The sequence below is a fragment of the Ictalurus punctatus genome, chromosome 19 (genome assembly GCF_001660625.3).
Source record: "Ictalurus punctatus breed USDA103 chromosome 19, Coco_2.0, whole genome shotgun sequence".
NCBI lineage: Eukaryota > Metazoa > Chordata > Actinopteri > Siluriformes > Ictaluridae > Ictalurus > Ictalurus punctatus.
In genome coordinates, this window is record NC_030434.2 from 6,949,317 (window position 1) to 7,093,495 (window position 144,179).

General features: G+C 38.4%; 7 protein-coding genes across 13 annotated transcripts in view; 3 read left to right on the forward strand and 4 right to left on the reverse strand.

Moving 5' to 3' along the window:
- The first annotated feature begins 19,573 nt into the window (after window positions 1-19,573).
- On the forward strand, window positions 19,574-26,077 carry LOC108280087 (tetraspanin-8). The gene is made up of 9 exons (XM_017494858.3): window positions 19,574-19,926; window positions 20,124-20,180; window positions 22,430-22,543; window positions 23,536-23,610; window positions 23,725-23,811; window positions 23,969-24,094; window positions 24,175-24,222; window positions 24,324-24,407; window positions 25,379-26,077. Exons 1-9 carry the CDS (start codon window positions 19,867-19,869, stop codon window positions 25,502-25,504), a joined length of 777 nt encoding a protein of 258 aa, XP_017350347.1. The 5' UTR covers window positions 19,574-19,866; the 3' UTR covers window positions 25,505-26,077.
- A 9,870-nt stretch (window positions 26,078-35,947) lies between these two features.
- On the reverse strand, window positions 35,948-51,475 carry rab21 (RAB21, member RAS oncogene family). The gene is made up of 7 exons (XM_017494863.3): window positions 51,081-51,475; window positions 46,947-47,006; window positions 44,851-44,958; window positions 43,512-43,575; window positions 41,903-41,957; window positions 41,465-41,553; window positions 35,948-38,804 (listed from the first exon to the last, which is right to left on the reverse strand). Exons 1-7 carry the CDS (start codon window positions 51,222-51,224, stop codon window positions 38,662-38,664), a joined length of 663 nt encoding a protein of 220 aa, XP_017350352.1. The 5' UTR covers window positions 51,225-51,475; the 3' UTR covers window positions 35,948-38,661.
- A 4,151-nt stretch (window positions 51,476-55,626) lies between these two features.
- Window positions 55,627-65,075, reverse strand: tmem19 (transmembrane protein 19). Its single transcript, NM_001200693.1, is given in 7 exon segments — window positions 55,627-56,000; window positions 56,127-56,336; window positions 58,246-58,500; window positions 59,063-59,200; window positions 61,282-61,395; window positions 61,530-61,690; window positions 64,946-65,075. Coding segments are annotated over 6 exon segments (969 nt in total). The 5' UTR covers window positions 61,618-61,690; window positions 64,946-65,075; the 3' UTR covers window positions 55,627-55,836.
- Window positions 65,076-69,903: 4,828 nt separating this feature from the next.
- Window positions 69,904-102,505, reverse strand: LOC108280064 (leucine-rich repeat-containing G-protein coupled receptor 5). The gene is made up of 18 exons (XM_017494819.3): window positions 102,103-102,505; window positions 95,588-95,659; window positions 90,796-90,867; window positions 89,834-89,905; window positions 86,721-86,936; window positions 85,506-85,577; window positions 84,114-84,182; window positions 83,944-84,015; window positions 81,537-81,608; window positions 81,342-81,410; window positions 79,578-79,649; window positions 79,327-79,392; window positions 79,157-79,228; window positions 78,540-78,611; window positions 76,844-76,969; window positions 75,848-75,978; window positions 73,361-73,444; window positions 69,904-73,279 (listed from the first exon to the last, which is right to left on the reverse strand). The coding sequence occupies exons 1-18, from the start codon at window positions 102,288-102,290 to the stop codon at window positions 72,213-72,215; spliced, it is 2,664 nt and encodes an 887-aa protein (XP_017350308.1). The 5' UTR covers window positions 102,291-102,505; the 3' UTR covers window positions 69,904-72,212.
- Window positions 102,506-108,910: 6,405 nt separating this feature from the next.
- Window positions 108,911-117,498, forward strand: LOC108280086 (CD63 antigen). Of its 2 annotated transcripts, XM_017494857.3 has the most exons (9): window positions 108,913-109,239; window positions 109,361-109,444; window positions 109,674-109,784; window positions 112,705-112,779; window positions 112,887-112,982; window positions 114,270-114,404; window positions 114,822-114,887; window positions 114,982-115,065; window positions 115,170-117,498. In XM_017494857.3, the coding sequence occupies exons 1-9, from the start codon at window positions 109,180-109,182 to the stop codon at window positions 115,290-115,292; spliced, it is 834 nt and encodes a 277-aa protein (XP_017350346.1). In that variant the 5' UTR covers window positions 108,913-109,179; the 3' UTR covers window positions 115,293-117,498. The 2 variants fall into 2 exon arrangements, with proteins under 2 accessions (XP_053544305.1, XP_017350346.1); XM_053688330.1 differs by lacking the exon at window positions 112,705-112,779 and having other exon boundaries at window positions 108,911-109,239.
- A 10,869-nt stretch (window positions 117,499-128,367) lies between these two features.
- mrps10 (mitochondrial ribosomal protein S10) lies at window positions 128,368-131,415 on the forward strand. The gene is given in 7 exon segments (NM_001200406.1): window positions 128,368-128,440; window positions 128,585-128,637; window positions 129,404-129,473; window positions 129,583-129,722; window positions 129,821-129,929; window positions 130,022-130,111; window positions 131,138-131,415. Coding segments are annotated over 7 exon segments (609 nt in total). The 5' UTR covers window position 128,368; the 3' UTR covers window positions 131,213-131,415.
- Window positions 131,416-133,228: 1,813 nt separating this feature from the next.
- si:ch211-51e12.7 (uncharacterized protein LOC336335 homolog) overlaps window positions 133,229-144,179 on the reverse strand; it is a 14,791-nt gene continuing 3,840 nt past the window's right edge. For 2 of the 6 annotated variants that reach the window (XM_017494865.3, XM_017494864.3), the window contains exons 5-6: window positions 143,118-143,243; window positions 141,782-142,771 (exon numbers count right to left, since the gene is read on the reverse strand). In XM_017494865.3, coding sequence (XP_017350354.1) covers window positions 142,678-142,771; window positions 143,118-143,243 — 220 coding nt within the window. In that variant the 3' untranslated portion in view covers window positions 141,782-142,677. Of the gene's footprint in view, window positions 140,568-141,781; window positions 142,772-143,117; window positions 143,244-144,179 lie in introns of those variants that run through there. The other 4 variants (XR_008398365.1, XR_008398363.1, XR_008398364.1 and 1 more) reach the window with 4 other exon arrangements.

Sequence of the window (144,179 nt, forward strand, 5' to 3'; positions counted from 1 at the left end):
AGATTGAATAGTATTGTAATTTCATTAATTTATGTGCGATCGCAGTTGACATCGGGGCAATGAGGAGGGGGTGGAGAGCCCGGGATGTGAAAGGTGACCCTGTACTATCATGGTAAGAACACACCGTAGCCGAGCAAAGGAACAGTAGCCACAGGGGGCCAATAGTGGGCAGCTCAAAGGAGCACCTACTCGTCAGTGCCCTACCAGTAATTCTAAGATGTCCCACGCAAATCTCCGCAGATCGAGCTTGGGAGAAAGTGAATGAGGCTAAATAGGGACTTCTACCAATCAGGGACTCTTCATGGGCGAGTCTAAGGAGAGCTAACACGCACATCGAGCTACATGAACCTACATTTAAGCCAGGGGCCGTCCAGGATCGAACATGCCTAATACGGGGATAGGGGGCTGTGCGGGAAGTAGCAGCCAATCGTGGACGTAACGTGTTATAGGAGTCCAGGGAATTATTGAAGGTATGAATAGTCCTTCTGAACATTGGGTCGTAGAAAAAGAAAAAGAGTGCTATTAGCCCTGCTGCAAAGATCACCCTACACCATATGTGCTACTATTCTGCGGAGCTCGTGCCACCGGTCCCCTCCGGAACTGGTGGTAGGGGATTGTGCAAGGATTCATGCGGAGACTGAAGTTCAGGAGTAAGCCCAGGTAAGCTCAACTGTGCTTCTAGGGACTGCAGCGTATCCAAGTCAATTAGGCTCAGAGGCAAAGCGGGGTCGTCAAGGTCCTGACAGAGAGTGGCAAGCGTAGACAGAAAATCCTCCTCCGTTGGGGTTACAAATTCCTGTGGGCTGGTAACTACGACACCCATCACTTCTACTCGGGGCGAGAGAACAAGGTCCATATCATAGCAAGGAGTGGAAAGAAGCAGAGGGCCGGTTGGGCTACTGGCATCAGACTGAGACAGTTTATCTAGTTTTTCCACAGCCCGCCGCTTAGTCTGGGCTTGAGTGCCGTAGGCAGGGCTCAGGGATGCATCCGAATCACTGTCACTATCAGTGAACACCACTGCCTCAATGGGCTGCCTTGTACTGACTAGACCTGAGGTCGATGGTTGTTCGTCGGTAGTGTCTTGCAGTAGCGGTCCCTTACCTGGTTCGGCGCGGCTGCAGTGGTTCAAGTGATACCAGTAATTCCTCCCCTCAACTTTCACAGCCATGGGGGTTGCAGCAACCATGGTGAAGGGTCCTTCCCGACGTCCCGCAAGGGGGCTCTTCCTCTTGAAAACACGAATGTATACCTGGTCCCCGGGTGCCACTAGACGCATGTCCTCCCGTACCTGTTCTCTCCATGGACTGCCTCACGCACCTGTGAATACAAATGTCTATGGATTGGTGATGGGTCATATGTGCCAGAAATGAAGCCCATTCCATTGCGTTGAGCCCCACCACTTCCTCTAACTTCTGCTGTACCTCCCCAGGGAGAGTCTTCTTCAACAGCAGTTTGAACAGTCCCACACTTGCCACCGAATCGTCCCATTTGGCACCCGTTTCATCCCTCCATTTGTCTTGAAACTCTTGTATGAAGGTTATCACGTTTTCTTTGTCTTTCAGTTTTATATTTTCGAGCTTCCCAGGGTCCATCTTAGCCGGAAACATACTCCTCACAGCGTCCCATATTTCTTGTCGGTACAGGCCAAACGGGATGGCGTCAGCCTTGGGGTCGTCTATCAAATCCCTGTGTTCTGCCCTATCGAAAATCTCTTCAGCCCGTCCCTTGCCCACTCTTTGGCAGAGAATGGCTTTGATATCGCCAATCGCCAGGTGCTGTCCTGATGTTTTTTCCTCGAACTGTGTAATCCATTTCTGCCCCCCTTCACATATGTTGGGTAGTCGTTGGATCAGGCCCGTTAGGTTGATGAAACTCCAGGGTGCATAATGTAGGGCTTTTCCTTTAATCATGAGGGGCATCTGACCTGGGGGTGACCACCCAACCTGATTCAGGCTGGGCTCGTACGCTGTGATACCAGGTTGGAATCTCACTGAGGGCCTCAGGCTTGCCCTGCTCTGTAGTGCTCTAGCTTCACTAGGCTCCATCTTTATCGGGTGGGTGGCCCTTGAGTCCTCCTCCTCACTGATGTCTTGTTGAACTTTTCCTTCATTGTCTGTTTCAGTCCCCTTGCTCTCAGTCCCCCCTTGTTCATCCAGATCCATGTCTGAACTTGCTTCTTCTTCTGCTGGTGGTATATTAGGACCTTTGAGGCCTTACTCAGGCTCTTCACATGTTTTCCTGCTGGCTGGTTCAGTGCTCTTCTCGACCTCTGTGATTTTGATTCTCCCAAATGGGGCTTGTGCGCATACTTATTTTTCACAGCCATCGCCATTTGGAATGCTTGACCTGCGAGATTTTTCAATTCATCCATTTTACCCACGCCGTATGATATCCCGTCCTCCAATTCCTTATCCTACTCATATGGTGAGAGCGCCACATCCCCCTCTATATGGACCACCCACCCCACATTGTCTCTCGGCTCCCATGTTTCTCCTCCTCTGGTGTGTGGAGCCCCTTATGCTCCGTTTTCACCTTCGTGCTCTCTCTCACTCCTACGACCTTCTTGATTTTCACTGGTCCTATGCTCCTCCTGCTCCTGTATTTCCTCCAGTTTCTTGTCTCTTTGCTTGTGCACCATCGGCCGTGACCCTGGCCTCGGGGTGCTAGTGCTGGTGAGAATCTCCCCGTGCTCTGGCCACCCCAGAGTGTGGGTCCAGTTTTTCATATACTCCTGTAGTTCCCAGTCCCTCTCTTTGTTGCCTACATGTGGGAGGTCCAGCCGTGGGCTTTCGCTCTCGACTGGGGTTCTATCCTCGTATCCGGCAGCTCCTTCTTCCATTTGGTAGGTTCTCCATCCTCCCGCATGCGATGCCTCATTCTTTGGTATCCGGTGAATGTTCCCTGTATGTCCACCTCGGTTTCCTTCCATTCATCTTCTCTGTCCTCCAGGTCTTGCATCATGTAGAGCCCGGCAGGTGGGGCACTTCTGACAGGTCTCACTGGAGGGCGGTACTGAGGGTTATATGGGGACGGGGCCTCAGCCCATTCTTTCTGAATGGCCTCTTTTATCTTTTTTCCTAGGCTTGCTTCCCTTTCTTCTTTCTTCCGTACCACCGCCTCTGCTCGTTCTCTCTGCCGCCTATTCTTCTCCTTCTCCTCTTTCGCTGCGTTCACAAACCAGTCCACTATCTTCTCTGTCTTCACACATTTCTCCCTCACTCTCAAGTCTTTTTTCTGTTCATTCCATACAGCTAATCTCTCTTTCATTATCTGGCATAGCTGTTCATCAAGAGTACCTTCCTCGGGCCATTTCCACTCACCACTAGTCTTCTCACTCCATTTTTTACAATAATGCCTAATGTCCTTCTCATCTGTACAGTGTTTGCTTATCACCCTATCTATCGGGCTCATCTCTTTCTTACATTCAGCCATAACTCTGGTCGCGTCTCACACCTCTCAGCCCTTAGAGTCTTTTCTACATGCCCCCCTTAAATCCACTAAGTTATCCCTCACAGCCAAATGATTTCCTCCTACCTTGTCCTGCTGTTCCGGCCTGCTTAGCCTATCTTGTACCGATTTATGCCTACTTTTCCCTTCCGTCCGTACTCGGTCCAGCCAGCTGCCCTAGGGACTCACATACACTCAGAGTACATACATTCAATTAATTAAGACGATTAATTAATTAATTAAGATGATTCAATTAATCTTATGATTCTTAAGTTTAACTTTAGGTAATTCACACAGCCTCACACAAAGGCCAATCCGGCAATTCTTACATGTTTACAATGTTCTTAGACATAATATTTACAACCCCTATTCAATATTACCCAATTTTGGGGCCTGTACTTTTTCACTTATCATAAGTGTTTTCGGGAAGGAATAAAACAGGGGAAAAATTATTTTAAATTAAATTATATTATTATTATTTGTCATTTAACTGAACAACACATTCATAATTTATGGAATATAAATGAAAGGTCCCAATGGACTGACTCACTCATTTCTCAACAATTTTTGTTATATATTACAGGTCTAGAAGTTCTTATTTACACAATGGGCAGTCTGACAGATGTCTAAAATATTTACAATGTTCTTGCATGCTCCCCCAATTTTTAAAACACTCACACAGCAGTTATTGATACCAAAGAAATTATAATACACACAGTCACACCCGACTCACAGAAAGTCTGTACCAGATTCAAAACATTCAGAAAAATATCTCACAATGTTCTGTGTTACCCAGCTCAATCTGAAGAGCACACACACACATTTTTTTTTTCTTCTTCCACACAGACGGCAGGCCTGCCTGCGCAGATAAGAACAGATAGGAACACACACCACTCCTTTTTATAAACAACGCTCACGTACACATATTATATTCACACACTATTACACATATTTATTTTATTACATACACACAATTGTGGTCTCAGAGTATAAAGCGCCTTCACACCAGCCCGGTATGTATGAAGCTTACAGTCATATAAACACACATATCTCCTTATGTATGGAGCTCATGTTCAGAGCACTAATGAATAAATTTTTCCCTGTCTCCAAAACTAAGTTTCAGAGCTTATCGTACATGCATGCACGCTCTCACACCACACTCATATTATAAGCACACACATTTGTTATTACACATTCCACTCATACACCGGGCACGCTATTTTGTGCGACCCGGACCTGGGCCCAGGATTTATACCCCTCTCTATCCAGACCTGGACTGACTCAATCCAGCTGTATTAGGGGTCCCCCACCAATGCAGCCGCCACTTCTAGTCTAGTAGCCGGTATCTGGGGTTTGAGGCCTCATATCCACCTGCTTCCTATCCAGCCCTGGAATTTTTTAACAAGCGGTATTGCAGGACTTTCACTCACACAACACATACAATTTCATTAAACAATCTTATGAACCTTATTCATAGCCCCTATACAATTACAATTGGTTCACACTTCTCTTACCTCTTCTCACTCACCCAAGGTTCTTTTGGAGACCAAATTTAGTCTTTCTTCCCACCCAGTGGCTTCCCAATCGTAACAACAGACCACAAAAACAGAGCTTTGAAATAATAGGCGTCTACAATGCCTTCTTCCTACATGGCCTATCTGTTGCTTAGAGAGTGAAGTCCCACGGGAGAGATTACAGACATATAGATCTTAGCCCAGTCCCATCTGGGGTGCCAAATGCTGGCCCAAATGTAGCCTATTACCCAAAAACACTTAAAATTCAACATAGAAGCAAATACTCACATCTGTAAACCCAGTTGGAGATAGAAAAAAAAGACACCAGCCGTGAGTGAGAAGAAGCAAGGGTCCAGATTTATTGGTTCCGTTCCACCACACGAGATCCACACCGATCTCCGAGCTTACCACGAGATCCACACCGAGCTTACCATGAATAAACTTTTTTTTTTAATGCAAAATACACAATCTTATCCATTACAGGAGTGGAAGCATACCTAACAATCTCTCCCTCTCTTTACCTCCCTCTCCTTCTGTCGAGCCACACATGACATTATGGAGATGCTATAGATCCTGACCCTTTCTGCTCTCCGGACCTACCTGATCCATCCTAATACCCTACCTCTGGATGGAGCTCTCATCAACTGGAGGCTACATTCTGCCACTGAGGACGACCTCAAGAAGTGCAGACTGGAGATTACTGAGGATGGTACCGCTTAAAGTACCATGGAAATAGCTTTGGACCTCAATTTCACATGGATGTTCTCACTGTGCATGCTGGGACTATGGTTGCAACTATGGCATTAGGACTGCAATTACCACATACAGTTTTACACTCAGGTCTCCTTTAGTTAACAGTGGACTAGTTCAACAAACAGACTTCATATAAAACCATAATGAACTTCCTTTTACTTTCACACTATCCGTTGTTACCCAGATGAGGACGGGTTCCCTTCTGAGCCCGGTTCCTCTCAAGATTTCTTCCTCATATCATCTTAGGGAGTTTTTCCTCACCACCGTCACCACCAGCTTGCTCAATAGGGATAAATTCACACACTTAAAATCTGTATCCTGTGTTTATATGTTTCTGTAAAGCTGCTTTTAGACAATGGCCATTGTTAAAAGCGCGATACAAATAGAATTGAATTGAATTGAATTGAATATTGAGGTGTGGTGTTCCTTATTTTTTGGTTATTTTAATTTCTGTCATTTTTCCCGTCCTCTTTGTTTATACCCTCGTGTTGCCACACTCACACATTAACAACTCCAGGGCATCAACATGCACTGATTTAAAATTATTTTTTTTTAAAAAATAAAAGTAAAAATGTATTGCAACCTACATTTAACCTACAGTTGTTACAGGTTTAATTACGAATGTCATATGGCCCACACATGCAGCTGTTAGTGATCAAACCTTCATCACCCCAGTGGCAGCTTTAAATTAGGATGACAAAAAACACTTATTCTCTTACATTTGCATTGTTAAAACTAATGCTAAACACGTTCAGTGCCAATCATTCGGCTGCCACCGTAAAACAATAAAAAAGACTTAAAAAATCCTTTGAAGATGAAGACTTTTTGCTTAAAGGGTGCTCACTAGACATATACGTTTCCATAACTTAATACTTTCTATTGTTAAGTGAAGGCAAAATTGTTTATTCAAAATCGCTTTATTAATAAGTTAAGACACTTTTCTTTATTTTAATTATGACAGATTTCTGAAAATAAATGATCCTCTGACTAACACATTCACATAACAAACTTGTTTTTTTATTCTGAAAATGTTCTATATTTTAAGCTTTACTCATTAAACCTATGAATATTTCTTAGAGTATAATCGTTACCTTTCAACAATGAGATTCTATGCATGCTGATGAAACCAAGATGTCAGGAAAATCCTACAGAAACAGCTGATCTTTATTTGGGGTTAATCAGAATTATTTCACTCGTGACAACTTTATGATAATTAATTTTGAACATGAGTTTGAATGTGAGTCACATCCTCCATTATAAAAGGGTGTCCACAATTAAGCAACCGGGATATTGTTTTAAACAGTTTGTTTTTCTTTTTCTCACCCCTTCCCCTAAACTCTTTATATTTATTTTTCACTTGCATTTTGTTGATTGCTGTATCACATTAAAGGTGGAAAATGTTCTGACATGATTTATCTTAGTTAATTTTTTATTATTTTTTTTTACATCTCAAAACCCTGCGATTTTAACAGGAGTGTGTAGACTTTTGCATATCCAACTGTGTATATTACTTTATATACTGAAAGCTCGGATATTTTGAAATATGGAACACAAACTTTGAAGTAGTGGTGCTTCCAAAAGCAAAGCCAAAAAAGAAAAGGAGGTGAGAAAGACAGGTTTGCTTCAAAAATGTTCTGTCCATTGCCAATTTATTATTAAAAACCATTTAATAATGAGGAGAGTAGCACTATTGTAGGGCCAAAGGTTTCCAGGAAGAACACTCAACAGCTTGTGGAATATGAGAAATGTCTTCCTCTCATTCTGGGAAGCAGTTGGACAGTGCACAAGAATTGGATCAGCAAATAGGCTATTCTTGGTCACAGAGGTTGCATTTTGGGACCATCAGGGACAACAACATCTCCAGGGACATTGTTATACAAATATTTATTAAAAGAGGAACAGTCCCTTTCCAAAACCACAGTGAATAATTCCCATTTTGTTGGAAAAGGCTAGAAGATTCTGTTCCTTGCTGAATCGGTAGAATGTTTCTAGACAGTGGTTTCTGTATGTGCCGTTAACAAGTTGTTACTACTGTTTAGCCTACAAACTGTTTCCCGTAGCTCAGTGCCTGAATGAACACAAACAGTGTATAACACAAATCATGCATGATTGCCTCACACCAGCAGACATGTGAAGTAATTCACGTAAATATTAGAGGGAAATTTTGAGAAGCGTTGAAGCAGTGATCAAGATCTTGGGTGAAAGACAACTTGCTTTTAGGGAGGGACAGAAATCTCCTTGGCATCCTAGAATTGCTCTCACAATCAGACCCATTCTGCTGAATGTATTAAAAAGTTTGGCAGAAAAGGAAGAGGCACAGTGTCATGGACAAACTATATGAGGAACAGAAAACATGTCGAACAATAGTGGATGAGTGTCACGCTTTGTGATGTAACGGAGATATGACGGACGCAAACGCAGTTTGAACAGGTTTTATTTAGGAGAGACACAGGCAGGAAAATCCAAAACGTGATCCAAAACGTAATCCACAAACATGCAAGAGGTCAGGCAATCGGCAAACAGGCATACAAGGGGCAAGGCAGGAATCAAGGTCGTGGTCAGGGAAAACAGGATCGAGACACAAAACATGAAACAAACAATGACTATGAACTGTGAGTGGAGAAACCAGCGTGAACTAAACAAACGAATCGAAACATGAAACATGAAACATGAAACATGACATAAAATATGACTGGTTATCTATTGTAAGGACTCTTAACTAATCTACAATACTATATCTTATCTAATCTATCCAAACTACTCTATCGTATATTCCACGCCGTGTGCTGGGAGGTGCGTGGTATATGTACAAACATAATCAGCCTCGTAATGGCTGACGGCTGAGGGCGATTCAGACATACATGAAACAATAGCCAATGACAGAACGGGGAGGAGACATAACACAAACAAAAACAAATGCACGTGTAGAAATGTCACGATTGTCCACCTTGGAAAAGCAGGTGCACGCACGCTCACATGCTCCGCAGCGCGCTGCTTAAAGGGGAATTCGTGACAATGAGATTCAGGTTTGTTAGCAGCAGAAGGAATGTTGCAAAGTGCTTCCTGGGTTTTGAGCCAATTGACAGCCACGCAGCTGGGCGTGTGACTTCTATGGTCAAGGGCCTAGGGTTGGACCTTTTAAACTGTAGAGGCCAGTTGTCGGATAATGCCAGTAACATGTCTGGAAAATACAATGAAACTAACAGCAACAACAACAACAATAATAACCCTGATAGAGTATATACATTGTGCAGCACATTCTGTGAACTTTCACATGTTGCAGTCACTGTACACATTTTGCTCTTGGTCCACTCATAATTACATTTTATTTGTATAGCGCTTTTAACAATGGACATTGTCACAAAGCAGCTTTGCAGAATTCCAGGTAGACATATGTAGCACATGTAGACAGTCTTTAGGAACCCATATGTTACTTACACCTATATAAAGTGTATTTGCAATGATGCCAGCAAAAAAAAAAAAAAAAAAAAAAAGACAGACAGACTTGTATTGAAGCTGTTGCACTGTGTGCTAATTTAGAGATGTTGTTTGTGGTACATTTCTGGGATGTCATACTTGAGCTGTTCCATGTTACAAGAATGCACAGCTTTTGTCCTCATTGAGGTTTCTGTGGTGCCCCAGTGAAATTAGTTTGAGGCTTTTGCAAGGGCAACCCTAAATGTGACAGGTGTCTCTCAGACAAGAAATGACCTGTGAGCAGAGGGTCTGCAGACCGAAACACCTTGTTGATAGAAATCAGAGGAGAACGACTAGACTGGTTTGAGATGACAGAAAGTCTATAGTAACTCATATAATCACTCTTTACAACCATGGTGAGCAGAAAAGCATCTCAGTGTGCACAAAACATCTAACCTTGAAGTGGATGAGCTACAACAGCAGAAGACTTCAATTCAATTCAATTCAATTTTATTTGTATAGCGCTTTTTACAATAGACATTGTCTCAAAGCAGCTTTACAGAAATATCAACACGGTATACAGATATTAAGACCACATCAGGATCCACTCCTGTCAGCCAAGAACAGGGATCTGAGGCTATCATGGACACAGACTCAAAGAAACTGGACAGCTGAAGACTGGAAAAGACAAGGTGATCTTTTTTTATTATCTTCAAGATTGAATGCTTTTTTTGTTCACCAATCTGGCCATTTTCCTCTGACCTCTCTTGTCGACAAGGGGTTTCCACCCACAGAACTGTCACTCACTTAATGTTTTTATTTTTATATTTAACATTCTGTGTAAACTCTAGAGACTGTTGTGTGTGAAATTCCTAGAAGATCAGCAGTTTCTGAAAAACTCAAACCAGCCCATCTGGTATGAACAACCATACCACGGTTAAAGTTACAGAGATCACAGTTTTTCTTCATTCTGTGTTTGATGTGAACATTAAGTGAAGCTCTTGACCTGTATCTGCATGACTATTTTTTTTGCATTGTGCTCCTGCCACATGATTGGCTGATTAGATAAGTATAAGCATTTGCTGCAGTTCAATCAACACACAGACTTTATGGCGTAGAGGGAGGCCTACTCTACAGTAAGAAACTTGTTGGATGTGAAGCTACAGTCATGTCTTGTTATGTTTCATGAATAGAATACGCTTGTGACCCGAGGTTGAGAAGAAGTTCTGACAAGTAGTTCTCACGGTTTTCAGGTTTTATTTTTAGGTTTTCACACATGTATTTCCTTTCCTTTTAATCATGTAATCTATTACAATAATTCATGTTAATTTTATTTTTATTTGACGAATAAGCATGAAGTTCTTTGTTTATGTGTAAACAATCATAAAACTCTAGCCCTGAGTGGTGAATTATATAATTGCATGTAGCACTTTGGTCATTGGAGTTCTTCTCCCTGGCTGTGACGAGAATAAACATATTACTTTGGAGTCACCTATCCCTGTGAGTTTAGCTTTTTATTTGTCTTCAGAAGGTAATATTTTCCACCACACTGTACAACATTTCAGGTGGTTAAGCTTAGAAATAAATGTTCACCTCCTGCCTTAAAAATGTGAGTAAACTCAACATGAAGATAGCCTTTGTTTCAACACAAAAAACATGTTTAGACAAGACAATGGATTACTTTAATTTTAATAAAATTTTAAAAATTAAAAATGTATAAACTTGAGTTCAATATCCAAAACTTGTCACGACAATTGGAGTTAAAGAGAAGAAATAAGTTCGCATTGCTTAACAGGGCTATTATGTTTTACAGTGCACAATCCTTCATAATGGTCTAATCAAATTAATGAGATCGGGCTGAAACCAACTGAACTATGTTATAAATCTAAACTTACAAAGCTGTTAAAACACATTTTCACAATACAAAAGCTACATCAAGCTTTACCAAGTAGTATATGATGCAAATGGAAATCTGTTTACTGTTGACTGTGTGGACCACCATATTGTTTTGAGCATCAGGTGTGTTTATATCAGAGAACTCGGGCAACATCCACCTTTATATATCTGTTCCATCACTTTCAAATCCTTCAACACTAAAAGTCCTGAGTAGGATTGGGAGTTCTAACTTTGTTATTGAAATACTATTCATATTGTCAATATATTACAGCAAAAGGGAAAAAATCATGTTTGAGTACTAAAGAATCATGTTAGCTACTACATTTAGTCATCTTACAACCGCCTAGAAAAACCTGTGGAAGGAAAATGCCATTACTGAGTTACGACTAAAGTTATGTTTAGGTACTTTTGGTAGTCAGACCATGGAAAGTGAAAAGTAGGTGAGATGTTAAAATGGATGTCTCCATTTCAGTGCTGATGTAAATATTGTGGTTTGCTTTTGTAGGGGGGATTGGTTATGAAAGCAAAAGAATGAAACTTCTAACAGAGATAGATTGCCATAATCATTGCTGTATTTAAAAGTAATTTCAGTTGTAATAAATTGTAATATTGGGGTAAACCTCCTTTCTACCAGTAAGGTAACCCAGTTCTCTCTGTGATCTAGTGTAAAGGAATGTAGTACACCGGATATTTGTTGACCCAGATAGATTACTAGCATACAGTTGTGCTCATAAATTTACATACCCTAAAAAATGTTAATAACTGGGGGAAAAAGGAGAAGGATCATAAAAATTGTTGATGTTTTTTTTTATTATTATTATTTTGTACTGCCCTGAATAAGCTTTTTCCATAATAGATGCTTACATATAATCCACAAAACACAATAATAACTGAATTTACACAAATGAACCAGTTCAAAAGTTTACACACGCTTGATTATTTATACTGTGTGTCGTTACCTGGATGATCAATGATTGTTTTTATGTTTTGTGAGAGTTGTTCATGAGTCCCTTGTTTGTCCTGAGCAGTTAAACTGCCCACTGTTCTTCAGAAAAATCCTCCAGGTTCTGCAAATTCTTTGCTTTTCCATCTTCTGTATATTTGACCCCTTTAAACAAAATAATTTACACCAAACGTCCTGTTAAAATGTTTACACCCCCCGGGCTCTTAATGTATCGTGTTGCCTTCTTGAGCATCAGTGAATGTTTTTTGTAATAGTCGTGTACGAGTCCCTCAGTTGTCCTCAGTGTGAAAAGATGGATCTCAATGTCATATAGTCGCTGTTGGAAAGGAGCCAAATATACAGAAGATGCTGGACAAGCAAATAATAAAAAAAATCTTTTTTTAAATGTGAAATTTTTTTCAACTTGGTAAATTGTTGCCATATGGCAACAATGTGCAATGGTGGAAAGTATCATATACTCAAAAAAATGTATGAGAATACAATTCCAATTACTGTATTTTCCACACTATACTGTAAGTTGCAGAGGGTTTTTTTGCCACATATATAAGCATATAGTTGCAGAGGGGTTTTTTTTGTTTGTTTGTTTTTGTTTTTGCCACATATATAAGCATATATAGGGTGAGAAGTTCGGCTATCGGAGAGGAACTCAGAGTAGAGCCGCTGCTCCTTTGCGTTGAAAGGAGCCAGTTGAGATGGTTCGGGCACCTGGTAACCCTAGTGAGGTGTTCCAGGCACATCCAGCTGGGTCAAGACCTCGGGGAAGATCCAGGACTAGGTGGAGAGATTATATCTCCACACTGGCCTGGGAACGAATCGGGATCCCCCAGTCTGAGCTGGTTAATGTGGATCAGGAAAGGGAAATTTGGGGTCCCCTGCTGGAGCTGATGCCCCTGTGACCCGATAACGGATAAGCGGTTGAAGATGGATGGATGGATGGATGGATGGATGGATGGATGGATGGATGGATGGATGGATATAAGCATATAAAAGTTATATCTTCTAGTAGATTCTATTATATCTATATAGTATTTTCCATATTTTCTATATTTCTATATAGTAGTCCTGTGTTAACACCTTTTCAAACACTCTATTTTTTAACTCAGAAAATATATGAGAAATGGATATTTTAAACATACAGCCCTGTGCCTGTGTCCACTGTAGCATGATTCCTGTTCATGGCTGACAGAAGTAAAACACGATGTGTTCTTCTGCTGTTGTAGCCCAGCTGCCTTAAGGTTTGATGTGTTGTGTGTTCTGAGATGCTTTTCTGCACATTTTGTTCATAAAGAGTGGTTATTTCAGTGGTTACTGTAAACTTTCCTTTTTGAATCATCCTGCACTGTCATCTCACAAGACGTTTCCACCCACAGAACTTCCACTTACTAGATTCCACCCCCACCCCACCCCCCACTCGCCATTGTGTGTAAACTCTACTCTTGCAAAGAAAAACTACGCTGAAGTGCACTTTACAAAAGGTATATTTAACATTAAAAGTGCATACCATTTTAATACACAAACTTGCTACTTATTTTAAGTTACACTGCACCTACAATGCACTTGTATGTACAATGTACATTTACACATGTACATGACAATAATAGCACCGGATCACATTTAGGTCAAAGCTGTGAATAGCAACCAAACAAGTTTATTTATAGGACTCAATCCAAGTCAATAAATAAAGTAGCTACACTTGGTTATAGCATAAAAGCAAAGTAAAAGCCACAATATAACTAAACAAATGACAAAAAAAATATGTTTAATAAAGCATGAATTAGTATCCCTTGGCCACTTAAAATGACCACAGTCTGCCAATATAGTGTACTGAATAATAGAATCAACATTTACCACTTTCTTATCCTATTTTTTTTTAATTAAAAACATTATCTTTTTAAATGATATACTTCTTAAGCTGACAAGGCAATACAATATAAATTTGTGGTCTAATACTGCAAAACGAAAACTATAAGTCATTTAACTGATGTGTGATGTTTAAGCATAGTTTGGAAGCACACTTAAGTTGACATGACAGTTAAATATACTTTGTCTATCTCTACCTTAGAGTGTTCGGAAAGATCCTACTTTAAAAGCACATTTTGAAAAATACAGAAAAGTATTTTGGTGTATTTCAAGAAAGTACATGAAAATGTTGTTTTTTGTTTTTTTTTAAACTATTTTAATATTCTTGACATACTTAAGTATACTATTTATGCACGCAAGTATGCGTCGATAAGAGACTGCTGTGTGGGAAAATCCCAGGAGATCAGCAGTTCCAGCCAGTGTGACACCAGCAAACTTACTGAGATCACATGTACTCCCCCATGTCTGACGTTTGTTGATGTGAACATTATCTGAAGCTCTTGCATCTTGAACTATTAACAATGTTAATCAAATTAACATGTTGATAACTTTATAGATATGAGTTATGCATTCTGGGGTTAAAGTCTGTTTATTATTAGTCTTAGATGATATGAATTAGATGTCACTATAGAAACAATAAGGTGTGCATATATATACAGTCAGGTCCATAGTATATGGACAGTGAGGCAATTTTATTTTCTGAATTATGCCTTGTACACCACCACAATGGATTTGAAATTAAGCAATCAGGATGTGATTGAAGGGTAGAGTATGGAGAAGGAAAGATATGGAGAAGGCATATGACAGATGTGTTTCAAAGCATACAACATCTGTCAAACTTGGTGGAGGAAGTGTTATAGTGCCTATAGTGTTATTGTCACACTTCGGATGGTTGAGCCAGAAGCAGTTGCAGACACAGATGCAGATAAGGACATTTATTTAAAGAAACGTACTAAGAAATAAACACACTATAACAACCTTGAAGCACACTGTGGCAAGAAACAAACATCGAGACATGAACAACGGGAGTCTAAGACAACGAAAGACCAACTAATGGTGCAGACAAGGACTATTTATACCCATGAGTGCTCATTAACCAAAACGTGAATCAGGTGCAGGTGGTCATGTGACAACTAGTGCAGTGCAGTGGCTGATGGGAAGTGGAGTCCAGAGTTTCCCGATATGTGACAGTTATAGGCATGTATAGCTGTCAGTGGAACTGGATTACTGGTGTTTGCTGATAGAAACAGCTGGATGAATTCTGAAGCATATAGAGCTATACCTTCTGATCAGACTCAATCAAATGCTGCAACACTGACAGGATGGCGCTTCACAATACAGATGGATAATGACACAAAACATACGGGAAATCAACCCAAGAGCTTCTTAAGGCAAAGAAATTAAATGTTCGATGACCTCAACCCAATCGAGCAAACTGAAGGCAGAAAGAGCCACAAACAAGCAGCAACTGAAGGCAGCTGCAGTAAAGACCTGGCAAAGCATCTCAAAGGAGGAAACCCAGCATTTCTTCTCTTTCATAATTCATATAATTCATGTAATATTTGATGATGTTCTTGGGTTCCAGATTTCAGGCAGTCATGGCTGAAATCATCGATGGCTCCTCCGTGGAAATTGTCAAGAGTACCAAATTCCTTGGTGTTCACCTGACGGAGAACCTCACCTGGTCCCTCAACACCAGCTCCATAGCCAAGAAGGCCCAGCAGCGACCCTACTTTCTGCCAAGGCTGAAGAAAGCCCATCTCCCACCTTCCATCCTCACCACATTCTACAGAGGAACTACTGAGAGCATCTTGAGCAGCTGCATCACTGTCTGGTTCAGAAAATGCACCTCATCGGATCACAAGACCCTGCAGCGGATAGTGAAGACAGCTGAGAAGATCATCGGGGTCTCTCTCCCCCATCACAGATATTTACACCACACACTGCATCCACAAAGCCATCAGCATTGTGGATGACCCCACACACCCCTCACACACACTCTTCACCCTCCTGCCGTCTGGAAAAAGGTACCAAAGCATTCAGGCCTCACAACCAGACTGTGTAACAGCTTCTATCCCCAAGCCATCATATTCCTCAATATTCAGAGACTGGATTGATATACGCACACACACACACACACACACACACACACACACACACACACACACACACACGCGCACACACACACACACACTGAACTGAAGACCATCCAACTCTCATTGAACTATTTGCACATTTCTGAATTGACACTGGTGCATTTTTTGCTGCTACTGTATTATAAAAATAATTTATTGTCTCTATATACACTTTATATACACTTTACCTGGCTGCTAAAACAATAACTGCTATGTTTGCATTTGGTATAAGCTAATTTGCTGAATACTCAGTCATAGCATGTTATGTTAACATTTATACCATTTTTTAATTATATTGCTACTCTTTGGCACCTGTCTTTTGCACTACCTGTATATCAGACACTTCCATACTAAAACTGTGTACTGTTCTGCGCTACACCGTCACTTACTGTGCCTATTGTCCTGTCTGAGTAGTTACTGTACTGTCCTGTGTTGTTAGCACACGTCTGCACGTGCACTTTATGTAGAATGTTTGTGGATCTTATTAGTTCTGTGTCTCATGTGGTTTAGTGTATTGTTTTCTGTAGCACCATGGTCCTAGAGGAACGTTGTTTCGTTTCACTGTGCACTGTACCAACTGTATATGGCTGAAATGAAAATAAAACCGCTTGAACTTGAACTTGAACTCATTGATTGCAAAGGTTTTGCAGCCAAGTCGTAAAAATAATCCTTATACTTGTGATTATGTTCGATTGTCCAATCACTTTTGAGCCTATAAAAATGGAGGGAACTCTGTAATAAATGACTGTAATTCTTAAACGGTTAATGCAATATTTTTGTTAAACCCCTTGAATTCAAGCTGAAAGTTTACACTACAATCACATCTTGATTCCTTCATTCATATCAAATCCATTCTGGTGGTGTACAATGAAAATTGTATGTATGTATGTAGATGTATGAATGTATGTATTGCATTAAGACATGGTGTACCAAGGTTGGGGAAAAAGAGCTCAAGTGTCCTGCACAGATCCCTTACCTCAACGTCACTGAACACCTTTGGGATGAACTGGAACACCGACTGCACCCCAGATCTCCTCAGTGCCTGACCTCACTAATACTCTTATACTGTAAAACGGGATCAATTTCTTTAAGCCAAATACACTTAAATATAACAAGTTTGAGTTAAATTTTTGTTATATTTAAGTGTATCAACTTAAAAATTTTGTGGTAGTTTCCTCAATTTTTTTGAGTTAAATGAACAATCCGGTTTGCTGAATGATCATAAATCCCCACAGTCACGCTCCAGAATCTAGTGGAAAGCCTTCCCAGAAGAGTGGAGCTTATTGTATTCCTAACAGAAAAATGGGAGGACCAACTTTGTGTTGGAACGAGCACATAGGATACTATGGGTATGATAGACAGTGGACTGTATGTTACATGAACTGTCAGAGTTGCTGTGATAGAAACCATAATGTTATAAAAACCATTCTTTCTGATTTGAGAAGCTGTGCTGTGGTGCACAGTAATGCTTTATATATTGCACCAGCTCTTTTATGGTGTGAGTAAATACTGGAATAAAGTTGGTGTGACGTTGGACGTTCGATATTCGCGGATATGCGGAAATTAAGGGACTGTCTCTAAAGTTACACACAACATTGTTATGCATGATTCTAACTTCAATAGCATTTGAAGGGAATTACTTACAGTCAGATAACCCACTGTAAAGTGTTCATCTAGGTGTCAGGTATGGTGCACACCTTTTAGATTTTTGATATTTAATAAAATATACTATTAAATCATATATAAATATTGCCATGTATTTTATTACTGCATGGGCTCGTACACAAAATATACCACAATTTAAAGCTCAACAGCATTTGAAGGGAACGACCTAACTATCTATCTATCTATCTATCTATATATATATATATATATATATATATATATATATATATATATATATATATATATATATATATATATATATATATATGTGTGTGTGTGTGTGTGTGTGCGTGCGTGCGTGCGTGTGTGTGTGTGTGTGTGTGTGTGTGTGTGTGTGTGTGTGTGTGTGTGTGTGTGTGTGACCGTAAGTCATTCCCTTCAAATGCAATTGAGCTTTAAATTATGGTACATTTCGTGTACGGGCCCATTCTGTAGTGAAATTCATATCAAATTTACATTTTATTTTAATAAATATCAGAAATCTAAACGGTGTGCATTACAGCTGATACCTAGATGAACACTTTACAGTTGGTTATATATATATATTTTTTTCATTTATTTGTTTTTAATGTTTTAAAATGATTGAATAACATAGAAACAATGAAACACAGTGATTATAATAGAAGGAAAAATGTCGAGCACCTCAATAAGCACTCTGAGGACGACCACAGTAAACATTTAAAAACCATAATCCATTTGGATATTTGGATCTGCGTGGTAGTGAAGTGGTTCTGACGAATAAACTTTAGCACTTTAGCACCAGCGAAGTTACATTGCCAATATAGTGGTCTAACACAAATGTAAAGTGGCAAAGCATGCAGAAAATACATTAATGTGTGTAATATATATATATATATATATATATATATATATATATATATATATATATATATATATATATATATATATATATATATATATATATATTCATGCAAGTACAATGATGGGAAACCCATGGTCATTACATTTAATTGGTTTGAACAATCTTGCAGTGAAAGATTATCAATTATTATTAAAGAAGTATTGCTGCTGTATTATACTTTTAAAATTCCAACATTTTGTACATGTTCAAGTAATTAAGTGACCAAGTAAGTATTTTAAATGATTAGGCTTTTTGATTGGGAGAAATCTAACACAAATAAATCTAGGACAATAATAACAAAAAAAAATAATGCTGCCTGGAATTTGAGAATAAAAATCTATCACACAGGGCACACACAGTACTTCGGCAGTAGAATCACGGTCTCAAAATGCTACAGCATATTGTCTAAATAATGAACATTATCCACACACAAAAATCACATGTACTCTATAGGAAAGACTGAAACCATAGCACCTTTAAAATGATTGAGGTCTGTATCAGATAAAGCACCTTAGCCACAGATATAGGCCAAAGCCTGAAGACCTTTTTATTGTTATTTTACAGTTGGTTATATGACTGTACATCATTCACTTCAAATGCTATTGAGCTTTAAATAATGGCATATTTTGTGTATAGGCCCATTCTGTAGTGACATTCCTATCTAAATTACATGTGATTTAATAGCTTATTTTAGTAAATATCAAAACATCTAAGAGGTGTGCGTCATACCTGACACCTAGATGAACACTTTACAGTCGGTTGTGTGACTGTACATCATATTCTATTGAGCTTTAAATTGCGGTATATTTTGTGTACGAGTCCATGCAGTAATATAACACATGACAATATTTATATAATGATTTAATAGTTTATTTTGATAAATATCCAAAATCTAAAGGGTGTGCGTTATACCTGACACCTAGTTGAACATTTTACAGTGGGTTACATGACTGTAAGTCATTCCCTTCAAATGCTATTGGTTAGAAACGTGTATAACAAGGTCGGATGTAACTTTAGAGACGGTCCCTTAATTTCCGCACATCCGCGAATATCGAACGTCACACCGACTTCATTCCAGTTGAGTAAATAAATCACCGCTGGTGGCTTTGCTTTTGTCTGCGTGTGCATACTTTCTTTTTGTCCTGACTACCAGGGGTATGTGGATATCTTAATCCTCTGCCTTCTTCGTGTTGTTTTCGCACAGTTTGCGTGTCCGTTACAGTAAGGCTCCTCCTGCAGACGCATTTCGTTTTGCGCAACAGCGCAAAACGACTTTGGCACGGTGTGACTTTGGCACGGCATAAGACGCAGTCCGTCTGTCGAGCTCGGTGCATTCCCACCTCTGCGAAAATGGCGAAAATCAGTCCGTGTTTCAAGAAGATCTTCATCTTCTTCAACTCTCTTTTTGCAGTAAGTTTTACACTTATTATGATTCCACTTGTAGTCGCTTTTATTTATATGTCGGTTGTGAGATCCAGTTTGGAAACGCATGTTACTTAGGCCCTATTAATTAATTTATTTATTTATTTATTTATTTTTTATTCTCTTGTTTTTTGGTGCCTTAATGTGCTTGATAGTTTATTTCTCGCATTCCTGTTTACTTTTAGATCTTTGGGATTGTTGTTTTCGTCTTGGCCTTGTTAGCGCATCAATTCGCCAATGAGGTAAGAAGACCGTCATATTGATATAATACATCCCCTTATTATTACTATATAATAACACACACACACACACACACACACACACACACACACACACTGTACCAAACTAATAATAGGCTATTGAATCAACAAGTTGTAAAAGTTGGTTATGTGCAAGAACATGCCAAGCCTTATGATATTTTTTTTAAATTTTTATTTTAATGCTAGAAGTGTAAAAAAAAAAAAAAAAAAAAAAAAAAAAGTCATGGCAACAATTTGTACTGGTAATAATTCAATTTCAAGATACCTCCTGTCATTTGGGTCCATGTACACTGCGTTCATTCGTTCTCGGTTTCAGAATTGAACAACTGTTTGTTTGTTTGTTTGTTTGTTTTAATATGGATTATTAAATTACTAATTATTAACTATGTTTATACCCAATTTTTGCTCAAAAAATGCAAAAGATTTCAAATATGAAAACATTTATACTTTTTTTCTCGTCTTATTTTTTATTTTATTTTATTTTTTTGAGTTGGAGTTATTTCGTGTTGTGGCCTGCTTGCATTTACTGTAAGTGGAAAAGCGTGCAGAATCCATCAGTGGCTTCTCAAGCATGTTCCTTCACTCCGAGAAGTTCATTACATGCTTTCTGAAGGCAGCAACAGGGACCGCGGTGTAAGAGGGATGAAACATTTACTCACATTACATTTACGGACATAAAACATTTACTCAAATATGCCGGCACGTATTCGAGCTGCATGTTTACACCTGAGAATGTTCTGACCTCTAAAACAGCTCAAGTTGTTTAAGGGCAATTCCACCCACTGAGTTAAAATGTCAGCAGTCTCCGTTCTTGCCAGCTAAAGAAGGTGGGCAGACTGAAGCCACCTCATGAGTGTAGAACGCGGCATTGCTTCCAGCCAATAAAAACATTTTAAAAAAATAAATAAATAAATAAACAAAACTGCAATTTTCTGGCGTTATTTTATGATTGGTTGTGGCAGTCTATAGCACTTCCTCACACTTCTCAGCACACAGCCCACCTCAGATTGCTTTTAAGTAATACGCAAATTGTGTAAAAGTTAGGCTATTATTATTATTTTAAAGATTAATGTTGTCTTTGCCTATACTCCGATTGAGTGGGCAAGACATACGTTTGGGTGGGCTCAGACCACCCCAAGCCTAGATCCAGCCCCAAACGTCGACGTTGTCCACGCAGGAATTAAAAGGACATAACTATTAACATACATAAGTCATTTAAAAGCACACGTTACGTTTTAACTCAGTGGGTGGAATTGCCACACGGTCCCTTAAGCAACTTGCACTGTTATTAACTGCGTCAGAACATTTTGGAAGCATGCCATGATTCAAAATAACTCCAAGTCAATGAATAAGAAGGCAACAAACTATAAATGAGGCATATTTTAAATATTTAGCATTTTTGAGTAAAAATGGGCTTTAAATATAGTTAATTAGTAATATAATTTTCAGTATTTTTTTTAAAAAATAATGAACGTGTCTTTTTTGTATTTTGTTTTTCAATCTTGAAACCAAAAGCGAATGAACACGGAACAAAATTTGTCATAATCAGACTGCTATATTTTTCCCCAGTCAAAATGTAAAAATATAGATATCTGCACGGTGAATTTCTACTAGTAAAAATTAAATTTCAGAGATCTGTAATGACATTTTTTTTTAATTAGTGACAGCTATGGCACTCTGTTTTATCTTTCAGTCATGGCTTTCTGGAGATCATGATTTTCCACATGTAAACATTTTATTTCCACTAGCAAAAATTCAATACTTGATATCAAAATTAACTTTTCACCGGTAAGAAAATTAGTGCTTTTTACGAGTAAAAAAAAAACGACATTTTGATATCAAGAATTTAATATTATTTTTAGTGGAAATAAAATTTTCCGCTTGCCATAAAAAACTGAATTGATGTGTACATGTGAAGAGGGTGTCCCTAGCCATGTCCCGAGTTCCCTGGGATAGTATCCAGGCTCCCTGTGAGCCCGTGTAGGATACAGAAACGGTACAGAAAATGGATGGATGAATGGACTTTTTACACTTCTACCATTTAAAGCTTGCCATAGAAATCCAGTATGCACTTTTTTTTATGAACCTTGATGGGTCCTAAAAAACATACACTGAATTTATAACAGACCAAAGTTCAAAACTTTCCCAGATTATTTAACTCCCCCAACGGTTTGGTTTGTCCATATTTAACAGCACATGCTTTTTTTCTTTTCTTTCTTTTTTTTCGTCAGCCGAATGGCCTGCACGGAGTAATCCTCCTGTATGTGATCGGTTCTGTCATTTTCATCATCGCTGTCTTGGGAGCTTATGGTGCATACAAAGAGAGCAAGTGTGCCCTGATTGTGGTGAGTGCATGGGCAGAACTGAAAGTGAACTTAGTTTTGGGATGTGAGGGGGAAACCACTAAGTGACATGTTGTGACATGTGCACCACTGAGACAATAGACTAGTAAAACTCATTGTAACCAAGGCCAGGATAATGTAGAATGGATCAATCCTTGTTTTGGTGTATAACTTTACTGAACATGAAATGACTTGAGAGCCACAAGAGGCCACTAACAGAGTACAAATAGAGCTTTTCAACTCCATAGGATTTCTCACTTCCAATTTGCCCATTGTTACAACCCTTGTAGTGTTTGGTATCCTAGAGCAGTGGTTCTCAAACTTTTTAGCGTGAAGCAACGCACGTGTAGCCTACATCCCTTTATGGCCACCCAGAGTCGTCAAAATTGAGTTTTTTCAACACTAGGCTCTTCTGTATTAACTTTCTCATCTAAGATACTACGTCCTCTATCAAAACACTTATCCGTTTTAAATAGACTTAAGTTTTATCAGTGTGTGGCTAACCGTAACAGGTAACATACAGGTAAAATCAATTTTTTTTTAAATTATGTTTTAGAATTTCAATGCGGCCCCCTGGTACCATCTGGTGGCCCCCAGCTTGAGAACCACTGTTCTAGAGGGGTCGTTCTCTCAGTGTGGGATCCCGGAAGTAAAAACACAGGCTCTGTGGAAATGAAACCCCACCATTAGAAAAAGTATTATATTTATGATTGACATGTTATTACTCTGTTTGACTGGTTGACCATAACTATGTAGTTTAGAGAACATTTTGATTGGATGCAAATTGTACTATGAATCATCAGATATATATTTCATAGTTTGGCCAGAAATTAAAAAAAAAAAAAAAAAAAAGAATATAAAAAAAAAAACAAAATTCTTATCTTATGGTCTCTACATTGCCACTTGTACAAAAAGCTCTCACACCAACACCACATTTGAGTTCATGATTTGTGGCGTTTTCTTGTAAATTTCTAACCTTATTTTCTCTCTTGCAGTTTTTCACCGTGATGTGTTTGGCGACTATTGGCATGTTGCGTATCGCCGTTCCAATGGCAGCCTACCGGCAGGAGGTATTACACTTGCTAATTTGAATCCAGCTAAATGTGTATGCGAGAAATGTGTCTCTTTACTGTCAGTGTTATGCTATCTACTCAGTTTACTCCTTTCCTGTTTTCCCCCCTCAGCTCATCTCAGCTGTCAGACAACAATTCGGAACTAAAGAAGTTTTCAATAAAGATGTAGAGAATGCACTCGACTCCATGCAAGCACATGTAAATAAAACGTCCATCCATCCATTCATCCTTTCATAGTTTTCACTATAGTTTTAACTATGCACTTTATTTAGTGCTCATTTTGTGAGGATGATGCATCCAGCTGAGTTCTTGCATTATTACGTATTGAAATATGTCCCCATCCTGGTTTAATTAGTTGCAGTGCTGTGGACTCAATGGCTATGAGGACTGGAAAGATCAAGCTCCTGAATCATGTAACTGCGTCAATGAACATGGTCCAAGTGGCAAATGTAAGAAGATAACCTCAAGGAAGTCCTACCAGGTACAATTTATTTTCCTGTTTTTTTTTTTCTATTTCACCACAGTGTGCATATTAATTTTCATTGTTCAATGTTCATATAGAACTTTTGGCAGGACCATGGATCAGAAAGCAGAATGGTCTGGTCACAGGTGCGAGAGTATTTTTGTTTTGTTTTCTCAAATACCTCTCAAATATAGTGTATATGAATAGATTTTTAACTGTTTTTTTTATCTATTTCATCTGAATTTAGCCATGTGGGCCTATTATTATTGAATATTTGGACAAACTAATAACCATCGTAACGGGTGTGCTTTTCGGCCTCGCAACTCTCGCTGTAAGTACATTGTATTTTTGGTTATGATAACGAACCTGTAGGTATTTATCTACAAGCGAACAGGGCTTAGAAAAAAAAAAAAAAAAAAAAACCTTGTTTTTTGCTGGTACAGACAACGCCACAGTGAAGGTCGTGCTTTATCCATTGGTCGTTTGAATGATAGATATGCAAAGCAGCCTGTTCAACACATCAGCCTGTTAAAGCTGACATATGCAGAGTGTACATGTCAGGTTTACTGAATCACGGCAAGAAATGCACTTATCATGTGCAATAAGGGGAAAGCCCAGTTTTCACAAGTGTTTTGTTTTAACATCATTATGGTAACTCACCCACAAATAGGTTGAGAGAAATGAACGTGAATTCCAGGGGCTTTCCAGACTTCAGTCAGTCTTGCACAAGCATGCATGTGCTGTGTACTTATTGTATCTTTGTTCTGCCGTACTGTACACTGTTCTCATAACAACTTGTACAGTTTAATCCCTGCCACAACAACTGTAGCCATGAGAACCTTGTTTAAATGACAAGCAGACACTTTTCAGTGCAGAAGAGTCGGAAACCGTCTGAGGCTTAGGCTAAACTGAATACAGCATATAGTAGGGCATTTATTACAATCATTCCCAGCCTCCCAGGAGTTAATGAAGAGGATGTAGAATTACAGTTTCCTCAGTGTGTTTGTACTGTATATGATATTATCATACATTGCATGTACAGTTATTTTTTTTTTAACAAAACCCAAAATTTTAAGTCAAAATATTAGAGAAAACAACTATTCAAAAAGTTTACAGTTTTACATATATTATCACATTTATTTATTTATTTATTTTCATTTAAATTGATTCATTCTTATTTGATCATGGTTGTCTTAAACAAGTCAGCACTTTTTCACAAAATTTCCTTCGTTATCAAGAAAGTATATCTTTATCTCACTGTATATCAGCATTGTTTTTCACAACCCTTCTTTCTCTCTGTAGATTCTGGGAGGTCTGATGTCTCTTGCGATGATTGTCCGTGTCTCCGCTCCTGAGACAGCAATTCATCTGTCATCTTTTCCTCTTTCATACCAGCCACCAAAATACTCAGAGGTGGTTAATTCTTAACCAAGCAATTTAACAGCTTCATCCGTCCAGCCATTTCCTATATCGCTTATCCTACAGGGTCACGGGGAACCTGGAGCCTATCCCAAGGCAGGGTTACCCCTGGACAGGGTGTTTAACAGCTTCAGTTTGTAATAACTTGGGTTTTAAGGGATTTTGCAAGTCGAGCTTCTTCCAATATAGACATCCACATTCCTGTGCTTCTACATGTCCTTCACTCCACTGAAAGAGTATGTGGAGCAAACTGACAATACTGCTTAGATTTAATATTTCTTTTGTTAGTTTGCTTTTATGTCAGCATTGCATTTCTTACTTTGTAGGGCAGCATGTCTACAGGACTGGAGTGGGGGGGGGGGGGCCTTGCTTTATGATACAGTTCAAACGGCTTTGAAAATGTTTATTAAAACATTTTTTTTTATATTATATATCTAAGTTTTCTAAGGTGTTGGATCTTAAAATGTGTACTAATTTCCTGTCTTTGAGTGACCTTCAGATGTGCTAACAATTCACGATTTGATATATTTTGTATTCTGTTCTATTTCTGAGCTTGTGGTTTAATAAATCCTGGTCACATAATTGAGTGATGATGTGGCAAACTTTTTTATATAACCATAAGAGTAATCTCTCCTCACTGATTGTAGCTGACTGTAAAATTATCAAGAAAATTATGGATTCATTATGTGCACTTTACTAGAACCACAAGTGTAAGAATGCACTATTTTTAAATATACTGGCTTATTGTGAATTTAAAAAAAAAAAAAAAAAAATTAAGACAAATTAAAATGATGTAAATCACCTTTAAATCTCTCTGTGGTGTACTTTTTAATAACATTTAATGTCTCGGGCACCTTACATTTTTATATAAATGTTGTCTTACATGGCTATTTTATGCCAACTATATTAGTGTGTTAGTAGAAATTAATATATATATTTATTTTACATGAAACTTTATTTTACAGAGTTTGCTTTTTGTTATTAAGTAGTGAGCCATATTAAAAAAAAAAAAGTACTATGTTTCTGATAAAAAGTCGTCCAGCCAGTTCTCCAAGATGCCTGAAGCCACATACCATGTTTGTTTGTTTGTTTTTAAAAGAAAACTACACCATAAGTGTCCCAAGAAGAACTGATGCAGTATTAAATATGAAAACAGATGATATACAGAGTATTTTCCAATCAAGTAAATGAAATAAGTATGTACTGAATTAGATAAATGTATTAGTTAACCCATATGTAACCAGTGTATTAGATTATGTCACAGTAATAAACACAAAAGTGAATTAGTCGGAAATGTCTGCTTGTGCTTAAGCCCTAATGCCGACTTGGCTGAAGAATGACCTGAGATGGAAAAAAGCTAATGTTATTTAAAAACAATTAACTGATTGGACTTGTGCCACAATTATTAACAGCATATGACCAGAAGGAATCAAATGTGGCAAAATGAGAGGTTGTTTCCAAAGGTAGAAGGGGTAAACCCCGCCTAGTTGAGCTCACTGTTTCAAGACAGTATAAAAGCCCGTGTCATGATTGTACTGATCTGCAGATGTCTCCGTTTTATTTGACTTAAACAAAGTTTTACCGTGTGGCATCTATAACCCCTTGTCTCTGTAAGTTATTGAATTAGATTGGAGAGTTTTTCTACACCAATGATTTGATTTAATGTTTTATTGGTTGCTTTACTGTTTGATGTTCAATATAGTACTTATTTTCAAGTTTAGACATTTTTAAATTTTTCATTATTTTTGAAAAAAATGCATTACAGGAAATAAAATTTGTGTATAGCCATAATAGGAATAATAATCATCATCATCATCATTAGCATTATTATTATTAATAATAATAATCTATTACAAGAATATTGTAATTTTTTCAAACTTTTTATATACTTTTTAATAATTTTATACAATATTTGGTCTCTCACAAAGCTGCTCTGGTCAGTGACTTTGTTACTGACCATTAACTGGATTTTCTAGGCCTCGTGGAATGCTGGCAGAAAAACGGTTTAACAGGAACCTGTCCTGTTAAACCGCTGTATGGTCTTGGCCACCAAGCTGCAGCTCAGTGTCAGGGTCTTGGCAATCTTCTTATAGCCTAGGCCATCTTTATGTAGAGCAACAATTCTTTTTTTCAGATCCTCAGAGAGTTCTTTGCCATAAGGTGCCATGTTGAACTTCCAGTGACCAGTATGAGGGAGTGTGAGAGCGATGACACCAAATTTAACACACCTGCTCCCCATTCACACCTGAGACCTTGTAACACTGAAAAGTCACATGACACCGGGGAGGGAAAATGGCTAATTGGGCCCAATTTGGACATTTTCACTTAGGGGTGTACTCACTTTTGTTGCCAGCAGTTTAGACAGTAATGGCTGTGTGTTGAGTTATTTTGAGGGGACAGCAAATTTACACTGTTACACAAGCTGTACACTCACTACTTTACATTGTAGCAAAGTGTCATTTCTTCAGTGTTGTCACATGAAAAGATATAATCAAATATTTACAAAAATGTGAGGGGTGTACTCACTTTTGTGAGATACTGTACTTCCGTTCAAAAATGCCCTTTCTGTTGCAAAAATATCATATTATGCAAATATCATCAGTACAGGAAAAGGAAACACCAGAGCTCTTTTTTCCACTGTGAATGGACTACTTAAACCAGTTGATAACTCCATTCATCTGAATCTCTCTGATGAACGCTGTTGTGCCTTCCTGAAATTTTTCCCCTCTAAAATTGTGACTATTCATCAACAATTCACTTGTTCCATTAATGAGCAAAAGGAATCATGCTCCCTGAACACTACGGCCCCTCCACATAACAGTGCATTTAGTCATTTCTGTATCCCGGTGGAAAGTCACGTCTTGAATCTCATCATGACGTGCAATTCCTCCACCTGTAAACTGAATCCTGCACCAAAAAAACTTACTTAAAGTGTGCCTGCTATCTCCCCTCTGATAAACTCAATAATTAACACTTCTCTCACCACTGGTGTGGTCTCCCCTTCATTAAAAACTACCATTGTCAGGCCAACACTTCAATAATTAACCTAACATTTATATCAAAAGTCCTTGCGACGATAGTGGCATCTCAGCTCCATTTAGGTCATTAGTACACCAGTGATTTTCTTTCTTTTTCAGGACATTCCAAATTTCCTCCCTCGAGATGTTTTATCAGGCCTTTACTGCAAATGCCTGTTTGTGGGTCTTTCTGCCTTTAGTTTTGTCTTCAGTAAGTAAGCAACTGCTACTTTTATTAGCAATCACATCGTCAATAAACACCGGTGACCCAGTTGCATTGTCAGCCTTTTTTCAAACCTTATCAAACAGAAGACACCACGCATAAAAAAATATACATAAATGGTCTGCACTTTTTTTTTTTGCAGTACAATGAAGATGTTTGGGTTGAGAACTGAAGATGAATATGAGACAATAGGTCAGAATTTCAGCTTTCATTTGCTGATATTTACATCTGGATGTGTTAAACTTTGGACCCTTGCATTTTTCAAGTGATCAAAAAATTGGAACATGTAACAGATAGGTTTATTGCTGCCCAGGTGTGCCCTGTGAGATTGCTTGTTTATAGAATTAATAGCTCTGAATGTCTACTCTTGGTTTAAACCCTGGGTTTCACCTGTGAAGACTGCATGTGTTGTTAAAAATGCTAAACCAACACGAAGACCAGAGAGCTGTCTATGGGAGAAAAGCGAGTCCTTTTCAAGCTGAGAAAAGAGGGAAAATCTATCAGAGCCATTGCACAAGCATTGGGCATAATCAGTACAACAATTTGGAATGTCCTGAAAAAGAAAGAAAATCACTGGTGTACTAACAACCAGACATCAATTCGGTCAGCCAAGGAAAAAACAGCAGCTGATGACAGAAACTTTGTAAAAGCTGTGAAGAAAGAAAAACCGCAAAACAACAGTCAGTGACATCACAAACAACCTCCACAGAGCAGGGCTGAAGGTCTCACAATCCACCATTTGAAAAAACGTCAAGAGCAGAAATATAGAGGCCATACTACAAGATGCAAATTTCTCATCAGCAGTAAGAATCAGAAAGCAGATTAGAAGTAAATACAGAGATGAGCCCCAAAAGTTCTGGAACCAAGATTAAGCTCTACCAAAGTGATAGAAAGTCCAAAGTGTGGAGAAAGAAAGAATCTTCTCATGATCCAAAACATAGAATCTCATCTGTGAAACATGGTGGAGGTAGCATCATGGCTTGGGCTTGCATGGCTGCTTCTGGAACAGGCTCGCTAATCTTTATTGATGATATAACTCATGGTGGTAGTAGCAGAATGAATTCAGTAGTTTACAGGAACATTTTGTCTTCCAATTTGCAGAGAAATGCATCCAATTTATTTGGGAGGAACTTCATCATGCAGCAAGACAATGATCCAAAACACACTGCCAACTCAACAAAGGACTTCATCGGGTGGGGAAAAGTGAAAGGAGAAACCCCCTGAAACATACAACAACAAATAGAAGCTGCAGTACAAGCCTGGAAAAGCATCACAAAAGAAAAAATGCAACAGTTTTGTGATATCAGTGGGTTACTGATTTGAGGTAGTTATTGCAGGCAAGGGATATGCCACCAAATATGACCTTTTTTTAAAGACTATCTGTTCCTATACTTTTGTTCACCTAAAAATTGAGTGGTCTGCCACCAAAGGTGCCGTGTTCTAAGTTGTTTAACACATCTAGATGTAAATATCAGGAAATGAAAGCAGTAATTCTGATCTATCGTCTCATTCATCCTTTGAACTCAAACCGAAATATCTTCAGTATATAGCAAAAACAAAAGAATGGGCCTTGCTATTCCAATACTTTTGAAGGAGACTGTACTGTGTAATGTAAGTCTATAATAGGGACAATTTTGACTTTTTAATCATGCAGATCTAACTGAAGCTGCATGATTACTTGGGTTTTACTGTAAAATGCCTGAAAAAATCTTGTGACCTAAAGGTTGCGAGTTTGCCAGAGTGGACTTAAATGGGCAATTAAGTGAAGATCTTAAACCTCAAAGGGATCTGCTATGCATACTTGGATTATATTTTGCTCCCTTTGTAAGTCACGTCTGCCTAGTGCCTGAATAAATGTTTAAAAGAAACCCATATTCCTCAAAATGCTACCAACGGTGGAGGATGAAAAGGCAGACAGAAAGGACTGGTCCAAAAATGAACAAAAATGTAAGTGGTCAGATTTATTCAGTCATTCATCTTCAGAAAGTGCTTTATCCTGGTCAGGGTTGCGGTGGACTCAGGGCCTGTCCTGATAACACTAGGCAGCACGCAGGAGAATTTACCCTGGATGGGAGGCCAGTCCATCACAAGACAACACACACACACACACACACACACACACAAACACACACCCCTATAGGCAATTTAGCATAGACATGGCATGTTTTTAGACAGTGGAAGGAAACTGGAAAACCCAGAGGATACCAAGGCAAACACTGAGAAAACAGAATGAACACAGGATCAAACCAGGGAGCTGTGAGGCAGTAATGCTATATACCGCACCATCGTACTGCCCAGTAGTCATGCCCAGTCCTTGAAATGTACATTTGAAGTCTGTGTGAGTGTGTGGAAAATAAAAACTTGTGCACACTGTTCCTTTTAAAAGCAATAAAGCAAAAAGCCTCCCAGGCGCACACACACACACACACACACACACACACACAAATTTGAGATTTAAAGTGATTTTTTTTTTTTTTTTGTGGTAAAAGTCTGAAGATAAGTGGAGCCTCGAGAATTTGGATGATGTTGATGATCTGCACTTTTTGACCTCATGATAAAAAGTAGCTGTTTATGTTGTAAAGCCGTAGGAATGATTCCAAATAATGTGGTGCCATCTTCCCCAGAAGCTTTGTGCAACTGATGAGCTAGATATAGTTATATAATGTTTCTCTGAATACTGGACCTTCATACCTTTGATTGTTGTGTGAAGCTGCTCTCCAAGATCCTGAATTTAAAAAAAGGTGATTTTCTCTTTCTCAAAGATTAACAGTTTGAGAAAGAGAGAAATGGTCACACATACTTTTAAAAAAATTAATTACATTTAACGTTAAATTAGTTCTTGTTTTATCGCGTATATTATTAACAGCTGTGATCGAGAAACCACAAAATGTAAAACCCTCTGTCCTGAAGACATTCCTGTGATGGAAAAGTTACAGTGTTAGCTCTGATGGTTACAAAGCTCGGAAACTGGAGACACCTTACAAAAATGCTAAGTAAACATTTCCTCACAGAAAATGTCACCATGTGAACAATTACACACATAAACATTACTTTTACATCTGGGCTCTGAAATAATGCATTAGAAAGAGCACATTGATATATTCACCATACTGCCAAAAGTATGTGGTTCTTCCCCAAACTGTTGCCACAACGATTGAAGCACACAATGATGTATTTGTATGCTGTAGCATTATGATTTCCTTTCACTGGAACTAATAGACTCAAACCTGTTTGAGCATCACAATGTCCTTGTACACAAAGTGAGCTCCATGAAGACATGGGTTGCCAAAGCTGGAGTAGAAGAACTCGAGTGTCCTGCACTGAACATCTTTGGGATGAACTGGAACACCGACTGCACCCCAGACCTCCTCAGTACCTGATCTCACTAATACTCTTGTAGCTGAATGATCACAAATCCCCACAGTCACGCTCCAAAATCTAGTGGAAAGCCTTGGCAGAAGAGTGGAGCTTATTATAACAATAAATACAAGGGGACTAAATCTTAAATATGTGCTTTAACAAGCACATATGTGTGTGATGGTCAGGTCTACACATAGACCTGATATATTCTATCATATATATACACCTCATATATTGTATAACTGTGACTTGCCTTACAGCTGGGATTACTCTTAGAACCATAGTGCTACAGAAAATTAATCACCACCATTTGATTAAGAATAGCAAATTCTGTGTAATTCTGTGCACACTTCGGATTCAGGTCAGTTGAGTTCTGGTGTTCCAGAGTAGTCTGGTTTTCTTCTTGAGGAGAGTTCAATCTTGAATCCCTGAATGTTCAAGTCTTGATGAATCACAGAGTACAGATACAGACGGGAACAATGGAATGCTGAATCCCAGACACTGTGACAGCTCTGAGAAATTACTTTCCCAGAAGTGATAAACTGCTTTCCATGTAATTAGTTGGTAGTAACATTGTGTACTGTAGTGGCTCACAGTGTGTTCATTTATCTGAATTTGTAAACACTATGATGCGTTATGCTATAAATAATCTAATAATGCTGAAGCTGTATGCTGGTGGTTTTGATTATACTGAACATAGAGTCAAAAGTTTCATTACAGGTGACGGATTCATTACAGGATTAAGTCGATCTTGTCTCGATTCTGTTTCTTTTATTGGAGAATTATGCCGTCTCCAATAAAAGTTGTTGGAAGTCGGAGCTCAGAATTATGTCATTTTCAACTTCCATGCATTCGAGCTACAAAGTGCGAAAACAAAACCCACAGATGCCTACATGTCTGTGTTTTGTTAGCGAAAAGCTAGTCAGCTAGCATGAACGTATAGTCAGCTCCTGAAACAGTGAAATGGATAATCAATGTTTTAACAATTGATTTATCAAGTAAATATGTCTGTATGTTGATTGAGCTATAAATACTAGTATAAACTCATTCAAAGCTAAGACTACTGTGCTACTGTGTTAACTGTTCATGCTGAGGGCAGCCATGTGGATTTGACATCAGGTTTTATTCAAGTCAAGTTACGACCTTTAGTCGAATGCTGCATCACCGCTTAACGAGTTGTTAATGTTATTAAAACCACTAGATTTTTTAATTGAGGGTCTAAGAAAGTGCAAGTCTTTAATTGATATTTCCTGATATTCAGTCCACCCAGGGATTGTGAAATGGAGAAAAACATACAACTTAGCAGCCAATATTACTCCAAAATTTTATTATAAAAGTTTTATAAATAAAATATTATACATAATATTATTTTGTATATAATTGTATCCTTTTTTTTCTGTCCAGGAAAATGCTGTTATAAAAGTGTCCAACGTTGTAGTTGTAGAACCTTGAAAGTTGAATTGCAGTCATTGTGAATAAATACTTGTTTCGGGGTAATATCGTCTTCTTTATTACTGCACTCTCCAATCATTATTATTGGTTATGCAGTCCAGTCATCTTCTATTGTTTGGTAATGGAGTTAAGCTTGAAGCGTTCTTACATCCTGGAAGCCAGATGTACACGTAGGTTTGTGATATTGCCGATATTGCCTGTGGTGATAAAGAATTTAGCCTTTGGAATCAGGGCTGGTAGCTAAATTTTATTAATTTGTTATTTAAATTGTGTCACAAAAAAGGTTTTTGTATTTTATTTTTTTACAAACTACTTTAGTTACAAATTTACCTTTTTTTGTTAAAATGTACGTCATCTTTAATATTGAATTTTTACATTCATTTCAGTGTTATTTTCATAATTTTTAAAAAATAAATAAAATTATATTAAAACATTAAATGTAACAATATATTAATAACATTAAATAATTTTAAAAAACCCTGTTTGACGTTAATATAATTTTGCTGAAGACCTACAGGCTGTATAGTGTAACACATCAAGCAGAAATGCCTTCGAAAATACACAGTATTTTTGTCTTATAGCCCTGTCCTATTTGTAACGCGACTATCCGGTTATCCCTGTATACTGGCATGAAAATTGATTTTGCTCCAGTTTATAGATAAATGAACTAAAGCAATAAAGAGCCAGATAGAGAGAGGCCATGACTGTGAGCTCCCTCAGTGTAGTGTAAATATTTGTGAGATCGTTCAGGTATTCATCACTGGCTTTTGTATTGTAATCTATTTAAGGAACAATTCCCAGAAACCCTCCTTTATGAAGGGGGGGCGGGGGGGGGGGGGGGATAAAAAACACACATAGGAAAGTCCAGGTTCAAATGCTTTTCTGCATCTAATATTGCTGTACCACGTTTCTTGACCCTCAGAAAAGTTTATTAGATTGATTGAGATGGTGTGTGTGATATTTAAGGAGTGGAAACAGTCTGATCTGGATAGATGTAGAACAACACTAACCATTAAATACCCATGATATTCATATCTGAATATAAACAAACATTCAGTTTGTGATCATTTTGTTTTCTAAAGCTCTGACTTATTGAACATTAGAAATCAAACATATGTTAAATCAGAATTGGTCTGCGTAGGCTAGGTGCTTTTTTTAATGACACAAAACCGGACATTAAAGGGGAAAAAAAAAAAAAAAAAACAATCAAGCGTTTGCATGTAGCCCTGTGTTGCAGATTTCTCGCTCATAGACTTTTCTTCTGAGCATTAGCTACTGTATAGTGACGAACACAGCTGACTTACCTGATAACAGTTTGACGTCTGGAATCAAGAAGAGTGAATTTGTATTAATATGCAGAATTCATGTGTCTATCCCACTCGTGTAAGACAATAAACAGATGAACAGAAAACACTGCCTATGACTAGATATGGCTCGCTATAACAATTAGAGGTCGAGCGATTGATTGGTTTTACAGAATAATCTGCACCAAAAATCTAAACTGATAGTTTTTCCCGGTTGCATTCGTTGCATGAGCGGCTGAGAAGGGTTCGCTGTTCTGATACATGACAAGAGCGGCTTCTAGAGGCGAAATAAAAACTCTTGACAAATTTTGTCATCTTATTTGAAGTGTTTTCTTATTCGTTTTGGACGTCTCTATTTTTGTTTGTTATTTGTGTATTGTTAATTTTTGTTTCAGTGTGTGTGCATATATTTTATTTTCTTTAAAAATTATTAATAGTTAATATCTTACGAATATTTATCGATTAATCGGTTATCGGCAGGTACTGCCCAACCTAGTATTACTAAAATCCACTATCGGTCGACCTCTAATAACAATGTTTACTGTTTAATTAGCACAAATGTAAAGGAATAACCATCTTGTTCACATCAACTTTACTCCACTAATTGTGGATTGTTCTGGTAATGGCATCCGATTCAAAGGGATAGTTCACCCAAAAATGAAAATTGTGTCTTCATTTACTCACCCTTGTGTCATTACATACCTCTATGCTTTTTTTTTTTTTCTTCTGTAGAACACAAAAAAAGATATTTTGAAGAATGTTGGTAACCAAACAGTTTTGGTGCCCATTGACTTCCACTGTATACACCCAAAAAAAAAAAAAACCCCAGAGACAGTTCTCAAAATATCATCGTTGTTCCACAGAAGAAAGTTGGTCATACAGTTTTAGAACAATATGAGAGAGGGTAAATAATGACAATTTTCATTTCTGGGTGAATTATCCCTTTAAGCTAGCAATGTAGACCTGAAATAAGTTGCTTAAATTCTCATTTACAGTAAATGCTATGCTGTTCTCATTTATTCTACTTAAAAAAATTTTTTAAATCACATTAGTTCACTGTTTTAGTAATGAGCCAAAAGCAATAAAATAAGCACTATAGACTCACCGGCCACTTTATTAGGGAACACCTGTACACGTGCTCATTCATGCAATGATCCAGTCATGTGGCAGCAACACAATACATGACATCATGCAGGTGATCAGAAAAGTGCAGAAAAAAAGGAAAAGAAAACAAAAAACATCCAGTGAGCAGCAGGTCTGTTGCTGATGTGAGAAGTCAGAGGAGAATGGCCAGATTGGTTTGAAGTGACAGGAAGGCTACAAAAACTAAAACAACAACTGTTTACAACCGTGGTGAGCAGAAAAGCAGAACACGGTCACGCAACGTGTTGAAACTTAAGGCAGATGAGCTACAACAGTAGAAGACCACATCGGGTTCCACTCCTGTCAGCCAAGAACACTTACAGTGGACACATGATCACCAAAACTGCTGAAGAATGGAATGAATCTCAGTTTCTGTGCAGGCACTCAAACGGTAGGGTCTGGTGTCAGCAGTGTGAATCCATGGATCCCAACCGGTCAACACTTCAGGCTGGTAGAGGTGGTGTAATGATGTGGGGAATGCTTTCTTTGCTCATGAATACCAATCGAGTGCTGCTTGAATGCCACAGCTAGAGTACTGTTGAGTATCTGAATATTGTTCCTGACCACATGCATCTATTTACGGCCATAATTGTTTTACAAACCCATTTTACAATGAGTACTAGCAGCATCACAATGCACCATTTCACAGTGGTTCCATGAACATGACACCGAGTTCACTTCAGTGTACTTTACGTGGGATGTGGAAGAATAGGAGGCTCACAGCCCGAATGTGTAGCTCAAAAATCTGCAAGAACTGCGTACTGCAATCATGTCAACATGGACCAGAATCTCACAGCACAGGTGGTTGGGGTTCTCCCCAGTATTAGTATGGTGTTCCTAATAAAGTGACTGGCCAGTGTGTTCATATGGCAAAAACTTTTGCGTAGCATGCTTAAACTAAAGTTTAAAGAAAACAAACAAACAAACAAACAAACAAACATGTTTTTAAATAACAACCATGTGTTTAACACCTAGATACTGATGTATTTTATATATATATATATATATATATATATATATATATATATATATATATATATATATATATATATATAATTGTTCTATTACACAACAATGACAGAAGCAGTTAAATAATAAAAAATAAAAGTTCCAAACGTGTGCTTTCACCCATAATTATTATTCTTCACTTTATAAATCATTTAACTATTATACACACCACCAATAGCCACTTGGAAAAATATTCAGACACCCAAAAATCATTCAAATGCTGTATTTAAAAACACACACATACACACTTTCTGTCAACAAATACAACACACTCATGTTAAGCTAAACAATTTTTAACCGTTCCAAAGGCAAAACAAGCCCTCACCTTTTCTTCTTTCAATTTGATTCAATTCCTTTTCAAGGAATACTCACATTTCAGTATCATTATCCAACATACAGGAGGAGCTAAGTGCTATGTGGCTCTGAAACACTTTCGGTTAGTTCAGGATAACCGTTGCAAATGGCACTAAAAGAGAAGCGGACCGTGGGGGAGGGGGGTGGTTGGGGAAATATAATACATACATAAATTAAAATAGATAGGATTGGCTTAATACTCAGGTTTTGGAATTTAGCCTATTGTAACACTCGAGAAGTCTTGGCACTTAAACATAAGGTAAAGGATGTCATTAACTGAAAGGTCACAAATTTGCAATTGATTATTATTTTTTTTTTTTTTTAAATAAAAAATTCTGCTTTCATAGAAAACAACCCGGCCTTTAAAGATCATAAAGAAAACGAAACATGAGATTATATTGAGAACAGGGGTGTGGGGGGGGGGGGGGGGTGTCTGAAACATACTGTAGTAGTGGGGGTAAAATGCCCTGTACCCCTAATGAAGGCTTGAATACTTACAAATCTGTTATTTTTTCGTTGCTACTGTATTAGGATCCTTCTTCATCCTCCTGTTAGTTTTTTTGCAGTCTGACCATTTGCACGGACGCAACTGCTGTGAGTACTGAATACTTTTACAAGTGGCTAGTTCCCAAAAAAAAAAAAAAAAAAAAAAAGCTGTAAAAGCGAATAAAATATTAATATGCTGCAGGTGTATTTTGTTTCGTTGTACATACAAGTCCAAAACCATCTAGAGAGCAAGTTTAATAAACCTTCTGATTAGCCATGATGTCAGGAACTGAAGGTTGGGGACAGAAAGACAGAAGCTCACTAAATTACCACAAGGACTTCAGGAGTTCAGTGTGTATGTTTAAGTTATTAAATAATGGGTACTTACTTCCTTTAAGCTTCTAAATAAAAGAAAACGCTTTCATGGAAATCAACCCGACATGTACAACAACGACGACGACGACAACGACACCACAAAAAAAAGCTTAGAAAATCAGATCTTAGTGCGTGTTCAAATATTCAGAAAGAGCGCATGTGTATGTGTGTGCGAGAGAGAGAGAGAGAGAGAGAGATAGAGAGCCTGAGAGAGTGATTGGGTTACCACAGTAACAAGTAACTGAGAAGATCCATTAGATGCTGTATTCCAACTTTGCAGTCAACAGGAAAACAAATCACGGCTGAAGCCATCAGTGTTACAGAGCAGAGAACAAGTGACTGATGAAGAGTACCAGTACTTTTGGAGAGAGATGGGGAGAGAGAGAGAGAGAGAGAGAGAGAGAGAGAGAGAGAGAGAGAGAGAGAGCGAGCACTAACGGAGTCCTAGCCTGAAGAACAGCACCCTCCGGCTGCAGTAGCAGCTTGTGGTTCATCATCGATGATCTGAACGCCTCTTCGTCCCGTGCTTGCGTGGCTTGTCCCGTTCCCCTTGGATCTCTCCTCCACCTGTGCCGTCTCCATCATTCCTGCACGTTGTGACACAGAGACACAGTGCATTTGAGAGAAACTCTCACAACACATCAGAATCGGCGCATAAAGTTCTATTCAATCGTCCATTTAGCTCCAGTAAGAACTTTCCAGTGGATCTGGAGATTATACTGGGAACGCTGTGTGCAAGACGGGAATACACAGCTGTACGGGATTCAGCAGAGGGTTTTTTTGGGGATTGTTACAGCCATAAATGCTTGCTTTTGCTGTGCCTTTTTTTCCCAAAATTTGTGATGCAACCTGCAGAGTTTTTTGTGTTTTTTTTTTTTTTTTGCGGAAAACTACTTGAATTGCCGAAACTGCAATCACACAGATGTTTGCGGGTAAACTAGAGCTTTTAGCTGTACTCACGTTCAACATTCATGAATCGAAGAGGGCTTTGGCTGAATGTGCATTGTGATGACTAGGACTGGGTAACAAAGTTCTCCAATTTTAATCGATCTTCAATATAACGAAACAATATCGATTCGGGAAATCCACGAATTGATTCTTAATCCACGTGCTTTACAGTACTTGAGAGGATGTGAATATTATCTGTAGTTCGCCTCTCGTCCTGAAGGTGTCGCCATCTTTCATGTTTTGCATTTTGAAAACGGGTTTTACTTTTTTTAATAAGTTTCAAGTTGTTAATGAATTTCACTGTTGCACATTTACAATGTTTTTCTGTTTTTTACTGTAATGTGCAGTTTGTGCTTTCCCTGTGTGCACTGACGCACATATTTATGATTTCTTGTTACAATGTTTGTTACTCTCAGTAAAATGTAATTAAACATAATTGTGTGGGCCCTATTGTTAAAGTAAATGTGTATTTCAGTAATATAGCCAAGTAGGAGGGTTTCAGTTATCAGCATTTATATTAAAACATGGATTCCATGTCTGCAAAACTAACATTTGAAATTAAACACTGATAAGCAATCGATATTGAATCGAATCGAAACCATAATAATAAGAATTGAATCACCAAATTGGTTGCAATACCCAGCCCTAGTGATGATGTCACATGATGCGTCTTGGCCCAAATCTGCAGAAAATATAGCGTAATTTAAATTTTTTTAAAAATTGCAAGTTCCTCCAAATACTGCCCTTTGCTTGATTTGTCTGCGATCGCAAAATCATGGAGGGACTGAACACAGCCTGAAATGGGAAGCCAATTCATTACACACACACATACACATACTTTGTCAAAGGCGTTTTTAATGCTTATCTGAAGGTTAATATATATATATATGGAAGAGCTTTTGCTAAAAAGTTTGAATTTCGCCTATGTATCACTCCGACACATAATACGACTCGACCTAGTGGGTCTACCTGATGCGGAAAATGAAAAAAATGCATCGATCCCGAGCTTACTGATTTTGTTCGTACTCGCGTGCATGTGTTGCTGAACACCGATCCACTGTAATTGTGTACATGTCACAGCTGATTTGCATTTGGTGATGCTCATAAAAGGCAAACCTCACACAGCTCAAATGATGCGTGAACAGTTAGCTTGACCTTAAAAGGCCCAAACCTGGAGGCAGAAAAGGTGAAGTGACATGAAAATGGACACCGAGCACATCCCACAGGAAAACGGCTACGTATCCATGCCGATAAACAAGGTTACGCAGCTCTCTCTAGTGCCGGGTGTGTTTCTAATTCCTGCGTTCTCCGTTACTGGATATGACCTTACCTTTTGGTCCACCACTCACTCTCAATCGGCGTCGTAACTTATCGGGAAGACAACATGCTCCCGAACACCAAACCTTAAAGACCTGGAGAAGTCTTCCAGCTCCTGCTTGCTGCTGAATGTAAACGCAAGTATAATGTGTGTTGGGGGAGGGGGGTTTCTTTAGCCACTTTTCCACTGCACGGTACGACTCGGCTCGCTTTACTGTTCCGAGCTTGCTTTTCCACTGCAGTTTAGTGCCGCCTCGACGTAGGTGCCATCTTCCACTCGCCTTCACGCAGGAACAACGTTGTATTATCGAAGCCCTGTACAGATACACGCTCAGGCCGTATTCCAAATGCCTTTCCTGTTTGGACCCTATTTAGGATGTAAAATAACGGCGTTCTGGAACCTACAAAGCGCTCGATATGACTAAATTACATTCAGGAGCGACTTCAATAAACGCCTGTTTGAAAATCGGTAAAGCAAGATGTAAAAATCTAAGAGAGGAACCTTTGTTGTAATTTTATCTGTAATGAGATTAAATTATACATCATTTCAAATTAATAGAATATTACCATATGCAATGTATTAAATGACATTTATTCAGGCACAATACATTCCCTACTCCTTCAATGCGTGGCTCACGTTTATTATCGGCTCAAGTCACTTGGAACCTCGACCGAGGTGGTACTAAAAAAAAAAAAAAAGTACCAGGTACTACCCACAGTGGAAACCCCCCAAAAAGCAACTAGAGTCGAGTCGAGCCGTACAGCGTGGTGCGGTGGAAAAGCGCCCGTTGTTAAAAATCCCTGTAGCCTCTCATGATTCGAGATGAAGAACAACTTACTTTTTCAAAGGAGAGAGTGCGAGCTTAATTAAGTTTTAAACCTTCCCGGGATTTTACGACAAATAGCTTACTTTATAACTAGACACATCTAGAGTCTCGTATCGAGTGAAACGATTCGTCGCAGGAGGAAGCGAAACACTTACTTTTACACAGGTCGAGGAACATTTCTTCAATTCCTTTGTTTAATTTAGCTGACGTGTGGTAGTGTTTTGCCCCAACTGACTCCGCGTACCTGTGAAAGAGAACAGTTTTCAAGATCAAAATGAATCATCATTTCAAATAAAAATCATTTTGCACGTCTTGCAGCCTTGAATTATTCCGCGCATTTGTCTCGACCAGTAATTCTAAAATGCAGTCACAATAATCTTCCTTTAATAGATTTACAACACTATTGAGTGTTAAATGAAAATTAAAACAAGCAGTTTCTGTGTGTGTGTGTGTGTGTATAAAGTATTTTCAGCTCAGCAGTTTTTAATCATTCTAAGCATTTCATAAATTGAGATTTAATTTAGCATGATACTAGCTGGTTAAACATCTTGATGCCACAAGTCTAATACACAAGACAGGAATAATATACGTACGCCTCAGCCTCTTCCACTGAAACATGTCTCTCTTTTTCCAGATCGATTTTATTACCTAGGAGGAGAAGCAGGAAGATCATCAGGAGAGTCATCATTACACCTACATCTTTCACAGGAAAGTGAACCGGATCGAAACTCTCCCATCAAGCTCTTAAAGCATGTGTGAAGATATGATATTACATATTATATTATATATGACTTGATGTGATATTCTGCTGTGTATGGCCTCTACAGGACGGACACACAGCACACAAAAAAAAATAAAAAACCTACTGCATACACCAAGGTCAAATGACTACAAATTATTTATAGCAGTGAATGTTATAATAATTAAATATTATCTAATAATATTTCACAAAATACAGTTTATATTTGCAAGTGGTCCTGAAAAAATATATTTATTTATTTATTTTATTTATTTATTTTTTTATTTTTTTTTTTTTTTGGGGGGGGGGGTATGTGTTTCAATCAATAATATACTCGCTCTCTCTTTTTTTTTTTTTAAGAAACTAATATTTTTTTAACTTTTACCATTATGGATACGTTTTTATTGGGAGGGTAAACACAACTCAAATTCCATACAGAGGCATCTTGATACGGTGCATTTTCAATAAAGCACAAACTGACACCCAAGGCCTGAATATGTGCCTTAGGGGTCAATCGATTAAAACATCCAACATTATAAAAGCACAAGAACTTCATGAAACCACATGACAGTGTTTATGCGATCCGTTCGGACTCTTAGCCCGTGTATCTGGAGGATTAAAAGTGACGTCCACTAGATGGCACATCAGAGCCAAAAAAACGTCTCTGTCCATCTGGTTTCCGAGCCGGAATGTAAGGTTCAGCGATTTCAAGCACAGCGACGTTATACAGACTTTTCTCTTTGAAACTTTCCTCGTGCCGTCATCCTGATTGTTGTCATGATCCGGGTCTCAAATAAAAAAAAAAATATTTACTGATCTGGAAAATCCAGAAGACTGCTACTCGAAACAGACCTTTCGGTAGGTTTAAGAGGGTCTTTTTTTATGTATCTAAACACTAACTTTAACAGGAAAACAGTTAGAGTTAGTACTCAATAACAGTCTAGAATAGTACTCAAGTATGCGATTTGATGTTACTCTGTTTACTAAGTTATGGAAAAAGTGTCACACGGGGCTATACAGTCTCCACTGTTTACGTCACACACGTCGTGTTCGTTTCTGAGGCGGAGAAGTCGAGTGAAGAGACGACGACGAGGCTCCGGGTTGTTAAATGCCGCGATACTATTTAAATACCATGTTTAAGGGTTTATGAGGGCCGCCGCCCATAACGCAACGAGAATAATTCAGCAAAGCCATGAATGTCGTTGTGTGCATCACACGAGCGACTTAAATACACAACGTCAGCCCCTGGGGGAACGAAACGGCTGGATTTCTGCGCGGATATTTGTTTGTGCTGGATAAGATGGACGTAAGATGCGCTGTGAGGGTTTTCTCAATCACATGAGAAGGAGTAGTGTGACGCCATGTGACGGGGTTCACATTCTCTGCGCGGTCCTGTCAAGCCAACGCTGCCCTTCACGTTCTTATTTGAATAAAATTGATATGGTAAAGAACACATTACTTACCTACTATACATAAACATATTTCGTTTCCCAACATTTTCCTTAATTCCTTCACCCAGTTTTTCACCTGACAGATATGAGAAGGGGGAGAGAAAAAAACACTCATATTAGTAATGACAAGATGACATACTGACAGGAAATTTTTTCTATTGTTTTGTTGACATAAAAGAACAGTCATTTAACACTGCGTTATACTACGCTGTCGGCCTCATGAGAAACGCTACTTGAGAATCTCATGCTACTTTGGACAAAAAGTCGGTACTTTGTATGGCGACTCGATGGGTTGGGTCTCGAATGGACGATTAGTCTACGAAACAAACGTGTGCTAGCTATAAGTAGTGAATCAATTAGCTTGGAAAGCAGTTTAACGTTAAAGTTTCATTTTCTGAGCCTACACAATATATAGTTTGAATAGATCTTGTCTGCAAATTCATCAAATCAAATGTGAAGTCACATTGAAGTCGATCTCCAAATATATATATCAATTCACTGAAACTTTTGCAATATTACTTTAATACAACAGTTTTATTTAAAAATCCCCATGAAATCAAAATGGCTTTTAGTATGAATATATCAGCCTTAAGGTTATCTATAAGTTAGTGTAATTCCAAAACAATGACAAAAGATACATGTGTTAAAAAAATTCTCTCTCTCTCTGATCAACCGGCACTTCAGCAAATCAGCAAATCAGATCAAACGCTCTCTAGAATCTGAAGTATCCCGCCCCCCAACATTATAAAAATCCATGGTACTAACGGTCAAGGACGGCTTAGCCCGGGCTGCGAGGCAAGCTAAAATCTACTGGCTATTTTTAAAGGGGGCGGAGTCACACTACATGTCCTGCCCTGACTTCCTGTTTCGGTGGAAATTACGTCAAAACATCGAATAGCGCTGCACGTTTCAAGCTGCTTCCCGAGGACTTTAAAAGGGTGCTTCCTGTAAAAATTTCTGTCCCTTCACTTCCATCCGATGAGCTTTTGTACATCACGTCGAAAGTTACATTCCTGAAAAGCATCACTTGCCATGTCCACTGATGATGATAAGGTCACAAACAATACTGTAGTAACCACATTAAACTAGGAAGTGGAATTTTACGTGGCGGACGCAGACGAGCAGAGTGATGCATCATCACGGCATGGTTATAGAAAATATCAGCGTTCTCAGATTGCTGCTCGACCAATCAGCTTAGTGAACTGGAAGTAACTGTCATGCAATAAATGCAATAAACATTCCTCCAGCGGTAATGCCGTATGAAATCTGATCGCAAGCGAGAACCGGAGATGCGTTCAGAATGCGAGATGTTAGTTTGGGTGTCTCTCTGCTCTTACAGAGAGAACCTCACCTTCTGGAAAGAGTCTTCATCGGTAATATCGTAGACTAAAATGGCTCCGTTGGAGTCTCTGTAGTAGATTGGGCCGAGAGCGTGGAACCGTTCCTGCCCAGCTGTGTCCTGCAAGTTTCACACACACACACACACACACACACTACGGTCACTAAGAGGTCAAATGTGTCACACGACTACTGGTGGGTAATATTGTGGAGGCGAAAGCAAAAACAACAACAAATGGAACATGTTTTTTTTTTATTGTATTCAGTTCTAAGGCATGCAAATCTCATAAAAGTGTAATAAACCTCAGTCGCATGAGAGAGGGATGACTGATTGAGCGCAGTTTTTGACCATTTCTGAGCCTTAAACTTTTCAGTGGCCCAAACCGTAATGCATCCCTACAAGATGAGAAATGTCCTGCTACATACATGAATTTTTTCTTTTACATTTAGTTGAGTTCGCAAGTGAAGTTTTGTAGTTCGACTCACATAAAAACGGAGTTGTTCAGAAAATTCTGATCCGGTTGAAATTTCGGATTCAAACGTTCCACGTGATCCCCAACCGTTTCAGCCGATGAGCCGGTAACATAACGTAACGTACAGTACAGTAGTGCTTTGAGAATTCAAATCTGAAAATAAAATCGAATTCGAAACCTTCGAGCCACCGCTTCAGTTTCACAATTTCAATCTGATGTAATTCTACGACAAAAATATCATTAAAGGTGATATGATTGAACGCGAGAGGTGCAAATGTGAATGTTTATCACCGCAATTGAGAAAAATGTCTTCCCAGGTTTTGTTGATGTGAAGGGATTAGGGATAAGGGATTTGTTTATTTGTTCAGGAGAGAAAAAAAAAGCTTCAATTCTAATTTATTTAGCAGAAAACGGTTCAGTCTTATTTCTGATATTGCTCTTGAACAGCTTTATAAAATAACAGCACACTTCCCGGTCTGTATACGGACCGGACCCGGTCTATATAGACACACATATATGTGTGTGTGTGTGTGTGTGTGTGTGTGTGTGTGTGTGTGTATATATATATATATATATATATATATATATATATATATATATATATATATATATATATTCTTTTTTTTTTAATTTGCAGCAGCAGACAAGATTTCTGTAAATTAGACGTATATGTAAGGGTAAACTGGGGCATGCCGAATGCATATGAAAAGAAAATAACGGACTCTAATCGAATCTGCTCTCGTTTCTTCTCAACTTTGAATTACGGCAGAAATAAATGGTCAGAAACGTTAAAAGTTTAAAAAGAAAGAAGGAAAAACACTCTAAAGCTGAAAGCAGTGAACTCGGTGGCAAAAACTGTAACGTGGTCTTCAAATCAACAGCGTTCATTGTAAACAGTTTTCCAAGCCTGGTTTTTGCTAATCGTGGTTTATGAATACGCTGCCTGAGTTTTCAATTACGCTCCGCAAGTTTACATTCGCCATTCTGCCATGAATCTCACGTGTGGGCGGGGCTTAACTCTCATTGGCTAGAGTGTCCAGCTGAGGAGAAGAAGAATTATGTTGATTATGATGAAGATGAGGACGATGCTCCGTTGTATCAGACTACCCAAACCTCAAATATTAATTACGAACTAATAAACTGACTAAGTAAGCCAGTCATTTCCACTACAGAGTACAGAGAACCGCATCCAGAGCGTTCTCCACACTGACGTCTCTACTTAAAGGTCAGGGAGCTAACCATCCAAATCTCACTAGCCAATCAGAGTAAATCGCTGTTAAGCCCCTCCCACATGCGATACTTGTTGCAGAATGATCAGGCGCCGCATTCATAAACCACTATTAGCGAAAACCAAGCTTACAAAACCGTTCACAAAGAACTCTGTTGATTGTACATTTTCTGTTCGTTTTTTTTAAAAAGTTACGTTCAATACATTCAGCACGGATTGAATTCCACATGCGACACCCACGCAACCAGAAAAAAAAGTTTTGACCTTTAATTTATTAAATATATTCCATTTATCATCTGGTGGCTCACGATCTTCAGCTGACAACGTGAAGACCTGAAAGACGGCAGGAATTCAAACGCTCTTCGTTCCCTTGTACGTGATAAGACACTGTTTAAAAAGGAGACTTACCCAAATAGCCAGATTGACTCTCTTGCCCGTGATGTTGAGCTTCTTTGTAAGGAACGATGCCTAAAAACAAAACAAGAAAGATGGAAAGTCTCATGTTAACAACATTAATAACTGGCCTCAGAGCGCTATTTAGTATTAGTGTATTAAAACCTAGAAGGCAGATGAGCAGACTCCAGTTCACGTTGGCAGCTAGAATAAATGTCCTCATGTCACTTCTAAGACGGTAGGATTTCACGATAGTGGCGAGATTGTTGTTTTCGGTCAGTGATGGCTCACTGTTTAAAGGCTCTGGGTTACTGATCAGAAGGTCAGGAGTTCAAGCCCCAGCACTGCCAAGCTACCACTATTGCGCCCTTGAGCAAGGCCCTTAACCCTCAATTTCTCAGTTGTATAAATGAGATCAATGTAAGTCACTCTTGGATAAGGGTGTGTGCCATAAATGTCAAATGTAATGAGATGAATTTTGCTTCTCTGACGATATTTCTGTTTAATATTCTTCATGAGCTCCACCTCTTCTTTGAGGCAGCAGCATAGATGACTGCTTGAAGCCGTGGGCTGCGTCCCAAACCACGTACTTACCATCTATATAGTAGCTGAAATACGTGTATTTCTCCCACTATATACTGCAGTAGGTAAGTACTTGGTTTGGGATCCATTTCCTGCCTGCTTTGTTGGACAAGGTGCAAACTGGTGAAACGATTGAAGGCCCAAAAAAAAAGGTTGAAATAAACAAGAACCGGACTGTACGAACAGGAACTACAACTGATTTATGCTTTAGACTACCATTAAAGTACACCGATGAATCTTAAATATACGACTGCTCTTGAAGCTACATGGTCGCCGTTGAATTTTATACCACAGCGCCGCCGTTCTGTCTGTAACATAACTGAGGGGTTTATATTAATGCACTCGTTCTAATACTTCTATAATAACAGCTCGTTCGCAGTGACCTGCATGCCGAACATGCTATATAAACTGAGCCTAAAAGGGTCAGTCCATCTCAAGTGGTCCAAAAATTGTAGCTGCTTCACCATTTTTATTTTATTTTTATGTCATGGCACGCAACAAATTTAGGTTATACAGCTGTTTGCGAAAACCTCAGTATCTAAAATGGGAACTGTGAGCCATCTGGAGCATTACATTTGGACTTAAAGCGCACCTATTATGGATTTGAAACGTGCCTAACTTTGTTTTAAAGGTCTCATACAATAGATTTACACGCATCCGAGGTCAAAAAAGACTTTAACGTGCTCATAATTTAAACTGCAGCATTAACTTTTTTCCTCAGTGTCACAAACGACACGTTAAATGATCCGTGCTAAAAGGATTCATTCTAAACTCCTCCTTTCAGAGAGCATACTCAGCTCTGATTGGTCAGATGCCCCAGTCTGTTGTGATTCGTCAGTGAGCAGCCGATGAAGACCAGAGGCGAGGTTTTTTGGTTCCAAACCTACGTAGGTAAGTACAGGAAGTAAAATCTGGAATCACTAAGGACTCGATTCAGCTGTTCAGAATCGGTTCCTTGTTTTAGGAGTCAATAACTCCGTTTTGTCATGCGCTTTGATTTCTGAAACTTTGTACATTCACACACAGCTCTAACATACTACATGAAAGGTAATATTTGGGGGGGGAAAAACATAATAGGAGCACTTTAAGTTCTCAGTCTAAGGAAGAAGAATCTGCTAAACGATTACGTGTGTACATGTAGAGAACGGATTTTGTTCCAAGGAGCTAGGACCATCCTGAGTCGAGATATTGAGGTTTAAACCACACTGTTGTTTTTTTTTTTTTTTAACTGGTGGTTTCGCAATGCCAATACATCAAGGTAATCACTCAAAAAAAATTTTATCTGAAAAATGCATAAGCAACCTGCATTGGACCACTTGAAATGGAATGACCCCATAATAAACAGACGAAGAAAACGGTGTGGGATGAACGTTTTCCGTTAGGAGACGTTTATTAAACATTTCTGGAAGGGTTCTCAGGTCTCGGGTTCCGGCGCTTTGTAACAGTCAGTGCGTTTTACGTCATGGGAAAGTCTTCAGGACTTTGCGCTTTCTAGGTTTCTCTGTAACATGATATGTTTTTGTTTGTTTTTTTGTTTTTTTTACTAACTTCAAGAGTGAGGAGAAAAAAAATAAAATAAATAAAAAAAGACAGAGAGGCTGGTGAGAGAAGAACTGTTCATAAAGCCAGGATATACTGGACGTTGAATTCCACAAACAAGTACAATATAATAAGTGCATGATGGGAGACATTTGGGGGCTGCTTCGTCAAATTGATTTACGATATAATCGTAACTCTCCCAAAAAATTATATTATATATATATATATATATATATATATATATATATATATAAAATTCTACTCACTTCTACATCTTTTGTGGTCATTTTTGCATAACTTGAGCATAAACACAAAGTCATTCTGATTCATATGTTGTTTTTTCTGACTTTAAGTGAACGAACAGACGCAAGCGCTCCTGTTTTATCAGTGACCATACGTAAAACGTCCTGTTCAGAAAAGTTACGTTTGAGGGGATTAACGGCCATGTTCTATATTTTTAACGCCATGCAAGCTTCTATAGCTGTTTCCATGGCGAGAAATGTCTAATGAACTCTATATAAGGTTTTGAAAATGGATTTTTTCCTAAGAATAAAAATTAAAAAAAAAAAAAAAAACTCTAAAATTGCGTTAGGTTTGACGTTGTTAACATTTTCTCACGGGGTTAAGACCGGTACAGTCTAATAAAACATGTTTCTGGCAGAAGGTACATGTCGGTGAGGCTTCTCCTAACATTAAAAACGTGTGGGTCATCCTCTTCGACAGCGCGTGTGGACGAATCTGGTCCCAGCGGTTTGAAAACCGAGAACAGGGCTGATTTCATGTTGTTGCTGCATTGGTCCTACTCAGTTTACTATTTATTGTTAATCTACGACTTTATTATGGGTTTTAGGTCAGTGGGAGGGTCCTGGACATTTGTTGAAATCCTCCCATGATGCATCTTTCGCAGTGGCGTCTGCTTCTTCGTTTCCCAGGATTCCACGGTGTCCCAGCCGAAGTAGTTATTAAAACCCTGGGCCCCCAGATCCGGCATAAGCAATCAGAAAATAACATTCCCCACCCGTGAATTAAAACCTGTGCTACAGATATGATCTATTATCTGATTTTTATTTTCTTTTTAGAAGTATTCCCCCGCCCCTCTCCTAACAACGAACCCATTATCAAACATACTTCGAGGAAGCAGCTCAAACCCGTAACTTGTAACGATTCGCTTAAAAAAAATTTTTTTTTTAAAAACACGTTACGATTCAAGAGCAGACCGGGGTTTCATTCCCACATTGACTCGTTTATCTATCTATCTCACGGCCTGGTCGGAATATAAAAATACCCATTAAAAATGTATTAGAACATCTTTTTTCTTCTTCTTCTTCTTTAAATCACAGCGAATTGAATCCTAGACCAGGTTTCTTCCAGCGGATCAGAGACGAGGCGAGAGTTCAGCAGTGCTGCTCAGAAGGGAATAATAATATAATAACAACAATAATAACATACGCATCCAGACGACTCGATAATGAAAGCACTGTGTCCTTTCCTCCTTTCCAAACTGTCCTCTAGGATCTCTGTTGTCTAGACTCCATAGCATGCATTTTGGACTGACTTACACGGTGTAAGCGTTCATTATGTAAGGACTGATCAGCTCTGTTTACTGTATAATCATTTAGAGCAAATCGAAATCGAAACAGATCTACAGGAAGCTGTGTGTGTGTGTGTGTGTGTGAGTGTGTGAGAGAGAGAGAGAGAGAGAGAGAGAGAGAGAGAGAGAGAGAGAGAGAGAGAGAGAGAGAAAGAGGGGCAAGTTCCTCTAAAATATTCAGCTAGAGAAAAATGGCCTGGATTGACTGATAAACAACTGGGGGTTGTTGTTTTTCACCCCCCCCCCAAACATAAATACTCATTTCTACCCATAGTGGGGATTAAAACGGGTAAATGAGTAGAGTGTTATCTGTCAATCCAAACCAGTTATCTCGCCATAGTGTGAGCACACAGGAGGCTGGATGTGTACACACACACACACACACACACACACACACCCTACGCAGTACTGTAGACTCAGCGGGTTATAGCTTTTACCTGGAGGGTCGTGATGTGTTTGTCGTTGAACTTGTTCTCACAGTAGCGGAGGACCAGGGAGGTCTTGCCCACGCAGCCTTCCCCTAACAACACCACCTTGAAGGAGTATGTTCTGTGAGCAGTAGTGGCGCCAGCAGCCGCCATGGTGGAGAGAAGCTCTCTCCTTCTTCAACTTCAGCAAAGAAAAGTAAACCGAGCGCTCGCCTCCTGCCGCCTCACATTAGATATCTACATTCGTCTGGTGTGAAACGGTGAAGGGAGACCACGGGGTGAAACTGCCCGACTGAGAGAGTGAAGAACCGAAGAGAAAAAGAAAACACTATTTCCGCCTGTGTGAGTGTGTACTGCCGAGCCAGTCTAATGGCGTCCTCTGCTACGTCACACTCCGGGAATCATATGACAGACAGGCGGCTGCTGCTGCTGCTCGCGCCGCGTGACGTCAGCGTTTACCTCACGCTCATGTCCTCACTTTTGCGTCGCTATAAAAGTTCGAATTATTTACACAAGTACATTTCCACAAAAGTATTTACGTGTTTTACGACTCGATAATTATTATGGCTTTATTGACAAATTTTACGTGCGTGCTTTGTGATTTCTGTGAGTTTTATTTACTGGAATAAAGTCGGTGTGACGTTCTATATTCGCGGATATGTGGAAATTAAGGGACCGTCTCTAAAGTCACATACGACATTGTTAAACACAATTCTAACTTCAATGGCATTTGAAGGGAATGACTTACAGTCAGATAACCCACTGTAAAGTGTTCATCTAGGTGTCAGGTATGGTGCACACCTCTTAGATTATGTAAATCTTATGTATCCTAGAGTATGTAAATTACATATATATATATATATATATATATATATATATATATATATGTTTATGTATATATATATGTATATGTATATATATATATATATATATATATATATATATATATATATATATATATATGTGTGTGTGTATATATATATATATATATATATATATATATATATATATATATATATATATATATATATGGAGGAGTGAAAGAGGACTCCAGTGGCAACCTGTGAAGCTCTGGTGAACTCCATGCCCAAGAGGGTTAAGGCAGTGCTGGAAAATAATGGTGGCCTCACAAAATATTGACACTTTGGGCCCAATTTGGACATTTTCACTTAGGGGTGTACTTACTTTTGTTGCCGGCAGTTTAGACAGTAATGGCTGTGTGTTGAGTTATTTTGAGGGGACATCAAATTTACACTGTTACACAAGCTGTACACTCACTACTTTACATTGTAGCAAAGTGTCATTTCTTCAGTGTTGTCACGTGAAAAGATATATATATATATATATATATATATATATATATATATATATATATATATATATATATATATAACCATTCAATCCAGTACGGGTCATTTTGACGCCCTTTATGCATTCGTGAAGGTATTTTTGGTTCATGCATTGTAGGGTTAAATATCAGAAATATAAAAGGTGTTTACTTCATTAACATATCCAAATGTTAGTTAAACATATTGATTATGCTTCATAAATATTTTCTATAAGAGCTGCAGACCGGTCAGAGCGCCCATGCTGATCCCTGACCACAACCGAAAACACCTACAATGAGCATGTGAGCATCAGAACTGGACCTTGGAGCAATGGAAGAAGATGGCCTGGTCTGATGAATCATGTTTTCTTTTAACATCATGTGGACGGCCAGATGCATGTGCGTCGCTTACCTGGGGAAGAGATGGCACCAGGATGCACTAAGGGAAGAAGGCAAGCTGGCGGAGGAAGTGTGATGCTCTGGGCAATGTTCTGCTGGGAAATCCAGGCATTCATGTGGATATTACTTTGACATGTGCCACCTACCTAAACATTGTTGCAGACTCTGTACACCCCTTCATGGCAACCGTATTCCCTAATGTCAGTGGCCTCTTTCAGCAGGATAATGCGCCCTGCCACACTGCAAAAATTGTTCAGGAATGGTTTGAGGAACATGTCAAAGAGCTCAAGGTGTTGACTTGGCCTCCAAATTCCCCAGATCTCAATCCGATTGAGCACTTGTGGGATGTGCTAGACAAACAAGTCCAATCCATGGAGGCCCCATCGCACAATTTACAGGACTTAAAGGATCTGCTGCTAACGTCTTGGTGACAGATACCACAGCACACCTTCAGAGGTCTTGTGGAGTTCATTTAGCAGCACAAGGGGGACCTACACAATACTAGGCAGGTGGTTTTAATGTTATGGCTGAACAGTGTATATGCTTCTTGAAGAACAAATTCATTCAAGATTTAGTCCCCCTCTGCTGTTATAATAATCTCCACTCTTCTGGGAAGGCTTTCCACTAGATTTTGGAGCGTGCCTGTGGGGATTTGTGATCATTCAGCTACAAGAGTATTAGTGAGATCAGGTATTGAGGAGGTCTGGGATGCACTTGGTCTTCCAGTTCATCCCAAAGGTGTTCTGTGCAGGACACTCGAGTTCTTCCACTCCGACCTGACAGAAAACTTACTGACATCTGAGGCTCCGTCCACAAATGTTAAAAAAAACAAACCCATCTCCTTATAGAACGTTTAATGAGTATAAATTATTTGTTGTTTAATGCATGTTTATTTATCCCTTTATTAGCATCTATCTTGCATTAAACACCATCTGACTATTCAGAATCGAGAATTCAATAGTGTTGTGGCATAAAACTAGTTTTATAAATGATTAGTTCTAATATTAATAAAAACAAGAAAATGGTAGTAAACTTGCCGCAGATTTCATTGAAATTGGCTACTATCATTGATGTGAATGTTGTCTGTGTTTCAGGGTTCCCCCCCTACACATGGGTCTTGCATGTTTTATATACGGTACATATACTCTAAACGTCTAGCATAGCAGTGGTATGTGGGCTAAACATATGACTGAACAGAAATGATAATAAGCCCATTTAAAACCTGCTCATCTTGCGCAAAAATATTTTTAACCTGCTCATATTTAAATCAACTAAACCACCTATTAAAAATGAATCTAGCCTAATAATAGTAAAGCAGAGTAGAAAGCCCATCATTCAATACCAGGAATCAATAAGTAAATGAAATCCCAGTGTTTATGTAAAATTATGTTATAATATCTTTACAACAGCATATTCTTTCAAATTGCTCTATTTACAAAACATTGGCTAAACCCTTAAATCTTTAAGTTCAGTCACGATAAACAGACCAAAATAAGGCAACGGTAAGAACTTTAGCTGAGAATTTAGGTCAAGCGCAGCACATTAAACAATAGATTAGTCTACATAGTTCAAAGTGTGAGTTCTAAACATTATTTATGCAGGGAATCTACTTGTAAGAGGGCTCAGCACTCAGCAGACATGGAAAAGTTGATCAATGATTAACCAGTTGTGCACACACCGCTTTCCGAACACATCATGAATTGGGTACAAAATAGCTACCACAACCCATAAGAGGAAGTAGAACCAAAGGGTCATGACACAATTCACAAACTAGCATCCTTTGTGCAAAGCATGAATGAAACTCTTTGTCTTATTTTATATTCATATTAAATCACAGTCATAGTAAATTTGACTTCACTTTGAAAAAAATATTTCCAACCCACATGCCAAATAAAGAACTACAACCTTGGTGACTTTTTTTTTGTTCTTGTTGCTGTTGAAAATACACGTTTCTGCTGTAAACATTAACTTTAAAAGGTTATTACAGGTCATTTGCTGGTAAAATTTCGAACCTGAGCAATGCAATCCCAAAAATCCTGGATTGTGTCATCCGTTTGTTTGCCTATCTCTGTTGGGTAACAGTTATAAACGTTTTACAGTTGCTTTGCAATGACGTGATTTTCCAGCTCATTATCTGACATATAATCAAAACCTTCATGCTGTTATACATTGTAATGATTGCTAATCATACTAGCGGTTAAACACAGTGTGAGCTTAGTATTATCTTACACTGTCAAATACATTTCCCTAATACAGAAATGTATATTTAGGTCATGATGTGGTAAAATTAATGAGTTGTTCAGGTTCAAGCTAAAGAAAGGTAAGCTGTAGAAAATCACTAGAACTCAATATTTACTAGGGCTGGGCGATATGATAATGATAACAGTGAAATTGTTTTCTTCGCATACCTCAGCATGTCAGGAAGTTGGGGTCAGAGCGCAGGGTCGGCCATGATGCAGCACCCCTGGAGCAGAGAGGGTTAAGGGCTTTGCTCAAGGGCCCAACAGCGGCAGCTTGGCAGTGCTGGGGCTTGAACCCCCGACCTTCCAATCAGTAACCCAGATACCTTTTAATTTCATTTTCTTTTTTACATTGTTTTTAAATAATTATGAACTGACTAGAAGCGGTCGATATGATAAAGACTTTGTAAGTAAAAATTGTAAATTCAACACTGCTTTATTTTCCGAGCAGATCTATTTATTGTGATGTATACCATGTTGTAGGAATGTCTTTGAGAATCGCGATATGATATTTCTGTTTGTATCGCCCAGCGCTATATTCGACAAAGAAATTTATAACTGAAGAGCTTCGCCGTGCACAGAACATGTCTTTTTGAAAAAAAAAATCTTTAATAAGAATCACTAAAACAGTAACAACACTGAATATTCACAGTAAATCACACCAAATGATGAATTTTAATCTAAACATTATATCTCCAGGTCAGGTCCATAGGATCCCAAATTAAACACGTACATTCTAGAGACATCTAGCTGACTTGCAAGCATATTTGTTGCGAATCCTACTGCAGTTGTCACAGGATCAGCGCACGGGCCAGACGCCCCATGCAACTCCTGGCAGGATCAGAGCTATGAGGATTGAGGAGAAAAGGTTTACTCCATTGTTATCCAAAATGGGTTTCCCACATATCCACTTCACTTTTGGCGACTCAAAGTTGACGACCTTCCCAGTGCTTTCGTCATAGCCTTGATGGAGAGAAAAACACAAATAATAATGTTGAACGCTACAGCTGATGTGACGTTAAGGAGTTAGTAGCTCAAACAAGATGATTTGCGTGTAATTCTGGTGGAATTTAGCTGCATGACATTTACCTGAATATTGCATGACTGCGCCCAGCAAAGAGTCAAGCAACGAGCCGAGCAAGCCCGCCACAGCGCCGTACGCAACGATAGGCCACTGAGGGGCTGCCATATGCAGATCGCTAACCAGCAGGAGCTGAGAAATGAAGTAAGCCGTGCCCACAGTGGCTCCACCGAGAAAGCTCGCTAAAAGACCAACAATGGTCACTCCTCCATTGGTACCTGTGTTGGAGATTACAAAACAAAGCACACTTATTTCTGATTCTGAAATAATGGAAAGACGTGCAACTGAGAAGAAATAGTACAGTTATGACGCACTGGAAGTCTACTGGCCTGATTTAATCATCTCTACACAATATCACACTGCCACGATATCCAGCAATGTTTACCTCGATTCTATTCCCAGACCTGCCAAACTTTACGGATTTAGCGTAGCTCCATAATTTAACATCGCAGTACACAATTAATGAATTAGAACTCAACTCAAATATACGCCAAAAGAGCAGTCTTTTTCTCCTCAATAAAATGGAAGACAAGCTAGTTTACATATTAATGTGGAATTATTTGCGCAGGTGTTTTGAGCGCTCTGATATCAACTGGCACTTCCTGGAAGCTCCACCCACTTCCCTGTCAATCTCACATGCTCTCGACTGGACCTGCGGTACGTCCTCGCTTTCTGTCAAATGAGCAACGTTTTGAATTCATTCATATCAAAGACTCTTTGTTCGACATAGCTAACATTAGACAAGTATATACTTGACATCAGTTTACCATATTTATTAGGGACGCCACTGAAATACACAATGTGGCCAAGTTTGTACATGTGCTAGATGAACACTCCATTCTAGATTTAGTCCCCTCTGCCTCCCTTGCTGTTTGAATACGTTCTATTTTTCTGGGAAGGCTTTCCACACTATATGACCAAAAGTTTGTGGACATCTGAACTTCAATCCTAATGTGATTGGTGAAGCACATATTCATTCAAGATGTAGTCCCCATGTGTTTGCTGATATAATAAGCTCCAGTCTTCTGGGAAGGCTTTCCACTAGATTTTGGAGCATGGCTGTGGGGATTTGTGATCTTTCTGCTACAAGAGTATTAGTGAGATCAGGTACTGAGGAGGTCTGGGGTGCAGTCGGTGTTCCAGTTCATCCCAAAGGTGTTCAGTGGCTCTGTGCAGGACACTCGAGATCTTCCACTCCAACCTTCATGAACCATGTCTTCATTGAGCTCGCTTTGTGTACAGGGACATTGTGATGCTGGAACATGTTTGAGTCTCTTAGTTCCAGTGAAAGGAAATTGTAACGTTACAGCATACAAAGATATCATATACAATTCTGTGCTTCCAACTTTGTGGCAACAGTTTGGGGAAGAAGCACACATGGGTGTGATGGTCAAGCGTCCATCTACATTTGGCTACATACATTAGACAACCGCATAGATAAAAGCATTATATCGGAAAATGTATTATTAATGCTTGTTTTACAGTTTACTCCAAACATTTCTATAGAACCACCTTAACATTCACCCCCCTGCTGAGTATTTGTGACCGCTGCTTAAAACTGAAATGGAGGAAACGCTTGTTTTCCTGCCATTAATTATTGACAAGAAATCTTCACTGTGAGTAAGGCTCTTAACTCTCAACTATATGATTGGATCTCATAGTCGCATTTGTAAATCATTTTTGGATAAAAGCATCTGACGAGTGCTTAATTAGCTTGTCTCTACATTGAGTGACTGAGTGTACAGCTCATCCATTGCTGTACACAATTTGTCAGCCAACTACACCTCATCCAGCGCAGTACCTTCGGTGATGAGTTAATATTTAACTGGAGGATCTTTCCCAGCACAGCAGTGTGTGTAGCACAGGCATGACTGCAGCAGGCGTAGTATCTTTGCGTAGTGTGTTTTTTTGTTTGTTGTTATACAGCTAGAGACTCATTATTCGTCTTAATTAGTGTTCTATTTATGACCAGAACCACTGCTGCACTTTATACTTCACGCTAGTGCCATAGCGCTGTGCTGAGGAATGTCCAGCACCCAAATCATATTTGAGGATAGCATGCAGCTCATAAACTGTCCACTGGAAATTCCCATGTGTAACACGTTATTGCAAGGGCTCTTTCCTCACCTGCTGGGACTTCCGCCCATGTAGTAATGAGCCTGGGTTGGCTCTTACTGAGAACAGGCCCTACTTCTGAAGCCCAAGTGTCACCCGTACTGCAGGCCAACGCTCCCAGGAGTGACAAGCACATCCACGATGCGGAGTACTGCATCGTGAAATCTACAGGCATCTCACCTGGACCAACTTCTATCATGTAAAGCAAAGCTAGTTCTGTCGGCACACCTCCGTTACAGAACACCTGTATCCAGTTCCTCTGCCCACCTGCAGAACAAGTTCAAATATTAAAATGTGACCACAATCAGGTCGTGTTTTTCTTTTAAGCTATTTATTGACTTAATCTACTGTAAGACTGGTGCCTGGTCCCAGCAATTCACAGGCAAGAAGAAACCAAACATCTCTTCCCATCTACATGGGGTCTAGTTTCCCCCTTAATTTGATGAATTCGTAATGTTGGCATTGATAGCAGAACACAAAACATTTCCTACACCAAGTGAGTTGACGAAACTCACTTTGTCGGAATTGTACTTAGAAGCTTCATTATATAACAAGCTTCATTAACAGAACTGAGTGCTTAATGAGGCATCACGAAGCATCTAATGGTTGTGCATCTGACAATAATCTTATTTTTGTGTATGTGTGTGTTTTTAAGCTAAAAATTTAGGTTTAAGCTGTCCTTGACATGGGGACCAACTGCTTAGGACCAACATCTCCAACAGATCCTGCACCATTTCTTAATAGTGTGTAAAGAAGGTGAAAATTCCCGTGATAAACATCATGGAATAAACATCGGCATCATACTGGAAGGAATAAACAGAACGTTCACCTTCTTTGTATTCCGAGTCGATGTGTTTCTTGACCGCACCCTTCCATCGTGTCAGTTTGCTAGAGGTGATGAAGAATGCAAACAAAGCTGCCAGGAAGCTCATGTTGGCCAAGGTGAGAATAAAACCAACCAGCAACGCTGCAGCACACAGATATCACAAAATAAAGCAAGGGCTTAAACAGAAACGCACTCATGCTTAGAATAAATCTCCTGTCTTCGCTCGGAAACTTTGTGTGTGTGTGTGTGTGTGTGTGTGTGTGTGTGTGTGTGTGTGTGTGTATATATATATATATATATATAGTAGAGGCTGATAAACCCTTTCATATAAGAGTAAACGTTTAGTTTTGTCTGCACAATGATGATGGTGAACTCTCGACAGGATGTGGCAGAACAACAGTTCACACTTTCCTCCGGATGACCTCAGAAGCGAGACAGATGCTGTAATTGTACCCTGTTCAACAGGTGAATGCAGACTGAATACCCGATGTACTACAGAGGATGAAACATAAAAATATCGAATCATTTAAAGAGATAAACAACGTTAAGTCCGTTTCAGTAACGCTGAATCAGAGCGTGTTCGTGGCACTGCTGAGTCGCATTTATTGATGCCAACAAAATTCCATAAAAGGCAAAGCTCACAGAGAGCTCAAATTGACAAAATGACAACTAAACAGAGCAGTGTGTGTCAAATCTAATAGTAATGCAGCTCATCCGTCGCAGTGCGTCGGCTACCATACACACAGGCTCCTGTGTGTCATTTCTTTTGTCCTAATTGAATAGCTAGTCTTATTTGTCTCAATTCATGGACTTCTTTTGATTTGCTTTACTTTCAACTCGTTAATATGAAACAACTGTGTTTTCATCATTTGTGTGGCATTCAAATAAATAAGTGACTTTACAGCATCATCTTAATAGAAATTTGCAGCAGCTCATCAATAATTATACGAGTTGTGCATATGAACTGGTTTTCATACAAGTGAGTCTCTTTGAGGCTGATTTACACTTGCTGTTAACTACACGTTCGTGTACGCAAGACGGCCACCGCGCGTAACCTGCGGTCGTTTGGCGTGTCACTTGTGAATGACCTCAGAAATGAGCGCGATGGGTGCGTATGGTGCAACACCAACATAAACAGTGGACGCACCATATGGAGGCACTGTGTCGTGCCTCAAATCACATACTTTACATACTGTACTATTCTATTATAGAGTACTAACACTAGAAAAGAGTTTTCCTATTACAGTCAGTGTTTGAATTTTGAAAAACTCTAAAACCTACCGGAAGGTCTGTTTTGAGTACTAGTCTTCTGGATTTTCCAGATTAGTAAATATTCTTGAATGTACGGTGACGGTTTTTGATTTGAGACAAAGATCATGACAGCAATCATGAAGACGGCAGGAATGTTCCAATCGAAACGGAGTTTGTCAGTCTGTTTAACGTTGCTGTGCATGAAATCATTACAATTTGGCAAGCAAGTGCGCAAATGGATCATAGAGACGAACTAATGAAAAGTTACAGGAGGAGAGCTTGACACCATCTGGGAAGCATGGTGGAGGTAATGTGATGGTCTGGGGGTGCTTTGGTGCTGATGGAGTGGGAAATTTGTACAGGGCGAAAGGAATCTTGAACAAGGAAGGCTGCAGTATTACTCCATTTTGCAATGCCATGCCATACCATACCCTGTGGACGGAGACGCTGGATTGGAGCTAATTTCATTTTACAACAGGACCATGAGCCAAAGTGCTGCTCAAAATTCTGCTAAACCTATTTACAGAAGAAGCAGTTAGCTGGAGTTCTGTCTGTAATGGACTGGCTGGCGCAACCCTACTGTGCTGTTGTAGGAGCAGATAATCCAAGCTAATCCAACATGTAGGATGTGCTTCAGGAAGCATGTGGTAAAATTAATGCAGATTACCTCAACAAACTGACAGCTAGAATGCCAAAAGGTCTGCAAGGCTGTAATTCTTTGATTAAAGCAAAGTCTGAAGCACTAAATTGTTATTTCAAGCAGAAATCATTACTTCTAACCTTGACAATGTCTTGACTAGATTTTCTATTCATTTCGCAATGAATAAAAGTACTAGTTGTCATCGAAAGTGTGACATTTCCTGAGTGGTTCCAAACTATATGAAAACGCATCACTGTAGCTCTGGACTATCTCCGTAGTTGTCCTGCCTCAAGACGGCCTGCTGTTAAATGCTCTTAACTATATGCCTTACCTCCCAAACAACCACCAAAATCGAGACTCTTATTCTTCAAAGCACGAGATGTGATAATAAGCGGGACCAGAACTGAGAACAGCCATCGCCATGGAGATACAGGCTGCAATGTACCTGCAAAAACAACAACAAAAAAAACACCTTTAGAGAACCGAACCACACTGTCAATATCAGTACGTGAATGCTGAACTGTTAAACTGTGCTCATGAGTACATAAAAGTCAGAAGTGTGTGAAAATATGCGCTCACCAGCGTAAGTGCTGATGGCTATCGATATGATCCAGAAGGACAAGGAGATGGCCAACGTGAAACACAACACTATGAGATCAGTCATCATTTTGACACCCTTCTTTAGCAGTTGATCATCCACAAAACGTGTTACTCCTGTTGAGAGGTGCAGCTACGAAGCGCTAGAGAATGATACAAAATATCTGAATTAACGCAGACAATGAGTTACCCACAATTGGACCGCACTGCTATCGGCTTGTTTTTAAGTGAATATAAGCTAACCCAAGAACAATTAAACAGAATCAGAAGACGCAAAAACTCTCCAGCTGTGTGACTGTCACTTCTGAGACTGAGAAGGCAAGATGTAGTAGATAACATAGAACACAATTAGGATTGGATGACATCATGACATAATATCAATGTACTTTGCTGAGATATGGTGCGTATCATGATAACCATCCTCCCATCCATTTTCCAACCTGCTTATCCTACTCAGGGTCACGGGGAGCCTGGAGCCTTTCCCAAGGAACAAGGGCACAAGGCAGAGGACATCCTGGACGGGGTGTCAACAATAACACACTCACACACTATGGACAATTTAGAGATTTAGAGATCCTGATTTCTTCTGTTTTTGTGTATATCTCATACTAAATAGTTTTAGATATTCAAATGAAATACAACATAAAACAAAGGCAACCTGAGTAAACACACAATACAGTTTTTGTTTTTTTATTGAAGCAAAAAAAAAGTTAACCAACACCTATCATCAATGTGAAAAACTAAGTGCCCCCTTAAACTTAAAATCTGGTTGTGCCACCATTAGCAGCAATAACTGCAACCAAACGCTTCCGATAACTGGAGATCAGTCTTTCACTTACTTCTAGAACTAGGACTTACTCTTAAGCTTTGGATCATTGTTTTGCTGCATACTTCAGTTGCACTTGAGTTTCAATTTACAGACTGAAGACCGGACATTCTCCTTTAGGATTTTCTGGTAGAGAGCAGAATTCATGTTTCCCTCAATTATCATTATTCAGTTGTCCCAGGCTCTGAAGCAGTAAAGCATCCCCACACCATCACACTTCCACCACCATGCTTGACTGTAGGTATGAGGTCCTTTTGTGGAAGGCTGTGTTTGGTTTAAGCCAGATGTAACGGGATCCCTGTCTTCCAAACAGTTCCACTTTCGACTCATCAGTCCACAGAACGTTCTCCCAAAAGGTTTGAGGATCATCAAGGTGTGTTTTGAAAAAAATTCAGATGAGCTTTAATGTTCTTCTGGGTTAGCAGTGGTCTCACCACTCTTCCATGGATGCATATTTGCCCAGTGTCTTTCTGATAGTGGAGTCATGAACAGTGACCTTTACTGATACAAGAAAGGCCTGTAGTTCCTTTGATGTTATCCTTGGCTCTTTTGTCACTTCCTGGATGAATCATTGCTGTGCTCTTAGAGGAATTTTGGAAGGTCGGGCACTTCTGGAAAGGTTCACTACTGTGGAGTTTTTTTCCATTTGGAGATAACGGCTCTCACTGTGGTTCTTTCGAGTCCCAGAGCCTTTGAAATATCTTTGTAACCCTTCCCAGACTGATGTATTTCAATCACCTTCTCCCTCATTATTTCTGGAATTTCTTTCAACTTTGGCATAGTGCATTACTGGGTAAGACCTTTTAACCAACTTCATGTTGAAAAAGTTCTATGTAAGTGTTGATGTGATTGAACAGGGTTTGCAGTAATCAGGTCTGGTTGTGTCTAGTCCAGCTGAACCCCATTATCAATGCAGATTCATAGATTTGGGGAATCATAACTACGGGGGCAAATACATTTTCACACAGGCCTGGTTTGTATTGGAGAACTTTATTTTCTTCAATAAATAACAAAATTATCATTCAAAAAATGTATTTTGTGTTTACGCAGTTTGCCCTTGTTTTATCTTAGATTTTGTTTAAATTTCTGAAACTATTTAGTATGCGATATATACAAAACAGAAGAAATCAGCAAATACTTTTTCACAGCACTTTATACACTATACAGCCAAAAGTATGTGGACACCTGACCATCACACCCAAACTGTTGCCACAAAGGTGGAAGAACACAATTGTATATCATGTCTTTTTATGCTGTAGCATTACAGTTTCCCTTCACTGGAACTAAGACGCCCAAACCTATTCCAGCATCACAATGTCCCTGTACACAAAGCGAGCTCCATGAATACGTGGTTCACCAAAGTTGGAGTGGAAAAACTCAAGTGTCCTGCACAGATCCCTGACCTCAACCCCACTGAACACTGACTGCACCCCAGACCTCCTCAGTACCTGATCTCACTAATACTCTTGTAGCTGAATGACCACAAATCCCCACAGTCACGCTCCAAAATCTAGAGGAAAGCCTTCCCAGGAGAGTGGAGCTTATTATAACAGAGCGCAAAATCTGGAATTGGATGTTCACCAAGCACATATGAGTGTGATGACCAGGTGTGCACAAACTTTTGGCCATACATGCTAGACATCACTAAATACAGACTTAAGTCCAGTACTCCTTTGACCCTTTTTCACTGATGCGTTTAACCAAAGAGACTTACAGTTGGTCCAGAATGAGGGTTCAGGGTTTTGCTCAAGGACCCAACCCTGACAGTGTTTGGATTTGCACTCTCTTGTACCTTCTGATTAAAGCCTAATGCCTTCCGATCGTCGACGAAAGACCAATCTATGCGTTTAAAGCATGTTTCACTTCTTGAATTCCTCTTAAACGCTTTAACGATCTAAAGTTCAGACTCAGTTTCAGTTTCTCTGTAACAGGACAAGCTGTGGGGATTTTTCCTGCTTCAGTAACTTCCACAGTGAACAAAAGATAGGATAATGAGTGAACGGCTGTTTATAGGGGTTATAGCGAGAACAGGAACTAACTTGTCTCGTGGATTTTCCACAACATTAATTGTAACTATAAACAGTTAAAAGTATGATGTGTCGTTTTTTTTTTTTTTTTTAATAAATGTTTAAAAATTAACAGCTTAACACTGTGATGTGGATTTATTTTTTCTCCTGTGAAAAAGAAACACCTAAACACTCACTCTGTTATCCTGACCGTTGAATATATTCCTATAACAGCAAGCCATGATGTGTTTTATTCCTTACTTACTTATTAGGACACAATACCCTATCACTCACACACACACACACACACACACACACACACACACACACACACACACACACACACACTGTAACTTCAATCATCAAACTACTGTACAACACAATAACCGCTGTGCTGTACTTCCGGTTTCAGATGGACAGATTAAAGAGCTAAAGCAGAGGTATTGACGTCTTTAATCACGATTTCGATACTGTATCGTCATATCCTCTGGTTTAATGGTAAACGCGACAGTAAGCTCAAGTGTTTAGATTGGGGACGGCTGTAATATGGTTCACCGAAAGTGTACCTGCAGTAGAGGAAGCCGCGGTGTTGGTGTGCTGCTGGTTCCATGTTAAAAGCCAGACACTTTCATTAAATAGGTCTAACACGAAACCCTCAGCGATTTGAAAGCACACATCTCTCCATGTAGTGTAATGTTCTTCTTCTAGTGCTGTCCTTACAGTAACACGCTACTGCCACCTACCGGAATGTCTGAGAGCTGCTCAATAAACTCGTAATTCCGGACCTAGGACCTGGAAATAAACAAAGAAAACGCTTCATCAACTCGGAACTCCTACTCGGGAATGTCTCTCTGTTTTATTTATCTTCCTTACACTGAACATTTATGAGTTACAGAATTTGAGTAACAAAATACAATATTATAAAACAAGACGATAACAACAACAACAACAACAACAACAATAATAATAATTATTATTATCATTAAACATTACATTAAAAGACAGCAGTGCAAAAAAGCTGCGTAATATAATAAACTACACATGTCAGTAATTAAAAAATAACCATAAAACTAATGATAAACAACAATAAATAAATACTTTAGATAAACACAAACAAAAACAAACAAGCAAACAAACAAATAAATAAGAGATGAGATCTCACTGAGTCAACAATAACAGTAATCAGGGTACAGCTTGGAACATTTCATCATAATGTTTCTTTTTTCTGTCTATCTATCTATATATCTGTCTGTCTGTCTATCAGTCTATCTATCTATCTATCTATCTATCTATCTATCTGTCTGTCTGTCTGTCTGTCTATATATCTGTCTGTCTGTCTATCAGTCTCTCTCTATCTATCTATCTATCGATATATATATATATATATATATATATATATATATATATATATATATATATATATATATGTCTAGCTGTCTATCTATCTATCTATCTATCTATCTATCTGTCTGTCTGTCTGTCTGTCTGTCTGTCTATCAAAACAACATTTCTTTCTTTCTCTGGTTTATCATACTGTAAAACAGGGTTACTCAAACTGGGACCCGGAACCTGAAGGGGGTTGTGAAGCATAGCCAGGGTGTCTGAGTTTATTTATTTATTTGTGTGTTTGTTTGTTTACTGTTACTGTGGTGGAAACCTATTATTATCAAAGATACAGATTATTGAGTTCTTCATTATTAGCCTGATTGATGTGTTGTCTCATTCGAATTGAATGGGTTTAATTGAGTCTACTCCAAAACAAATATAAAAAGCTCTTTGCTATATAAAAAGCTCTTTGGTTCCAATAAATACTGTAGCTAAAGTATTTTTGAACATATTTGAATAATGAGTCTAATATTTAAATAGATGGATTATGTTCAGAAAATAAATCTGCACTGGTGGAATAGAATTTATTTTGTTATTTCACAGTTTGTTTCACAGGGGTGGTGCATTGGGTCATGAAATTGCAACATTGAATGTGTCAAGGCTGGAAAAACACCAGTTGATTTTTGCTTCTTTTAATCTTCAACTGTCCAGTTTGACTGGGTCTGTACCCATGATAGCCTCAAATTCCTGTTTTTGGCTGACAGGAGTGGAACCTGATGTGGTTTTCTGGTGTTGCACCTCAAGGTTCGATGTTTTGTGCATACCAAGATGCTTTTCTGCTCACCACGGTTGTAAATAGTGTTTATATAAGCACCACAGGGAACTGTTCTATCTCACATTCTCCTCACCCTGTACACCACAGACTTTCAGTATTGGTCAGATCTCTGCCATCTTCAGAAATGTTCTGCTCCTCATTGAAGCCAGGACCAAGGAGATGGTGTTGGGCTACAGTAGGAAGAGGACCACAACCAGCCCCATTACCATTAAGGTTCAGGAAGTTGAGCTGGTTGACACCTACAGATACCTGGGTCTGAATTTCAACAACTGGACTGGGAGGTCAACTCAGAATCTGTGTACAAGAAAGTGATGAGCAGAATCTTGTTTTTCTGTGGAAACTCAGGTCCTTTAATGTTTGCAGCAAGATGTTAGAGATCTTCTACCAGTCTGTGGTAGGCAGTGCAGTTTTCTTTTTGCAGTAGTATGCTGGAGAGGCTGCATTAGAGCTGGAGATGCAAAAAAAAAAAAAAAAAAATATCAAGAAGGCTGGCTCGGAATTTGGCTGTTCTCTGGACAGTTTTGGGATTTTGGTAGAAAAGAGGACACACAACAAACTCACAGCCATTCTGCACCATGAACAGCATCCCCTCCATGACCTACTAGTTAAACAGCGGAGCTCCTTTAGTAGGAGACTCATTCAGCTCCGCTGTAGAAATGAACGGTACAGGAGGTAGTTTGTAATAATTGAGATAACACTGTACAACAACTCATCACTGTACTGGGACACTCTTTGCACTGAGCCAATCAAAGGATAAGGATAAAGGATTGGATGATAGTGAAACTACCACCATCCATTATCCATATCCATATGTATATGCACCGCTACTTTACTTCAATGTTTTTCACATGGTTTACAATGTTTACACTGTTGACAATGTTTTCCCTGCACTGCCACTTTAATTCCACTCAAATCTGCTGCTGTATCTACACTGTTGACAATCTACTACACTACCACATCACACTCTGACACTGTATTCTTCTTTTTGTTCTTTTTGTTGTTATTGTTTTTCCCCTTTTTCCACACGTATTCTTATTTTGTTCTTAATGTTAAATCACTCTTAGTATACTTCTAACTGTTTGTGCTGCTGTAGCAGGTGAATGTCGCTCTGGGATGAATAAAGTCAGTCTGTCTGTCTGTCTGTCTGTCTGTCTGTCTATCTATCTATCTATCTATCTATCTATCTATCTATCTATCTATATACAGTATCTCACAAAAGTGAGCACACCCCTCACATTTTTGTAAATATTTGATTATATCTTTTCATGTGACAACAATGAAGAAATGACACTTCGCTACAATGTAAAGCAGTGAGTGTACAGCTTGTGTAACAGTGTAAATTTGCTGTCCCCTCAAAATAACTCAACACACAGCCATTAATGTCTAAACCGCTGGCAACAAAAGTGAGTACACCCCTAAGGGAAAATGTCCAAATTGGGCCCAAAGTGTCAATATTTTGTGTGGCCACCATTATTTTCCAGCACTGCCTTAACCCTCTTGGGCATGGAGTTCAACAGAGCTTCACAGGTTGCCACTGGAGTCCTCTTCCACTCCTCCATGACGACATCACGGAGCTGGTGGATGTTAGAGACCTTGTGCTCATCCACCTTCCGTTTGAGGATGCCCCACAGATGCTCAATAGGGATTAGTCCATCACCTTCACCCTCAGCTTCTTTAGCAAGGCAGTGGTTGTCGTGGAGGTGTGTTTGGGGTCGTTATAATGCTGGAATACTGCCCTGCGGCCCAGTCTCCGAAGGGAGGGGATCATGCTCTGCTTCAGTATGACACAGTACATGTTGGCATTTGTGGTTCCCTCAATGAACTGTAGCTCCCCAGTGCCAGCAGCACTCATGCAGCCCCAGACCATGACACTCACCATGCTTGACTGTAGGCAAGACACACTTGTCTTTGTACTCCTCACCTGGTTGCCATCACACACGCTTGACACCATCTGAACCAAATAAGTTTATCTTGGTCTCATCAGACCACAGGACATGGTTCCAGTAATCCATGTCCTTAGTCTGCTTGTCTTCAGCAAACTGTTTGCGGGCTTTCTTGTGCATCATCTTTAGAAGAGGCTTCCTTCTGGGATGACAGCCATGCAGACCAATTTGATGCAGTGTGCTACATATGCTGTGTATGGTCTGAGCACTGACAGGCTGACCCCCCCACCCCCTTTCAACCTCTGCAGCGATGCTGGCAGCACTCATACATCTATTTCCCAAAGACAATCTCTGGATATGACGCTGAGCAAGTGCACTCAACGTCTTTGGTCGACCATGGCGAGGCCTGTTCTGAGTGGAACCTGTCCTGTTAAACCGCTGTATGGTCTTGGCCACCGTGCTACACCTCAGTGTCAGGGTCTTGGCAATCTTCTTATAGCCTACGCCATCTTTATGTAGAGCAACAATTCTTTTTTTCAGATCCTCAGAGAGTTCTTTGCCATGAGGTGCCATGTTAAACTTCCAGTGACCAGTATGATGGAGTGTGAGAGCGATGACAACAAATTTAACACACCTGCTCCCCATTCACACCTGAGACCTTGTTACACTAAAAAGTCACATGACACCAGGGAGGGAAAATGGCTAATTGGGCCCAATTTGGACATTTTCACTTAGGGGTGTACTCACTTTTCTTGCCAGTGGTTTAGACATTAATGGCTGTGTGTTGAGTTATTTTGAGGGGACAGCAAATTTACACTGTTACACAAGCTGTACACTCACTACTTTACATTGTAGCAAAGTGTCATTTCTTCAGTGTTGTCACATGAAAAGATATAATCAAATATTTACAAAAATATGAAGGGTGTACTCACTTTACTAAGATACTGTGTATATATATATATATATATATATATATATATATATATATATATATATATATATATATATATATATATATATATCTTTCCTGGCTGCTCGAACCATCGTATGTGAGTGTTCTGATGTCCCATCAAGGGTGTGTCCCCACCTCGCTCTTAGGATTCCCAGGATAGGGTCCAGATCCACCATAACCCTGATCAGGATAAAATACTTATTGAAGATAAATATAAATAAATGAATCAGGTATGAAGCAGGTTTTTAATCATCACCCACAGTTGCTTCCTCTTACAGTAAGCACTATTGGTTTACTTCCTATTGCATTTCTGTATAGACAATGTTTCCCTTAACCCTGTGTCCTGTAAGCTACATTTGTTCACCACATTTTAGTCGTTTCTTCACCCTGCATTCTGGATTAAAATGTTTCTTTCAATTGAGCTGCAAACATTATTACAACATTTTGGGAGTTCCTAATATCTTCTTTCTATCTATTTTCTTCTTGCACCCTGAACACTTTTTCACTTTTTCATGTGCACACCAAAGCCATCATTTATTTATTTCTTTTAAAATGTCTTTAATACAAATCACATGATATATCCAAGGTATAAAAAAAGACATTCTATATACAGACATGAGAATGTACACTTCAGTGGTAAAGAATAGCTGCTAATATAACTCAAATCCACAGCTCTTTCTTTACGCAACACATCATTATCACATCATTCCTATCTCTACATTTTTTTTTTTTTTCATTTATCTTTCGCAATTGATTCATACAAAGGTTCTGCTCGGTATATTAGAAAATATGTGTGAATGTGCATATATTTGGATCAGCTTAAACACCTACTGTAATGTTCATTGAGTGGTTTCTTTTCTGTTTCCTAGTTGTTCCTTTTATGTTATATTTTATATTTACTAGTTGCAACCTGGAAGCATTTCACCGATTGGTCATATTAAATGTTAAAGAGTGATACTTTAACTACATAATGACACCAAATCATGTTGCGTTATGTACTACTTTGTCATAACTAGAAATGCTCAACATGTCGATGTTTAAATCGAAATTAAAATGATGTTTTAACAATACAATATATAATATAACACAGATATCCATGTAGCAATCTATGGATCCAATGCCTTTATAAACTAGCAAATTGGTTCATATTTAAGCCTTGCTATGAATATTTCTACATTTAATGTTACATTTATACATATAAAGCAGGACGATGTATTATGAATGCATTAATCTAATTATGAACGGGGATGTCAAGTACTAAACAAGTGCTATTAAAGATCGAATGCACTATAACAAGTGTTATAACAATTAAAAGTTACTTAAAACTTCATTGATTATCTGAAATGTTTCATGCAATTACACATTCAACAGTAAGAATGTAACATTACCATGCAACTGAAGATCTACACAACACTGTGTACTCTATACATCCTTTCAAGTGTAAGTAGCTGGCTGAATGTTATATTCGAACTGCCTTGTCTATCAAGAGTGAAGCATTATCGTCACATTTAGTTAAATGTTTAATACTTTAACCATTGCATAGGTCAAAAAATAAAACATTAAATATCACACATTGAGATGGCATCTTCAATATCACTAAAATCGTACAATGTTATGTAACGTAACTGTCTTATGAAGTTTTGCCAAAACATTTCCATTTATTTCAGTCATTCCATCTGAAGTGGTCCAATAATTCCAAAGTTGTTTGCTTAACTGTTTTAAATTTTTCCAAAATAAATTTGAGTGATTACCTAGATGTATTGGCATTGCAAAACCACCAGGTTATTTATTTATTTATTTATTTATTTTTTTACTTGGTTTAACTACATTATCACACTACTATTCACGCATACCAACTGCACACCTGTACCAACATGATAGATCAGGCTGGTTTTACAAATCTGGCCCTCAAGGTCAACTGTCCTGCAGAGTTTACCTTGAATAGAGGACTTATTTCTGTGAGAATTTCATGTTCGTATCTGGTCCCCCATCAGAAATATTCAACCTGAAAGTGAGGGGAATTTTTTTTAAAAATTGCACTTCCTCGCTCCTATATAAAAATAAAAAATAATAAGAGACTTCTTAAACCTGAAATGTTCTGCATGCACACTGTGCTTGCCTAGGTACCCCTAAAAAATTTAAGACTGAGACTAGAGATCAGTTTTTGCTCCAAGGACCTAGGACCATCTGAAGCCGAGATATTCTGGTTTCCGTAAACAGCTGTATAACCAAAATTTGTTGTGTGCCATGACAAAAATTGCTGACGTAGTTAAACCAAGTAAAAAAGAAATTAAAAATGAATGGTGATGCCAATACATAGAGGTAATCACTCAAAAAAACAATGAGGAAAATTAAAAACAATCGAGCAACCTGCATTGGAACACTTGAGATAGAAAGACCCATTTACAATGTATTGTGCATACAGGGAGAGAGACATAAAAATGAGCAAAAAAAAAACTTCTGAGAATTTACAGACAAATTTGTCCACGAAATATGGAAATGCAACCCACAAAAAAAGTAAAACAAATATCTTGAGCAACAATATTACAGCTGTTAGGCTTCTCCTTTGTATGCAGGACACTTGGCAGCTAAAAGTACCATTTGAGAGTTAAATGCAGGTTAAGACCCTGCCACCAAGTCTGGACAAAGCATAAGACATCAGTATTCTCCTCATGTACACTCAACCAACACACACGCAGTCTTACTGAAGGCTTGTCTATGTGCAGTTGAAATAATGCACACGTTTATGCTTTCACACTAACCCATGTCACGTCGACTGGGTTTCTTTTATGCACTGGGCTGTGTGGAAAATCATTAATTAAAGAAAGTCGAAAACTTTAAGACGTACACACACAGTGCATGGCGAGATGATGGGGCTTGCTATTCTGTGCCAAACATGTTGGTTGTTTGTTTAAACTGGTGAAAGAGACCAAAGCTTGTGTGGAGTCACAGGACTGCTTTTCGGCATCGTCTGAGTTGAGTGAGGCCAGGCTCAGGTGCTGGTTTCTCAGCAGCGTCACCCGAGTGTGTCTGACCAGGAGTCCCAGGTCCTCTTTAAAATGGGGGTTGAAGAGCACATAAAGCAAGGGGTTAAGGCATGCAGGTAAGGGTACAACCACCAGAAGCACTGATTTGACCACATCCGGGCCTACGGCGGAGATTTTCAGCAAGCCAGAAAATGACAGGAATGCTACAGGGAAGTAGAGGACACAATTCGCGAAAAGAAGCCAGGCCACATGACGGATCATGGAGCAGTCCCAGAGCTTGTCATGTTCCCCTTTCTCTAAGCTGCAGTACAGACACGTGTAGGTGATGGTCATGACGAGGTAGCACAGAGAGTTGACCAGCACTTGAACCACCATCAAGCCTAAGCCAGAATGTTCTCCGAGAGGAAGAGGAAGGCAGAGCGATGATATGCCGTACTCACCAAGGTGTAGTAGAGGTACTGATGTTACAGCCAATCCCAAGATGAAGCAAAGTGGCACTGCTAGCTTAACCATGGCTTTTGATGCACTACAATCCAATGCTGCTTTGCCGTTATGCACAGAAAAGCTTCTTTCCACAGCAGCCACGGTCAAGAGGAAAACGCTTGTTTCTGACGCAAAAACCGACACGAAGCCGGTGAGCTTACAGCTTGTACTGCTTTCCCAGTTAGCGCCGTACATAGCAAAGCTACCAAAGGTGAGGGCATCTACAAGAGCCATAACTCCACTGCATAGTCCTGTCAAGCTGTTGACCAGCGCCAGCAAGCCCACCAGCAGCTTCACGGGAGACAAAAACGTTGGCGAAAGAAAGATGGACACCATGACCATAGCGTTACCAACCAGGGACATGACGGCAATGATCCAAACTCCGCAGCGGACGAGCCAGCTCTCAAAAAGATAAAGACACGGCTGGAACGGGCCTGGATACAAAGAAACAAACAAAACATTTAGATGAAAACGGAAGTAAGAAAAGCAATTGTGATGAGGTGTTGTTCTATTACCTGGTGGTGGGGAGCACTGGACTGAGTGGTGTGACACAGTGTCATCTTCAGGGTCTGGGAAAAGATCCTCAAATTCATGGTCTCCTTTTAGCGAAAGAAAGAAAAAAATAATGTCATCCAATCAGCCTTTACTTTCTTACTTAAAAAAAACATTGTTGTGTCAGTGACCTGATTTATTCATCAATATGAGTATGATAAATAATAAAGAATTCTATTGCAAATTAACTATAAAACTTCAATTCTGCGAGCACATATGCTTGCTTGATATCTCATTCAAAGTAAAACTCCCAAAATGGCAGAGATGGAAGTGATCACAATAAACTCAACACGTAGAATCAACTTATATGTTTTGTTATGTAGCTAACATGATCCAGTAGGCTACTTTTCATCTTTATTTAATTTTTTTATTTATGCGCCTACATCCCTGTATGAAATTATTGGAACGGCAAGGACAATTCATTTGTCTTTGCTGTAGACTGGACATTTGGGTTTGAGATCAAAAGATGAATATGAGAAGAGAGTTTAGAATTTCAGCTCGCCTAAAAATCGGGTGGTCTGATACAAAAGGTTCGATGTTTTGTGTTGTTTAACACATCTAGATGTGAATACCAGGAAATAATAAAAGCTGAAATCCTAAACTCTTTTCTCATATCCATCTTTAGATCTCAAACCCAAACGTCTTTGGTGTATAGCACAAACAAATGAATTGGCCTTGCTGTTCCAATAGTTTCCGAGGGGACTGTTTTTCTCTTCCGTTTCCCTGTGAAAACTCAGTTAGCGAATGTAAATACCCCCCGTAGATAACTTCTCAGTATATACTGAATGTACAGAGGGACGTCAGTTAGCCACAAAGGTGCTATTAATCCAGACATCTTTCAAATGAGAGAGTAAATACAAATACACTTGGAATTACAGGAATTGTTGTGGGATATTTTGCATTTGGAAAAAGGATTGTGATGGTTTCAACTTGAAATATTTACATAACATTAATATTTAATAATACGAATCATTTTTGGAGCACTAAATATAATAAACCATTAGCCATTTCACTACATCCACCAATAGATCTTCTTTAATGGTAAAGTTTAGTTTAGTTACCTTTACCCAACAATGCAATAATGAATAATAAACGAACTTTTGTGTTTGATAAAAGACATTAACCCAATTCGTCTCCTCCAGTTTGGAGAATTTTACTTGCAGACAGTGATTAGTGAAGGGGAAAGCAGGCGCACATGTCTCACTGCTCACAGAACCGAAGTGCACTGCATGCTCGATTCACTGCTCCACACTTGCAAATACTTTCGTGTGCACGCAATTCACGGCACATCGCACTCATTTTTAATAACCACGCTTGCTGATACTGCTCTGCGCGCTACATTAAAGATGCTGTTTAAATGCCTTAAAAGATCTCACAGTATAAAAACATTTCACAGTATAATTTCACTAAACTATTAATCCGCCTGCACATAACAATCATAACCTGCAACTGAAGTAGTAGAATCATAGCGTGAATTTTATTTGCGTGTCATGATAGTGAAGCGTGTGTACAGAACAGCCTTTAGCATGTTACGGCCCGGTCTTAACGTAGAGAGACGGGAGTACCCATGCCATCCTGGTTCCCAGAACTCCACAGACAACAGCGTTTACCACCATAATCGGGTTTATTTACATAACGTAAAAAGGACAATGTAACATGTTAGAAAGGAGGAACGAGAATAATAAACAAAAACCATCTAACTAAACTTTAGCGAGCTACCTAAGCTAGTTACAAACCAAAAGAAAGAAAACACAGCAACTTCCCTAACTCCTTAACTTTAACACAAATATTACAAAGAAAGGGTTCTCCGTATAATTTTATTTACAGTAATATACAAGATCCGTGTGTCGTTTCAGATTTTCACCTTCCTCCTATATGATAATGATAATGAAATGATAATGAGTCTTTATTGGTCATGTTACAGCACAGTGAAATTCTTTTCTTCGCATACCCCACCATGTTAGGAAGTTGGGGTCAGAGCGCAGGGTCAGCCATGATACAGCGCCCCTGGAGAAGAGAAGGTTAAGGGCCCAACAGTGGCAGTTTGGCAATGTTGGGGCCTGAACTCCTGACCTTCCGAATAAGTAAGCCAGGGCCTTAACCGCCAAGCCACCACCGCTCCATAATTGATATGCAATTATCACAACACACACTAGTCACAACGCTATCTACTAGCCGAAGTGCGAGCGAACAGGTCAGGCCTGCCAGTTCTACTGAAGGGAAGTCTGGGAACATGGAAGGCACCGGAAACCCACAGCAGAAGCAAACATTGTAAACATTATAAACAGTATAAACACTGCTATATTTATGACAGCCTACCACCTAGTTGTAATATAAATGATGAATAGCAAATTTGTTACAGAAAAATAAATGTTTACCATAAATGATAATTACATTCAACTAGTGGCTTTATGGAAGTAGGTAAAAGAGATTATGCAAGGTATAGACACCTGGGTTGGAGGCAGCACCTTCTTTCCTTCCCACATCATCGCTGATGTTCTTCTCTTTTTCCCAGCCGATGGCATGTTTCTCACAGGTCAGAAAGGCACAGCACTGAAATGCATACGGCATCTCCATGACCCTATAAATGTGATGGCAAGCCTTTTAAATATGTAAATACTCTGCAATATTTACAATTGGTTTAATCATCCAAGTCCAAGCTAGATTAGTTCTGTGTGTCTGTGTGGGTTAAATGGAAATCTGTCAGAATAACAGCAGCACTGGACTTTCAAGCTGTAGAAGTTTCAGTAGAAATTTTACAACATAGGATGTCAAAGTAGAAATGCTAATCACTTTGTAGAAGAAAAAAAAAAATCCTTTCCTTCTTAATAAAACTTCGAAAATATTCCGTCAAAATGTGCAAAAACGAATAGCATTCGTAATTTATGTTACATACTGTACAGTGCCTTGCATAAGTATTCACCCCTCTTAAACATTCCTGTTTTTGTAGGGTTACAACCTGGAACTTAAATGGGATTTTCACATTTAGATTTAGACACTATATCGAACACTTGAAGAGGAAAACCATTCGTTTATTGTGACACTAAGATTAGTGCCACATGTTGGCAACGAAGTTGCCATGTGTAATTCCACATATACAACTGATAAAAACCACTGAAAACACCCCCTATTATTTAGGGGTTTTTTTTTTTTTTTTTTACATTTGTAAATAACTTCAGCAATCTAAACAATCTATACTTATCTCCCCCTTTAATATTATGGGCTATTTTGTGTAGATTCATGATATAAAATCCCGGTTATGTTCATTTTAGTTCTAGGTTGTAACACTACACAATATGGAAAAGTTCAGAAGGGGTGACTACTAATGCAAGGCATTGTATATACATATACACATCTAACAAAGACAACACGGAACCTGAAATACAAGACAAAAGCCTATGCATATTCATTTGATGTTTTTGTTTGTTTGTTTGTTTTTTGTTTACCTTAGTCTGGGGAATTTCTCCACTGGAATTAGCTCTTGGAGGTCTACATTACCAGCCAGTTTCAGGTGAGTCAGTACATTCATCTCAACCACAGGTAAAGATGAGAGGTGATTGGAAGTCAGGTCACTGTAAAGAAGTCAAGTTATCCAAATACATCATTTTATATTGGTGAATAGCACTATATTTAGGTATGTGTCTATACAGTTGGTTTCAGAATTATTGGCACTTTTGGAAAAAAAAAACCCATTATATATATATATATATATATATATATATATATATATATATATATATATATATATATATATATATATATATATATATATAGTATCTTACTAAAGTGAGTACACCCTTCATATTTTTGTAAATATTTGATTATATCTTTTCATGTGACAACACTGAAGAAATGACACTTTGCTACAATGTAAAGTAGTGAGTGTACAGCTTGTGTAACAGTGTACATTTGCTGTCTCCTCAAAATAACTCAACACACAGCCATTAATGTCTAAACCGCTGCCAAGAAAAGGGAGTACACCCCTAAGTGAAAATGTCCAAATTGGGCCCAATTAGCCATTTTCCCTACCCGGTGTCATGTGACTTTTTAGTGTAACAAGGTCTCAGGTGTGAATGGGGAGCGGGTGTGTTAAATTTGTTGTCATCGCTCTCACACTCCATCATACTGGATATATGTATATATTATATTAAAACTGCCAAAACTGTAATGAACCGATCTGAGAGGATGCAGCTGTTTTTTGCCCCATCCAACACACACTGAGGCAAAAACTTTTTGACGGATCACATTGGAGATTTGAGGAACTTTGCCTGGAACTGGGTTCGATGGTTAGAGGAGACAAAACAAGTAGAACTTGATGCCAACAGTGTGGATGGAGATGTATCTGCCACCAGCAAGTCTAGTCCTTCTTGCTACTAATTTGTATGCCCTTTTGTAAATACCCTTAAAATATACTTCAAACATGAAAGAAGCTAACTTAATCTCCAGTTATAAGTATGGTGGAGAATCTGTGATGTTCGTGTTTTTCTTCCAAAAAGTGCTGGGAACCTTGTTAGGATGCATGGCATTATGGACCCTGTGATGTACAAGGAAAATTTCAGTGAAAAACTGCCTGTATCTGCCAAGAAGCTACAACTGGGTCATGGGTGGATTTTCAGGCAGGACAATGGTCCAAATCTACACAAAAAACTTTCACTGACCACTGAATCAAACTTTTGACATGCCCCCTGATCGAAAACCCCATTGATTGGACGTTCTGAACAAGAGCGTCCATAAGAGAGGACCTAGGACCCTGGAGGATCTGGAGATATTCCATGCTCTGTATTCTCCAATCTCAGCAAGCATTGTACAAGACTCCATGCTGTTACAGCAGCAAATGAAGGTTCCACAAAGCAGTAGCACATTTACTTCAGTTAAGGTTTAAATTTCTCTCATATTTTCAGGGTGACATTATGATATTATCCAAATGAACCACAGACATTTTTTCACCACCGAGGATGTCAATCATTTTGGAGCTGGCTGTATACTTAATGTTAGCACTTAAATTATGTTTGTGACTCAGTATGCTGTAAGCTCTTGGCTGTGGTTCATTAATAAAGGCGTGTGTGTGTGTGTGTGTGTGTGTGTGTGTGTGTGTGTGTGTGTGTGTGTGTGTGTGTGTGTGTGTTAAATACTGGAACTCACAGTTTTGTGAGAGCTGGCAATTCAGAGAAGGAGAGCGGGTCCACAGAGCACAGCTTATTCCAGGCTAGGCCACTACAACAAGAAATTGGTAATTTGAAAAAATTCCATTGATGGGTGTTTATGTAGGATTCTTCCACTTGCTGAAAATATGAGCTGTCGGCCTCATGTCATTTTGAATTCTGAGTTTTTCTTCTCTTTTATAATTCTTCAGAAATGGGACACGGGGAAAACAAAGGGTTTATCGACACTTCAGTTACCACTTCAGCTCACATTTCACTTCATGTATGACCCATACCCAAGGTCATATAGTAGTATAATTATAGAGCATAGTGCATGCATTCTGTATTCCTTTCTTCAAGACATAATCATTCCACAGCAACAACTCTAAACTTCTTAAATCTGCATTTAGCCAAAATAATTTCACTTACTAAGGTCTTGTTCAAGGGTCAAGCTTGAACATTAAAGGATCTCAAAAATGATTTAAAACCCATACTTCTCTACAAAACATACACCATTTCAGTTATAACCATTACTCATAGAATCATTCTGCTGACTGAGCTGCCATCTTTTGTTAGATAGCAGCTGGCTGTTTCTTTGTGGGATGAACACATACTCACAGGGACTTGAGTAAAGGCAAACCTCGAAACGTGTCTGCTCGCAGCTCATGGATCTGGTTATGATGGAGATCACTAGTCAGTAAAGACAAGCACGAGTTATTGTTACATTGTTATATTATTGCTCGCCATATCAGCCGGGCGTAAAATGTCCAGTTTTATTCGTAACTCACATCTTTTGAATCTTTTTGCAGCCTTGGAGACTGGGCAGGGATTGGATTAGATTGTATGAAAGATCTCTAGAAAGAAAACACATCTGTGGGTTAATGTTGCGTCATGGATACAGGATAATAGCACCTTTTCTACAAATATATATTATCACTTGCCTTGTCGATGGATATTTCATCAAATCTAACAAATAACTAGACATATTCTGTACAGTGTAGTGGCCTATGAAGAGTAAATAAAAAGTAAGAGCACTCACAGAAGCTGCAGGTTGGGGAGCTGCTCACACACTGTGGTTGGTAGAGATGTAATTCTTGCACCCGTGATAGCGCTGAAGACAGAGACAACTATTGCAATTGATTCCAAGTAAACTGCATTTAAATATCTTCAGATTAGTGTAGTTATTATGTGCAAGTCATGTCGTGAGGCAAAGTGGAAGCCAAATGGAGGCAAATAATTTGTGCTTTTATGGTTTTGCTAGAGAATCAGACAGGGTATGTATATATGTACTGTACAGTTGGTACAGAAAGTATTCAGCCCCTTCAGTTTTTTCACGCTTTATTGTATTATAGATTTAATAAAAATCGATTAAAGTTACATTTTGACCATCTGAAATCTTTTTTAATTTAGATAAGCATAACCCTTTATTCAGTACTTTCCAGAAGCAATTTTGGCAGCCATTACAGCTACAAGTCCTTCTTGGGTAAATCTGTTCAAGCTCCACACACCTGTATTTGGTCAATTTCTCCCATTCTTCCTGCTAGATCCTCTCAAGCTCAATTAGACTGGATGGGTAGTGTCTGTGACCTGCCATCTTCAAGTGTCTAAACAGATGTTTTATCGGGTTTAAGTCTACGCTTTGTCTAGGACACTCGAGGACATGGGTCATTGTCATGCTGAAAGGTGAACCTTTGCCCCAGTCTGAGGTTGTGTTCACTCTGGACTAGGTTTTCTTCAAGAACATCTTAATATTTGGCAATTCCGCCAATTTTGACCAGTCTCTGTGTCCCTGCTGAGAAGCATGCCTATGGCATGATGCTGCCACCACCATGCTTCACCATAGGACTGGTATTAGCCAGTTGATGAGCAGCACCTTTTTTTCACCAGATGTTCTGTAGTGCTTAGAGTTCAACCTAAAAAGTTCAATCTCATGATCTTGTTTCCTCATGCTCTCAGAGACCTTTAAGAGCATGCCATTTGTCTTTTACTCAGAAATAACTTGCCTCTCCCCATTCAGCCATAAAGGCTCGATTGAAACAGTATTTATGAAATGGGTATCCTTCCAGCAGATTTTCCTATCTCTGCGGAGGACTTCTGAAGCATTCAAATATCTCTGAAGAAAGCACAATCTGCCCTCATGAATGAGTTCACAAAATGCACGAGTTTACAGATGCTCATGATTGGATAGTCGAATTCAAGCTCACGGTCTCTAGATGATAGGACAACCGCTGTTCCGTTGCGCCACCCGGAAGCTCAATTTTAATCCATTTTAAGTTAAATCTTTAACACCAAAAACAAGCAATCTCAATACATCCCAAACCCACTATATATGTTGCTTCATCTTCAGTAACCACTTTATCCTGGTCAGGGTTGCGGTGAATACAGAGCCTATCCCAGGAATACTAGACGTGAGGCAGAAGTGGGCAATTTAGAGTAGCCAATCCATCTACCGGCATATTTTGGTTTAGTCCACAAAGACACTGGAAGACCATGCAAAATATATACAGTTTAAACAACCAGAGTAATGCTTCCAACTAATGATGTGTAATTTGAATTGTATGTAGCAATACATATGCATGCAAGGTGGAAAAAAATATGTTTGTGTCAGTATTGATAAATAACTCAATTGGACACATTGTGCATAATAACTGAATATTATTATATATTTCCAGTGCCCCAGTAATTCCAGTATTTTCCAGTGTATATATTGCCAGTAATTCCAGTATTTTGTGGTAATGCAAAAAAGGTACTAGAGTAAACAGTGTATTTGAGGACAAGGTTTCAGAGGACAGCGGGAACTCACAGCCTCTCCAGACTATGTGTGCCTGTGAGATCTGGGAACTGTGTGATATCTGCTGCTCCATTTAAAGACCTAAACACAAGAGGAAGAAAAAAAATGTATGTAACACTCTCGTTGCGGTTGAAGTTGGTGCTGTAATTTAATCATGAAGACAATAAAATGTGATGGTTCATTGATCCAAATTGTAGCTTGGCTCACAGTGTTCTGAGCTCTGGCAAGTGCTGGAAAGCAGACTGACCAACAAACTGTATGGGGTTGTCATAGAAGAATCTGCCAGAAAGAAAAAAACTAAAATATTAATAAACTGTGCCTTGATTCTTCTTTCAAAAGCAATAAAAAAAGGAGAAGAAACAAATAAACTCTCAATCTAAATAGTGAAGAAACCAGAAAAAAGCATTTGGTGTATACTGTATAGTTTAATGAATGATAGAAAAATTTGGATGGCAATTAATGCCAGAATTATGTAAGTTCTTTATATTATCAGAAAATAACAGCACTTATAAAGTTTCCAGAAATGTTACACGATTCTAAAGTAGCCCCTTGAGATATACGTAAAACATCTCTGCACGCAAGGCTTTAAATACCCTTTGTGTGTATCCGAACGCATGTGCATGTATTTTTAAATGTTTTTTAAAATACCCTAAAAATATCTAATTAAAAAAAAATAATAATAATAACCCTACTTGTCACAGGTACACAAGTTTTGATTTACATCATCATATTCTCACTGATCTATCAAAACATAATACCCAAGATTATATTAATGGCTAATATTATCTCAGTTAACAAGCAGGACCATTAGCTTAGCACAGAGATTCTGCTGCCAAAAGTTTACAAAGTTACAAATCATCCACACATCTCAGAGCTTATTACAGTATCTCACAAAAGTGAGTACATTTTTGTAAATATTTGATTATAACTTTTCATGTGACAACACTGAAGAAATGACACTTTGCTACAATGTAAAGTAGTCAGTGTACAGCTTGTGTAACAGTGTAAATTTGCTGTTCTCTCAAAATAACTCAACACGCAGCCATTAATGTCTAAACCGCTGGCAACAAAAGTGAGTACACCCCTAAGGGAAAATGTCCAGATTGGGCCCAGTTAGCCATTTTCCCTCCCTGGTGTCATGTGACTTGTTAGTGTTACAAGGTCTCAGGTGTGAATGGGAGCTGGTGTGTTAAATTTGGTGTCATCGCTCTCACACTCACTCATACTGGTCACTGGAAGTTCAACATGGCACCTCATGGCAAAGAACTCTCTGAGGATCTGAAAAAAAAGAATCGTTGTTCTACATAAAGATGGCGTAGGCTATAAGAAGATTGCCAAGACCCTGACACTGAGCTGCAGCACGGTGGCCAAGACCATAAAGCGGTTTAACAGGACAGGTTCCACTCAAAACAGGCCTCGCCATGGTCGACCAAAGAAGTTGAGTGCACCTGCTCAGCGTCATATCCAGAGGTTGTCTTTGGGAAATATGAGTGCTGTCAGTGTTGCTGCAGAGGTTGAAGGGGTGGGGGGTCAGCCTGTCAGTGCTCAGACAATACGCCACACACTGCATCAAATTGGACTACAGGGCTGTCTTCCCAGAAGGAAGCCTCTTCTAAAGATGATGCACAAGAAAGCCCGCAAACAGTTTGCTGAAGACAAGCAGACTAAGGACATGGATTACTGGAACCATGTCCTGTGCGCTGATGAGACCAAGATAAACTTATTTGGTTCAGATGGTGTCAACCATGTGTGGCGGCAACCAGGTGAGGAATACAAAGACAAGTGTGTCAAGCCTACAGTCAAGCATGGTGGTGGGAGTGTCATGGTCTGGAGCTGCATGAGTGATGCCAGCACTGGGGAGCTACAGTTCATTGAGGGAACCATGAATGCCAACATGTACTGTGACATACTAAAGCAGAGCATGATCCCCTCCCTTCGGAGACTGGGCCGCAGGGCAGTATTCCAGCATGATAACGACCCCAAACACACCTCCAAGACGACCACTGCCTTGCTAAAGAAGCTGAGGGTGAAGGTGATGGACTAATCCCTATTGAGCATCTGTGGGGCATCCTCAAACGGAAGGTGGAGGAGCGCAAGGTCTCTAACATCCACCAGCTCCGTGATGTCGTCATGGAGGAGTGTAAGAGGACTCCAGTGGAAACCTGTGAATCTCTGGTGAACTCCATGCCCAAGAGGGTTAAGGCAGTGCTGGAAAATAATGGTGGCCTCACAAAATATTGACACTTTGGGCCCAATTTGGACATTTTCCCTTAGGGGTGTACTCACTTTTCTTGCCAGCGGTTTAGACATTAATGGCTGTGTGTTGAGTTATTTTTAGGGGACAGCAAATTTACACTGTTACACAAGCTGTACACTCACTACTTTACATTGAGGCAAAGTGTCATTTCTTCAGTGTTGTCACATGCACATTGAAAGTACTGAACAGATCATTAGTGATTTGTGTCCAATATAATCAGAATTAAGAGGAGTTTAGAACCATTTTTAAAAAATTACTTTCTGTTTGTTCAGACCGTTAAATGTTAAATGCACTTAATAATAGATTAATCACATTTGGTATAGATCATAAATTTCCACATACAGTATAGAGACCTACATTGTTAAGAGAGAGGGGTTTCCAATGAAGGCATGCTCAGGGATGGACTTGATGTTGTTGTTGTGAAAGCCCCTGCAAAGAAAAAAATGTAGACACATAGCCAATTAACTGGTATAAATATAAATAAAGGTATGGATAAGTATGGGGAAAGAGGCACTGTGTATACTTACAGCTCCTTTAAAGTCCTCAAGGTTCTGATAGCGACAGGGAACTCCTCCAAACTGTTGTAGTTCAAATCCCTGTTAATACAAGATGGATTTGGATCACAGTATTTTGAGGAAAGTTAATTTGTCCTTCTGTTCACATTAATACATATAAGAGGCTGATTAAAAAAAAACAGTCAAAAAGTGTTAGTACTTCTTATAATTTATTACTTATTACTAAAGATGAGTTGTTTTTTTTTAGTTTTTTTTTTTTAGATTTTCTTATCTTTACTATTGTAATGCTCTTCTCACAGGATTTTCAACCAAAACTGGAGATTGGACAAAGACCAGGTGATGTTTTTCCAGTCTTCAACTGTCCAGCTTCAGTGAGTCTGTGCCCATGATAGCCTCAGATTCTTGCTCTTGGCTGACAGGAGTGTAACCCATGGCTGTGATTAAGCCAAATCAAAGCCGTGTTGGTATTCACTAGAACCGCGTGGTTGTGAGTGTGATATTTCTTTTATACACCAGTTCTATAAGCAAGAAATAAATACAGACTAACTGACAGTCTGGACACAATATGGTGAAATGTTTTGTTTATTTTTGCTCCATCAACAAAAATAGTTCCTGAAAAAGCCACAGCTGGATAGCGTGTTGCCATGCCAATGCACACAGACTAACTTACAGCCTGTAGTAAGTGTAGTGACGGTTTTAATGTAAGGAAATATTACTAGAAGTGGAATTGCATGTTGTGGACAGAGACGAGTGGAGTGATACAAACAGTGAAACGTCCCAGTGCTGTTATACTATAGTGTCAGCACTACTATTGGAACGCTGCTTGACCAATCAAATTAGTGGACCAGAACTAACTGCTGTATAATAGGCAATAAACCCAGCTGAACACGGAACAGGTGAACACAGTCAGGTGATAAACCAATGACAGGACAGGGGCAAAGACAGTAACAAATCCAAAACATGTCAAAACATAATCAAAAGCAATGCTTTGTTATTGATTTAGGCTCTAATCCAAATTATAAGTGATTCAGCATTATCAACCTATATGAGATATATCTGTTTTAAATAGGGGTATTTGACTGAATACTGACTGAAAGGTTATATTAACATACTTGCCTTGTTTAGTCATACTGCAAATCTTCTGTATTAAGTATAATTTGCCTGGAATGTGCAAAACATTTTCTGCTTCTACACTACTCCTTTTCCTAATGCACACACAATTCCAGGTTTGCAAGTAAAATATTCCCTGAGAGGGCAACTAAAGACTTTCCCTATTGAACTAAAACGCCTTTATCTTCTTTATCTGAGAAGAAGAAACTAGGATGGTAAAAGCGTGATGGACGGAGAATAGAGAGGGAAACGGAACGGCACTTTTTGCTGAATGTTAATGAGAGGTCAACTCACAAAGTCTCCAGGCTCTGTAGTCCATCAAAGCTCTGTTTTCCCAGGGACAGCACTCTGTTGTTATTGAGATGCCTGCAGTGAGACAGCAAAGAGAACAGTCAGATACACCCACCCCTCTCAGCCTAGTGAGCTGAAAGCTGACTAGAACAAAAAAAAAGAGGTAAAAGACAAAATAAAGCAACAAAGACCCCAAGTTTTTTCTACACGTCCTTTCATTGTGCCCGATGTCACTCTAGACTAAAAAACAGACTACAAATATACCCTGAGCTTTATTCATTTTGGCATGACTATAAAAACAACCGTGATGATCAAAGGAAAGGAGTGCTTCATATTATAAACATCTTATTTGCGGGATTTTTCTCCAAGCCAATTAACTACTTCCATAAGTAAAATCAGACTAGCAAAGTAACTATGGAATTAAGATAAGAATGGAATACATTGTGTGCTGTGAAAACAAATTAATTCCTGTTATCACATATGTTATTGCAACTATAAACAGTCATTCTCTCACCCTCCTATTTATTTATTTCTCTTTAAGATGATTAGACTCCTTTCATAAATGTTAGACAAATGCCTCCTTACAGAGGCAATAATTAGACATTTATCTTTGTTAAATATCAGCACATTTTTATCTGTTTATGTGAGCATCCAAGATTCAATCCTGAAAATTAGCTGTTACTATAGAAACCTTAACATGTTAGATCTAAATCTATCAGTAAATTAGTGAATTGTCCCATTAAAGGGAGATGAAGTAACCAAATGGTGTAATGGAGACAGGGGGTAGGGGGTCATGGTGGATTAATGGTTAGCATGTTTGCCTCATACCTACAGGGTTGGAGGCTTGATTGCATGCTCCCCCTGTGCCTCAGGGGTTTCCTCCAGTCACTCCAGTTTCCTCCCCCAGTCCAAAGACATGTTTTGTGATCTCTAAATTCTGTGAATGGGTGTGTGAGTGTGTGCAGTTGTGCCTTGTGATGGGTTGGCACCCCATCCAGGGTATCCCCTGACTTGTACCCCGAGTCTTCTGGGAAAGGCTCCCCCACAACCCTGTGTAGGATGAGTGGTATGGAAAATGGATGGATGGATGGTAATTAAGCAGTCGTTTTGAACTGGTGGACTTTAACTGGTGAGCTTGCATGCAATCTATCAAGGGTGTGTTTTTCTTCTCCAGGTTGCTAGATACAGTGAAGAAGCCAGAATTCAGAAAGCACTTACAGAACCACCAGATTTGAAAGATTGGCAAACGCTCGGTCTGGGATGTGGGTGATCTTGTTGAGGGCGAAGGTCATCGCCTGCAGGGAGGAGAGGGTACGCAGGGCATCAACAGGTACCTCTGTCAAAGCGTTGTCATCCAGCCACAAGTGGCGCAAGGAGGTCAGTCCATCAAAACAGTCTTGTGGCACTCTTGAGATGTGGTTTGCATCCAATCGACTGGTGAAAAAGAGGACTGGTTGGGTGTGAAAATCTCAAGTTCATAAATTATTGTTTAAAATAAAGTCAGAGTGATGTGGGATAGAGAGGACGTTAGACACACACACTTTATTTAGCACCATTACATGAATTTCTTCATTTGAAATGAATGAATTAACGAAGCTTTCTTAAGGATGGCGTGAAGGTGCAGAGGGTAGAGCTGCAGCCTCACAGCTCCAAGGTCACCAGTTCCATGGATTGGGTACACTAAATTGCTCCTAGCTATTTTCATTTGCGTGTGCATGGTGCCCTGCCATAGACTGGTGTCCCATCCAGTGTGTATTCCCACCTACATGACTACATTAAAGCGCTTACTGAAGATGAGCAAATGAATGAAGCTTTCTAAACAAACAATTTTGAGTGTTATTAAAGTGGAAAAATGACCAAATTACCAAGAATAACTGTAATAGCGTCCTATAGTCCTCACCTTGCGAAGTCTTGCCACTGAATAGTTTATAATGGCAAGCCTTCACCAGTCTATCACCTCTACTCATGTGCTTACATTGCTATTCATTCATATTCACCAACTCTTCCAGTGTACTAAAGTTTTCCTTTCAGGTGTCAGTGTGAGCGACAATATTATTACCTAGATGCCTCAGTTCTTGACGACTAAACATTGCTACTTTCCTGCCCTTGGATGCCACCTTCCAATAACACTGGCAAAGTTTAAGTAGATGTTAAAGACTGAGATTTAAAACCTGGTTTACTTCACGTAAACCTGCCAAAGAGCAGGTCAGATCACGGAGTATGCTGCCGTAGAAAGCATATATTTCAAGCTCTTCAAGCTTGGTACCTGGAATGGAAACCTCCAGATCTTTCTGAACACTGTGGGGGATAGTAGTACTCTGTGGTTGCTCAGCACCCCCTCCATTCACCAAGTGGCAGAAAATTAAATGTTGATGATGTCGTTCATAATACACCTGACGTTTGTATAAGATAATGGATATCCACTGATTTGTGGTGGAAGATCCATTGTAGGGGCCTCAGCCTTCTTACTGGAACTAAAATAAGCCAAGGCTTAAAAATGGGTTGAATCCTTTGACTATCATTGAATTCATTTACATTCTATTTTGGAAACCCAGACAGCTACAACTATGTGTTGAATTCAGGCAATATATTACAGTACTACTGAACTACTGAAAATTAGTTTAGGCCATATAGTCTAGAGGTCCATATTCAGAGTTGGTGACTTAAGTCCAAAAATCATGTCAATATTTACACAGGTAAAATGGTATGTATTCAGATTTCATGTGCACAGGTAATTAAACCAGTTTTCTGGGATCCCCATCCAGATTATGCAAATCACCTGCATGTAGTTCATGCTAGATTTTTTTAGTAGAGTCAGAGGCAAGGTTTTTCAATATCATTTAGACCATGGCATTAAGACACAAACAAATGCCTTCAAACCCCAAAAAATAAATAAATAAATAAATAAAATTCAAAGTAAGAAAATGTGGGCTGATAAGAAAATCGCTTTTTTCCAACTTTGCTGTAAAATATATTAGGATGTAACAAGAAACAATTAAATGATTATATATGAAGCAAAAGATAAATAAACATCTACTTTGAGACTAGTTTTGTGTAAAATGTCAATATATTGCTGCAGGAATAGTCATAAATTGAATTATCCACGAATCCCTGCAAATTTTGTTTAAAAAAAATGGCTTCCACCCTAATTATTCGTCAAATTATAAAACAGCACTATAATGTGTGCACTGGATATGATTGATCACACTTTTAAATACGGTGACAGTTTGAAGGTTAAGCTGACCAAGCACTCTGCTGCATTTACAGCTCACTTTAAGTGTTTCAGTGCATTACATAGGTTTCTCAGATTACAATACTCTTTCCATGGATGTCCTTGGTGGGGTGGAAAAACAAACCATTTCATGCACTTTTAAGGGACTTTAATTTATTAAAATGCTCATATCTATGTATTTAATATTGGCTTCAAATGGCATGGATTAGTTTTTTTTTAGTATAATTACAATTCCTAAAGCATAGATTTCAGTGTAACATATTGTCAAACAGAGGTGCTGGACTTGTGCAAGAAAAATGGACTTAAGTTCAAGTTCAGAATCGAGTTTAACTGAGCCACACCTTTGTTTTACTCAAACGCCACTCATTTCCTTAGCCTTTTCTTGTTAAAATGAGTTTGTTCAAGTTATAAGATAACTGCAATAGACGGACATTGTGAGACACTACCCTATTTAAGGTTTCAATAATTTTAACCAATGGAATAATCTCCGCTGTGAAATTAGCTGAAACTAGATAGCCTATCTACACTCCATGACTGCAGCTCACCCCACTCACCTCATTCTGACCACTAAGAAAACAAAGGCCAAAGAAAGGAAGCATTTTTTCTCTTCCCTGACAACTATTACCAAAGATACCCAAAGAGACAACATACCCCAACAATGACCACCCTGTTCTCTTTGCCAGGCAGAGTGCTGTACAGAACAGTGCTTATGGATTAATGTGATCTAGGGCTGACAGTTTGCATGTATTCGAGAGCGAAGAAGCAGATGAGAAAGAGATAAAGAGAGCAGATGGGTTCTAGCACGAATGCATTGAAAGATAATCTTCATTCAGCCTCCAGTACTACCCTTTCTCTGTCTTTTTTTAAACTGATCAAAGTTGAGGCCTCACGAGGACTGAATTCATTTGGAGAAGTCTACGGGTCCGCTCTTTTGTGTCACTTTCTCCTTAGTTCCCGTCCACCCACCTTCTGTTTCATATGATAATTAACAGAGCCTTGGCACTCAGGGGGTCAATCTGTAACCAAAACAAGAAGAGAAGAGAAAAGAGAGAGTGTGTCTGACAGACATTAAGCCATATGTGTGCTCCTATGTACTCACAGGGAATGGAGGTTCTGCAGGCTCTTAAAGGCCTCTCTGGGGACCTCCTGAAGCTGGTTGTTTTGGAGCATTCTGTGTGGGAATGTGTGAGAAAAGTGAGCATCAGGGTCCAGAGAAGGTTAAAGAAAAGAACAGTAACAGGAAACCAGCTAAAGGAAGACATCAATTAAGATAATACCAAAAGATAACAGAATGAGACAAAGATCTTGTCACTGGTTACTGTCCACATTGCTACATATGAAAACGCATCCCATGCCACATACATACTATACAAACCACACTGCTCTATTGTGGATGTATCACTACACTACATACATCTTTCTATATTTGCTAAAACCAAATGTAAAATAAAACCAGTCTCAGTTGTTTTCAGAAAACAGTCGTAACACAACAGGAGGGACTCCAGAAAGTGGCTTTAGCTACTAATGCCAACCTATTAACAGTTAACACTAGGTCAGTTACTATGGCAACTTACACTCTGAAGTTTTATCTTCTCTTTTGGAATTTCACTTGAAATAAACCACTAGTGGTTATCAAGTTTCAAAATCAGCCTGTTATACGCCACTTTCATAACAACAAGCCCTTTCCAAGAGTATTTCACAAAATGCAGCACCCAAACTTCATTAGAACTACAGTTAGCATCATGTGCTGTAGTTCTTGGTACGATTTGCTATCCTTAATTTGGTTTAATGCCCAAGTCTGATTTAATGTATATATATATACTTGACAATAGGCTGCAGTGCAGCACACGAGCCTAGCAGTGTGTGTGTGTGTGTTTACACAGCAATTCATGAATGCTTCGGGTAATGGGAAATTTAGGGCACTTGATATTGGGTCGCTGGTCAAAAAAGGTTAAGAACTCCTGCTCGAACTTAAGAAATTACTCTACCTGGCAAGCCAATAGTTTAACACAACTCACAGGCGAACATGTAAACTGTAATAATGCAGTGAGGCTCACTCACAGAGTCTTGAGATTGACAAGTCCATCAAATGCTCCTTTAGGAACGTCCATCAAATCATTTCCTGCTAGTCGCCTGTGAAAAGCGCAAAAGCAAAACAAGCAAGAGGTTTAATCCTTGATAAAACTGCATGCCAATTTAGTTATGATGTGTACGGATATACATTGTTAGATTTAGTAATTAGGATTAAAAAAATATTTAAACTGTTTTGATTTGAACCACCAATAATGTCTCACGTCAACTCCAATACCTTTCACGTACAGCATGTTAATCTATAAGCTGTGATAATTTTCTTCAGCCATACAAAAGTCCCAACTTTATTCATTACCATGTATGTAGAGTTGAGGCCAAACGTTTACATACACTTAGGCTATGTTCAACCTCAGTTTTTCACAACTCCACACATTTCATGTTAACATACAGTTCTATTGGTAAGTCAATTAGGGCATCTACTTTGTTCACATCAGAGCTAATTTTTAAACAACCGCTCAGAGACAGCTTTATTTCACCTTTAATTCACAATATTAGAATTCCAGTGGATCAAATGTTTGTATATACCAAGTTCACTGTCTCTTTAAACAGTCTGGAAGATTCCAGAAATTGATGTAATGACATTTTAGAAGCTTTTGCCAATTGACATAATTAGCTTTGTGCTTTGGCTGTATTTAAGGGCCTACCTTAGAGCCAGTGCCTTTTTGCCCTTGATACCATAGAAAAACGCATAAGTGTTTTGCTGGAATAGACACTGGTGCACTTCAGAAAATAGATGGCATCATGAGGTGTGAGGATTATCTAAAAATACTAAAGCAACCCCTCAAGACATCAGTCAGAAAAGACAAACTTGGTCACAACTGGGTTTTCCAGCAGGACAATGATCCTAAACATACCTCCAAAGTTGTAATAAAATGCCTAAAAACAACAAAGTAAAAAAGTATTGGCATGGCCGTCACAAAGCCTGGACCTGAATCCCATATAAAGTTTGTGGAGTGAACTGAAAAAGCATTCCTGAGCAAGGAGGCCCACAAACCTGACTGAGTTACATCAGTTCTGGAGTTCAGGAGGAATGAGCTAAAGTTCCAGCAAAGTATTTTGAGACGCTTGTGGAAGGATACAAACAAGAGTTTGATTCAAGTTAAGCAGTTAAAAGGCAATACCACCAAATACTAACAAAATATCTGTAAACCTTTGACCCACTGAAAATCTGATATGGTCGATAAAAGCTGGAATAAGTCTATCTCGTAGCTATTATTGAGAAATGAGCTCTTATGGAAATAAAGTAGATAAACAAACTGACTTAAGACAGGAAATGTTTGGTAGCATGAAAAGTGTGGAGTTATGTAAAAAATAAAGGGTTTGAATGTCTTTAACTTGTGTATATTTAAATTTTTGGCCTCAACTCTAACACTGAGCCAGTGTTGTGACTGTGTACTATAAGTTTTGGCACCTTTGTACTCTTCGGTCAGAGACTGCAAGTATGATGCAACTTTAGACAAATGTGTAAGCTCTTAATAAACGGAAATCTTTATATCATTGGTATGAACTAAAAGGAACATACAACTGTAATTAATCACATATAGTTATGAGGTTTTATAGTCATGGCATTACAGAAGACATGGTGACTGTATTTTTAATAAGGTGAACAATTACAGTGTGGAAAATATGAACACACAGTGGAAAGACTGACGATAACTCTTTTGACACTAGTTAGAGACAGATTTCTACACGCTAGTATCCTGTTGCACCTCTTCAAATCAACTGCGCTCTTGCCAGTTTGCTTCAATGTTAAATTCCGCAATGTCTCAAGAAACACGGCAAGAAGGAGGCCAAGGGTCTGCGTGTACCCTGTATACCAAAGGGTCTGCATTCTAACAGGGTGGTGCCATTTGTTGCAGAGAGATGTTGTATCTCATCCACTGCAGGGGCATCAGCAGGGGGAAACATGATAATGAATAAGGGCATGCATCCAGGCGCTAGTAACAGATTGGAACACCGCTTTCTCCGTATGTTTTGGGGCTTCCGAGAAATCGGTCAACTTGTGTGCAGCGATGGGCAGTTTGCCCTGGACAAACACAACAGCAGAGACACTACACCTGAGCAAACACTCATGGGAGAATTTGTTCTTTATAAATCATGGCTACATGTTCGTTCTAGCTGTGGGTTTACGGGTTAGACAGGAGGCTGAAAGAGGGCACCATGAGGACAGAGGAAGACGTATGACGGCTGCAGAGTGGTTAATTCAGTAAACCGGTCCAAAAGGTTTGTGCGCTCTGGCCTCAACAGTTGCATGCTTGCCTTCAGCAAACAGATTTGGCCACACTGCTTGTTCGATATCTATACTTCAATTTAGACATATAGGATATTTTGTTTCTTGTCTTTTTCACGAAAATATGAAGCATTGTTATTTGTGTCAAGATCTACAAACTCTTGTTCACTGAGTATAGTAAACAGCTGACATGCATAAGTTAGAGAACAGCATTGATTAAAACGTCAGCATTGTTGTTCCCAAAAATGGATAGAAAAAAATAAAAATACATCAGTGCAGAATAGAGTTTGTGCATAAACACTTGTCTGAGACACAGAGGTTCCTTAAACACAGTTAGTACAGTTTTTCCATACTCTGGTATTCAGAATTGACCTAACATTCTTGATAAAATTCACTTTACTGTTCAACAGTGGTGTCTATGTTATATTATATACACAAAAGAGAGTCAGTGCAAATCGATACCAAAGCTCTACTGACGGATCACCTTTATCCTATGATGAAACATTTCTATCCTGGGATTATGGGAGTGGTTTTTCCAGGATGACAGTGTCAACAGGACACGAGGGTTCACTGAATGGTTTGATGAGTATGAAACTGATGTACATGATATGCTACGGCCTTCACAGTCACCAGATCACAACCCAATTGAACACAATTTTTTTTCTTACATATTTACTTACATTTAACATATTAATTTGATATGTTTGTGATTTGGGGAAAGTTGCACTGCTGGATGACCAAAATACAACACATATTTATGCTCCAGGAAGCCTGATTTTACTATTACTATTACTATTTACTTATTCCCAATTTATTCCCATTACCCTACAGCCACTTTCCTGGCCCTGCAGGTCAGCCATGATATTTTATATGTTCCAAACGTATACTTACTCTGTTACATGTTTAAACAGGAAGTTAGTTTTATTTGAACACAGTACTTTTCCAAGCATAAAACACAAATTCCCATAATGTCTAACAACGTCTAGGCCTTGGAAATTCTGTCTGCCAAGTCGTTAAGATATTGGGCCATAATTATGAGCCATGATCCTTAATAAGGTCCAAGCAGACAGAACTTCATTCTTTTCATCATCTTTATACAGTGGGGTCCAAACATCTGAGACCACATAAAAAAATCTGGGATTTGTTGTTTTGTTTTGTTTTGTCATTTAAAATTGGAAATAAACAGAAGGTTTTAGAATTCTGAAATATTTATACCAAGAAAGTAAATTTCCAATATCTTGAATATTTTGCAATATTTTTAGATCTCTATTTCAATGTAAGCATATGTGTGATATCGACCTTGTTAACTGATTTGTAAAAAAAAAAAAAAGGTCAGATTTTCCTCATGTCTAATCTCTTCTATTGAATCATGTGTTCAGACAAAACTCTGATAGATTGGATCTAAAACGGATAATAAGGTTTTACACAAACGTGTGAAGTCCACGCCAGCTCAATTGCACACTGTCATTAAAGCAAAAAAAAAGGGGGATGTACAAAATACAAAGAAACTCTGAAATTCGTTCGACTTTTCACTCAAGCTGTTGTTGTCAATAATATAATTAGTACGCAAAATTGTTGTATTAAATTATAAAAGAATGCACGACGGAAGTATTTTTTACTAGTGCGCTCCTATTTTTGGACCCCACTGTACATGTTTTGTACTGCATAAAACGTCTCATATTATAGTTTATTTAATTAACATTTATAACAGTAACTCATTTATGACTGAAAAAAGTCTTGTAAACTAGTTCTTGTAAACAAGAACTTGTAGAGGTTCTTTTTTTAAAATAGAGTGAAAGTCTGAAGACTTTGCCATTTAAAAGCATTGATTTTGTATCCCTGAAACTATTTATGTGTTAATGTCATTATCTTGTTGAAAGATCTACCTGCAGCCAAGCTTTAGCCTCATGGAAGAGGCAATAGTTGAACTCCCTGCCACAAAAGATTGCGTTCACTGGATTTCTAACACACACACGCACACACACACACATGCATGCACACACACTTTTCCAGGTCACTTCCAGATTCACTGCTATATAAACAGCTCATGGACAGTCACGTAATGCGAAGCCTTGCCAATCCTTTTGTATTGTGTGAGTTCTATGCCTTGCTATTTAGTATGGCCTTGATGTGCATGACCTCTGCTCTGTTTCTTGGTTTTGTTTTGGTTTTGTCTTGGATAACCCTTTGGCCTTGATTACCCTGATCGCGGGTGTTTTGACCTCTGCTTGATTTACCGACATTGATATTTGAATTGTGATCTCAATCTGTTTTCATCAAACCTCATGCACACGGATCCTCATCCTCATATAATAGGATTATTATAATAAGATAATAACGTTGTGAAGGAATGTTTTTGAATAACATTGATATGAGTTTTATTTGAGAGAAGATAGGTAGTTTCTAAAATCGTTGCATATGTCTTTTTAATCCAGTACATCTTCCCCATTCCCTTCTATTGCACTGATTTGTTATGTTACCCATACTGTGAATGCAAACAGTGAGTGTGTGGGTTTTTGGGGTTATACTCACAGCTCCTCCAGGAAGTGAAGAGTGGTGAAAGCGTCGCTGGGCAGCTGACTAATGTTGTTCATGCTCAGATCACTACAGACACATAAAGGAAAATTACATCAGATTGAGTATCAGTTTACTGGCAAATTAAGTGTATATTTTAACCACATCTCTGATATAATCCAAACATTAGAATTAGCATTCAAAATCCAACCTCTCATATTCAAAGAAAGTGCAGGGTCATTATTTTCTGAATAAAAAGGATCAATATTTTCCCTGTACAGTTGCGCTCATTTTGGAATTAGTCATCTCAAATGCAAAATAGAACCTGTGAATATGTAATAACAAAGAATAAGAGGAAGTATCCGCCCATATATATGTGCTTCATGGATTTTGAGCTTTTATTTACAGTAGATAGACAATGAACGCTTAATGAACACTTAACTATTTTCACTCTGAGTTCGCCTATTAGCTGGAATTAAAATAAAATAAATATTTTTTTTCTTAGTTAATCTAACACTGAACAATGCCGAAAGTGAAAAGCTAACAATAGCTGTAAAATCACAGCAACTGGCTTAATAGTTTGAATAAAAACAACTGTTTAGTATGGCCCTTCAGATCCAAAAACCTCCCAAAACAACTCCATTACAAAGTTATGGAAAGGAACACATCAGGCGACAAATCATAATAATAATAATAATAATAATAATAATAATAATAATAATAATAATAATAAGATTATTACCACGGCTTTGAAAACAATCTGGCTGTCTATCAAAACTTGATGACTGGGAAAGAAGAAACTTGGTCAGAGACTTGGACACCATGAACCAAATGGCAATTTTGAAAAGCCTTTCTCAAAAATGTCTATCTGGAGGGCTGTATGACGTTTGTACAAAGACACCTGGAAGGATCCTCCAACAAACCGGCCGAATGTTTTGTGTTCAGATGAAACTTAAGTAGGCATAATTTCCAACACGGCCCATCACCAAAGCAACTCCATCCTGACTGTGAAGCATGGTGGTGGAAGCATAATATTGTGGGGAGAATGTTTCTTATCTGCAGGGCCTGGGGAACTTGTCAAGACTGAGAGGAGGGATGGAACCAAGTACAAAGAGGTTGAAGCTGATGAAATCTGCAAAATGTCTAAAAATGGCTCGGACATTCATATTCGAAAAGGACAGTGACCCCTAGGCCAAAGCTACCACAGAGTGGCTTGTTAGAAAAAAAGGTGGATGTTCTAGAGTGACCTATTCAAAGCTCTTTACCAACCTTGTGGAGAGCAGTCCGAAAATACTGGTAGCTGTATTCGCTGCCAAAGCTACCTCTAAACTGCAGTACTGTCAAGTAAATGCACTCTTTTTTTTCCACTGCATTTACGTGGCATGTTTGTTTGGATCAAGGAAAACATGTGCCATTTAAATCCGTTATGTTGACAGAACCTTACACAACAAAATGTAACAACTCTGAAATGGTGTGTGTCCATTTTCTATCTACTGTATCTAATAAGCATCCCAAGTCCAAAATGTCTTTTCTCTTTGACTAGCAAAAGAAAGATCAACATTTATTGTACATTCTTAAAGGCGACAGAGTTTAGTTGCTGTTTTAGGAAAAGGGAATCTTCACAGCAGTGGACAAATACACCCAAAGTGGTGTGTAAGGAGATCTCCAATAAAAGCAGCACACTGAGACGCCTTCTAGGAAACTGGATTGACTCTAATCAACAATGCAGCAGCTGCATAATTAGGTTTAATGCGGGGCTGAGGGAGCTTGGAGAAAGTTAGGCAAAGTAAAAAGAGGCAATTTCATAGCTCCTCAATGTCTTTCCCAAGGGTCTAAAGTATCCAGGCAGCAGGAGGCAGGGAGGGTGAAATAAATTACAGGGCAGCTGACTCGCATAGGGCAGGGATATCTTTTCAAAGAAGCTGATGGTCACTCTCTTCCCTTGTCTCTCACTCTTAGCTCTGCTTCGGAGGACTGTCTCGTCCCTAAACGCAGAGTACAAAAGGAGGCCTTTTTGCCAGGTGGCTCACTGTGTCTAGGTGAAGTTGTAGGATACCTATCAATCTTATCAGATGGATAAAATTGTTAGGTACCATGCAGTCTTGTAATTCTATCAGCCTCATTCCTTTGGACCCATCATGAATAGCCTACTGGTTTGTGGAGTCACAGTGTCTGCAAGGTACACAAAGCAGGAGAAGAACAGATAGCGGCTTTGTTTGTTTACCATGGCCGCTCCAATTAAATGCATAGCCAAAGGAGCTCCTTGCCCTGGAGGAGAAAAGAGGCCAGGCAGTGTGCCCTCCTTCGGGCTTCGTGAAAATGTGAAACGTTCATCCGTCAAAACTACATCTGATGTTCACTGTATAAACAGCATGTATGCTGAGGGTTGCAAAACAATGTTTGATCAATGGTGAAATAATCTTACTAGTATTTGATTACACAACTTGAAAATCAGGCTCGGTAAAGAATAATCAAAGAAAGACGGGTGAATCAGGTTTCCCCGAGCGTCTTACAGCAGAACAGCCTGCACCTGCTGTGGTTCACTCTGCTGCCACAGTGAACATCTGGCACCATCCTTTAACTGGACCCTCCGTTTGGGTGAAAAGGGGAAGGATTGGTCAAACAGTCTCATATTAGGAAAAGAGGCTGTAAATTTCCTCCAGACGTTGGGTGTTGAGCTTTTAGCAACAGAACTCTTGTAAAATCTTAGTGATAGAACTACTTTAAATACTCGGTTATTTTATGATGATTTTGATGGTCAGAAGGAGCTCAGTGATTAAAGCTGTGATCAAAAGATCACTCAGAATAGTCACTCTTCGACATTATTGAATAATTGCTTTGACTGTATCATCTCTCAATTATAAGCGGTTTTGGATAAAAGTGTCTACCAAATGAATTTGTGTAAATGATGTACTGCTATCACTACATGGAATATGGGAATATTGTAAAATCTTGCTGATATATACATACATTTTGGTCAAAAGTATGTGGACATCTGACCATCACACCCATATGTCCCAATTCCAAAACCATGGGCATGAACACACATTTAGTCCCCCTGTTATTACTGTAAAAATAAGCTCCGCTCTTCTGGGAAGGCTTTCCACTAGATTTTGGAGTGTGACTGAGAGGATTTGTGATCATTCAGCTACAAGAGCATTAGTGAGATCAGGTACTGAGGAGGTCTGGGGTGCAGTCGGTGTTCCAGTTCGTCCCAAAGGTATTCAGTGCGGTTGAGGTCAGGGTTCTGTACAGGACACTCGAGATCGTCCACTCCAACCTTCACACACCATGTCTTCATGGAGCTCGCTTTGTGTACAGGGACATTGTGATGCTGGAACAGGTTTGGGCCTCTTATTTCCAGTGAAAGGAAATTGTAACGCTACAGCATACAAAGACTTTCTATACAATTGTGTGCTTCCGACTTTGTGGAAACTTTTATTGGCCATAAAGTGTATTTCTTAATATAAGAGAATATATTGTTAATACATAGGATGTCACAATGTAAAAAATAAAGGTGTGTTCAAGTAATAACTACATTATCCTCTATCTCTGCAGAATTTCTCAGAAGTAACATTAGTACAAACAAGACATCTTTGTATTTGACAAATTGGCAGATTTCATCCCAGGCTCTTTATAGAACCCACGAGTTATGTAACATGGGGGAAAATGCAATCTGACAAGTCCAAATATATATATATATATATATATATATATATATATATATATATATATATATATATATATATATGTTTGTTTCCTCATGCAACATGGATTTTTGTAAATTACCAGTAAAAAATATGCTACACACTTGTAAAGGCTTACACACTGACAGGTAATTAGTATAAAAGCTTACGCATGAGGCAGCCTAACTGGTATAAAAGATTACACACCTAAAGGTAATTAAAGATAAATATATCATTAAGTCACCTAAACGCACAAGATTACATCTTTACAGATCATTAGTATAAAGATTTACACACAGGTAAAAGGTAGCACTTATAGGTAAGTTGGTATGAAGCCTTAAAATAATCATAGGTAATTGGTGTAAAGGTTTAATCCAATTTTATTTATATGGTACTTTTAAAGAAGCAGATTGTCACAAAGCAACTTGGATAAACCATTCGGTAAAAGGTTTCAGTATGGTGGAGTACTAATGTGTCTCCTTGGCCTCCCTAGAAAGCATGAAAAAAACATATTGAGATAAGTTTTGCTAATTTGATTGGTTATATTTAACTACATCAGATTGATTTGTTTGCTAATGTCAGGTGAGACTAGCATCAAATCCAGTAGCAAACATAAATTAGCTAGGCAGCAAGTCAAATTCTAGCTAATGGTAAATATTGGTTATTTACATGATATTTCAGCTCTGTTTAATTCAGAAGCAAACTACGTAGCACTAGTTATTACCAGCAAACACATAAAAGTTACTTTTCACACAAAGACTCACACGCTTAAGGATGAATGGTGTAAAGACACACATGCTTAGAGATAAATGGTATAAAGCCTCACATGCTTAATGATAAATGGTGTAAAGATTCACACACTAAAGGATGAATGGTGTAAAGACCCACACGCTTAGAGATAAATGGTGTAAAGACTCACACAGTTAATGATAAACGGTGTAAAGACTCACACACTTAATGATGAATGGTATAAAGACTCACACACTTGATGATAAATGGTGTAAAGACTCACACGCTTAGAGATAAATGGTGTAAAGACTCACATGCTTAATGATAAATGGTGTAAAGACTCACACACTTAAGGATAAATGGTGTAAAGACTCACACACTTAAGGATAAATGATATAAAGACTCACACACTTCAGGATAAATGGTGTAAAGACTCACACACTTCAGGATAAATGGTGTAAAGACTCACACACTTAATGATAAATGGTGTAAAGACTCACACACTTAATGATAAATGGTGTAAAGACTCACACGCTTAGAGATAAATGGTGTAAAGGCTCACACACTTCAGGATAAATGGTGTAAAGACTCACACGCTTAGAGATAAATGGTGTAAAGACTCACACGCTTAGAGATAAATGGTGTAAAGACCCACACGCTTAGAGATGAATGGTGTAAAGACTCACACACTTAATGATGAATGGTGTAAAGACTCACACGCTTCAGGATAAATGGTATAAAGACTCACACACTTAATGATAAATGGTGTAAAGGCTCACACACTTCAGGATAAATGGTGTAAAGACTCACACGCTTAGAGATAAATGGTGTAAAGACTCACATGCTTAATGATAAATGGTGTAAAGACTCACACGCTTAAGGATAAATGATATAAAGACTCACACACTTCAGGATAAATGGTGTAAAGACTCACACGCTTCAGGATAAATGGTGTAAAGACTCACACGCTTAGAGATAAATGGTGTAAAGACTCACACGCTTAATGATAAATGGTGTAAAGACTCACACACTTAATGATGAATGGTGTAAAGACTCACACGCTTCAGGATAAATGGTATAAAGACTCACACACTTAATGATAAATGGTGTAAAGGCTCACACACTTCAGGATAAATGGTGTAAAGACTCACACGCTTAGAGATAAATGGTGTAAAGACTCACACGCTTAGAGATAAATGGTGTAAAGACTCACACGCTTAATGATGAATGGTGTAAAGACTCACACGCTTCAGGATAAATGGTATAAAGACTCACACACTTAATGATAAATGGTGTAAAGGCTCACACACTTCAGGATAAATGGTGTAAAGACTCACACGCTTAGAGATAAATGGTGTAAAGACTCACATGCTTAATGATAAATGGTGTAAAGACTCACACGCTTAAGGATAAATGATATAAAGACTCACACACTTCAGGATAAATGGTGTAAAGACTCACACGCTTCAGGATAAATGGTGTAAAGACTCACACGCTTAGAGATAAATGGTGTAAAGACTCACACGCTTAATGATAAATGGTGTAAAGACTCACACACTTAATGATGAATGGTGTAAAGACTCACACGCTTCAGGATAAATGGTATAAAGACTCACACACTTAATGATAAATGATATAAAGACTCACACGCTTAATGATAAATGGTGTAAAGACTCACACACTTAATGATAAATGATATAAAGACTCACACACTTCAGGATAAATGGTGTAAAGACTCACACACTTAAGGATAAATGATATAAAGACTCACACACTTCAGGATAAATGATATAAAGACTCACACACTTCAGGATAAATGGTATAAAGACTCACACACTTAATGATAAATGATATAAAGACTCACACGCTTAATGATAAATGGTGTAAAGACTCACACGCTTAAGGATAAATGATATAAAGACTCACACACTTCAGGATAAATGGTGTAAAGACTCACACGCTTCAGGATAAATGGTGTAAAGACTCACATGCTTAATGATAAATGGTGTAAAGACTCACACAGTTAATGATGAATGGTGTAAAGACTCACACAGTTAATGATGAATGGTGTAAAGACTCACACACTTCAGGATGAACGGTGGAAAGACTCACACTTACAGGTAAGTGGTGTAAGCGCTGAGAGACTCCGGCAGTGAGGTGAGTCCTCGGTCGGCGCAGTCCACTCTCACATACACATCGTCCTCCTCGCAGGTACACCGGACCGGACAGCCGTCCGTTCGCGCGCGCGACCTACAGCACCACAGGAGCAGCACGAGCCAGTGGCTCAAACGCGCACGCGACAACATCACCTTCACGGCACGAGAGCGCAGCTGCTCGCGTGTACACACGTCGGGGGAAAAATAAAAAAAATGTTTGCAACGATTTATTTATTTATTTATTTTTAAATCGTGCGCTCACGTGCTGTTTGTAAACACAGGTACTCCGACTTCAGCTGATATTTATCCTCCGAGAGTCTCTACCTCACCGTCTACGGTGTGTCTCGTGCGTCTGACGTCACTGTTGTACCTTATGTGTGTGTGTGTGTGTGTGTGTGTGTGTGTGTGTGTGTGTGGGTCGGTCGCGAGCGCGGAGGCAAATTCAGTCAGTCAGCTCGTGCTGAAAAGTTATGAACGGTCACGGTTGGGGATTTGGGGTTACTAATCTGTTGGTGTTAAATGAGTTTAATCCAAACCTCAGTGGAGCAAATATAAGTCATTTATGAAGGTACTTGCTTCTGAATTAGTGGGAATTTCAAGAATCAAAAACCTCTTAAGCTCCAACAAATATCCACAATATCTGAAGCATCTCTTTATCATAGATTTTGGTGGGACAGGACAACATTAATAATGACAAGTTGCCTTAAACAAAATGAAATACCTACAAAGTAACCCTATACTAGGCAGTTGAGAGTCAACAACATACAGTCTAGCAGCTTAACTGGACCACATACACAATATGTCAAATGTTAGTGGACATCTGACCATCACACCACATGCGGTTCTTCCACAAACTGTTGCCACGAAAAAGTTGGAAGCACACAGCTGTCTATGACGTCTTTGCAGGTTGGAGCATTACAATTTCCCTTCCCAGGAACTAAGAGGCATAAATAATAATGTCCCTGTGCACAAAGCGAGCTCCATGAAGACATGGTTTGTTAAAGTTTGAGTGGAAGAACTCGAGTGTCCTTCACAGAGCTCTGACCTCAACCCCACTGAACACCTTTGGGATGAGTTGGAACACTGACTGCACCCCAGACCTCCTCGCCCAACATCAGCACACCAGCACTAACAAGCTGCCACTGTTGGGCCCTCGGGCAAGGCCCTTAACCCTTAACTGCTCAGAGGTATAAATGATAGAGGATAAGATAAATGTAAGTCTCTCTGGATAGATGCCATAAATGAAAATTACTTCACTAATACTCTTGTAGCTGAATGAACATAAATCGCTACAGCCACACTTTAAAATCTAGTGGAAAGCCTTCCCAGAAGAATGAAGGATATTATGACAGCAAAAGGTGGACCATGGTTTTGGAACACAATGGGTGTGCTGGTCAGGTGTCCATATACTTTTGGCCATATAGTTTTGTTGATGTGCACACTGAAGAGCTAACATGATTAACCAAGGTTGCCAGGTTTCAGCAAAATTCCCAACCACACGGAAGACCTGAACTAGCCCAAAAAAAAAAAATCATTGGAGCACTGGAAAAGTGAGACACACGATATTATCCACTCCATAAACCACCTTTCTATCTGATAATCTCTATCTTACAATAGAATTGGTTCTGTACATTTCAGACCCACTGTCTGCACTAACAGTTCACCTTTGTTTGCAAAAAAATGTCTTCAATTTAATTCAGATTATTTGTTATAAAACAAGACCTTGGCAATCCTGTCATTAACTGTCCTGTCTTCTGCTCCACCCTAGAACATAGGGAAGAGAGTTTTCTCCTAAAACTTCAAATGTTCTATTAGTGCTTGTTGCAGAGGGCAAAAGAGGCAAGTAGTATGTCAACATAATTTCACATTGTATGGTATTGTGAACAAGATCTTTATAAAAATGAACATTTATTCAACTACTGATACATGTGCTCCGTATGTACACCTGAATAATGAGTCTAATCTTTGATTAGTTATAGAATAAATTTATAATGAGCACGTTAGTGTATTGTTTTTTTTTTGTTTTTTTTTACAACTTGCTGCAAAGTTTGATAAACCCTGACAAAGTGGTAATTTGCTTCTAATAGCAATGTTTACTTAAATAACTGCAAATTAATAATAAATAACTGGTTTGTATGAACAATGGTGGCAGAATAGGTTACACTAAAGAAAAAGCTTCAATATAGAACCTAGGTCCTGATCAAAGCCTACATTCTATGGCTTGCAGAACCGATTTAGGAAACGAAGAACCCTTAGCTGGTCAACAATGGCCAGCTCACTGATAACACCACTCCCTGTCTACTCATTCTCAAACTCAAAATTTCAAGTTAAATATGAATCATTTTGCCTCAGTTATAACTTTCCTTCAAAAGGCTTTTATTTGGAAACTTCAATGCAATCACATGAGGAACTATTTCATGCAGCACCAATAAATAAATAAATAAATAAATAAAATAATTCCAACATGTTTCCAGTGATATGTCTAGATGATGATAACTATCTCCACCATTTAGTCTAATTTGTGTATGGCTTGGTGACCAGACTGTGTAGGAAAATTGAATGCATATCTAACCACATACTTTGATAACAGAAGAATGGCTAATGTCAGCATGGTGTGGTTGAATTGCCAATCTAGCCAATCTAGCAAACAATATTTCTTTCATACTTTATTCACACCAAAAATATACCAGAGGACCTGGACCAAAAATGAACTATCCAGTGCATCTCACAGTACAGCTTGCTGTCCAACAGATTTATTTATCTTCTAAGCGTTCCAATTTTTATGCCTATTTCTGAGCATTAGAAATGTTAACTTGGTTTGTACCACAGAAACAGCTATCCATGTTAATTGCACTGTCTTGCTCAACACAGTGTCTTGCTCAACGTAGTGTACATTTTCCGTGATTTTGCTGAGCTTGACTTTAGCCTCATGATAAAACTCAGGGTACATGACTCACTTGTGTTTTTCTGCCCCCTGCTGACTTCTGAGGAAATTGGTGTTTAGCCGGCCCTTTGTAGACATGCTATGTGTATTAGAATTCTTAAAAGCCCCTGCATCTTTAAAAATGTGTGTGTGTGTGTGTGTGTGTGTGTGTGTGTGTGTGTGTGTGTGTGTGTGTGTGTACAGTGTACAGTGTACATACACCTAGGCTAGCGTCCACAAGCATCTCACAATACTTTGATGGAATTTTTGCTCATTCCTCCTGACTGAACTGGAGTAACTCAGACAGATTTGTGGGCCTCCTTGCTCAGACACGCTTTTTCAGTTCAGTCCACAGATTGTCTATGGGATTCAGCTCAGGGCTTTGTGACAGCTGTTCTGAAACTTTGAATTTTTAATTTTTTTTAATTTTTTTTTTTTTTTGTAGGTATGTTTAGGATCATTGTCTTGCTGGAAAACCCAGTTATGACCAAGTTTTAATTTTCTAGCTGATGTCGTCAGGTGCTTCAGCATTCCTAGATAATTCTCCTTCTTCATGATGCCATCTGCTTTCTGAAGTGCACCCATCCCTTTTCCAGCAAAACACCTCCACAACATGATGCTTCCATCCCCATGCTTCACAGCTGGGATGGTGTTCTTTGTATTAAAAGCCTTTTTTTCTTCCATACATACCACTTATCATTATGGAGAAACAGTCCATTTCATCTGAACAGAGAATACTCATCCAAAAGGCTAGTGATCTTCTGCAATCTTCAGTCTGGCTTTTTTTTATGCTGGTCTTGGAGTAGCACCTTGTATATCAACCTTTAAGGCCCTGACTATAATCTTAATGGTAGATGTACATACTCTGTTACATATCTGAGGTCTCCAACTTCTTCACTAGTTGCTTTGTTGTTCTCTTAGGGTTCAGTTGAACCTTTCAGACCAAAGTTCTTCATCCCTGGAAGTTCATTAGTGCCTCTTGCCTGAATGATTCAGTGTCTGTGTGGTTCCAAGATTTTTATATTTGCATATAATTGTTAGTACACATGTTAATGGAATAATCAGTTGTATGGAAGTTGCTCCTAAGGAGGAACCAGACTTGTGGAGGTCCTCATTTTTTTTTCTGAGGTGTTTGCTGAGTTGCTTGGATTTTCTTATGGTATCAAGGCCAAAAAGACTCTGAAGTTAGGCAATTTTACTAACCCATGTGCAGTCCCAATTAACTCATAATTACGACAGGTGGTGAACCAGAAGTCATTACATAAATTTCTGGATTCTTCCAGACTGTTTAAAGAGACCATAAACTTGGTGTATGTGAACTTTTAATCCACTGGAATTCTGATATCATGTATTAAAGCTTAAATCTGATGTGAACCTAGTAGATACCCTAATTGACTTGCCAAAAGAAATGTATGGCAACATGCATTGTTAACTGTGGGACCTTATATAGACAGGTGTGTGTCTCTCCAAATCATGTCCAATCAACTGAATTTACCACAGTTGGACTCCAATCAAGTTGTAGAAACATCACAAGGATGATCAGTGGAAACAGGATGCACCTGAGCTCAATTTTGAGTGTCATGGCAAAGGCTGTGAATACTTATGTACATGTGATTTTTTTTGTTTTTTATTTTTAATAAATTTGCAAACATTTCAAATGCACATCACTTTATTGACACCCTACCTCAGTGTCTTTACATGCCCTATCGCTCAATGCTACTTTGCTATTTGCTCTTCTGGTTATGCATTTCCTTTACTTTGTACTTTTACCCCACTCAGTGACAATAAAGTTGAATCTAATGTAATGTAATCTAATCTATTTATTATTATTTTCGATGTTTAAATTGGGGAAGGGTAAAAGTTGAGGAACTATTGTAATTTGCTGTCAATGGGTCAGAGCTGTTTTGGTGACACAAGAGGGAGATACACAATATCAGGCAGGTGGTTTTAATGTTTTGGCTTACTGATGTATTTGTGTGTGTGTGCGTGTTTGTTGTTGGGTTGTTTTTTTGTATGTATATATACACAAAACACACACACACACACACACACCTACACACACACACATCGGCCAAAACATTAAAACCACCTACCTGATATTGTGTAGGTATATGTATATATATATATATATATATATATATATATATATATATATATATATATATATATATATTTATATATATATATATATATATATATATATATATATGTATATATAATATTAAGTTCATATACATAAATTTTTACCCAAAACACTTCTGCAACACTTACAGAAACACTGTACCTTACTCCTGTGTATCTTCACTAATGATTGAATGCAGGGCTGCACAGTTATACAGTTTAATTTCAGCGAGTGATCCAACTAGGGAGCCTTACTATTGCAGAAAATACAACCTCATTCATTAAACGTTAGCTCAGCAACAATAAACTCATACTTCCTGGCCAGCACTCCCTCACACTCCACTGTGCTTCTGCTAGTTAAAGAGAACCAGTTTGTCATTTCTGCATGTGCTTGGCACAAAGCTGATATGTAATATAAAATCTGTTTGGTCTTAAACACATAAATCACATTTCAAGTCAAAGCTTGTCTGTATTTATAACTTGTCTGTACTTGTCTGTACTTGCCTTATAAACTACTGATAAATCCTGGGACCTGTACCAGAACTCCTGAAAAGGGTTTCTTCTTGTGAGTGGGGTGTCTGAGGAATTTAAAAAGAAATTGTTTTAAATTTAAACAAGCATTAGAGCTAACAGTTCTCACTTGAAAATACTTTAATGAATTTTGTCACTTGTCATAAATTTCACTTAATAGATAACTCAAGATAAAAAAAAACGCTCTCTTTAAACATTATCAAGAAAAGAAAACTATGATTACATAGCAATATGAATATATTCATATTCACTCTTCATCATATAAGAAACATATATATATATATATATGTGTGTGTGTGTGTGTGTGTGTGTGTGTGTGTGTGTGTGTGTGTGTGTGTGTGTGTGTGTGTAATTGATATAAATTAATTCAATACTGCATATCTTTCTGTAATACATCTGTTAATTAAATGAATGTCTAATCATGTTTAATGTTTATTTTATTCATTATTGGCTTTCTATTCCTTTATTTGTTTTTATTGTTTGTCTATATAACTTATATATGATATATTAATATTTGCTTTGGCAACATTGTTAAAACAGTCATGCCAATAAAGCACATTTTGAACGTGAACTTTAGAGAGAGAGAGAGAGAGAGTGCGGGAGAGGGAGAGAGAGTGTTTGTGTGTGTGTGTGTGTGTGTGTGTGTGTGTGTGCGTGTATTTGCGTGTGTGTGTTTATTGTTGGGTTTTTTTTGTTTTTTTATGGAGTACGGGGTGAAGGCAAATGCTCCCACAAGACAATGGAGAGGAAGGATATTAATATCTGACAGGTTTAACCTTGTCATTTGGCTGGTCCCCAAAAAAACACAAGGAATAGTGTTTTGTTTTTTTTTTGGTTTGTGACAGGATTGTGACTGTAGCTTTAAAAAAAAAAAAAAAAAAACAGGCACAAGTTTCCCTTAAGGTTACTGAGGTTACGGTTAGGGTTAAATTTAGCTGCATTAATAATTATGTCAGTGGAAAGTCCTCAAAAGGATAATAAGATGTGTGTATGTGTGTGTGTGTGTGTGTGTGTGTGTGTGTGTGTGTGTGTGTGTGTGTGTGTGTGTGTGTGTGTCTTTATAACTAGATAATTAGTGCTAACCGTTTGTTTATGTACTCCCATGCTTTTAGGATTTTCTGATAATGTGAGGAAACACACCCAAAATTCTCAGCCCCACCTCCCACGATTCTCTTATGTAACAGAGTTCGGCGCAGCACTGTTGTGAAGCGAGTCCAATTGAAACACATATTTCTCGTGGCCAAGAATGTGCTGGAGATTTGCTTGACAGTCCAGTGAAGGCTCTCTGGAGTCCAAATTTGGTCATTTTCCACCAGTGTAACCAAAACATTGCGATGAGGTATCCTTAAACAACAGTGAATCAACGCAGCCTCTGCCAAGAACCACATTAAAAACACCTCTGGGACCTCTGCTTATTTATCGTAAGAGAAGCAGGAACCCAAGTCCCCATTTCTTCTGCTCACAATGGCTAAAGGAAGCGGCTTCATGAGAAGACTATGCATCGTTCTTAATATTCTGCTTGGGGTAAGACCAACTCTTAATGTAGTGCTGTTGCTTGTTTTTTTGTTTATGTGATGATTGTGCGGACGATTTGTTTGTTTTTTAAAAGAAAGCGAATTCATTTCTGTAACCTTTCTATTCTCAGTTCTTAGGGGTGGTCTTGCTTCTGGTCGGGATAGTGGCAAGCACTTTTAAGATTGATCCACTGATAAGTGGTTATTACTGGCAGGTAAGACCAATAATACTTTTCCTGTGTTTTTACAAAGCATAACTGCTGTATTACTGACAGAAATAATCGACAGATTCAGTATTATTAGTTTGCTTATTTAGCCCTGTTTCTTATACTGTTATTTCACTCTTTATCATCATTATGTTATGTTTCTACTCCTTTTTATTTTTACATGATGCTGAAGATATGCAAGAAATTGTGTTATTGCATTCATGCCGTTTTATTTCAGGATGCGACTCAGAGTGTGCTCTTCAGCATTGGATTTGGATTGGCCACTATCCTGCTCTCCATCCTGGGAGTATATGGAGCATACCAGGATAATGTCTTGGCTCTACTTTTGGTAAGCCATTTATTTATATATTTGTTTATTTATTTTTACTTTTTGCTTTCAGTATCATGTGCAGTACACAAGTGCCCAAATTGTTTGTACAGGAAGAGGGAGAGAGAGAGAGAGAGACAGAGAGAGAGAGAGAGAGAGAGAGAGAGAGAGAGAATAAAGATGCCTTCAAAAATAATTACATTAAATTAATTTAACAATAAAGAGCAGTAAACAGTAATACATATTTGTCAATATTTGGTGTCATGACTCTTTGCTTTAAAAAAAGAAAAAAAAAAGAAAAAAGTAATTTCAGGTACAGTGTGTGCAGTTTTATAAGGAAATGAGCTGTAAGTTTTATTGAACATCTTTTAGAACCAGACACGATTGTTCTGGAGACTTTGACTGTTGCACTCGCTTCTTATTTTTGCAGCAAAACCCAGCAGCCTTCATTATGTTTCTCTCTGAGAAGTGGTCTCTTATGTAATATCCTACTTTCTTTACTGACATACAAACATTTTTCTGCAGTATTTAATTTGGTGCTGGAAAACTAATGCCTGGAAATCTAAAAAGTTTTTGTACTGACTCGATAATGAAGTAGTCATAAAATACTAAAAATCTATATATATATATTTTTAAAAAATACTAAATACTAAATACTAAACTCTAACAAAACGTCCAGGTCCATTAAAAAGATTCCACCATATTTAACCATGGGCATGAGGTACTTTTCCATACGGCTACCTCTCTGTGTGCTCCAAAACCACCTCTGGTGTTTATTACCAAAAAGCTCTATTTTGGTTTCATCAGACCATAGAACCCGATCCCATTTGAAGTTCCAGTAGTGTCTGGAAAACTGAAGACGCTCGAGTTTGTTTTTGGATGAGAGTAGAGGTTTTTTTTCTTGAAACTCTTCCAAACACCTTGTGGTGATGTAGGTGACTTCAGATTGTAGTTTTGGAGACTTTCTGACCCCAACATGTAACTAACTTCTGCAATTCTCCAGCTGTGATCCTTGGAGATTTTGTGGCCTCTCGAACGTCCTCTTCACAGTGCGTTGAGATAACATAGACACACGTCCTCTTCCAGGTTGATTCTTAACATTTCAGGTTGACTGGAACTTCTTCATTATTGCCCTGATGATAGAAATGGGCATTTTCAATACTTGTGCTATTTCCTTATAGCCACTTCCCATTTTCTGACGCTCAACAACTTTTTGTCGCTTTTGTCGCACACCACAGCTATATTCCTTGGTCTCTAATGGAATTTGGCCTATGTGTTACCTCATATTTATACCCCTGTGAAACAGGAAGTCATGGTTGAAAAAGTTTCTGTTCGTAGTCACCCAGGTGTGCTAAAAGCAAAAAGTAAAATGCCAATGGGAATATACTTCAAATATAGTTTTCTCATATGAATTCATAGGTGTGTCAATAATTATTGCACACTTATATTTAACAAAGATTTGTTTTTGGATAAACCTGTGTTTTGTTTGCAATTGTTTGATATCCATGAGAGGAGAGTGAATTGTTTTGTGAATTGTTTGAACAAAAGATCACATGGTTAAAAAATTAAGACAATTTTCCAAGTCTTATTTGCTCATATTTAACAAGGGTGCCAATATTAGTGGAGGGCACTGTGCTTTTATAATTTTTTGCTGACTTGTTGGGATTGTAGACGTAAGACATTTGGGTTTGTGGTCTAAAGATGAATATGAGAACAGAGTTTAGAATTTCAGCTTTTCCTGGTGTTTATATGTAGATGTGTTAAACAACATAGAACATAGCACACATGTTGCTCTAAAACCTGTATATACCTTTCAGCATTGATGGTGTCTTTCTAGATGTGCAAGCTGCCCCTTACATAGGCACTAATGCACCACATACCATCAGAGATGCAGGCTTTTGAATTGAGAGCTGATAAAAAGCTAGATGGTCCCTCTCCTCTTTAGTTTAGAGGGTGCTGCGTCCATGGTTTCCAAAAAGAATTTCAAATTTCAATTCGTCTCAACACAGAAAAGTTTTCCACTTTGCCTCAGTCCATTTTAAATGAGCTTTGGCCCAGAGAAGATGGCTGTGTTTCTGGATCATGTTCACATATGGCTTGTTTTTTGCATGACAGAGCTTTAACCAGCATTTGTGGGTGGCACAGCGAACTGTGTTCACACACAATGAGTTCTGGAGCTGTTTCTGAGCCCATACAGTGATTTCCATTACAGAATCACGCCTGTTTTTAATGCAGTGCCGCTTGAGGGCCCGAAGATCACAGGCATGCAGTATTGATTTTCACCCTTGTCTCTTACCCACAGAGATTTCTCCAGATTCTCAGAATCTTTTGATGGTATTATGTCCTGTAGATGATGAGATATTCATAGTCTTATCAATTTTATGTTATTCTAAAATTGTTCCACAAACTGTAGATGCAGTTTTTCACAGATTGGTGAACCTCTGCCCATCATTACTTCTGAGACACTCCGCCTCTCTAAGACACTCTTTTTATACCCAATCATGTCACTGACCTGTTGCCAATTAGCCTCGAGCTGTTTCTTTTTAGTAACACTTACTTTTCCAGCCTTTTGTTTCCCTGTCCCAACTTTTTTGAGACATGTTGCGGCCATCAAATTCAAAATTACCTTATTTCTTTCCTTAAAACGGTACATTTCCTCAGTTTAAACATTTTATATGTTTTCTATGTTCTATTGTGAATAACATATGGGTTTAGGGATTTGCAAATCATTGCATTTACATTTCACACAGCGCCCCAACTTTTTTGGAACTGGGGATTGTAATTTCATGTTCATTCATTTCAGAGCACAATATGGCAATTTGTTGTAACACTTTGTTTATTATCCTTGCCAGCAATGTGCTTACATCATTGCTTTTCAAAGGCTCAACACCAAATGTCAGAGCTTGTGATAGTCTCTTGTGTTTTCACTTTGTCTCCACAGTACAGTATTTTCATGATTATTGAATTCATTGCCCTCTTGGCCCTGACAATCATAGCCATACTCGCACAGCCACAGGTACGCTCCTGATACTCAATTTCAAAACTGGATGTTCACTGCTTTACAACAAGAGTAGTCATGTCTTAGCATGTTATCTTCACATAGTATTGCTGTTGTTTAATCAGGTGGAGAAGAAAATTGAAGAGAGTTTTGGAAACACGACGTCACTTTATTATGCAGATGACGTCTTCCGTCACGAGCTCGACAAACTACAAAAGGAGGTAATACTTCTGTTGAATTTAAGATGCCAAATGCACTCAAGCCACAAGTTTGAATAGAGCATATTTGTGGTGGTCTAGGAAAACCCTTCCCATGGTGAAATTTTTATATTTTCTAATATATACACTCACTAACCACTTTATTAGGAACACCTGACCTGTACACCTCATCATTTGAGCAATTATGCAATCAACCTGTCATGTTAAGAACTTCAGTTAATCAAACATCAGAAAAAACGTGACGTCAGTGGCTTTCACCATGGCCTCGGTGGGGCCAGATCGGCTGGTTTGAGTATTTCTGATCTTCTGGGAGTTTCATACACAGCAGTCTCTAGAGTTTACACAGAATGGTATGAAAAACAAAAAACATGAGCTGACAGGAAGGCTACAGTCACTCGAGTAACCACTCTTTACAAATGTGATGAAAAGAAAAGCATCCTACAACTCAGAACTCGAATGTTTAGGTGGAAGGGTTATTACAGCAGAGGAATGATGTAGATTCATGCTGTTGAATCCAAATTATGCATGTTACAGCAGAAATCAAGATTCAGCCGACTAACCAGTCTTCAATTCTCCAGTTTGGGTGATCACGTACCCATTATAGCCTCAGATTCCTGTTCTTGGCTGACAAGAATGGAACCCGATGTAGTCTTCTGCTGCTGTAACTCATCCCCCTCAAGGCTTGACATGTTGTGTGTTCTGAGATGCTTTTCTGCTCACCACGGTTGTACAGTAAAGAGTGATTATTTGAGTTACCTGCCAGCTCAAAACCATCTGGCCATTCTCCTCTGACCTGTCTCATCAAACAGGCATTTCCAGCCGCAGAACTGGTGGATGATTTTTGTTTTTCACACCATTCTGTGTAAACTCCAGAGACTGTCGAGTGAGAAAATCCCAGGAGATCAGCAGTTTGTGAAATTTTCAGACCAGCCCATTTGATAGCAACAACCACGACATGGTCAAAGCCACTGAGATCACTTTTTTTTTCTCCCATTCTGATGTTTGGTGTGAACATTAACTGAAGCTCTTGACATGTACCTGCATGATTGTATTCCTTGGGCTGCTGCCACATGATTGGCTAATAAAACTGATAAATAAAAACATTTGAAGTCTTTTGTTGTTCTGTTCTGGTGATTTTGATTTGATTTTTTATTTTATTTTATATATTTTTTTCATTTCCTTACTTTGGATCAAATCTATTAAAAAACATTTCCTTCAATCCTTATTCTTTTCCATTTTTACTCAGTGTAACATTTAACTAACACTGTCTGTCTCCCTTTTTGTTAACAGGCTGAGTGCTGTGGTCTGCTGTATTACACTGAATGGCGAGATCAGATACCTTCTTCATGTGACTGTCCTCAAAACTACTCAGAATCCACATGCGCAAAAGTCAATGTCAATTTGCAAAATTATAGAAGTAGTGAGGTATGATTTCACATGGCACATTAAAATTTAGCAATGGCAGGTTGTAGGGGCAAGTAAGACCTCAAAATGTCTTCTAATGAGACTACAAAATGTCGCATTTTGTATATTTTTAGTGATATAACAACATTTTGACTGGAAATATATGTCTCTAACAATGTCATGTAAGGCATGTATTAGATATATCAGATATTTACATTATTTAATCTAAAAAAAAAACCTTCTGAAATGGATTCTTCATGTTCATTCATTTTTCTGAGGACTATTAATGACTATTTCTCTTTGACAACTCATGAAATGCTTGATAGTTAGTCGGATCAGATGTATCAGCAGTTGTGAAAACTTCAGATTGTTTAGGGTTTGAGTTTGATGGATTGCAGTTGACGAACCCAGTACTATGTCGCTGCTTTCTTTATGTAGGTGAACAAAAAAGCTGGCACTGACCCGATGACAGTTCAGAATTCATTGCGCTATGTTTATAAGACGGTAAGAGATGAAAGGCGCTTTTGCGGCTTCTCACTCATTCCCCATACATAAAAAAGAAGAAAAAATGAGTTTCATTTTGTCTTGTCTTCCTCAGAACTGCGGCCCAATCTTAACAAGACATGTGAAGAATGCCTTGAGGATCCTGTTTGGAATAGTGTTTACCTTAGCAACTATTATGGTGAGATGAGTATATTACTACAGGAACAAATCCTCTGTACTGAAGATAAGTCACTACAGAAACATGTGCTCATTTTGAATTTTCTTTTTATATTTCTATATCAGCTCGCTGCCTTGATTGTAGCCTTACTCCTGTGGCATACAATCAACACACGGTTGTCAGTCACAGGCATCTCACACGATGATGACAGAATGAAGTATGAACTCCAGCCACATAAAATGACCTGACACGATTGTCATCCTTAAAAGGTCTCAGGCCCTCATCAGGAGCAAGCTGTATAACCTCAAAAAGATGTCTTTCTGTATATGTTTCCTGTAACATATCACTTAGCTGCAGGTTCATTCAAGCCTCATGTTCTATTCACTAGCTAGCAAGGGATGCCTCGTATCTATTGGTTTTATGGCTGTACAGTTGTAATTTGTATTTATTTTGACCAAATATGTCTTTTATGTCTTCACATGCTGGGAATCCTCCTAATAGCAGGTGTACATGCAAATCAGAGAGGAAGACATTGGGGATAATCTCTCGAATACCTCTTAAAAATTGATTATAAATGTTAATTAGAAACATTGAGCAATTTTTTTTTATTGTTCCATTTTACATCAAATTTTCAACAAGTCAACAACCTTATTGAGTAGAATAGAACATAAAGGTTAATGATAACCGGATAAGGATGTGTTTGTCATTAGTAGTCTGGTAAATAATGTTTTAATGTTTAGGGCAGCTGGATTTATTTTCATAATTAGTTGCACATGTATCTTCTACCATAAGACTAACATTAAGTTCATAATGGTAACGGTTCACAAGACTTAACCAACAATAGTAACAAGGACAAGTCAGTCTGAGACACATTAATTATGTTTATATTGAAATATTCATGATGTGTTAGTGATACCGATCCTAATTGGTCGCTGTGAGAAGTTAGAGGTTGTTTGCTTGCTGATGTCATTGCTAGTGCAAATCTCAAACATAATTGCTAATTGTCAGTTTCACTGTTAGCACCTAAAAACATAAGAGCTAAAGTTTCTTGGTCTTATTGCACCAAAATTTATAATCAGCTACAACTAAAAAGCTTGGTTTGCTACATAGCAAAGAGATATCAAGTATGATAGCTTTGATGAAGGACAACACGATTAGCATGAAAATCGAAACATCGTAACCTTAACCTTTTGAGGCAAATTATACAGATGAGGAGATGAGTGAGCTGGCCAGACTGACGGACTAAAGTGCTGCTGCATGGGTCTTGCTATCAGTAAACGGTCAAACGGCATTGTGGGTAATGTAGACAACCATTAACCAAAGTAATTTAGACTAATACATCGAGCAGAGAAGTTTTAATCAAGCCAATTTAGAATTACATTCTAAAATAAATATTGTACTATATTGAAGATTAGGAATTAATTATAAAGTAGAATATGGATATGCAAGACATTCAGGGTGGATTTTGTTTTTCTCTTTAATGGTAATAGTGTCCTCAGTCTGCTTGTTAATATAATCTGAATTATATTACAGCAGCCATATAATTTAATAAATTAATTCATTACAGATCATTATCTTTTATAAAATACATACAGTATAAAATACAGCTTATTTTTCAAAATCATGTTTTTAGACAACAGGAAGAAACCTTTTTTCTAGCAAAAAAAAAAAAAGTAGTAAAATTATTATATCAGCAAAACTATAACATAAATAATATAATTTACTGGCAAATGTAACTTGGTCCATATATTCATCGGCTTAAGGTTTTCCTAAATATATTACTGATATTCTTTAAAATATTATTTTAAGCTTTATTTTATGTCATTATTAATAATTAAATTATATAATGAAGAAGAGGCATATAGTTCATTATTTATTTATTTATTTGTGTCTATCAGCAAGAGGCTACCTTATTTAAATGACATTTTAGATTACAGATTTGGTCACATGAAGTGCTCAACAGTTTGAAGAAACTGGTCAAAGCAGAAAAATTGTGAGAATCTGATATAATGCTTTCATTTCCCCAAGTCTTCATCCTCTCTTTATCCTGTTTTCGATCACAATTTGAAAACGGTTGTTAAGAAATCATGGAAAATGTCCTCATTAACTAGTAAGTAACATGTACGAAGGTCTCTGGTGAACTGATCTGAATTATTTGGCCATTTCTGGATACTTTTACCAAATATGGAAACAGTTGGATGGAAGGAATGTCATCTGTGGGATCAGCTGGAAAGGAAAATAAAGTTATGCTGTTATTATGTTTAAACATTTCATTTAAACAGGACAGACTGTAAAGTAGACATAGCCTTTACTTTTGTACTGATTACTGTTACAATGTGTATGTCCCACACAGAGTGTTTTGAAATATATGCCACTTTGTACTATTGATGTCCTGACACTGTTAAGGATGCTTTAGCTACTATTATGAGAAATAAATAACAACTGCTGTCGCTATTCTATTGTAATTATTGACTTTTGGGGAATAAATGTTATTGATATTAAACTGTACACATATAAAATACTTTTATAAAGAGGTGAGTTGGGCTTTTTTCAACTGCATGTATAAAAGATCTGCACCAAAGGGCATAATATTGTACAATTTGTCTATATATCAATTTTGTTTTTCTTCAAACAGAGAATATGATATAAAGTTGCTGAAGTGTATAAATAGCAAACCCATGTGGGCCGTGGCGGTTCATTAATCAACCTACTGATACAAAGATCTTTTGTTTTCAATTGCTAGTCATAATGATATGAGTCTTTATTTATCACGTAAATATATGCACAGTGAAATTCTTTTCTTCACATACCCAAGCATGTCAGGAATTTGGGGTCAGAGATGATACAGTGCCCCTGGAGCAGAGAGGGTTAAGGGCCTTGCTCAAGGGCCCAGCAGTGGCAGCCCAGCAGCACTGAGGCCTGAACCCTCAACCTTCTGATCATTAACCCAGAGCCTTAACCGCCAAGCCACCACTGCCCCATTAGTCATAGGATATAGATGTCACGGATTAAGGTAGCAATAAGCACAGGCATTACTTTGTGCTAAAAGAATGTGAGGTTTAATCACAAGCGTGTTTCTAAAGAAACTACGGGCAAGACTCGGGGGGAAATGGAAAAATACGATGTCCTTTCACTCTCAGAATCACTTACACAAGGTGTAAACGGAAAGTTTTCACTTAATATCTAATGAACACAAGTGTCAATATCTTATTATGATAAGCCGTAGTGCTGTTTGGTAGAACTGTGAGCACCTGACATACCTACATTTATATATATATATATATATATATATATATATATATATATATATATATATATATATATATATATATATATTTATGACTTAATCACCTGAAAGACTTAGGAAGTTTCACCATTCCATTTACTTAACTACTACATTAGTAAATAATCAAATGTTCCAGACAAAAGCAGATGACCAAAGACTTTCTTTAATCACTGACATGTATGTATCTTCACTATTATTTGGAATGGAAAATGTACAATAAAATGTTTTTTTTTTCTTTGTTTTGTTTTGGTGATGTTTTTAAACTGTGAATGTCTTCAGCACCCTGCCATCATTAGTAGTCTTTTTGGAGTGTTTCCTAGATTTCACTCACACATAGTTCACTCACTCCCCTGTCAAGATAACATCAAAACATTGATTCATTGTTCATATTTTTATTTTATTCACCTACAAAGTACTTTCCTTCTGGATCATTTGGTAAAGGTTAATGATTGATGTTCTAGGTAATATTTCGACTCAATTCTATAGAAGGTGGACTTCAACAGAAGCTTTAAAATAAACTTTGAGGATGAACCTCAAACCTGGACATCTGGTTCTCATTGTTAACAAAAATGCATCCCAGAATTCTTGGCTGATTGGAAGAATTTTGCTGCGTTTGTCAGATTCCAGAGGTCTGGTCTTCTTTTTAAAGGAAACACTGCAGTCATTTAAGTTCTGTGTTTATAATGTTGCTCAATTGTTTGCTTGCTTGATAATTGCTACATAATCAATATAAAATCCAATGTTGTGGTGTAGCCTTTATACTATATGTGTAGGGTAATATTGGGAACAGTGGGGTTGACAACCATACTGGATATCTGATGTAAAACTAATGTGCTGAACAGATGTAAGCTGAAAGTATATTTCAGTATATTTCTATAATGATGCAAAATATATAGTAGTTTTCACTTTTATTACATTACAATATTATCCTGACCAGGACAGTGTGGTTACTGAAAGTGTTTAAGTTAGTGACTGAGTGATGTACAATTTATTTTGTATGTTACATATCTGTCTATATTATTATTATTATTATTATTATTATTATTATTATTATTATTATTATTATTATTATTATTGTCTCATTCTGTCTTAACTTTATTTCTACATGCATTTACTTCAATTTATTTTACTCACAGATTTATTAAAAAAAAAAAAATACAAACCCACTTTAATAGTTGAAGGCAGCCTCCATATTTATACAGTTAAAACGTTGTTACAATCATGTGAGTACAAAACTCAAATGTTTAAATGTAGACATAAGTAATAATATATTTACATTTACAGCACTTGGCAGACGCCCTTAACCAGAGCAACTTACATTTATCTCACACCTACATAATATACTGTAAGTACCATCAATTAAGCTCATTTATCAATATTTTAGTAAAGTTGTGTGTAAATGCCTACTAAATGATTTTCTTAAGATGTTAAAATGTCTCAGCTGTTGCTCTGGACTTTAAGTGTTGCACAGCATTAAAAGAATATGCCATGACAAATGGAACTGAAGAATCTGAAGAAAATCATACCGGCTCTGCACAGACTCTGTTGTTATGATGCTATTTCTTTTGTCATAATTGAATGATTCATTTATGGGTTTGTGTTGGCTCGCTTTCTTAATTTTTTTTATATTCTTTAATTGAATATTAATAACATCAAAGGACTAGTTTTCACGAAATGTTCTCGATTTTCGACACTTTATATTTTCATGAGCATAAAGATGATTTTACACCAAAAGTAATTCAGTCTGCTTGCTTTAAGACATGGAGCATTCATTTCTGTGTTTTTGCGGACTAGTTTAGCAAATACCTGTAAATATTCTAAACATGCATTACCACTGTATGTGATCATATAAAGATTGTTAATCAAATGAAATTTTCATTTCTGTGATCTGTGGCAATTTAGACTTTCACAAAGGTTGGATTTTTTTTTTTACAGACTGAAATATCATCTGCACGCTGTTTAAATTGTGGGCATGCACTGCAATAATATAGCATGGATGTTGTATTTTGTAGTGTTTAGTTAGAAGTTAGAAACCATGACTATACCATAATAATAACACACTTATTTTAAATAGCCTCTCTGTTTGCTGGCAGTGTCCAGTGTAAAGTCTGATTAACATGACAGCAGGTTGGACTGCGGTCACATAATGGAGGCTGAGAAGGAAGCAAGTGCAGGTAAGGCAGTTTAATGAGAAGACAAATCCACAGGGTTAGGCAGATTGTTGACAGGCAAGGGTCAAATGATCATGCAAACAATCCAAACTAGGCAAGGCAGAGAATCAAAGTCCAGGGAATAACAAAATAAATAATAATAAAAAACAGAGCAACGACACAAGGTAAAGGCTTGGTAAATGACAGAGACAAGTCAACTGAGTGTAATACTTTGGACCGAACAATGAGACACGGGGGGTTTAAATACTCGGAGTGGCTCAAGGTCCCTTTCCAGAACCTTCACACTAACTGTCCCTCAGTGGTAGATTGAACTTCCAACCTCAATCCGGACCGCAGAATCTGTCACTTCAGAAAACAGCTAAAGACCCACCTCTTCCATGAGCACGTAACTAACGCCTAAAACGCCAACCCCACATTATCCTTTTTAAACAAAAACAAAAAACCTTACTCTTACTTAACTCTGTGCACTCTGCTTCTCTAGAACTCCATTATAAATCTTGTATGGTAGCACTACTTGTATTGTTCTCTGCATGATATATCGCTTTGCTTATATTTCCTCATTTGTTAGAAGCTTTGGATAAAAGCGTCTGCTGAATGAATAAATTTAACAAACCTATCTCCATAATTATTTGTATCTATATGATACCTTACATTTGTGGCGCATGCGTTGTCAGTTGTATTTTCTTACATGTTTTATCAGGACAGGGTTTTTACTTTGTCCCATAATTCACCCTTATACCTTATTGATTTTCTGGCTCTAGTCCCAGCCTGGTTCACTTCATCCTGGAAGTCTTATCTGTTATTTTGACACTGGTATGCAAGCTTAAAGCGATTTGATTGGAAACACAGTTCTGGTGAATGTCTAATTTCTAATTTATTGCCGTAGAGTAAAGCTGCTTTAGACAAACACAAGGTTCCTCTTACTCAGTTTACACACTTAGAATGTAACCTGATTAAAAATTGTTTGATAGTTTTAGATTATGCTTCTAAAAAGAAACAACTGCTGTGCAGTAAAACATATCCGAATATTAGATACACAGATTATGCTTTATCAATATTCTATGCTCTCTCTCTCTTTCTTTTGTTCAGACATGTTTTCATTTAACATTAGTCAGTAAAATTTGTTTTTAATTAGGAAAAAAACTCTACTTCCCAACACCAGAGTATCATCTGTGTGTTTGCGGGAAACTCTGGTCTAACATTAGCTACACTGCTAACAAACCTGGCTATTAACCGTGGCATGGTTGTTGGTACCAGATGTACTCAAATACTCAAACCAGCCCATACGGTACCAACAATGCCACTGTTAATGCTACAGAGATCACACTTTTTTCCCATTCTCACGTTTGATGTGAACATTAACTGAAGCTTTTGACCTGTATCCACATGATGTTGTGCATTGTGCTGCTGCCACATGATTGGCTGATTGGATAACTGCATAGATGAGTAGGTGTATTAGAGTAGATGGTGAGTTTAAGTTACACTTCATGTAGAGCTTTTGCAAGACAAGTTCGTTCCCTTTTCATATTTTGATCTTTCTCATCACTACTTTTCCCCACATTGCTCACACTCTCCACAGGTAAGTATACATTAATTTTGTTATATTTCAATTAACACAGTAACAACAAAAAATAACTCTCTTCTTGTCTTCATTCACAGGTCTGCACAACGAACCCAGGATGTAAGGACCACAATTTTATAATCCATTGTAGTCTGTGTAGCCTTTTTTTTATTTTTTATTTTGATCATAATTGATATGATTGCTTTTTAACTAGATTGTAAATGTGTATGTGTAAATGATGTGTCTGTGTTTGCCATTCATCACTCTGTGAAGAGCCTTAAGATTATATCCTGAATAGAGTACATCTGTAAATAGTATTAACTTTTAGTACAGTGCTTATGTAGTTTAATTTAATAATAAAAAAAAACTTTCATTTGCTCCTACTGCAGTCTCATTCTGATTATTTCTATTCATCAAGAAATATATCATGTTCATTTAAAAAGCAACCCGAACACACAAAATAATTTCACACTGATATACAAATCCTTTTTAAAGAATGTCATAAATGTCATATGTCATAAATGTCATAGAATGTCATAGAATTCCTTTGAGGAATTCTATAAAATATGGAAAATAACAAATAATAAATAGATATTTATAGTGTTGGAAAATTTGTTGTGAGACCCAACCTGTCAAAGTCTGATTATAGTCTGAAATTCTAATTGTAGAGGACCAAAGTACATGTATTAGTGCATTCGTTTACATGGAATATTATTGACAAATGCAGGAATTGAATCATTATAGTATAGTATAGTATCTGTATCAAGCCATTACTCTGTTACTTTTTAAGAGGAGATATTTTTTAATAACAGCATTTCAGGACATGTCAACCAAAACAACAACAACGAACCCATGGTTACAAATTTTGTGAGAGGATAAAGATTTAAAATTTAGAGGTATGCATATTATCTTTCAGTCATTCCATAACACACTGTTAGTGAAACGCTAGAGTGTCTATAAAACAGAAACCAAATCAGTGCACACTGTCCATCACCATTAACCAAAAAAAAACAAAACAACAACAACAAAAAAAAAACATCTTCAAGAAAACAAAACAACTTCATGGAACAGATTCTTGCTTGAATCTAATGAGTTTTAATTTGAGCTTCATAGAAATAACAAAAGAGAAGAAAAGTAATTATTTGAGAACCATTATCCTTATGTGGTTCGGGGGTGTATCAGTGGTTCGGGGGGCCAGAGAGATCGGAAGGGGGCGCAAATTGTTTTCAAGAAAAAAACACAGACAGGGCATCATTTGGGTCCTCAAGCAGTATTTTATTGCTTTTCAAATAGAATGTGTATAAATGAAAAACTCTTCGTTCTCTCTCCTTCTGTATTTTATTTTTGCTGGGGAGAGGCGGAGCTTAGTCTGCCTTTTATCTAGCAGTCAGTGCAGACAAGTGTTTTCAACTCAGCCACTTCAGACCCCTTTAGAGACTTTTTTTTAGTTAAAAAAAAATAAATAAAAAAATAAAAGGAGCCTAGCAACAAATCTAGCGACTATTTGGACATACCTTAGCGACTTTGCAAATGTCCCCAGTACTGTCCTGCAAGCGTGAGGTCTTGCTTTCCCTCTGCACTCACACCTCTGCACTCACACCTCTGCACTCACACCACTGCATCTGCTCTGTTCAGTGAGGGTCTGAGAGCCAGAGATTTACTGTCATGGATAACGAGACGCGCCCTTTGTCCCAATTTACATCATTCTTATGCAAATGTTTTTAGAATGTTTTAGACGAATGTAATGCAACATGTTTTACATGTAAAATAGTACATTATTGCAGCCTAGTTCTCTTGTTCAAAGTAGTTATAGTGTTCAGAAACAAGATCAATTTTCAAGATCACCCTTTCTTTATAAATCAAAAGATAATTCATACCTGTCCGTTATGTAGTTTTATAAAAGTCATAAAAGTTTTTTTTTTTTTTTTAAATCATAAAAGTTATGAAAAGTAATTTTAAAAAAAGTACAAAAACACAAAAGAAAAAAATATCTATAGCATTAACATCACAGTTAGGGAAAACTATGGAGAGGATGATTACAGATAGATTAGATCACTACATAGAAAGTAAAGCTCTTCTCTTACCATATCAGTCAGGATTTCGTAAAGGGAGGGGGACAGTGGATTCTGTATAATGTCTAGTGTCAGAAGTCAGGAAATCTCAAACTAACAAAGAATGTGTAATTTTTTGATGTTGTATTTTTTGATGTTGAAAAAGCATATGATATGCTTTGGAAAGACGGACTTCTTCTTAAACTCGACAAATTAGGAAATTAGGAATAAATGCTATATCCATCCATCCATCTTCTACACCGCTTTATCCTTTTCAGGGTCATGGGGAACCTGGAGCCTATCCCAGGGAGCATCGGGCACAAGGCGGAGTACACCCTGGACAGGGTGCCAATCCATCGCAGGTCATAATCACATACACACTCACGCACCCATTCATACACTACGGACACTTTAGACATGTCAATCATTCATGTCTTTGGAGTGGGGGAGGAAACCGGAGTACTCGGAGGGTACACCCTGGACTGGAATAAATGGTAAGATATATAATTGGGTATTAGACTTCCTGAACAGAAGAACAATAGAAGTTAGAGTAGGTGCAGAATATTCAAATAGATACAGTGAGGGAAAAATGTATTTGATCCCCTGCTGATTTTGTACATTTCCCACTGACAAGGAAATGATCAGTCTATAATTTTAATGGTAGATTTATTTGAACAGTGAGAGACAGAATAACAACAAGAAAATCCAGAAAAACGCACGTCAAAAATGTTATAAATTGATTTGCATTTTAATGAGGGAAACAAGTATTTGACCCCTCTGCAAAACATGACTTAGTACTTGGTGGCAAAACCCTTGTTGGCAATCACAGAGGTCAGACGTTTCTTGTAGTTGGCCACCAGGTTTGCACACATCTCAGGAGGGATTTTGTCCCACTCTTCTTTGCAGATCTTCTCCAAGTCATTAAGGTTTCGAGGCTGACGTCTGGCAACTCGAACCTTCGGCTCCCTCCACAGATTTTCTATGGGATTTAGGTCTGGAGACTGGCTAGGCCACTCCAGGACCTTAATGTGCTTCTTCTTGAGCCACTCCTTTGTTGCCTTGGCCGTGTGTTTTGGGTCATTGTCATGCTGGAATACCCATCCACGACCCATTTTCAATGCCCTGGCTGAGGGAAGGAGGTTCTCACCCAAGATTTGACGGTACATGGCCCCGTCCATCGTCCCTTTGATGCGGTGAAGTTGTCCTGTCCCCTTAGCAGAAAAACACCCCCAAAGCATAATGTTTCCACCTCCATGTTTGACGGTGGGGATGGTGTTCTTGGGGTCATAGGCAGCATTCCTCCTCCTCCAAACACGGCGAGTTGAGTTGAGGCCAAAGAGCTCCATTTTGGTCTCATCTGACCACAACACTTTCACCCAGTTGTCCTCTGAATCATTCAGATGTTCATTGGCAAACTTCAGACGGGCATGTATATGTGCTTTCTTGAGCAGGGGGACCTTGCGCGCGCTGCAGGATTTCAGTCCTTCACAGCGTAGTGTGTTACCAATTGTTTTCTTGGTGACTATGGTCCCAGCTGCCTTGAGATCATTGACAAGATCCTCCCGTGTAGTTCTGGGCTGATTCCTCACTGTTCTCATGATCATTGCAACTCCACGAGGTGAGATCTTGCATGGAGCCCCAGACCGAAGGAGATTGACAGTACTTTTGTGTTTCTTCCATTTGTGAATAATCGCACCAACTGTTGTCCCCTTCTCACCAAGCTGCTTGGCAATGGTCTTGTAGCCCATTCCAGACTTGTGTAGGTCTACAATCTTGTCCCTGACATCCTTGGAGAGCTCTTTGGTCTTGGCCATGGTGGAGATTTTGGAATCTGATTGATTGATTCCTTCTGTGGACAGGTGTCTTTTATACAGGTAACAATCTGAGATTAGGAGCACTCCCTTTAAGAGTGTGCTCCTAATCTCAGCTTGTTACCTGTATAAAAGACACCTGGGAGCCAGAAATCTTTCTGATTGAGAGGGGGTCAAATACTTATTTCCCTCATTAAAATGCAAATCAATTTATAACATTTTTGACATGCGTTTTTCTGGATTTTCTTGTTGTTATTCTGTCTCTCACTGTTTAAATAAACCTACCATTAAAATTATAGACTGATCATTTCTTTGTCAGTGGACAAACGTACAAAATCAGCAGGGGATCAAATACTTTTTTCCCTCACTGTATGCAGTGGAAAATGGTACCCCACAAGGCAGTGTATGTAGCCCAATACTGTTTAATATTACGATTAATTACATATTTGATCAGGTCGGAGAAAATATAGGTAAGTCGTGTTATGCGGACTATGGGGCACTCTGGGTTAGGGGTCGGAATATAGAATATTTAAGAAAGAAATTGCAACATGCAATAGGGAAAGTGGAACAATGTGCAAATGAATAGGGATTTAAACGATTAATTTCAAAATCATAAGGTATATGTTTTTCTAAACGTCATAAAAATCTTGAACAGGTCAAGGCTGTGAGAGTTTTAGGAGTGCTCTTTGATGAGAAGTTGACCTGGTGTCCGCATATAGATAAAATTAAGAACAAATGTAAAAAGATTAATAATGTTCTGAGATGTCTATAAGCTCAAGACTGGGGAGCAAGTAGGGCATCGCTCATAAATATCTATCAGGCTCTTATAAGAGCTGCCTTTGATTATGGCTGCCTAGCATATATGTTGGCGTTACAATCAAATCTTAAAAAGCTTGATGTGGAACAGGCACAAGCACTTCGGATCTGTACTAGAGCATTTAAATCATCACCAGTGACTGCATTACAGGTGGAGACAGGAGAGATGTTGTTATGTATCAGAAGGGTCAAGATCATGCTGGCATATTGGATAAATCTCAAAAGGCATAGCAGGATGCACTCCACGAAAGCCATCTTACAAGAATGCTCACAGTTTTATAGAACTAACTTTAACAGTTTCGGATGGGTAGGAAAAGCAAATCACAAAATGCAGGTCTCAGTCAGCTATAAGTGAGCCCCATTGTGCCGATACCAACTGTACCGCCTTGGATATTCATAAAACCATCTGTAGATACAAGGTTACAACAAATATTAAAAGAGAAATCTAAAATAGCACCACAGTGGATAATAGTTCAAAACTATATGGACCAGTATCAGGATAAACTACTCATATATACAGATGGGTCAAAACAGCCAGAGACAGGCCGCACTGGTGCAGCTTTTTTCATTCCTCATTATGAAGTAGCAGTCAAAATACTTCATTTTGACATCATCTACCAAATACTTCATCTGCTTCTCATACTCCATGTTAGGGGGCTGAATGTTTCCGTCTTTTGGGTTCCTGCACATGTAGGGGTAGAAGGGAATGAAACTGTGGATGTACTGGCAAAAAGATCAATAAAGCATGAAACAGTTGATATACAAATACCATTAAGTAGAGCAGAGATCAAAACCATTATAAAGGGACGCACACATAAAATACGGCAGGAATACTGGGACATAGCTGACACCGGATGACATCTATATCCATCCATCCATCCATCTTCTATACCGCTTATCCTTCTCAGGGTCACGGGGAACCTGGAGCCTATCCCAGCGAGCATCGGGCACAAGGCAGGGTACACCCTGGACAGGGTGCCAATCCATCGCAGGGCACAATCACATACACATTCACACACGCATTCATACCGACATCTATATACCATACAAAAACCAGTAGGCATGAGTGTGAGGCAGGGCAGAAACCCAAAGGAAGAGATGATAATTACGCATCATATTATATGTCATGATGGCTTAAATATAACGTTACACGGAATAGGAAAACACCCCAACTGGACTCTGCACCCACCGCAATACACAAGAGACGGTAAAACACATTCTGTTAGACTGCAAAAGATATGAGAAGGAAAGATATGCAAATTGGAAAGCATCTCTAGAGACATTAGAGAACTTGCTGGGAAAAACATCTGGTAAAATGCATCACCCCCTAATAAACTATCTAAAAAATACTGGGATAAGTGAGAGACTTTAGTAATTTAGTATGAATATCTAGTATATAGTTATTTATTTATTTTTCAAAATGTTTATTTATGCATTATTGTTATTGATTTTATTATTTTTTTTAATTATTTTTTTTTCCTGCCAAGCTGCTGCCCACACTCCAGTCCAGTAGGTGGCGGTAATACACCATTAAAACAAAAGGAAGACGAAGAACCAGCGCGGTGGGGGTTTTCTCCGGGCCGCTAGGTGGCGTTGGAGAGACTCTTCCCGTCTGTTCTCCGATGAAAATGGCGGCGTCCATGCGGACACTTTCCACTGTAGGACTCCTGTCAAAGGCAACACAAGAACTCTCGCTGAAGGTACACGAATGAATTATAACTTTATGAGTTAGACAGCCATTGTAAGCTTGTGTGATAGTTTCTGTGTGTCGTGGAGGACTCCCATTACCTAGATAGTGTGTAGTGGAGTGAAGTAGGGAGCCTAACTAGTGCTCTGTGTTCCAGGCTGGTGTCCCGCGGTGTGTCTGCAGAGCTCACTGTCCTCCAGCGTCATTACGGTTGGTCTCATTTCATTCCCAACTCGTCTAAATCTATTGTCTACTTTTATCATAAGTTCCACAGAGACTCTCAGTACATATTATAAATATTCGGTATAGTAGTTTACTTATTAAAGCCATGGGGATGTTTATTTATTTCTGAAATTTCCACTTAAAGAACACTCTATGTCCAAATTGACAAAATTTGAAGTCACAATCATTATACACTCACTGTCCACTTTAATAGGAACACCAGTACATCTCCTTACTTATGCAGTTATCTAATCAGCCAATCATGTGGCAGCATGAATCTCTTGACCTGTATGTGCATGATTGCATGCATTGCGCTGCTGCCACATGATTGGCTGTTTAGATAACTGCATGAATGTACAGGTGTTCCTATTAAAATGACCGGCGAGTGTAGGTTAATTAGTCTAAAAGCTCAGAAATAAATGTAAATGATGGTGGGTAACGCTTTACAGCTACATAATAATAATAAAAAAAAAATACACCTGGATCTCTGACTACGGTTCACAAGGGTTCCCGGACCCCACCTTGAGATCTATAGTGCACTATAATCTGAGGGGTAAGAGTTAATACAACCTTAACCTGAGAGTAACTTTAACCTGTTTGTTTATAGTGCCACCTGTTGGACTTCAGTAATACTCTTACAGAAGGCTGTAAGCTGAGGTTTTCCCACATTTGTGTGAATAATAATGAGTAGCCTGCGTGTCTATTTTAACGTTTCTTTAATTTTTTTTTCCCTCATTTGTTATTGTTATTGCAGCAGCCGTATTAATGTGACTCCTGTGGCTTTTGTGAGCACCGCAAATGTTTCTACGTCACACACTTCTCCTGTAAGTCACAAGTACATTGTTGTTGTTTATAACATTTACAGATTGCATTTGAACCTTTTCATAACAAACTGATTTGATGTTTGAAAAGTTTTCGTCCTGTTTGCCGTAGATCACGGTTACGGACGAGCCGGACACACTGTTTCAGAAGATGACCGTGCTGGTTAAAGGTCACGATAAGGCAGTTCTGGACAGTTATGAGTTTTTCGCAACGTTGGCTGCCAAGGAGCTCGGCTTAACCCTGACTAAAGTGTGAGTCACGATGATTTTTTCTACGTGTATCCTGAAGTAGATTGACTGTGTGCAGTGACCCACAGGGTGACGTTTATTCTTCTCATGTTCTGTGGCAGGTTTGAACCACCGAAGAACATCGAGAGGCTCACACTTCTGAAGTCGGTGCACATCTTTAAGAAGCACAGGGTCCAGTATGAAATGAGGACACACTACAGATCCATCGAGGTGAGGGTTCATAGTTGTACAGTACTCTGGAAGTATTGTGGATGTGTTATAAACTACAGTTCAGTGTGTGAATAAGGGCCTGTGTGTGTCAGATTGCCAGGATAACAGGATCCACTGCACATGCATATCTGGAGTACATCCAGCGCAACCTGCCTGAGGGAGTAGCCATGGAGGTCACTAAGGTAATAAATTCAAAACGCAATATAAGAAATTCAGCATGTCTGTGTAGAGAAGTATTTAAATTACAAAGAAAAGTTTTACATTTTGTTTCATATGATTTGTGCGAGTCGTCCTGGATAGAATAAAATGCGCGGGACGACAGCGGTGCTTGAAAGTTTGTGAACCCTTTTAGAATTTTCTATATTTCTGCATAAAATATGACCGAAAACCTCATCAGAAGTTCTTAAATTCGATAAAGAGAACCAAATTAAACAAATGAGGCAAAACTATAATACTTGGATTAAAACGGTCCAATGTTATATATATCTGTGTAAACCTAATGATGTTTTAGGTCATATTTTTTTCAGATGTATAGAAAATTCTTAGAAACTTTCAAGCACCGTTGTATTAAATGTTTAACAAACAAAGAAGCAGTTTATGTTGGCTAATACATTCCTTCATTTTACTCGTAACTTTAGTCTTGTTCACAATAAGTGAATGAAAGTATTTATTTATTTGTTTGTTTGTTTATTTAAGAGCTGGTCGCTAGTATTCCACTAGGGGGCAGAATAGAGCAATAAACCCAAAGCTATAAACTGAGCTACTGACAAAAAACCATAGCCAGGGCTTTTGCAGTGACAGGAGTAAATACTTTTGTGTGTAGATTCATGACACACTTGCTGTAGATCATGTAAATTTTTGACATGTAATCCAAATTAAATCCATGTCAGTTCCAGGTTGTAAGACTACAAAATGTGGAAAATTCAGTCAGTCAGCTTTAACGGACTGCTGATTGATTTAAATGAAGCAAAATCTATGATGTATGTGAATCTCTAACTGTGGTTGATTCGAGGAAAGATTTGTACCAAAGTAGGTCTAGGCAACATGGTGATATAATATATTATCTGCAGTTTGTTAGCAAACCTTCATTCCGTGTTTCATATAGTGAAGATAGTACAAAAATGAATTATACACCTATAATGACTGTGGTGATTATCTCTGTAAATTCTGTATGACGAAGCTTAAAAACTGTACATTTCTTCTTCTAGACTGCTATAGAGAAAGTTCCGGAGCATATCCAGACACCCATGTGGGACAAGGAGAGCCAACAGGAAGTCAGCTGATGAGGACCTTTTTATTCCAAGCCTTTTGTATTCAGTAGTCATTGCAGCTTATTGGGGATTTGAATGAAAGGAGGAAGAAAGAAGGACTCTCGCCTCACGTTATACAAGGGAATTATCTCATAGATGTGTATAGTGCTGTGTATTTATAAGTGTAAGCTTGTGGCTTCACATAATATAAAAAAAATAATAAACGTATTACAGGTGGTTCTGTTGGGTTTGTTTGTTTAAGCGAAAAGGCAGGTCATGTGACCGTTCTTGTTGCTATTATATAATTATTGAAAGAACATGAAGTATATAGAAACATGTGACTGGTAGCCAAAAGTGTACGCTGCAACAAATGATTGCTGAAAGGAAGTCTATAGCAACCCAAATAACCGCGTTTTTACAGCCGTGCTGAGCAGAAAAGCTTATCTTATCTTAGATTGCACACTGCAAACAATGACCTCAAGTGAAAATATCTTTAGTCAGATTTATCTAGTATTTCCTATTATAAGATTACAATAAACCAAATACAAGATTATTAAACCTATTTATACTTTTTTTTTTTCTTTTTTTTTTAAATTTCAGGCTTGTGATGGCAGATAATTTTGATATTAAGCATTTATTTGGGGAAAAAGAAGCAAAATTATCTGCCAATAGAATGTCATTTTAACCTTGAAATGAATAAAAAATGTCTAGAAATAGGTTTACTAATCTTATATTTTGTTAATTTTAATCTTACAATGGGAAATACTACATAACGTCGGATTATATTCAAGATATTTTCACGTGCTAAGATGTAGTGTTTTTTTTTTTGTTTTTTTTTTTTTTTTTTGCTGTGTATGTGTTATAGCTTAAATGTAAAAATGACTAGAATATAAACTTTAAATGTCTACTTTATCAAGAAAGTCTAACATGACTATGTATTTGTGATCAATTAAAAATATATTGTGAAATTGTACCCAGCAAGCAGAAAACCTTTGCAGGTAATGTTAAGGCATGGTTTGTAGTATTGCAAAAATAAACAGATGTTCGAAAATGTTTTTCAGACAGTTCTGAATTAATTGAGATCAGAGCAAAACCTCTTTGCTTTTATATCACTCTGATATTTCTTTTTAATGTTCCAAAAAGTCATGGATGGTCATGCAATGGACATGCAGAAAGTTTATACTTTTATACTTTGTACATACAAAGCTATTACAAAAGGTGCAAACGTTCACTGTTGCCCAAGAAGGAGACCTGATACATTAAGCTTTTGAACAGGATGATTGGTGTAAATTGTTATTTTGACTTCTGGGAAACGTAAATATATTATCTTCTGAAGGGCAGTATGTAATTAAAAAAATATATCTTTGAACAAAATTGACAACGATCCTATCGTTCAAAAGTTTACACCCCCCTGGCTCTTAATGTATCATGTTGCCTTCTTGAGCATCAGTGAACGTTTGCACCTTTTGTAATAGTCGTGTACGAGTCCCTCAGCTGTCCTCAGTGTGAAAAGATGGATCTCAGCATCATATAGTCGCTGTTGGAAAGGAGTCAACTATGCAGAAGATGCTGGAAAAGCAAAGAATGTGCCGGACCTGGAGAATTTTTCTGAAGAACAGTGGGCAGTTTAACTGCTCAGGACAAACAAGGGACTCATGAAGACCTCTCACAAAACATAAACACAGTCGTTGATCATGCAGGTAACGACACACAGTATTAATAATCAAGCGTGTGTAAACTTCTGAACTGGTTCATTTGTGTAAATTCAGTTATTATTGTGTCTCGTGGACTATATGCAAACATCTGTTGTGTGAAATCCCTCATTCAGGGCAGAACTACATAAACCATGCAATTTTAATGATTTCTATTATTAACATTCTGTACATTCTGCAATATTCTGCATATTCTTACAACTTATGAGTGGTAAATCAGACGAATGGCTTTGAAGTAAATCATGTTCCCCAGCACGGGCCAGTATTATAATTTATTAGAAGTTTTTGGGTGAAGTTCAGCGCAGGTGCAGAAGACTGACAGGACAGACTAAAATGATTCCTCAAAACAACCTTTAATGACAGAATTCAAATCAATCACATTCGAACTGAATTAACACACACTACATATCGTAAAGGTTTATGAGAGGAAAAAAAGTGATGCAAGTTTGAATGAAAATCCTTAAAACAACCATCAGTGAAATACAGCAGCGGATCGTGACCGCACATCTTGGTGGGGCAGGACGACATTAACGATGAGGTTAATAACATATTGCCTCAAAAAAAATGAAGTCAAGAGACTAAACTTACACTATAGGATACATTTATCAGAGTAACCCCGTACTAGGCAGTTGAGAGTCAACGAGACTTGAATGGACTTGAATTAACTAACTACGTGCATCAATTTTTAACAAGAGAGCAAAAAGATAGATAGAAAAGTAGTCTGGTCTTAAAGCCAGCACTGAACAGACTTATAAAGAGTCAAATAATACAAGTCTGACACACAGTGCTGTGAAAAAATATTTTCCTGATTTCTTCTGTTTTTGTGTGCATCTCATACTAACTAATTTCAGAAATTAAAACAAAATCAAATATAAAACAAGGGCGACCTGAGTAAACCCAAAATACAGAATTTTAAATGATAATGTTATTTACTTGCCCCTGTAATTACGAATTCCCCAAATCTATGAAACTGCATTCATAATGGGGTTCAGCTGGACTGGACACAACCAGACCTGATTACTGCAAACCCTGTTCAACCACATCAACACTTACATAGAACTTTTTCAACATGAAGTTGGTTAAAAGATCTTACCCAGTAATGCACTATGCCAAAGTTGAAAGAGAGTCCAGAAATGATGAGGGAGAAGCTGATTGAAATACATCAGTCTGGGAAGGGTTACAAAGCTATTTCAAAGGCTCTGGGACTCCAAAGGAGCACAGTAAGAGCCGATATCTCCCAATGGAAAAAAAACTGCACAGTAGTGAACCTTCCAAGAAGTGGCCAACCTTCCAAAATTCCTCCAAGAGCACAGCAACAACTCATCCAGGAAGTGACAAAAGAGCCAAGGACAACATCAAAGGACATACAGGCCTCATTTGTATCAATAAAGGTCACTGTTCATGACTCCACTATCAGAAAGACACTGGGCAAATATGGCATCCATAAGAATGGCATCAAGGATGGCATCCATTAAGGCTCGTCTGAATTTTGCCAAAACAGACCTTGATGATCCTCAAACCTTTTGGGAGAATGTTCTGTGGACTGATGAGTCCAAAGTGGAACTGTTTGGAAGACAGGGATCCCGTTACATCTGGCGTAAACCAAACACAGAATTCTGCTTTAAGACGCTGCTTCAGGACCTGGGCAAGTTGCAATAATTGAGGGAAACATGAATTCTGCTCTCTACAAGAAAACTCTAAAGGAGAATGTCCAGTCTTCAGTCTGTAAGTTGAAATTCTAGCGCAACTTATTTATGCAGCAAAACAATGATCCAAAGTACAGGAGTAAATCCTAGTCCTAGAAATAAATGAAAGACCAACGTCCAGTTATCGGAAGAATTTGGTTGCAGTTATTGCTGCTAATGGTGGCACAACCAGATTTTAAGTTTAAGTGGGCACTTAGTTTTTCACATTGGTGATAGGTGTTGGTTAACGTTTTTGTAATAAATAAATAAATAAATAAAACTGTATTGTGTGTTTACTCAGGTTGCCTTTGTTTTATGCTGTATTTCATTTGAAGACCTAAAACTATTTATTATGATCTATACACAAAAACAGAAGAACCTTACTGTTGTAATTTGACTCATTTGTAAAGAAATTTAGTTCATCTGTTTGTTTGTTTTTTGTTAGATTCGCCACATTTCTCATGCTCATGGGGAGCAAAGGCTAGCCAGTTGGTCCGATCCCACAGAAGAGCTACTGTAGCACAAATTGCTGAAAAAGTCAATGCTGGCTCTAATAGAAAGGTGTGTTGATACACACAGTGGATCACAGCTTGCTGTGTACGGGGCTGCGTAGCTGCAAACTGGTCAGAGCGCCCATGCTGACCCTGACCACCACCAAAAACACCTACAATGAGCATGTGAGCATCAGAACTGGACCATGGAGCAATGGAAGAAGATGGCCTGGTCTGATGAATCACGTTTTTTTATATATCATGTGGACAGCCGGGTGCGTGTGTGTTGCTTACCTGGGGAAGAGTTGGCACCAGGATGCACTATCGGAAGAAGGCAAGCTGGTGGAGGCAGTGTGATGCTCTGGACCAGTGGCTCTCAAACACGCCCCCCTTGTTAGGGTGCATCCCTTTGGGGCCCCCTAGAGTCATCACATTTTCCCCATTTTTATTTTTTCCATGCTAGGCTAAGAGACTACGTCCTCTATCTTAAAAACAAATAGTCTTAGGTTTTATCAGCGTGTGGCTAACAGTACTATACACTAGTATATCAACGGATGTCTCTGTTTGATGGGTGTCTTAGTGTGCTGTGTATAATTGATTTAATTTATGAATATTTCTCATTTTTATTTACATCATAGTTTGAAGGTTGATAATCCTGACTTACGGATAAAATTAATTAAAAAAATAATAATAATGTTCTAGAATTTCTATGTGGCCCCCCTGGCGCCATCTGGTGGCCCCCCAGTTTCAAAACACTGCCCTGGATAATGTTCAAATATTGGGTCCTAGCATTCATGTGGATGTTACTTTGACAGGTATCACCTACCTAAACATTGTTGCAGACCAAGTACACCCCTTCATGGCAACGGTATTCCCTAATGTCAGTGGCATCTTTCAGCAGTATAATGCTCCCTGCAACACTGCAAAAATTGTTCAGGAACAGTTTGAAGAACATGAAAACAAGTTCAAGGTGTTGAATTGACCTCCAAATTCCCCAGATCTCAATCCGACTGAACCTCTTACAGGCCCCACCTCGCAACTTACAGGACTTAAAGGATCTGTTGATAACGTCTTGGTGCCAGATACCACAGCACACCTTCAGAGGTCTTGTGTTGAATAGTTAATATGCCCATACGGACTAACCACCACTGGTGAGATGAGAACATGTCAATGGCATTTATCTGCAATATACAGGTTTGTTTTTTGTTTTTAAAGCACAACCATGAAAGCCGTATGTGAGTCACTCACCATCCCTGGAGACTCCTGAAAATGTTCCGTACTGTAAAGTGTGCAGAAGAAGAAAATAAAACATAAAATACAAACAATTCACAGCAAACTATAAAACACATTACCTCCTCTGATGGTAGAAGCAGTCATATCGTTTGGTAATATCATTTGGTAATTATTTTTAACTTATTTTTCATTTTTAACATTCAATTTCTGTGCGTGTATTCTGTATACGATTTAAGTCGTAAGTGAGAAGTTGGAGCTTGGAATTATGTAATTTTCAAATTCTGTAAACAAAATTGAAGTAAAAAAAAAAAAAAAAGGAGGAAATTAAACCTGTATAATCAGTGTCATAGATTTAACAAGCAAATATATCTATATGCTGATTGATCTACAGCAAATACTTGTATAAACTCATTTAAAGGTAAGACATATTGCTGTGTTTACTGTTGATGATGGGAGCAGCCATGTTTATTTGACATCACTTGATGAACTCGGAGGAACTCAGAGCTGAGGAGACTATCCCAAGTTCCTGAGTATAATTCAAGAATTACGACCTTTAGTCAAATGCAGCAGTATTTTGCTCTGGGGCCGCCATAAAAATAAAAGTTGACCTTCTGCACTTTATATGTTTTTACCTGCTTCCATATTGTAACAACAACAACAACAACAAAAAATCATGGTTCTATTAGTTTTGGATGATACTTTCTTCAGAAATAAATATTTAAATTTCATTCAGTTTCTGTTTTGTATGTCTGGAGGGTTTGATTTAATTGTTCTGTTTTAGTCCTTAGCCCTGTTTCCTCGTATCTGTGGTTAATTTATTCAAATATTTGGAGCAATTACTCACCTGACCCCATGCGGTGCACGCACTCACACACACACACACAATATACAAAATATACAAATAAAGAACAGAAGGTGTAGAACATCACACAGATTATCTCCCAAAAGAGGGATTAATGGACAACACGGTATTTCAGATAGATGCTCTATATTAGAAACAATTGGCTCCTCCTGTACTGTTTTTTTTTTTTTTTAAATATAAAGCTCTGAGGCCACATAGCAGTGACAAAGGCACTACTTTCATGTCCCATAAGCTAATACATGTACACTCATTGTTATTGGGCCATGGCTGCAATCCACATACCATACAAGTGAGTTCCACTCAAGTGAAGTTAGACAGTAAGCTTCTGAGCTAACCCCGAATCAGTAGCTAAAAGTATCAGTAAAAGTGGCTCAAAAACGTGTTTCCGTATGTCTTCTGAATAAGTTCCCCATACCATTCCTAAGTGTTCACTCCAAGCTTCTGAGAGAGTCAAAGAATGCTTGGAGTGACCATCATGGTGGACCTCACCTGGACCTGAACACCACCTAGCTAGCCAAAAAAGCACACTCGCCACACACAGATTTGCATCCTACACTCACCATCCTGCAACGTGGGAGTGTCAGTGCTGTTTTCTGCCTGGACATGAAGCACAAACAGTCAAAAACTGATGATTCGATACATTCATCATTCGTAAATATTTGTTCAAGTAGTTTGTGTAGCCCAAAGACAAAACTCAGCATAATTATTCTTCAGCTGCTCTCAAGTCCTTCAACATGTGTGTACAGTCAAAAAACACTGATTTCAACGATGATTACTGCTTGTATTAACATGCAACTCACTATTACACTATTATTCTTACAACCACGGTGAGCATCAGAATTAGGGGTGAGGGGACTGTGATCTTAGTGACAGTGGCATGGTTCTTGGTGCCAGATGGGCTGGATTGAGTACTTCAGAAACAGCTGAACTCCCAGGATTTTCACACACAATAATCCCTAGAGTTTACAAAAAAACTAAAATTTTGTGGGTGCAAACACCTTGTTGATCAAAGAGGTCAGAGAAGAATGGCCAGACTGTTTTGAGTTGAAAGGAAGTCTGTACCCTACTGAAAAAAGGATAAAAGCATCCTAGGCTGGTTGGCTGGTCTTTGCTGGTTTAAGCTGGTCTCCCAGCCTGGTCAAGCTGGTGTTCATCTTATCTATTGAATAATTAATCAGACAGTCACAAGGGTAGTCAGGCAGACTGGGTAGCATAGTGTAACTACTTATTTCAGTTGTTAATAATCTAAAATATATCTCACAATTCTACAACAAAATTATTAAACTGGATGCACAAATAAATTGTAACAAAATTTGTAGCATGCCCTGAATCATACCAGACTGAAATATTGCTGTAGGATTTCTGCCAAGTTGTCTGACCAAATATAGTCAGCTTTTTTATTTTGAAAATTTCAGCCTGACCAACACTGACCAGCTAAGAACAGCCTAACCAGCTAAAAAAGTGGTTAAAACACCTCTAAAACCAGCCTGCTGAACCAGCTATGACCAGGCTGGAAGACCAGCTAAGACCAGCTAACCAGCTTAGGCTGGTTTTAGCTGGGGGGTTTTTCAGCAGGGTAGGAACTCAAATACCCACCGTTTACAAAGGTGATGAGCAGAAAAGCATCTCAAAATGCACGTAAACACATAAAACCTTGTGACAGATGGGTGATGTTTTTCCAATCTGTCTAGTACTCAGTACAGGGGTGGACTGAGAAATAATACTTAAGGGAAAGTATAAATAACGTGTCAAATTCGTACTCAATTAAGTGTGGAAGTATCAAAAAAATGTCCTGACATGTAGTACGCAAGTAAAATGTTGCTACTTTTAAAATATACTCATTTAAAGAAAATATACTCATTTATTTCATTAAAAAGTACATGTTAAAAATTAGTTAAAAGTTAGTCATGTTTTCATGTGAAACTATTTAGAAAAAAATTATAAGCTGTTTTGCCTGAAAAAACACCATTCAATCTCTGTAAGAATGCAATATTTACCGTTAGCTAGAATTTGGATTTGCTTCCTAGCAATCATAGCTGTCTAACCTGGCATTAGCAATGAAAACAGGCTAAGTTAATGTTATCAACTTAGCAAAACACCTAATTTTCATATTAGATGGAGTTCAGAGGTAAAAGAGTTTCCTCATTTTATACGAGTCTTTGCCTACTCCAGTACACTGAAATATTTGACAGCGGTAGGGCCAGGGGTGCTCATCCTCAAGCACTGTGGCAAGTTTGATTTGTAATGAGTACTTTGTAGGTCTGAATAAAAGTGCACTGGGCAAAAAGTAAGGTTTATTTCAGTGTAATTAAGTAATAGTGCAAGTACTGAACTTATACTCAAGTATAAATACACCCAAATAATACTTAAGTTTAGTAATGAAGAACAATCAAGTATTTCTCACCCAACAGTGCACCACCAGCTGTTGCTTCATAGCTTAGGAGGACAGTATGCAGTTTGGGATACACCCTGTTCGGTCGAACGTGCTGTGTTCTGATTGGCTGCCCAGTCATAGTGAGCTGTTCAAATGTATCATGTGCTGCACACTCGCTTGTTCTGTTTGTTCATTTCAGCCATGGCCCAATCACAGTGTTATTCAAATGAATGTCTCACACAGTGTAGATAAAGTATCTGATGTAAATATTCATATTATAGACTACTTAATACCAAGTTTGAGCTGCAACCAATGTGTTTTTAGCCTTGGTAAAAACCAACATAGATCTCGTAAGCGTTTCGCACGACAAATTCCATTCTAGATTTTTCTTCCTAGACCAACTTAGCACTTTTGAGCAGATGGTTCATAGTTGATGGCAACCAACACTCATATTAGCTCACAATTGACAAAGCAATGGCTCTTCAAGAATTCTTTTAAGAGTTAATGCTATGTTTGCATGCAAAAATTGAGGAGTAACTCTCAATATGAATATCTCAATGCATTTTCAGTGGTGCCTTAAATAAATCCATTTAAATGCAAGAAGAAAAGAACACATCGCAATAACTGTACGATGGTAACTTATAATGCTTTCCCACAGTACAGAACTATCTATACAATCAACTTCCACCCTTATATGCCTGTTTGGTATTCAATGTATTTGGGCAAGAATGGCAATTGAAAAACAGTTCATGTACAGAACCATGTCGCACTACCCGGTAGTAAAGTGCTATTAGTGGTTAAGGGTCTGCACCAGTTCAACTTATGGTGTCTGTCTCACTGTGCTTATGAGCAAAAGAGACCTGGGTAGAGGGGGTAGTGGAGATTGTTGGACACAAAAGACGACTCACCTTGGTTACTGGGGAAAGGGACAGGGAGCGACTCACTGCACATCACTGGGGCAGAGGGAGAGAGCGGGGTGTAGTGTCCTGCCGCCATGTCCCAGTGTCTTCCGAAAGGGTGACTAAGTCCCCCTTCAGGAGACAACAACAGTCAGTCCAGCATCAACAGCACACAGGTGAGCAGAAGCAGCAAAGCTAGCAGAAGTGAAAGCACTCGACTCTCAGAGGAAGCAAGAGTGGAGGCAAGTGAAAGAACTGAAGAAAGGTGCAACACCTGTCGATAGACACTTGGTCATCGGTGGATATTTAGTATACTTCTTACCATCATGGAGATGACACTATATATTTCTTTGTATAAACGTATTTCTATACATAACACATATGTAATATTGGATCATTTTCCTCAATAAATAAATGAACAAGTATAATATTTTTGTCTCATTTGTTTAATTGTGTTCTCTGCCTACTTTTAGGACTAGAAATGAAAATGTGATGATGTTTTAGGTCATATTTACGCAGAAATATAGAAAATTCTAACTTTCAAGCACCACTGTATATGTGCAATTTTCACAATTTTGTCATCTCTACAAATATATTTGGCATACGATACATATACTCTCGATTTGTGAAATGACAATGCTAAAACAAAGCTTAACTTCCACAAAATAATATAAATGCTCCTATAAGTGTTCTTTCTCATAGAACAATTTTCCTTTGTGTATTATTTTGTTTCCTTAGAACATACATGTATGTGTGGTCTGGCTTAACTGAATGACGTGCTCATTCCTTAGGTGGTTCCCATTACCAAAGATATTGCACCTTTGCATACATTCTCATGCACTTCAGAGGGCTTTAAATGTATTTCAAAAGCCAAAGAAGAGAGGAATGAAACAAAGGTTTAATCTAAAGAGTATGTCTTACAACATGCACGCCAAACTGAACCTCTGCTTTAATGAAATAGAAAAAGGAAAAAGAAAGAGAGAGAGAAATACTGTACATTAGGGACTCCTGATTTCAGTAGTGGGCCAAGTTTAAGAGTTTCAGCTTTCAGAAGCGCTTGTCTCATACATTTACTGATTTCTTCGCCGTGCTTTCTGCTTTTTAGAACGTCACACTATTTTAAGATGTTAAGTTCCCCAAAGCATTTTAGTTCTACATTATGAGACACCTGGAAATATTACATTTACATCAAGTCTCACATGCAATGAAATAATAATATTATTGTACAAAAAAAAAAAAAAAAAAAATATTGGGGAAATGCTGATATGTTTTTTTTCCACATATCAGTGTCCATTTTGGTTCATAGGGTTTATTCCATGGTTTAATAAATGGACGTGAAGAAGGAGTGAGTTTGTTTTAACTTTATTTGGACTATGTCCAAAGCTGTTAACGTTTAACCAGTTTACACAATTTTCACAAATCCACAGAAGTCAGTTACAGTGTGTAAAAAGGATCATCATAAAGAGAACATTTTAACATTAGACACAGTGCTAATCTAACATTAATCCATGTCATTGTATAAATGTCAAATCAGTCACCAGAGTGGACTGCTGAACACAAATAGAAAGATATAATTTCAACAGCAATATTTACACTTTTACGTAAAAATAGCTGCACATTTATTAAATAAAGTGTCACTTTTGAATCATAAACACTGCACATACAGAACAAGGTCTTTATTTCTAATTTTCCTTCTTCTTTTTTTGTTGTAAAAGTTTATATAGCAAGAGCTGTATCAGTTTGTAAATACTGAGTAGTCATAGCTAAAAGAAACTCTAAACATTGAACAACAGTAAAAGTCTGTGAGGCCCAAGGAGTCTTGAAAAAGAAGCTACATTTACACTAGGGCTAATTTGTTTCTCTCTCGTTCCTTCAAATGTACTTTTTATTATTCTTTACGAGCCACTGAAAAAGATCGGTTAAGGCTTACGGGGTTAGCACCACGCAAACTAAATGCTGTTTAATGGGGACAGAATGAGCTGCTCTTTGCAAACAGAAACAAACTTAAACACAAGGTACTTATCAGGTTTATCAGAGAACCAGCGAATGACTGTGCTTTTGAGATTCCTTCTAAATACACTGAAGAAAATGGAGTGTGTTGATCAGGGACTGGAGTATCTGGAGTATATTTGAGTATGAGTATTACTAGTAGTCACTGGTTACACCCTGGCGGTACTAATCAGAAATATATATATATATATATATATATCTTTTTTTTTTTTTGCAATAAGTCTGAGCTGCTTTAAAACCGCCAGCCAGCAGGGGGCCCCGGCCAGCGCTGACCTCTGCCTGGAGGCATATGGGGAGGAGGAAGAGGAGGGGGTCCATTGTGGTAGCTGCATGAAAGGATAAAATGATACATTCGGTTTCTGTGTGCTAGGTTATAGAAAAAGGGCCTGCGCCACAAATTCCAGTTTCTCCCTTCTGAACCAATTTATTCATCAAAATATATCATTTATATATATGGATTCATGCATTATTATCCATGGCAGCTAGAACAGTTTCATGTGTAGCTCTAATTGCATCGAAAGCAGTTTACACTTTAGATGTCGTTACTACACCATATTTTTTGGAGCAGATGAAAAGTTGAGAAAGGTGTGTAGCCAAATGAGTGTGAAAGGGCAAGAAAGGAAAGAGGGCAAAGGATGGAACCTAGGGAAGAAAAGGAAAGTGTGTTCTTACCCTCTGGGGTGGAAGTGGCGATGCGAGCCAGAGGGCATCATGCCCCGTCCTCTTGGGCGCAGAGGAAAACCTCTGAAAGGAAGATGCCCGGGTGGAGGTGGTGGAAGTGGCGGAGGTGGACCATGCCTATAAGACAAGAGTTCTCCATTCTCCAGACTTACTCTACACATGACAACACTGCAGCTTATGTCTCACTTGTTAATTTAATTTTATTTTTTTTCTAGGCTCCTCTTACTGTAAGCTTGCCATGCACCTGCATTAACATTTGCTATCCTGTCCCAGCTGGTTGCTAGGGTATTACTAAGTTGTTGCTATGTTAATCAAGTTGGTTGCTGGGGTGCTTGCTATGGTATCCAAGATATTGTTAGGTTATTTCTAGGTGCATGCTATGCTATTCCAACTGGTTGTTGGGTGTTGCTAGGTTATCATATTCCTGTTGATTGCTAGGATGTTGTTGGGTGGTTTTTATGATATTCCCCATAGTTGCTAGTGTTTTACTAAGTGGTGGTTATGCTATACTGAATGGTTGTTAGGGTGTGGCTAATTAGTTGCTATGGTATCTTAGGTGGTTGTTAAGATGTTGCTAAGCGGTTGCTATAGTATCCTAGATGGTTGCATGGGTGTTTCTAGGTGGATGCTATGGCATCGTCATGCACTTTATATGTTCTTTTGAACAAGCTACTCATTATGTTTCACAGTGGTGCTTGAAAACTAGAATTTTCTATATTTCTGCATAAATATGACTTAAACATCATCAGATTTTGACACAAGTCCTAAAAGTAGATAAAGAGAATCCAATTAAACAAATGAGACAAGCATATTATACTTATTCATTTATTTATTGAGGAAAATGATCCAATGTTACATATCTGTTAGTTGCATATGAAGTAAATGAACCTCTAGGATTAGCAGTTAATCTGAAGGTGGAATTAGAGTCAGGTGTTTTCAATCAATGGTATGAGAATCAGATGTGAGTGATCACCCTGTTTTATTTAAACAGGGATTTATTAAAGTCTGATCTTCACAACACTTATTTGTGGAAGTGGTGTGAAGAAAGGAGAT

Coding starts and splice junctions, on each gene's coding strand:
- LOC108280087 (XM_017494858.3), top strand. CDS start 19,867: ATGGCGAAAATCAGTCCGTGTTTCAAGAAGATCTTCATCTTCTTCAAC. Junction 20,181..22,429: donor CGCATCAATTCGCCAATGAG/GTAAGAAGACCG, acceptor TTTTTTCGTCAG/CCGAATGGCCTGCACGGAGT. Junction 23,812..23,968: donor TCGACTCCATGCAAGCACAT/GTAAATAAAACG, acceptor TGGTTTAATTAG/TTGCAGTGCTGTGGACTCAA.
- rab21 (XM_017494863.3), bottom strand. CDS start 51,224: ATGGCGGCTGCTGGCGCCACTACTGCTCACAGAACATACTCCTTCAAG. Junction 47,007..51,080: donor AACACATCACGACCCTCCAG/GTAAAAGCTATA, acceptor TTTTGTTTTTAG/GCATCGTTCCTTACAAAGAA. Junction 38,805..41,464: donor GTTCCTCGACCTGTGTAAAA/GTAAGTGTTTCG, acceptor CACAACGTGCAG/GAATGATGGAGACGGCACAG.
- LOC108280064 (XM_017494819.3), bottom strand. CDS start 102,290: ATGTTGTCGCGTGCGCGTTTGAGCCACTGGCTCGTGCTGCTCCTGTGG. Junction 95,660..102,102: donor AGCGCTTACACCACTTACCT/GTAAGTGTGAGT, acceptor ATGTGTCTGTAG/TGATCTGAGCATGAACAACA. Junction 79,650..81,341: donor ACACATAGTCTGGAGAGGCT/GTGAGTTCCCGC, acceptor CTCTGTCTTCAG/CGCTATCACGGGTGCAAGAA.
- LOC108280086 (XM_017494857.3), top strand. CDS start 109,180: ATGGCTAAAGGAAGCGGCTTCATGAGAAGACTATGCATCGTTCTTAAT. Junction 112,780..112,886: donor CCATACTCGCACAGCCACAG/GTACGCTCCTGA, acceptor TTGTTTAATCAG/GTGGAGAAGAAAATTGAAGA. Junction 112,983..114,269: donor TCGACAAACTACAAAAGGAG/GTAATACTTCTG, acceptor TTTTGTTAACAG/GCTGAGTGCTGTGGTCTGCT.